The sequence below is a fragment of the Rana temporaria genome, chromosome 3, assembly GCF_905171775.1.
Source record: "Rana temporaria chromosome 3, aRanTem1.1, whole genome shotgun sequence".
NCBI classification, from domain to species: Eukaryota; Metazoa; Chordata; class Amphibia; order Anura; family Ranidae; genus Rana; species Rana temporaria.
Window position 1 is genome coordinate 429,054,293 of NC_053491.1, and position 144,179 is coordinate 429,198,471.

Genomic DNA, 144,179 nt, shown 5'->3' on the forward strand with positions numbered 1-144,179 from the left:
CAGTGTATGGTGCATCCTTCAATTAAGTTTACAGGCCTACTCCCAAGGTACCAGCCTCTTGCATGGCCCTCTTCCAGGTAGGTCCTCCCCTGGCTTCCTTCATCAAGTGGCCTGGCCTCCTCCCACAGGACGGACAGCACAGTATCACCTCTGCAAATGCAGGCCCCAGTCTGACTACTGGGCCTACCAGGTGAAGCCGCGACCCCAGACCAACGTGGTCCCGGAGTTAGGATTCAGGACACGCACCTCAGGCCAGGTGGGCCACGAGGCGCGAACAACGACCCCCGCACCAATGGCGTCTGTCCCTTAAGTACCCCTCCCCATCATGCACAGTGGGGTGACCACTCCCACTGATTCGCTGCTGAGAGGAACACCCAATACACCCTGACCTTGCTGCTGCCACCCTTGGCCTGAGGTGGTAATGATACCCCCCAGGCGAACAATGGTTGAACTCCCAGCACAGCCATGGCTGGAACAGAGGCTAAATTTGCCATTAATCACACCAGTCTGAACACCCCTCTAAATTTACTGCAGCGCCTGATCAACAAAAGCAGGGTGCTACAGTTGTATATAAAATGCACTTTTTATCTTTCAAAAAGTGTTTCCCAGTGCTAAACCTTACATCCAAATTTTATATTGCTACATTTGTAAATGTTAAAAGCCAATATAAAGGAATAGGTAAAAAGGAAGGAAAAATTTGCGCTAGGTGAGTAAAGGAAAATAAATTAATATAAACTAGTGAAAGGTTCTGCTGCTAAACACAAAAGCTAGATACAAAGCATAAAACAAATATAAAAAATGGATAAAAAATGTGTAGCGCTGAAAAAAAGTCACATGTTGCCAAAATGATTCAAAATAATAACAAAAATAGTATCCAATAAAGGTGAATGAACTTCATATGGGAAATATTCCTGCAAGGAAGATGTAATCCTGTGTTACTCCAATGTTATTCCAAAATATGTGAAGACCCACCACCAGTGAATGTAAGGGGAGGCTTACCAGCTAGCCTGTGACCGCCCTTCTCAGGGGGGTCAATACAGGCTCTGCAGAGATACAGATGATCGTGAATGGTGTCCTGTGGAGTCCTCCAGGAATGATCCTTTATCTATCCCCTCTGTAGCGATGGTCAGTGCAATCACTCAGGTGCTCCAGTGACAGGTGTTCCAGCACAAGAGAAGCAATGGTGATCCAGATTTTGAAAATTTAGTGAAGCCAAATGGTATAAGAAAAAAAGAGAAGGCTTCCAATAGTGCAGACGGTATAAAAAATTATTGTAAAATTGCCCAGGGCGTCACGTTTTTTTGCACTGCACATGCGCAAAACGACAACCCGTGTACTGACATGACCGAAGCTTCTTTTTTATACATCCTTGCAAGGAAATGGTCTGCAACTCTTTAGAGAGTTTTTTAGCTGCTATTGTGCATTTTACAATACATTTTTATAACGTCTATTGGAAGCCTTCTCTTTTTTCCTATACCATTTGGCTTCACTAAATTTTTTAAATCTGGATCACCATTGCTTCTCTTGTGCTGGAACACCTGAGTGATTGCACGGACCATCGCTATAGAGGGGATAGATAAAGGATCATTCCTGAGGGTCTGTATTGACCCCCCTGAGAAGGGCGGTCACAGGCTAGCTGGTAAGCCTCCCCTTACATTCACTGGTGGTGGGTCTTTACATATTTTGGAATAACATTGGAGTAAAACAGGAGCACATCTTCCTCGCGGGAATATTTCCCATATGAAGTTCATTCACCTTTATTGGACACTATTTTTGTTATAATTATTTTTGAATCATTTTGGCAACATGTGACTTTTTTCAGCGCTACACATTTTTTTATCCACAATATAAAGGAATGGTAGTGGTGTTTAAAATTAACCTTTTTGGGGTTAATTCTCCTTTAATTAAGGGGGAGTGGCAGGGGGCATGTCCTATGCCTACATACATTTGGTAGTAGGTGTCCCTCATTCCCATCTCAAAATGTTGGGGGGTATGCATGTCAAATCACCTGCCAAATTGGCCAAATGTGAACGTGGGTTTAATGATAGTTGCCTGGTTATGCAACTTTTTTCCCCAGGTCAGCGGTTTAAAGTATTTGAGTCAGGTGCCCTCCCTGATGGCCAGGCAGCTATCTTTTTCTGAAGACATTCTGCAATGGCTATCCCTGTATTTTACTCATGATAGGTTGCCTGCAAGTTCCCTTTCACACAGGCGCCTCCATGGAATGTATTCCGCTTGCTCAGTGGGGGGGATCGTTCCACTGATCCCCGTTATGCAGAGCAGACACAGTCCCGCTCTCCTCTATGGGGAAAATGTGTGGAAACGACGGACCGCCAGTCTGTTTTCATCCAATCATAGTCAGATCTGTCCCACCAGTAGGATGGAAAATAGGACCACCATTCGTCTGGATTTTGCAGACAGAATCGGATCGGATGGTGGTGGGTGTCAGCAGACATGTCACCACTGACATTAGCTCCATAGAGGAGACTGCTAAGGCCAGTCAGGTCCGCATGAAAAACTGACAGGCAGACCAGATTGGAAAGTGAAAGGACCCTTTAGTGCGGGCATCACTAAATGGCAGACCGCGGGCCAAATGCAGACCACCTTACTCTCCTGTGTGGCCCACCGTGGTACCGCCATTTAGCAGCCTTTCCTTCCTCCTGCCGTCTTTGTAATCCTCACATAGAGCCAACAGAGGGAGGCGGGACAGTTCTGGATGGAGGGCGGAGCTGCCGGAGGTAAACAAGCAGGCGATTGGCTGCTAGGATGAAGGGCGGTCTTAGCAACCAATCATTATCTTGCAACACCTGCCCACCAAACCGAGAAATGCCATGCCTCCCTTTGATCTTCGGACCGTGCAAAGTAAGTGAGGGAGGGGGCGAAGTTGCAGGGAGTGAGGACATTAGTCTGGAAAGGAGAAACGTGTGTGCGGACTCGCTGAGGACATTACAGTGGAGTTATTAAAGGCTGGGATGTGGTGGGCTGAGAACATCAGGGTGGCGGGGTGAGCAGACTGATGTATGGGGGAGTCTGAGATGTAGACATTACAGTGGGGGGAGATGTGGGGGGGGAGGGAGATGTGGACATTACAGTGGGGGGGGAGAAATGTGGACATTACGGGGGGGGGGGGGGGGAGGAAATGTGGACATTAACAGGGGGGGGGGGAGATGTGGACATTACAGGGGGGGGGGAGATGTGGACATTACAGGGGGGGGGGGGAGATGTGGACATTACAGGGGGGGGGGGGGAGATGTGACCATTACAGGGGTGAGATGACGTGGACATTACAGTGGGGGAGATGTGGACATTACAGTGGGGGAGATGACATGGATATTACAGTGGGGGAGATGACATGGATATTACAGTGGGGGAGATGACATGGATATTAAATGTGCGGCAGCAACATCCGGTTTTGCACATGCGAAAAGGCACCACGAGTAACGACATGATGTTCGGACCCGTGGCGGACCTAAGTGAATTTTAATTCATTACCCCTGCTTTAGTGAGTACACATCTCAGCAAAACTCCTGTGAGAGGGTTTATAGAAAAATGTGGGTATTATACTGCGACAAGTGTTTATGATTAACTACTAGCCGACCGCGCACCGTCATTATACGGCGGCAGGTCGGCTCTCCTGGGCGAGAGCCCGTAGCTATACGTCCTATCGTATAGCCGCCACTAGGGGGCGCGTGCGCGCCGCCGGAGGCGCGCGTGCGCTCCCCCCCCGACTCCCGTGCGTGTGCCCGGCGGGCGCGATCGCCGCCGGGCACACGCGATCGCTCGGTACAGAGCGGGGAACGGGAGCTGTGTGTGTAAACACACAGCTCTCGTTCCTGTCAGCAGGGGAAATGCTGATTTTCTGTTCATACAATGTATGAACAGAGGATCAGTGTTTCCCCTAGTGAGGCCACCCCCCCCCCCCCCCACAGTAAGAACACACCCAGGCATACTTAACCCCTTCCCCCCCCCCTAGTGTTAACCCCTTCACTGCCAGTGGCATTTTTATAGTAATCGAATGCATTTTTATAGCACTGATCGCTATAAAAATGCCAATGGTCCCAAAAATGTGTCAAAAATGTCCGAAGTGTCCGCCATAATGTCGCAATACCGAAAAAAAAAATCGCTGATCGCCGCCATTACTAGTAAAAAAATAATAAAAATGCCATAAAAATACCCCCTATTTTGTAAACGCTATAACTTTTGCGCAAACCAATCAATAAACGCTTATTGCGATTTTTTTACGAAAAATATGTAGAAGAATACGTATCGGCCTAAACTGAGAAAAAAAAATGTTTTTTTATATATTTTTGGGGGATATTTATTACAGCAAAAAGTAAAAAATATTCATTTTTTTCAAAATTGTCGCTCTATTTTTGTTTTATAGCGCAAAAAAATAAAAAACGCAGAGGTGATCAAATACCACCAAAAGAAAGCTCTATTTGGGGAAAAAAAAGGACGCCAATTTTGTTTGGGAGCCACGTCGCACGACCGCGCAATTGTCTGTTAAAGCGACGCAGTCCCGAATCGCAAAAAGTACTCTGGTCTTTGGCAGCAATATGGTCCGGGGGGTAAGTGGTTAAAACAAAAAGATCATGTGATATGCTATTCATAAACCTATTAAGATGATGTGTGTTACACCCTCTATGATATGTCTCACTGGAAGTAAGTATTAAAGTGAAAGGTCCTTTGGGTATGTGTGCTTTATACCACTTGTAATATATGCCACTGAAAAATAATTTCTTAAAGTGACACTTGCTGAATGTACTATTATGTATAAAAGAGACGACATGTAGTATCATACCAAAACGAAGTCTAAATTAGTGATACATAATAGCAAACCCAGACCGAGATCATGTTATTGCAATTGAGTAGCCGTCTTGGTTTTTCAAACCAACCAAAATTGCCACGGTGACATGACCGACTCCTTTGGGACACCACACACGCTATATAAATGAGGGGGAAGTGTAGCAAGATGGACGCTCCAGATGACGTCTTCGATGACGAAATGCATAGGGAGGAGTTACTGAATAACTTTGCGTGACTTCCGGTCAGGGCTGTGGATAGAATATTGTCCCGGCGCCTGTGTTTTAAACTTGTCTGTTTTTTTCAAACAAATGTGAGTACATCTCCATTGTCTTGATAATGCAGAGTGCTGCACAGTGGCATATACTGTGAATATGCAACACCGCTGTGTGGGGTAAGGAAATTCTGTGAGTGCATTTCCAATAGGAGCACGGATAAGAGCACTAGCATCACCATAATTAAGACGGCAGGAAAAGTCATCTCCTCTGAAGAGCACCAGTCACTTTATTTACTTTGTGCACACAGTTTTATAAGGACTGTTTTTTTTTTTATATTTGTTCGCATCTTTTTGCATTTTCCATGTGACAGATTGTTGCATGTATTGGAATATTCACAGGTTTTTGCACTTGATGCAGGGGGTGTAACCCATACACACCAGAAGCACATGTCACTTTAAGAAGTTATTTTTCAGTGACATATATTACAAGGGGTATAAAGCACACATACCCAAAAGCACCCATTACTTTAATACTCACTTCTAGTGAGACGTATCACAGAGCGTGTAACACACACATACCTCATCTTAATAGGTTTATGAATAGCATATCACATGATCTTTTTGTTTTAATCATAAACACTCATCACAGTATAACACCCTAATTTTTCTATAAACATTTTGGTTATAACCACACGGCTGATTTTATAGATCCTAGAGGAACAGCGCCACACCTACACCTTTTTTCAACTAATTATCTGTACTCCAGTCAGGTGGCTGTATCGGTAGGGGCAGCAGTTGTCTTGTGCTTTGTCTATTGCGCGGAATCATCCAAAACCACTTTTACCTGTGAGAGAAGACTGCATTAGAAGCAGCAACAACTCAAAGGCTAGCTTGAGAAAAAACAAACTCACCTTATATGTCTGCAGCATCAGTCTGATGATGCTGTAGCTGTCCCCTGCTGGAGAACTGAGCAAACACATGACAACTGATCGCTCAGTTCTCCGTTCACTCCGAGCAGAAAGTGGTGGATGTCAGTCATCACTCTCTGCCCTGCCCCCTCCAGTGCTCACTGGATTGCCCCAGGCTGTAGAGCAGCTGGATCAGGCTCTCAGCGGTGTGCTGAAAGACAGAGCGGCTCTGACATCAGCTGACCGCAGGCTTGAAAGCGCACTCCTGTGAGCCACACGTATGGCTAAACATGCTTTGGCCTTACTTCTCTTAATAGTTCTGAGACGATGTACTGGAACCAACTTGGTTCAGCAGCAGTAAAATATTTCTACCCCAAAAACAGTTACACGGTCCACAAGTCAGGAAATGGCTATGCTGCTTTCTAACATAGGTGTTTTTCCCAATGACAAAATGCAAAGCCCAGTGGACAGCCAAAACGTATTTTTTTATTAAAGATCAAAAAGGTTTTTAGATTTAGGGAACGTTAGAATTGCTATCAACTTATTGCTGTTCCCTATATGTAAACTCTCTCACCTTGTTAAACAACCCAATCACAATAAAAAGGCACACAATTTGTGTATACATAAAGGGAAAAAAAAAAAAAAAAGATTTTTTTTTTTTTTTAAATACCCTCTCCCCCCCCCCTTGTTATAAGTTATCACATCCCCTCTGTTCATAGCTGCATAAAGGAGCTAGAGAGCTAGGGGAGGAGAAACTGCAGCACACCAATCTTCCCAGTGAATTGCTGTGCAGTTTATAAAAACTTATTTACAGTAGTATAGAAAAGGGTTAGAGCCTCTAATCACTGTCTCTAGGTTTTAATTGCTGTCTCAGTGTCCCTTCACTGGGGAATACCCCCCCCCCCCCTCGCGTCCTGTTCTGGTGGCAGGTGTCAAAATGTGCAAGACATATTCACAGCCTTCCAAAAAGATATGAAAAACAAAAGTGTGTGGCAGAATGCAGCCCAAATGAGCCCCCCCGGGCACCTAAATACACCAATTTCTTTATGTTGTACTGGAGAATGCATCACTGTGCATGAACCCCAACCCTAAAAATCTGCAGTAAAAAAAATTGAAATACACATTTTAATGAAATGTTTATTTTTTTCCTTAAATAACATTTAAAATACAATTGTACATCCAGACTAAAAGGGTCATCAGATGCTGAGAAGTCCATAAAAACAAAAAAACAGTCATAATAAATTGCCCCTGGTAGAGGTGCATGGACAAACTGCATTCAGTGTGGTCATTATATGGTGGAGAGACTGCACATTAGTGGCTGCATCCAACTATTAAGATGGGGTCGTCATGCTGTTTATCAATTTACATGGTGAAAAAACACTTGGACCTGTTTTAATGCAGATTCTCAGTTAGCCTAGTAATTATGTAGATACACATGGTATCATGGGGTGGCCAGCTAGCATATTTTGTATGCTCCCAAATGCTCAGTGCCGAGGTCAGGCAGATTGATTGTAGTTAGGTGCCTTTGGTTATCTAAACTTGGTCATACTCATTACAACCTGACTGTACAATTTCCATAGATTCCCAACAACTATGTAGCAAGAGGGTCTTTCCTTAAAAATTCAAACCATCTACATCCAAAATAAGTAGGTCCTCACATGAGAGAAAGTTGTCATATATATAAGGGGTTTGTACAATCAGATGACAATGTGTGTACAAGGCCACGTTCTGTTCAAGATCCATCTCCTCGATATACAAAATTAACCAAACAACTTTGTAGTGTGAGGCCAATTCTGACATTGCCAACATACGTGTAAAAGACCTGAATTTTTAATTTATTTACTGAAAATAACTTGGAACCCCCAAACATGGAGAATAAAATAGTGGTAGTCACAATTTTTAGGTCACATGATATTGTGAACACCAACGCACTATAATACCAATTTATTTTTTGTCCAATTTGAAAGCCGATGTTGCACCAAGTAAATAGATATCCAACAACTCCCGTGGAATGACAATGAAATCTGATACATACAATTATCCATAGGCAATGCTTTACATTGTCTATATATATTTGTTTTTAATCAACTTTATTGCCATTACAAGACAATGAACAAAATCTCTTGTGATAGCATGGACAGTAACAGGTGCCATTTACTGAAAAGATCTGGGGGTCCATTAGATGGATCTGGATGAGTGACCAGCATAACTCCTACACTTTGCCCATACTGATCATTAGGACATAGTGTAGGAGTTATGCTGATCCATTTGATGGATTCTGGATGAGTGACCAGCATAAACTCCTACACTATGTCCTAATGATCAGTATGGGCAAAAGAGGGTGCACCTTGGGCCTTTGTTGGTAGGGTGGGAACTGCACAGCTCCTATTCAAGCTAAAACAGATGAAAGTGGAAAGCCAACAGTCATTACACCAACAGTAACCACACACAGTAATGCAAGGTATGTTACCATTAGTAAAACAAAAGTAAAACTAAAAACAAGTTTGTGGAGTTCAAGTAGGGTTTCTGTGTCAAACATAACGATTTCTCGTCTGTCAGTTAGCCTCGATGGATTCAAAAAATAAACAGGATAAAAATAAACGCGACTGTTTTCAGTCACGTTTTAACAAAAGAAGTGTAAGTATTGGGCCTAAATCAAAATCAATACTAAAATAGCAAAAAGACAACCAATACCAATCCAACCAACTTTGGCCAATCCCCCTACAAAGTATCTTCTGATTAAATGTGCCTACGCATGACGTCATTGCGCCGTCTGCGGGAGTTTGGCACCCTAGACCGCCTGATTGGAAACAGCTCCTGGGATGTTTAGCGACATTGCAATGGAGACTAAGTGCAATTATAACATTAAAGAAGCATTATTGTAAACATATTATGCTATGAAGTATGTCATTGCTGCTTTTCATTCCACAACTGGTTGCCACCCGAGTTATCGGATGACAAGCAGCATATGAAGATTTTGATTGAACAAGTGCTTTTAACCATTTTGTGTATAAATGATCCATAGTGTTTGGCAAGAGGCCAATTTTCTTACTTGGCATGGAGTGGCGGTGACAAGCACTTGGAGCACCTTACTTTACTTTATGCTTTGTTGACCTTTATATGGTCTTTACTATAGGGTAAGAAGCCATTACCTGCAGTTATATTGGCACAGAATCATACATTTTCTATCATGTTGGAGATTTTATAAAACGAATAAACATTTCCTCACCATCTGCACTTGACGAAATGTGACTTTCCATTAGGAATTTATCTGCTATGTATGAAAATTAGTAGATATTTTTTGTTACATATTGTATTGGCTGTTTTTTGGGATTGTTATTTTGATTTAGCGCCACACTATACTTCTACTTCTTGTGTTAATTTGGTATCAAAAATTTAGTGTAGGTAGCTTCGTCCAGGTATTTGTTTTTACCCCAGTACAGAAAAATTTAGATTTTAACAAAAAACCAAGGAAGTGTCAGGACAGAAACATACAAGGAACCATTGTACACCTGCCACATACAGAGACAGGACAAACACCAGAGCTTTCTATTAGGCCCTGTGGCAGTGAAGACAGGAGATCCACTCCTAAATAAAGAACTATTGTCCTCTGCATATGTGGCTGTGCACTCAACAACAATTTGTCAGAATCATTGAGGGCAGGGAGAAATGCCAACATTCATGGGCACATACTCAAAGCTACTGTTTGAACACCAGGTTGTGATTAAGCAAGGATAACCTAGAAGGGACAGTCAACCCAAAAAGATCATTTTAAACTAAAGGGATCTAAGGAGGGCGATGTCACCCATTGTCTTCTTTATATACAATACTTCTCAAGTAAGCTCCACCCTACTTAAAATTCCACTCTATAGGTTTGTGACGCTGTTTGCATCTACCTTTGCATATACCTACTCCTCCATTATTTAAAAAAAATTATAATAATTATATATACAGAGATGGCCCCAATTCTCCTTTTAAGAGTTTTAGATTTGCTTCTATAAACGCAAGAAGAGTGATGGGAGCATTTATAAAAGGTGGGCAGTGAACAGAGCCAGAAAGAAATTCAACCTCAAGAAATAAAAGCATCAAGTGGGTGACTAACAGGACACACTTGTAACAAAAGTGTCACGTATGGGTGGGCTTCTTAACATTTTGTGCATCTAAAGCTAAAAAAATTGTTTTGGATAGAGTAAGGAAGGATTAGAGCCCTTGACAAGTTTTTATTGTCTGTGACACCCTATTTGTAATGGTGACCATTATCCCCAGGACTAAATTTACTGGACCAGAAGTAAAGGGGAAAACCCCATGAGGAAATTCCCTTCACTTTGGACAGATCTCTTCTTCCATCTATGATACAGAAAGTGAAGTGAAAATTCCCCAATGAGACACAGAAAGCTCAAATAAAATGGTTTGGGGTTTTACCCTCTTACAATATCCACAAATAATTGCCAATAGATACGTTTTGGTTATCATGAGCCTTATGGCTTTTGTTTCAAAGTTGGAATTGTAGTAAAGCCATTGTTGGAGGTACAATTATGCATTACAGCTACATATAAGACAGGAAAGTAGAAGTGGATGACAAAGCCTTCCAACTCTAAGAGTTCTTTACTATTTCTGAAGTGTTTATATGAGGACTTCTTTCAATTACATTTTCATCCCACAGAAATATCTTCTTGACCTATCCATTTTGTTCCCGGTTGCTAGCCAATTTCCTGTTTGTTGTAATATTTTATCATGCCTAAATGTTATCCCTCATCATTCTTCACTTAGTCTCTCCCTCACATTAAGTGGTAAAGTGTCCAGTAACGAAGGATCCACAATAAGACCCGATTTCTTAAGAGCAACACAATCTCCAAGTTCCTGAGGCAAAACATCAATCATGTTCCCTTTTAATTCAAGCTTCACTAAGGACACAAGTAACCCAATTTTTGGGGATAAACTTGTCAATTTATTCTGTCCCAACTTCAAAGTCTTAAGCCTTTTGCAGAAGAAAAGCTCATTGGGAAGATCTTCTAAAAAGTTTTTAGTCAAAGCCAAAAACTGCAACATCTGTAAGACTCCGACTTCTGGTGGCAACTCACGGATCTCATTGAGGGAGAGGTCAAGTGGCGGAGTTTGGTACAAGGAAGAGCGGAGATGGCAAAACAAGAATCTTGTTACGATTTAAGCACAACTCTTCTAGTATCTTCAGTTTACGGATGTGGTCAGGGATGTAAGCAATCTGATTGTGCCAAAGTCGAAGAACACTTAGTTTTCCGACAGTGCTGCAAACTTATGATCTCCTCTATGGTGTGCAAGTTATTCTCCTTTAGGTCCAGCGATTGCAAACTGTTAAGGCTGAAGACTGCATGAGAATGCGTTCTAAATCACATCGAATCAACTCCAATTCTTTCAATAAAGAAAGCCTTTTTAAAGCGTTGAGCGTGAGAAGCTTTGTTCCATCATTTTGGATACTAAGTTTCTGTAAGTGGCTAGCCACATCTGTAACAGTCTGGGGGACTTTAGAAAGATTGCTCTTCAGAGTAAGAACTTTGAGGCTCTTTAGCTCCCGCAAGCTTTCAGTGTAGCGGTTTTTGAGAGGTCTTGAGACAAGTATCCGATCAAGTGAAGGTCCTCAAGGGAACGAAGGCTAAACACCCAAAGGGGAATTTCTCGAACATCATCAAACTTTATCTGAAGGACTTTGAGGTGATCTCGCAGGTAAACCACAGAGGCGTGTTGCACTTTGGCTGGACAGTTGAACAAGGACAATTCTTCCAATCTGACCAACTTTGACACCAGCGGAGGGATCAAAGCCTCAGTCAGCATTTCCAGTTTTAGAGATTCTGTCTCTGTCACCTCAAATACAGTATCTGGCAAGCCTGGAAGCTTAAAGAGATGTAGTTCGAGGCGGCCTTCCGGTGTATGCTGAAGTTTCTGTCTAAGTTTATCAGCTGGCCACTCATGGTTAAGATTAAGTTGCCTCAAACGACTTTCACTGACCTCCGATAAAAAGACAGCAAACTCTTAGAGTAAAGAGAATCATATTGATCCACCAGTGGAGCACAATGCAAAGTCATTTTTGACATCAGGGATATCTCCAATCCCAGTTTCCTCCCCGCACAGATCGGAAGGGAGTATTCCTTCAGCGGACGACGAAAGAGCCAATACAGTGTATAAAGACAAGTCAATCCATAGACCCACAGAAACACAAATATGAGATAGCCAGTTTAGAGAAGAGGTGAGCTTTGGTGTGGTGAGCAGCAGAAGCTGTTGTATCCAGTCATATCTTCAGTGTGTACACTACAGGGAACAATAAAGTGTATTTTTCCTACCAAGCACAGCATTATAGATTGTGATGAGGACAAATTTGCAAGTTTTCAAGTATTGTTTGACGCATGTACATGGAATAAATGTAGATCTCCTTCTTCTACATGATGTCGAAACTTTTTTAACTCTCTCAAAAAGAGCTTTAGCCTGCTCGCCTTCCTTTTTGTCCAAAACACTAGCTGAAGGTGTCTGCGCCACTAGCTTTTCTGGAACTGGAAGTTCAGCAGTTGCAGGGCTAACTCTCCTCAAAATTAGGCTTTGAAAGTTCCTGTCCATGGTCTTCTCTTGGTTAGATTTCTCAGAAACCTCAGAAAGAGCTCGAGTGGTCCATGGGAATCAAACACTTGCCCAAGATGGAGATGAAGTGCTCTATTTTGGATGCTTGTACCAGGAAACTTGAACCAGAAATTGCCAAAGATAATAAAGATAAGGGTATGGATCACTACAAGATATGGAAAGTATTTTGCATACCAATGCAAGGCTGTCTCATAGCACATTTGGTTATGAAGCTATATTGTTGAAGGTCCAAGTTGTTCCGTAGGTCCACTCATCTCACGTGGAGGTGAAGATGTAGCAATTGGGGTTGGCGTGATTTCAGGCACATCGTCTTCACTTGCATTTGTGGCTTCCAGATTCTGGGTGAATTGTTGACAATATATTTGAGAAGCCTTGTCAGCTGAGGTATGATTGGGAAGACAGATGATTTTGTCCTGAGTGATCTGTGGAGACAAAAACAAATGGTTTGAACACACAGACAAAAAAGAAAAAGAAAAAAGTAAACATGCATTTAGTCCAGTATATTACCAAATATTTTTTTAAATAACAAACATGTTATACTTACCTCCACTGTGCAGCTCGTTTTGCACAGAGTGTCCCCGAACCGGGTCTTCTGGGGTCCCTCGGCAGCTGTCTCGGCTCCCCCCGCAAGGACCATACTTTCGTGCAGCGGCTATTGCCGCTCACTGTATCACTCGGCCCCACCCCCGGCGCGCCGCATCATTGGATGTGATTGACAGCAGCGCGAGCCTATGGCTGCACTGCTTTCAATCCATCCAGTGTAGCAATCAACGGCCAGGCTCGAAATGAGGAGGTTGACGGGGGGAGAGCGTGGTATTGTCGGATGTTTTTTCACCTTAATGCATAGGATGCATTAGGGTGAAACAACATTTACCTTACAACCCCTTTAACCACTTCAGACCCGCGCTATTGACAAAAGACGTCAACAGCGCGGCTCTCAAGTGCCAAGTGGACGTCTTTGGACGTCTTTTTAAAAGCATTACCCGCGCGCGCCACTGGGTGGCGCACAGCGGGTAAAACACTGTCCCCGGCGCATCGCTGAAGAGCTGATGCGTGTACCTGGTGGCCGCGATGTCCGCTGGGTACACGTGATCGGCGGGTTGACACAGCAGGTGACAGCAGGGACGTGGAGCTCTGTGTGTAAACACAGAGCTCCACGTGGTGTCAGAGGAGGGGAGGACCGATCTGTGTCCCTTGTACATAGGGACACAGCATCGGTCACCTCCCCCAGTCAGCCCCTCCCCCCACACAGTTAGAACACACCCAGGATACACATTTAACCCCTTCCTCACCCCCTAGTGTTAACTCCTTCCCTGCCAGTCACATTTATACAATAATTAGTGCATTTTTATAGCACTGATCGCTGTATAAATGTGAATGGTCCCAAATTTGTGTCAAAAGTGTCCGATATGTCCGCCGCAATATTACCGCTCCAATAAAAATCGCAGATGGCCGCCATTACTAGAAAAAAAAATAATAAATAAAAATCATAATTCTGTTCCCTATTTTGTAGGCGATATAACTTTTGCGCAAACCAGTCGCTTATTGCGAATACGTAGAAAAATACGTATCTGCCTTAACTGAGAAAAAAAATAGTTTAAAAAAAAATTGGGATATTTATTATAGCAACAAGTAAAAAATATATATATATTTTTTTAAATTGTCGCTCTTTTTTTTGTTTATAGCGCAAAAAATAAAAACCGCAGAGGTGATCAAATACCACCAAAATAAAGCTCTATTTGTGGGGAAAAAAAGGACGTCAATTTTGTTTGGGAGCCACGTCGCATGACCACGCAAATGTCAGTTAAAGCAACGCAGTGCCGGAAGCTGAAGTTTCGCCTGGGCACAAAGGGGGTTTATGTGCCCAGTAAGCAAGTGGTTAAGGGTAAGCAGTCGCGGGAGTGGTAAAAACATTGCTTCAACCGTGTACCACCCCCAAACCTCACGTGTGAACGACCTCTTAGACTGGGGTGCCTCATGACTTAAAAAAATACTGGAAAATAATAACCCTCGCAATAGCTTTTTGTAGTATTGTTTCAGAGCATTTAGGCTCCATGGACACTATTGTTTTTTTAAAGTGATTGTAAAGTCTTTTTTTTTTTTTAATTAACAAACTTGTTATAATTGCCTGCTCTTTGTAGTTGGTTTTGCACAGAGGCCACCTGGATCCACCTCTTGTCGGGTGCCTCTTCAGTGCTCCTGGCCACTCCCTCCCTTTGAGTGCCCCCACAGCAAGCAGCTTGCTATGGGGACACCCGAGTCGTGCTGCAGCTCCATGTGTCCATTCAGACATGGAGCTGCTGTTCGGCCCCACCCCTCTCCCTGATTGGCTAACTAACTTTGATTGACAACAGTGGGAGTGAATGATGCCACTGCTGTGTCTCTCAGCCAATCAGGAGGGAGAGTCCCGAATGGCTGAGGGATTTGTGGACATCGCTGGGGCTCAGGTAAGTATTAGGGGGGTGCTGGAGGGCGGCTGCTGCGCACACACACACACACACAGGGCTTTATCTTAATGCATAGAATGCATCAACTTAAAAAACCTTCTGCCTTTACAACTCCTTTAACCACTTAGACCCCTTTCACACTGAAGTGTCAGTGGTAAAATGCCGCTATTTTTACACCGACGCTATGGGCGGATTTGCAGCGCATTTCGGCCGCTAGCGGGGAGCATTTAACCAGCAATGCGCTGCTCAGTGCTGTCCCATTGATTTCAATGGGCAGCAGCGGTATACAAAACACTCCAAAGATGTGGCTAGCAGGACTTTTACATTCCTGCTAGCGCAACGCTCCAGTGTGTAAGCCCTCGGGCTTTCACACTGGAGATAATAGAGCACACTTTAAGGGCGGATTGCAGGCGCTTTTTTTAAAGCTATAGCGCCTGCAATACGCCTAAGTGTGAAAGGGGTCTTAAGGAACAGAAGTCGCTTTAACTGACAATTTTTATTGCTATAGAACAAAAAAGACCGACAATTTTGAGGAAAAAAAAACACAATATATTTTACACTTTTTGCTATAATAAATATCCCAAGAAAAATTCAGTTTAGGCCAATGTGTATTCTTCTACATATTTTTGAAAAGAACAAATAATAAAAAAAAATAAAAAAAAAATAAAGAAAGAAATTGCAATAAGTGTATATCGATTTTTAGCAGGACTGCGACACTGTGGCAGACAGATCCGACACTTTTTTTGGGACCATTTATGCAGCGATTAGCGCTATAAAAACGCACTGATTACTGTATAAATGACAGTGGCAGGGAAGGGGTTGACACTAGTGGTGATCAAGGGGTTAAATGTGTTCCCTGGGAGGTGTTTAACTGGGGGGGGATGGAACTGACTGGTAGTACAGAGAGATCGCTGTTCCCAATCACGCTTAAACGTTCCTAAAATGCTACTACAAAAAGCCAATAGCAGCGTTATTTATCCAGCACTTTTTTTTAGACAACAAAAAACAAAAAAACACACACACACACACACACACACACACACACACGCATGGAGCCTTAACCACTTGAGATCCGCGCTATAGACGAAAGACGTCCACAGCGCGGCTCTCAAGTGCCAAGTGGACGTCCTGGGACGTCCTGTTGTTGACATACCCTGTGCGCGCCGCTGGGGGCGTGCAGCGGGGAAACAACGTGCCCGGCACATCGCTGGGAAGCCGGTGCGTGTACCTGGCGGCCGCGATGTCCGCCAGCTACCCGCGATCGGCGGTGACAGCAGGGACGTGGAGCTCTGTGTGTAAACACAGAGCTCCACGTCCTGTCAGGGAGAGAGGAGACCGATCTGTGTTACTTGTACATGTTAACACAGCATCGGTCACCTCCCCCAGTCAGTCCCCTCCCCCCACACAGTTAGAACACACCCAGGATACACATTTAACCCCTCCTCACCCCCTAGTGTTAACCCCTTCACTGACAGTCACATTTATACAGTAATTAGTGCATTTTTATAGCACTGCTCGCTGTAAAAATGTGAATGGTCCCAAAATTGTGTCAAAAGTGTCCAATACGTCCGCCGCAATATCGCAGGCCTGACGAGAAAAAAAAATATTGCCGCCATTACTAGTAAAAAAAAAAAAATCATCATAAATCTATCCCCTATTTTGTAGGCGCTATAACTTTTGCGCAAACCAATCAATATACACTTATTGCAATTTTTTTTAAACAAAAATATGTAGAAGAATATGTGTCGGCCTAAACCGAGGAAAACTGTTTTTTTAAATTGGGATATTATTATAACAGAAACATTTAAAAAACAAACAAACACAATTTTTTACTTTTTGTCTTTTTTGTTTATAGCGCAAAAAATAAAATCACAGATGATCAAATACCACCAAAATAAAGCTCTATTTGTGGGGGGGGGGGAAATGATAAAAATATAATTTGGGTACAGTGTTGTATGACCGCGCAATTGTCATTCAAAATGCGTCAGCGCTGAAAGCTGAAAATTGGTCTGGGCACGAAGGGGGTTTAAGTGCCCAGTAATGAAGTGGTTAACCACTTGACAACTGGGCACTTAAACCCACTTAATAACCAGACCAATTTTCAGCTTTCGGTGCTCTCACATTTTGAATGACAATAACTCAGTCATACAACACTGTAACCAAATGAAATTTTTGTCCTTTTTTTCCCCACAAATAGAGCTTTCTTTTGGTGGTATTTGATCACCTCTGCGGTTTTTATTTTTTCCGCTAATAATGAAAAAAGAACGAAAATTTTGTAAAAAAATGATTTTTTTTTTCATTTCTATTATAAAATTTTGCAAAAAATGAATTTTTCTTCATAAATTTGGCCTAAAATGTATACTGCTACATATCTTTGGTAAAAAAAAAAAAAAAAAAAAAAAAAAAAAATTGGGCTATTATTTAGTCTGGGTGAAAGTTATAGGGTCTACAAGCTATGGTACCAATTACTGAAAATTGATCAATTTGATCACATCTGATGTACTGACAGCCTCTCTCATTTCTTGAGACCCTAACATGCCAGAAAAGTACAAATACCCCCCAAATGACCCCTTTTTGGAAAGAAGACATTCCAAGGTATTTAGAAAGAGGCATGGTGAGTTTTTAGAAGTTGTAATTTTTTCCCACAATTCTTTGCAAAATCAAGATTTTTTTTTTTTCACAAAATGTTCATATTCGCCGGTTATTTCTCACACACAGCATATGCATAACACTAATTACACCCCAAAACACATTCTGCTATTCCTCCCGAGTATGCCGATACCAAATGTGTGAGACTTTTACACAGCGTGGCCACATACAGAGGCACAACATGCAGGGAGCACCATCAGGCGTTCTGGAACACCCAGACCAATTCTGACATTTCTCTCCTACATGGAAAAATCATCATTTATTTGCTAGAAAATTACATAGAACCTCAAAACATTATATATGCTTTTTTAGCAAAGACCCTAGAGAATACAATGGCGGTCGTTGCAACTTTTTATCGCGCACGTTATTTTCGCAGCAATTGTTCGAATGCGTTTTTTTTGGAAATAAAACGGTTTTGTGCTTTTAAAAAAAAAAAAAACATTAAAGTTAGCCCAATGTTTTTGCATAATATGAAAGATGAAGTTACGCCGAGTCAATAGATACCCAACATGTCACCCTTCAATATTGCACACGCTTGTGGAATGGCGCCAAACTTCGCTACTTAAAAATCCCCATAGGCGACGCTTTAAATATTTTTACTGGTTACATCTTTTTAGTTGGAGAAGAGCTCTAGGGCCAAAAGTATTGCTCTTGCTCCAACGTTCGCAGCGATACCTCACATGTGTGGTTTGAACACCGTTTTCATATGTGGGCGGGACTTGCGTGTGCGGTCGCTTCTGTATACGAGCACGCAGGAACAGGGGCGCTTTAGAAAAAAAAAAAAAATTTTATTGTTCATTTCACTTTATTTATTTTAGTTTGATACGTTTTTCCCCAAAAATAAATGTTTTGATCACTTTTATTCCTATTACAAGGAATGTAAACATCCCTTGTAATAGGAATATAGCATGACAGGTCCTCTTTACAGTGAGATGTGGGGTCAATAAGACCCCACATCTCACCTCTAGGCTGGGAAGCCTGAAAAAAAATAAAAAAAAAATAAAACGATCCTGGTTTCGATCGTAGCGGTGAGTCAGAAGAGGCACCAGAGGGAGAAGGGAGGGGAGACGTCCCCTTTCGCCTCCCGTAAGAACGATCAAGAGGCGGAACAGCCGACATGATTGTTCTTACGGTGTAGGGAATCGCCGGCTGAAAAAAATGATATCTGAATGATGCCTGTAGCTGCAGGCATCATTCAGATATCCCCGCACAAAGTCAAGGACGTCATGACGGCCGGCGGGCGGGAAGTGGTTAAAACGCATTTTTTTCCCCAGAGTATTTTCTGGGTACTGCAGAGTATTAGTGTTGGGGTATTGCAGAGTATTGGTGTTGGGGAATTGCAAAGTATTGGTGCGGGGGTATTGCAGAGTATTGGTGCGGGGGTATTGCAGAGTATTGGTGCGGGGGTATTGCAGAGTATTGGTGCGGGGGTATTGCAGAGTATTGGTGCGGGGGTATTGCAGAGTAATTGCGCAGAGTAATTGTGCAGGGGTATTGCAGAGTATTGCCGGGGAGTAATGCAGAGTATTGCCGGGGAGTAATGCAGAGTATTGCCGGGGAGTAATGCAGAGGAGTAATGCAGAGTATTGGCGGGGAGTAATGCAGAGTATTGGCGGGAAGTAATGCAGAGTATTGGCGGGGAGTAATGCAGAGTATTGGCGGGGAGTAATGCAGAGTATTGGCGGGGAGTAATGCAGAGTATTGGCGGGGAGTAATGCAGAGTATTGGCGGGGAGTAATGCAGAGTATTGGCGGGGAGTAATGCAGAGTATTGGCGGGGAGTAATGCAGAGTATTGCCGGGGAGTAATGCAGAGTATTGCCGGGGAGTAATGCAGAGTATTGCCGGGGAGTAATGCAGAGTATTGCGCAGGGGGGTATGCAGAGTATTGCGCAGGGGGGTATGCAGAGTATTGCGCAGGGGGTGGTATGCAGAGTATTGCGCAGGGGATGGTATGCAGAGTATTGCGCAGGGGGTGGTATGCAGAGTATTGCGCAGGGGGTGGTATGCAGAGTATTGCGCAGGGGGTGGTATGCAGAGTATTGCGCAGGGGGTGGTATGCAGAGTATTGCGCAGGGGGTGGTATGCAGAGTATTGCGCAGGGGGTGGTATGCAGAGTATTGCGCAGGGGGTGGTATGCAGAGTATTGCGCAGGGGGTGGTATGCAGAGTATTGCGCAGGGGGTGGTATGCAGAGTATTGCGCAGGGGGTGGTATGCAGAGTATTGCGCAGGGGGTGGTATGCAGAGTATTGCGCAGGGGGTGGTATGCAGAGTATTGCGCAGGGGGTGGTATGCAGAGTATTGCGCAGGGGGTGGTATGCAGAGTATTGCGCAGGGGGTGGTATGCAGAGTATTGCGCAGGGGGTGGTATGCAGAGTATTGCGCAGGGGGTGGTATGCAGAGTATTGCGCAGGGGGTGGTATGCAGAGTATTGCGCAGGGGGTGGTATGCAGAGTATTGCGCAGGGGGTGGTATGCAGAGTATTGCGCAGGGGGTGGTATGCAGAGTATTGCGCAGGGGGTGGTATGCAGAGTATTGCGCAGGGGGTGGTATGCAGAGTATTGCGCAGGGGGGTATGCAGAGTATTGCGCAGGGGGGTATGCAGAGTATTGCGCAGGGGGGTATGCAGAGTATTGCGCAGGGGGGTATGCAGAGTATTGCGCAGGGGGGTATGCAGAGTATTGCGCAGGGGGGTATGCAGAGTATTGCGCAGGGGGGTATGCAGAGTATTGCGCAGGGGAGGTATGCAGAGTATTGCGCAGGGGGGTATGCAGAGTATTGCGCAGGGGGGGTATGCAGAGTATTTCGCAGGGGGGGGGGGTATGCAGAGTATTGCGCAGGGGGGGTATGCAGAGTATTTCGCAGGGGGGGGGGGGGTATGCAGAGTATTTCGCAGGTGTGGGGTATGCAGAGTATTTCGTAGGGGGGGGTATGCAGAGTATTGCGCAGGGGGATATGCAGAGTATTGCGCAGGGGGGGTATGCAGAGTATTGCGCAGGGGGGGTATGCAGAGTATTGCGCAGGGGGGGTATGCAGAGTATTGCGAAGGGGGGGTATGCAGAGTATTGCGCAGGGGGGTATGCAGAGTATTGCGCAGGGGGGTATGCAGAGTATTGCGCAGGGGGGTATGCAGAGTATTGTAGGGGGGGTATTGCAGAGTGTATTGCACAGTATTGGGGCGGGGGTTTCAGGGATGGCTGAGCAGGGATGGATGGATCTGTGACTGCAATAGTCACAGATCCATCCACAGCGCTGCTGACACCCGCGCTCCCCCCTCTCACACTGTACCGCTCGGTACAGAGAGAGGAGGGAGGAACCGGCGTCATCAAAAGACGCCGGTTTGTTTACATGTGATCGCTCCGTCATTGGACGGAGCGATCACATGGTAAACGGCCGCTACCAGCGGCCGTTTACCGCGATTCCTGATCGGCCGGGTCCTCTGGACCCGGCGGTCACGGATGTTCCCGTGTGCGCGTCCCAGGGGACGCGCGGGAGACGGACTCTGGGAGGACGTACATTGACGCCCTCCTAGAGTTAACCACCCGCCCTGTAGACGTATATTGTCTATGGGGCGGTTACCAAGTGGTTAAAGAGGAACTGCAGTCTGCTCATATAATTTGTAATAAAAACATCTTTGCCATTCTGAAGCTTTCCTCCAACCACTTTGCATATTAATAAATTACATATACACATTGTATATGTGTGTGTGTGTGTGTGTGTGTGTGTGTGTGTGTGTGTGTGTGTGTGTGTGTGTGTGTGTATGTGTATGTGTATGTGTATGTGTATGTGTATGTGTATATATATATATATATATATATATATATATATATATATATATATATATATATATATATATATATATATATATATATATATATACACATATATATACATATACATACACACACACACATATACACACATATATATATACATATATACACACACATACACATATATATATATAAATAAATATGTTGCAGAAATCTCCCTCCACGGAGTTTGGCTGCATCCATTTTAACTGTGGGCAGCTGAAGCTGCTGCCCGTTCACTTCCTGAATTTACACAAACACACCTCAAGCTCTGCAGCTCTCATTACCCCTCTTATGACTCATCCAATATCCCTTCCTGGCAAACTCAGTGTGAGAGAGAGAGAGAAATAGAGAGCTGTGCATGAAGTCATAAGCCTAGGCGAATGACCAGACAGGAAACAGGAAGTGGGCTGTATAAGGTATTTACTGGCAGAAAAAAAAAAAGTTTTACTATCCAAAGTTAAAAACAACAAGGGGAGTAGATTTAATAGATGGAAAGATGAAAAACAATTCAGCATCTAGGAACAGAACCAAAATAAAAACTATGAACAATCCATCTATGGCCAGCTAACAACTTAATGCTTTGTTCACATGAATGATGAATAAATGAATATGGATGTATAGGAAGAAATAACATTTCTCCAAAATCCTTTAACCACTTCCTGCCCGGTCAATAGTAAATTGACGTCCGGGAAGTGGTTCTGAAATCCAGACTGGACGTCTATTGACGTCCAGCAGGATAAGATGCCGGCGCGTGCCCGTGGGGGCGCGCAGCGATCGGTGATGTGGGGGTGTCAGTCTGACACCCTGCATCTCCGATCTTGGTAAAGAGCCTCCAGTGCATGCTCTTTACCACGTGATCAGCCGTGTCCAATCACGGCTGATCACGATGTAAAGAAGAGCCGATGATCGGCTCTTCCTCACTCGCGTCTGACAGACGCTAGTAGAGGAGAGCTGATCGGCGGCTCTCCTGTCAGAGGGGGTTCACACTGATTGTTTATCAGCACAGCCCCCCCCTCGGATGCCCACACTGGACCACTAGGCAAGCCACCAGGACCACCAGGGAAGGGGGCAACATGTGGATGGCCAGGTACATCCCCCATGGCCATCCACATGTAAAAAAATAAAATAAAAATAAAATAAAATAAAATACAATGGATGCCAATCAGTGCCCACAAATGGGCACCAACTGGCAACATGGGCACTGTCAAAAATTAGTAAATAAATGATGCCCAGCAATGCCATCAGTGCCCACCTATGCCGCCCATGAGTGTCCATCAGTGGCAGCGCCCGTAATTGAAGAAGAAAACTTATTTACAAAAAAAAAAATTTGTGGGAACAAAATTATAAAAAAATTGTTTAGGTACCGTGTGGCATGACCGCGCAATTGTGATTCAAAGTGCGACAGCGCTGAAAACTGAACATTGGCTTGGGCAGGAAGGTGCGTAAGTGCCTGCTATGGAAGTGGTTAAGCTCCCTATATTGGAGATACATTAAGACAGATTAACAAGGAGACATGGAGCTCTGTACTGGAGATAATAGAACATCAGCATGAAGGTCTATGAAAGCAACGCTAAATTACACTTTACTGGAAAGGATGAACCCGATCCAATTTATCCAGGAGTAAGGAGACCATTTAATGGAATTACTGCTCTTACTATCCATATTAATGAACGGAAATTATGTTTAATGTACACATCTTCCATTACATGTAAACGTGTTGGAATGCACGGAATACGTTTAAAGATTAGAAAAAACAGCTTGTATCTTTCCAGTTGTCTGTGCTGACAACCTGATTGGCCCTGATCTGTTGCCCCCACCATTTGCTGCCTTGCTCCACGTGACTGCTGTAAGCCACGCCCCCCTCCATAGAGGGCTTTTTCTGTCATGGCGTCGCCGCATCAGTGATCCCTTGCTGGAGGAAGAATCTGCTGTGCTGGACTCTGTGCTGACAACCTGATTGGCCCTGATCTGTTGCCCCCACCATTTGCTGCCTCGCTCCACCTGACTGCTGTAAGCCACGCCCCCCTCCATAGAGGTCTTTTTCTGTCATGGCGTCGCCGCGTCCCGCGGAGGCGCGCCAGAGGGAAGCCCCTCTGTACCCATATGGACCAGGAGGGCCAGATTATTCCAAAGGAAGGTATGCCTGCCGCGGTGTATTTATATTGAAGAGGCCGGGCTTAAACGGTGTCGCTCGTTGCAGCAGATTAATCCGCCTAAACCCAAAAGTGAAGAAATAGTCCGCTTACTGTTCCCCAGCCCCCACTCGAAACAGGGGGGCCCGGAGTCGGTTGTTAACTAAATAGCTGCACAGTGGGGGATTAATTTATTGATGGACAGGATTTGGGAGTGCCCACTCACCCTCCAGGCCCCCCTTCTGGGATGGCAGATCCGTGCACGGTACAGAAGGGCTGGTGGTCCCCCCTCATCAGCGGCCCTGGGCGGACAAAGTAATGGTTTTTGGTTTACCGAGCGACGGGAGGGGGCGTTTGGCGCTGTTTGTATGCTGCCCCGCAAAAATGGAGCACCAGCCACTACTGCTTCTCAGGTACTCTCCATGAGATCTCTGTGCCATGTTCTTGGGATGGCATACCTCCTGAGCCCACTATACAGGGTTTCACTCTCCCTGATGAAGTTATTTATTTTATACTATGAAGAATGTTAATAGGAGGAGCTGGAACACAAGGGAAAGGCAGGAATAACCACAATTCCCAGCTGGGCAAGAACAGAGTTGGGCATTGCGGCAGGGTGTAAAACGTTGGGCATTAAGGCCCCTGGAGCCACCAAGACATACAAGAAGCCAAGTAATCTAACAAAGTTTGTTCAAATCCCTGTAATGTATATTGATCACCCAGCAAAAGTGGAGCCACTCTAAAATCTAGAGATGCCCAGCACATACGCTACAAAACAGATCGCAGGTTAGGTTTTGGGGTTGTGGCCATGGGATTAAAGAAGCTGACCTAGGCAGGTCTCTAATGCACCTTCACAGCACTCTGCAAGCTTAGGTCTCATACGGGTTATAAAAGTCACGTTTTGGTGCTATCCGCCTCATTAGTTGGCTTGTACCGGCCAAAAAAAAAGGTAGACGGAACCTTTTTAGTATTCGTAAGAATAACCTACCTGCAAGGTGCATCCAAAAACCCCAATCATCAGCATTGCAACGGTTATATATTCAGCCAGGACATCCCACCAGGGCTTCAGGACCTTAAAGGCTGGCTGTTGCTCCGTAAACTGCTTGAACTCGGCTACAGGAATCATGGCTGCAAACTAACCTGAAACAAGAAAAAGATTAATAAAAAAAAGTTATTGATGTATGTCAAGCTTTTGCCGGTCATTCCACGTAGCCACCATTACCACACACACACCCTGGATCATATGCGCACAGCCGCCTAGAACACCACACAGCCCTGGGACTCCCCTCTATCCTCTCCGTCACAAACAGTACACTTGTTATCAGCATAATGAGCCCATAACTCTTATCTGAGACCTGCAGAATCTCCCCACCCATTGCTCTCTATTCGCTTTGGTAAAGGAGGGGTTAACAAGAGGTAGATTCTGCAAGTCCTGCAGCTACAGGGTTGTAGCAATGATCTGCAGGGATAACAAAGCACTGTATTACATTTCCACATTTATATTGATTGGAATCTGATACTTATGGGAATTGGCACAAAAACGATGCACTGTGACCTCAGCGTCCCTTGTAAGGATTGGTCTCGCACTATTCATCAGACTGAACACCGATACCATTATTGATGGGAAGCTGTTAATAGGACCCTTGTGTAGATACAGAGCCCAGCGAGTGTACAGCCTCACAAGTGTTCCTGATCACAATGCAACATGAGCCTGATGGTAAACCACAGAGAACGAGGCTATGCTTTTTACCTGCAGACACTGCCAGATCTTAACACAGGGCTGTCTTTAATGTTAATTGGACCCTGGGGAAACATTTTCTTGCCCCCCCCCCCCCAAATGCTATTTTGCTCTCCACCTTCGGAGACATACAATAAATATCAACTAGGCTTTAAATCAGTTTACTGTATCAGATCAGTTACAGCATATCATTCCCACTTACTGACTGGTTGCTAGAGGTTACAGCACACATTATGGCTCACTGATTAGTTGCTAGAGGTTACAGCACATGATTTCTTCTTGTTGATTGGTTGCTAGAGATTACTGTACAGTAAAACTTCACCGATTGGTTGCTAGAGGTTACAGCACATCTCTTCACTGCAGAAAAGCATGATATACATATAAATGCTGCCTTTATTTACATATGAATGCAGCCAGGCTCGGCTATTCACATATGAATGCAGCCACTATTTACATATGAATGTTCCGGGGGGCGTGGTCTGGAGCTGCATGTAGCAGGATGTGCAGAGTGAGAGCTCCGCTCGAGACTCATCCTTTTAACCTGATCCTGGGGGTAATTTTCCCCATCACAGACCACCTGAGGGCTCCGGACACCCTGCTGACCTGCAGACTACCATGTCTCCACCTAAGAGGTCCGGGGCGTTGGCTAAACTGGCCCAATTTCGCCATGACGGGCACGAGACAGAGCAGGAAGATGGCGCCGACCAGCCTCGTGCGGAGGGGGCTCAGGCCTCAGAGGACACAGTCAGAGTACTGGAGGCGATTGCCCTCTGCCAATCCACCCTCACATCCAGAATCGAGGAGGTGAAAATCGACATCTCCCTGATTCGTCAAGACGTCCAGAAGCTCCGTGACCGGGTGACCGAAGCTGAGCGCCGGGTCGGGGAAGTGGAGGAAGGCCTACACCCCTTCCAGGTTACTACAGAACAACTGCAATACCAGCTAAACGCGGTCCTGTCTAAGCAGGACGACATGGAGAATCGCCCGAGAAGGTGTAACCTGCACTTTGTGGGCATACCCGAGAGAGCGGAGGGCGCCGACCCCCCCTACATATCTCGAGAACCTGCTGATCAAGTCATTCGTGAGAGAGGCCTTCTCCCAGACGTCTGTGGTAGAGCGTGTGCATCGCCTTGCTACAAAACCCCCTCTCGCTGGAGCCCCGCACCTTCATTGCCAAATTCTTCAACTACCGGGATTGTGATGCAATCTTCAGGCTTACCCGGGAGAGAGGCAACATCCCCGTCGGCAACGTACATGTGGCGGTGTTTCCGGATTTTTTGGCCCGAGGTCCAGAAGAAGAGGGCACGCTTCACCGAGGCCAAGCGGCAGCTCCACGCCCGCCATCTCCCGTATGCGATGCTCTTCCCGACACGTTTTCGCGTGGTGGGCAAGGCACAGTTCTTTGAGGATCCGCAGGCCGTCCTTTCCTGGCTGGAACACCGCTCTGGGGCTGACGCGGCTCCGGCTTAGATCCCCACCACCCCGTCTGCCGCATACATATGAATGTTCCAGTTATTTACATATGAATGACGGTTATTTACATGTAAACACAGGGTCTGCAGGCGAGTCATCTGTACACAATAGGGAAGAGCTGGGCAGCATTAGTACCAGCACTTCACACTGAAATATCAGGACACAGCATGGGACTAAAACTTCAAGGGAATTTAAACTGGGATAGTTGGCAAGTATGAGGCACCTGCTTTGGGCCCCACAACAATGAAATGGCCCAGGGCAGCTTCCCCTTTTGCCCTGCCTTAAAAACGTCCCTAACTTAACCCCTTTGGCGCTGCTGGACTGTGTTTTTCCATAAGGCCACATATATTTGCATATCTGTCTTTTTCTGAGAGCGTGCCAAAAATTGCTTTAAAGTGTTTCTAAAGTAATTTTTTTTAAATAAAAGAAAGTAGTAAAGGGTCATGTTTTGTTGCCGTCGGTGTTCCCATTAGGCTAGATTCACATCTATAGGTGCATTGAAGCACAGGCATGTGCCTGCATGTTTTTTACACACTCCTATTCATGATGATGAAAGTCGCTGCCGACTCTTTTCCAAAAAACGCACGGCACCATGTGGTTTGGTGCACGTTTGAGGATGCACGGGGGTGCCACTAATTAATGGCACCACTGTGTGTCTGCTAAAGGGCAGCACCTTTGTATTGGAAAAGCTAGAGAGATTTGTTCTCTATCCTGGTGACCATGAGTGGGAAAACCCAAAATTTTGAGTTGTCACAAGCACAGGAGATGAGGGGAAGTTTTCCAATGGGGATATCTTTTCCACGGTCTAGCAGGGATTGCAACCATTCCCTACTCATGTGTTTAATGCAAAATGCTTTGTTTAGGTATTTGGCGGTTTATATTTACTAAAATAATTACATTTCCATGTTCCGTGTACTGTGGGAGACCAGATATAGTGAATGCAGGGTCCTGGGTTTAGTAACATTTTAAGTGTTGTTCCTTTACTGCTATTCTTGGCATTTCCAAATGTGTCCACTTGAGGGGCTGTGCTAGGACCCCTACAGTGTATTACAAGAAACAATTCACACTCTCCTAATGTGCCTACTAAATATCTTTAGAAGAAACTTAAACTACCGTATTTGCTGGTGTATAAGGCGACCGGGCATATAAGACGGCCCCCCCTTCCGAGGCTTCCGACGCTTCATATTTCTTCCTTCTGGAGCCATATATTCTTCTTCATTCTTGCTGGAGCCATAGCCAATCACGGCGAGCGATGTATTCTATTAATGAATACAAAGCCTGCTTGGATTGGCAGAGGCTGTAACATCAGCCGACGCCTCTGACTCTCAAAGCCAAAACCAGCAGTCTACTGTATGTAGCCTGCTGGGATTGGCAGATGTTGTTACTCCAATCCGAGCAGGCTCTGTATTCATTTGAATAAAGCGCTCACCGGGATTGGCTAAGCGGTATATACTGTATGTAGCCGAAACTACATACAGTATTACCGCACATCCAGCAGGCATCCAAGCAGCTGACCCGGCGTATAAGACGACCCCTGCTTTTTGGCCAGTTTTTTTTTAAGTGTAAAAGGTAGTCTTATATGCCAGCAAATACAGTACTCAGTAATCTTGGTAACTTCTAGGACTGGGGACATTTCTTGCAGGTTTTTTTCTTTTTAGTCCAGCAGTATTTTAGCTCCTTGATGGCAGTAAATGTATAGAAAATTATTACCTGATGTTCTTTCCAGTTGGGACTTGGAGAAGCAGTATTTCAAATCTCTGTATGCATCATGACCCCGAATATGTAGACCTGTGAAAAGAAAGGAAAAGGGGTTTTACTTTTCCTGTGTACTTTATGGTGCTGGTGCTAGTTAAATTTAAGGGTAGATCAGAGTGTAGTTAAACTCTGATCCAGATTGTTAAGTGCAAAACAGGGTCTCTGTCTCATCTTGGCTGTGCTGCGGGCTTGTTCTGTTGTACTGGGGTGTTCTTTCAGGCCCGGTGCTGCAGATGGCAGCAGTGGAGTCAAGGTTTGGGTGCTCTTTCCCAGCAGCCAATCAGGAGGGTTTGTCCTTGCTGGGGAGGGGTATTTATGAGGCAGACACCATTGGTTCTGGGTCTTCTTCGTCCAGTGTGGCACCCACCTTCAGGGTGACCACATTACGGCGCCCTGGCGATATGGCCTACCTGGCCAGGGGGCGTGTATGCCACGCGGTGTTCCTTGTTCCGGGACCATGCTGGCCCGGTGCATCTGAACAGCGACGGGGACCCAGTGAGTGACTGGGTTCCCACTTCTGAAGATCCCAAGCTGTACTGCTGTTCGGTGGGGAGTCGATCTGAGGAGCGCCAATCTAGAGGCTGGCGGTCCAAAGGAGCCTGGACAAACCACCAGGGATCGGGGTGGCCACACACTGAGGGATTGATCACCTGTCAGTTGGCAACTGGGCGACAAGTTGGAGATCCAGGCGTAACTTATCCAAGGAGGGATATCTCCAAGAATTTAATCCAGAGAGGGCCTGTGGCAGAGGTGTCTTTCTGAAGGCTCACCAAGCAGGGTCTGTGGCAGAGACTTTATCCTACAATTGTCCGAGTGATACTCCGGCTGCCAGGTCAGTGAGAGACCCTGTCCGGGTACACTAAACCCATTCCGGCGGGAGTGGCGCAGAGAAGTGTTACGCTTGGGAGCAGGACTGTTTCCTATTATAATGCCTGAATCTGCTATTCTCCTTTCCTTACCACAAGTTTACCGTTTTTTTACCCAGCTGGGTAATAAAAAGCACAGCAAAGAGCACCTGTCGTGGACATTCCTTTACTTCTGCCAAATGCAATACGCATCATTCACCCCTAGGAATTCGGAGGAGCCATGAGGTAATGTGCCGCCCAAAAATCCAGCAGCTCCTCTGGGGGTAGTGCTACACTTACTATCCAAGCAAATGCCTATATTAACCAATAGTATCAAGCTCCAGATTGACATTATGAAGGTTTTTTCCCCTATTCTGTTTGTGAAGGGAGTCACTTTGGGCGGGGGGTTGGTGGAACCAAGAATTCATTGGAGAGATTGGGAAACCCTTGCTTCAGCTCCCCATGCACCTCCTATGCCTAAGTTACCCTGTGTCTATTAGGGGCACAGGGTGACCAAGAAAAATAATGGACATTAAGAATGTGGCTTGGATTACTTCAAATGAAACCGTAATATTTAGCCACAATATCTCCCAGGAAATATACAAAGACTATCCTGGTTTGTTTCTAAACTATACATGTTAATTGAAAGAGCAGGTCGCCATGGCCTCTGGAGCCAAACAGTCTGCTACTGGGGACACCTGCTATTGTTTGAAGGCTTGCAGTGTTTAGGTTTATGATAATTTGTATTGTCTGCAGTTGGCTTGAAGTCGGCAAGGCTGGTCTGCAATGCGACATCTGAGGTTGATGGGATTAGCCATAGGTCAGCCCTACCTCATTAGCTAAATCATTGTGTAATGTTTTGGGTAAATATTTGGGTTATTGTGGATGTGGGGGACCGACATACTTTTCAAGTGTATAAAAAGGCTGTATACTTGTCCAATAAATCATTCTATGTTGCTGCAAGCTAGTGTTGTAGGTTTAGCTGCAATATCGTATATTCAGACTGGAGGAAGCTGTGTACCGACGGAAGCACTCAAGCGAAATGCGACTGGGTTCCGTGACAATGTTTATTTTAGGTTTTGAATAAAGTATTGTAAGATTTAAAGCTGAACGATTGTTGAATCAGCTCTCGGGTGCCGGCGCCTTAATCTTCGCTAAGGGACACTGGCAGTGAAGCCTTGCGGCTTCACAGCTGGGTTCCTACTGCACATGCGTGAATCACGCTGAGCTTTGTGAGGGCTGGTTGCGGGGGAAGGAGGAAGGGGCCATACTTCCGGTTCATTAGCCGTGGGAAACTGAGCTGGAAGTGGGCTCCCCCCAAAAGGTATAAAAATGTGGCAGTGGAGGGGGGAGGCGGCAGGCAAGCGGCACTTCTCCTTTTGGGTGGAGCTCTGCTTTATTACAATAGATTGGATGTTAGGGCCATTTAAAAAAACTCTCTGATAATGATAATAGAGGCCACTTTGCCCCCTGTTTGCTCATGACTACCTAACATGTTCCAATTATTTGCTGCTGGGTTGTGAAAATGAAATAAGATTGGCTGCTATGAGCAACAAGAACACCTTCTTTCATCCATGACAAACACCTATGTTGCATGGATTTAAAAAGGAAAAAAAAAAAAGCCTGGGGAGGAAAGAATCTTTTACCTATAATAACCAGTCAAAATGTGCAGTGTAAAAAGGACAGTAGAAATAAGGTTATTATGGGAGCAAGCACCACTTTGCAGGTTCTATACATCAGTCTTGTGGTGTCTGGGCTACACAAAGCAGGAAATGGGCTGGGAGAGAAAACGTCTATTTTCAGCTCCTCTGCACAGATCTGGAAACCATTACACACACACACACCACCCTTATGTATCATGTTCCAGCTGGAATATTCTTTAAGAGTAAGTTGCTGACGCACTGGCTCTCTGCTCGCCGGAATGACATAATATTACTACAGATGTAATATTCTGGACACGGGCCGGCTCTATAACAATGCTGCCTCCACGCTTTCAGAATGCCAAGGACAACACCTCTACTTTCATTTCTAGTTTTAGAATATAAAAAAAAAAAAAAAAAAATTATGCACCTGGCTACTTTCATGGCAGGTGCTGCTGTAAATTTAGAGGGGGTCAGAGAGTTGGTTGCCTCCGATAATATTTATTTGGCTAAATTTAGGGCCTCCGCTCCAGCTCTGGCTGTACTGTGTGCCCATAGTTGTCTGGGGAACCTTGCACCCCCAGACAACAGGTGGCAGCAGTGAGGTCAGGGTCGTGTGGATGCTTCTCCTCGACAGCCAAATCAGGAGGGTTGGTCGCCTTCACTGTGCATGCTGGGGAGGGGTATTTAGGTGGCAGACGCCATTGTTTTGGGGTCGTCGTCGTCCTTGCCGTCACCCGCCTGGGCAGTCGTCCCACCACCCCCGTGTGTCCGGCCCTCGTGGCCGGGGAGTGTGTTAAGAGCGTTCCTGGCTCCGGGACCACGTTGGTCCGAAGCAACCAATTTACCTTGCATGCCGGTGGGTAGACTGGGTCTGCAAGTTACAAGTGGTCCTGTGCTGTCCGTCCTGAGGGAGGAAGCCGATCGATTAAGAACCTGTCTGGGGGAATACCGAGCACAAGGCTGGTATCTCAGGAGAGGCCTGTTGCTTCATCGAAGGACACATCGTTTCTAAGAGGCTGAATGATGGTCCCCTATCAGGCCCGAAATCACTAAAACCGTTTGAAGGAGATCCGGGTGCTAAATCCAGTTTGAGAAGGATTTTGGACCAAGATCGTCTCCAACCTTTGGGAAAGTCTGTGGCAGGGACTTTTGCTAAAGCTCCGAGTGACACCCTGGCTGCTGGGCTGGTGAGAGGCCTATCCAGGTGCACTGTACCCACTCTGGCTAGAGTGGCGATGGAAGCAGGACTGTTTCCAGAAACCAGTTATACCTGAATCCGCCATCTTCCATTTCTCCTATCCCTTCACCTATTACTATTTTTACCATTTTAGCCCGTTGGGTAATAAAGCACAAAAAAGACATCGACAGTGTGGACATTAACTTTATTACAGCTCTCATCCAGTACCCTAGACAGCAGACAATTAGAGGCAACATGCCGCCCAAATCAAACCAGCAGCTCCTTCGGGGGTAGTGCTACATATACATACTAATATATATATTTTATACTAAAACTAGAAATTAAAGTAGAGGTATTGTCCTTGGCAATCTGAAAGCGAGGTGGCATCAGTGTTCGAGCCGGCCCGTGTCCAGAATAGAACATCTGTAGTAGTATGTCAATTTACACAGGGCATTATGTATTGTACAGTCACATGTGTGCTTGGCCTCAAAGAGTTTACAATCTAAAGCCTCTATAAACATACAAACTGGGAACAATTTAGACAGAAGCAAATGAATAAACCTACCAGCAGGTCTACTACACAGGCCAGGGGTGGCAAGATGTTCAGAAGCCAGTACTGCTGCCTCCCAAACGTTTTTTTTTTATATAATCTGAATTTTAAAATTGTAAACTTTACACGGCTGGATCACACCACAACTCAACGGGCAAGTTTGACAGGCAGCAACACCTGTCAAACTTTGCACCCAGAGTTAAACATGCCACAGCAATTGTACAGCCCTATCTGGTTGTATTTTAACAGTTGGGGGGGGGGGGACAGTAAAACCACAGCTCAGCTGCCTGTTTTTACCACTCTGCCGCTGTCCATCTGAAATAGCCCTAAAGCTAGGTTCACACTAATGAGATTCCTCTGTGGCAGTGTGGGCACAGAAGCCCATTCATTTGAATAGACTGCCGTTATCTGTGGGAGAAAAAAAGAAGATCCAACCCTTTTCTAAGGCCACAGCCACATGGAAACACACTGCGTTTTCCTATACATGGGGGTAGCCATTAGGAATTACCCCTGTGCGTCTGCCAAACAGCAGCTTTTTTCCCTGTGTGCGCGGGAACATACGCGATTTACACGCCTTCCTGCAGCCGCAATAGGGAAAACCTGGGTTAACAGCCAACAAGGCAGTACAAGGGGGAAAAAAAATTGTCAAAATTGGAGTAACTATACATGGCAACCAATCAGCCTCATCATCTTCGGCTCGTTCAGTTAAGCCTTGAAATGAAAGATCGAAGCCGATTGGTTGTCACGCACAACAGCTCCAGATTCGGTTTGCTCCAGAATTAATAAATTCCCTCCAACATTTATAGGCAAAATGCAGAAACTCAGCAATCAGATTTCAGCTTACTGCAGTAACAGATGATCTCCGATTAGATATTAAAATAGATCTAAAGCCAAAACTTTTCCCCAAATTTTGGATAGGAGAAATGGAAGGTTAACTTTTTTTTCACATTTTTCTTATTACTTTCTGTCCAGTAGACAGAACAGGAAGTGGCAGGACATATTTCCAATGGAAAGGCCTTGGGCATATTGGAGCAACGTCGGATAGGATAAAAATGAGGGGCAATTACATGGTTTTCAGTTGCCACCAGAACAGGATTAGAGGGCAAATCGAGGGGACCATACACTTAGGTGCACAATGTTGGCCATAGATTGTAAACCTACATTTCAGCACCCAGGAGCCCGAGGTGTTGCATACAGCCACCTATACAAGCAAGTTCTGTGGATCTTGGACGCAAAATGCTGGCACCATTCACAACCTATGTCCCAATATTGTGCATCAAAGTGCATGGACCCAAAGACAGATTTACACTATTCCTCTTCTGGTGACAACTCAAAATGTTGGATTCACCCCTTACGGTTATCTCAGCGGACGTTGCCAATCAGGACAATTAGAGAGCAAATCTCGCAAATGAGGACACAGGTCACAATAAAGCCCAACAGCGGTTCTAACCTCTCTGCTCTAGCTAAATCTAAAAAAAAAAAAAAAAAGTTTTGCCTTTAGTTACACTTTAAATATTACCGAGCTCTGCCACACAGCTTACTAAGTAACCCTGAATATCCAATCTCAATAAAAAGATTAACATTCTTTATATGGGATTGATTCTAATTCCTGGAATGGCAGAAGGACCGAGACAAGCATATTTAAAGCGTACATGTCTGTTATAGGTTATGCGTAGCTTTGGCCCAGGTTATTTAAATTTATGGGCTCTTTAGGCCAACCACATGACTCATATTTTGGAAAATTCCTGTGGAATTGGCTAAAATTTGTTCCGTGGGAGGTGCGGTTGGCTTGACAAATGTGGATTTTTAAATTTGGCCAGCAAAGAATCTTTGCTGAAGAGTGATCATATCCAAATCTGATGCAGGGACTGTTTGGGTATTCTGACAACCACAGGGGCAGGCTGTCGTAATACAATAGATGACGCTGCAGATTATTCCATCCACGTTTATAGTAGATGGATGAATCAAGTGATTTCTCGCATTCAGCTTACAGGGCTGAAAAAGGGGGGGAAAAAACTTGAATGTTGTAAACCCTCACATAAACCAAGTGAAATGACTGGCCTTAGGTAATACACAGAGATTAAACAAATGCTCCTACATAACTTGTACCGTTTATCTACAGCCATCTTTCCCCTACAGCCATTGAAAGTGCAGAATTTACACAGGATCTCTTAGCTCTGAGAAGCAGGGGGCGGAGAGCTGAAGTTAAATCAGTGAGAGCTCAGAGCCGATTGGAGCAAAGGGACACACTAGAGCTGCACGATTCTGGCCAAAATGAGAATCACGATTTTTTTGCTTAGAATGAAGATCACGATTCTCTCACGGCGTAAAACAGGGATATGCAATTAGCGGACCTCCAGCTGTTGCAGAACTACAAGTCCCATGAGGCCTAGCAAGACTCTAACAGCCACAAGCATGACACCCAAAGGCAGAGGCATGATGGGATTTGTAGTTTTGCAACAGCTGGAGGTCCGCTAATTGCATATCCCTGGCGTAAAATCTTTTACATTTATACAAAAAAAAAAAAATATGGGCTAACTTTACTGGCTAGTTTTTTTTTTAATTCATTAAAGTAATTTTTTCCCAAAAAATTGCATTTAAAAAAAAAAAAAAAAAAAAAACTACTGCGCAAATACAGTGCAACATAAAATATTGCAACAACCGCCATTTTATTCTCTAGGGTCTCTACTAAAAAAAAATATAATGTTTGGGGGTTCCAAGTAATTTTCTAGCAATTTAACTTGAAAAGAGCTGTCAGAAAAAGGTTTGGTGTTTAAGTGGTTAAACGTTCCCTAATTTACATACAGAAGTTTATTCCTTTGATGTGATACAATGTTTAGACTTAAACTTTCCACTGATAAAGAATGTTTTCAAAACTTGGCAGGCTGCCCAGACTGACTTTTGGCTGAGAGTAGAGAGGAAATTCTTTGCATACCAAAGTGCAGAGAGAAAATTATTTTCATGTCAAAGATCGTGAAACCCTGTGTCAAGAATTGCAGTGGGAAAAAGATCGCGATTACGATTGTTGACGATTAGGACACACCCCCTTCACACAGCGCACAGGAACAGAGCACACACAATTAAAGGGCAATCCCCCCCCTTTTTTTTGGACAAGCATCTTTGGGGGGGGGGGGGCTTCACCATGGTGCTTCTGATGAGATCCCGAGTATGATGCACATTCCAAAACCTACGAGCATCTTCTTGCAAGATCTGGGATCCTCATAATTTCCAGGATCTTGTGGAAAGGATCTTAACATCCCTCTCACCTAGGTGTTCGCAAGGGTAAAGAAGGGAACCATTTTGAATGTTCAATTATCTATCCACGTAAACTACTGGATTTTATTGTACTTATATAACTACTTCTATAAGTGAAGAATAAATGGGTTCTCTAAAAACTTCCACTGCTCCAGGAGGTTAACAAAAAAAAAAATAATTCAAATGGTCAGGTGGTCAAATGTGAGTGTACTAAAAAAGGGACCTGATCAAATAGTGACAGCCTTATTCTGGCTAGGAACATTGTAAACATTTAGACGGATGAACACTTCTAGTAACCCTTCAGAATTCTTTTGTCATTCTGAAATTTGCATATTGGATTGGTTACTGCGGGTGAAAAGAAAGATTCTTTGTTAGAAGCCACTTAGTGCCATCTTTCTTACCAGCACTTGAGCCCATCACAGCTCCTTGGCCTCCTCTTCATCAGTGCAGGCACCAGCACATAACCCTCCAGTGCTAGGAAGCCTGAATTCCTGACCATTGACTGATTCTCTAATAAGGATGGGGGGGGGGGGGGCGGATTAGGATCATACAGCAGACTTCCTAAAAGTGAATGCAAGTGTTCTGGTTTCTCTCGAGCTACACACTATGGAAGGATGTGTCTACAGCTGGGGCCTGTGACCATGTTCTTTAGCTGACAACCTAGAAGAGACGCTTTTAGCGCGATAAGGAAATTATGTGCAAAATGCCCATTGTGGATAGGACGTAAAATGGTTCTGGTTTAAAATCAGAATGTGAAAAGGTCTGTTTAAATGCCAACATGCCCGTATCTGCAACTGTAACATGCATGTTTTAAATTATTTCTCTCAAAAGCACATATTACAAGGAAAGAATGGACAGTCACAATCAAGGTATAAACCATCTCTTAGAACGGCAATAAGTCTGGTCAACATTAACCACGTTCAAGGAGGTGCAATTCCAGAGGACACCATCCTCTAATAGCTAGATTTAAACCTCTCAACCATTAATTAAAATTAATTAGGTCATATCAGGTAGAATTCTATAAAATGCTCTGGGAACTCACAGCCTCTCCCTCTTCCGTTTCAGAAAAGCTGCCTGGCCTCCCAAGAAGCCCAATTTATAGTGAGTGACATAGTAGCACTCAGTGTTAAACATGTCTTACCCTGTTGCAGGGTGAAGCATGTCTTGCATGGTCGGTGGTTGATCCAAGATCCCCCTAGAGGATCTCGGCACCGTTCTCCGATTTCTGTTACTATCCAGCTCTCCCAAGTGGTGGGCGTTCGGCTGTGGAGGCTGTCCAGGTACTGGATCATGGCCCCGAGATACAAGCAGAGATGCCGGAGGCCCTTTGTACCTTTTGGATGCAGAACGAACACACTACTTCCCGCCTGACTGGGTGGGATGCTTTTAAAGCGTGACTCAGGGGAGAATATATGGCTCGAATTGCGGTGCGGTCCATGCAGTTTCAGAGATCTTGAGGAACGGGCGAGATTGCATGAGGCGGCATGTGTGCGGTGTCCTGATTCGGATCATTATGTGCCCTGGCAGGATACCCTGAGGGACTTGTCCCTGATTAGGGGAGACACCCAACTAAGAAATCTATGCTGGAGAGTGCTCAGAGGGTTTTTGAATATGGCGACAAGAATGGTAGGCTGCTGGCTTGGCTTGCTAGGGGGCAGCTTCCCATGACACATGTTGGTAGACTACGGGATCAAGATGGTGAGCTTTCGACGTCAACCACGGCCATTGGTGCCAGATTCCTAGACTATTATCAGGCTCTTTACTCTTCTAGGGCGCGCTATGATAGTACTGAACTGTTTGAGCCAACATTCCGTCAGAAAAAAAAAATCCATGGTTTTCTTGTCAGAATTTCTGATCGTGTGTATGCAGCATTAGAGAACTTCCCAAAACATGGCCTACTTGAGGACCGAGGCTGGGAACCACTGCTTTAGTAAAATAAGTCAATTAAAAAATGTGATCAAGTGGAAATATCAACTCGAATCAAGCATGTACTCCAAGGTTGGAACTCCTGAGCTGAATATTTGTTTCAGACCAGTTACTGTATTTATTAAGTACAAACCACTATAAGAACAAGATTGATAGACCCCATTCTTTCATAACAGGTCATGTTGAGAAATTGGCATAGAAATTCAACAGTGGTTGGAAGTTCTTTTTTTTTTTTTTTTTTTTTACACAACAGGGTTGGTCTTTTTGGAAAAACAAAAGCATAGTACCTGACAAATCACTCTGGGTGAGAGCAGAACAATGCATACCATACAAATAAAAGGAAAAAAGTGACAGAAGCAAGGTCGAGAGGACAAAAAAACAACTGCGTACAAAATTTACAAGGTACATTTCCAGGAAAAGGAGGTTCTACAGATCCAGTACAACACTTTACAATAAGCAGCACGGAGACACGAGGACGGGCGCCTTATAGAGAGAGGGGGGTGGTTGGAAGCTCTTTAGTAAGCCAACCGTCTAGTTTCTTAAAAAGGTCAAGTGTATCCAATAAATTGTAATCTTAAATTATAGGTGAACACTGATGGCTAGCCCCTGACTTAAGCGTGTTGGATATTCCAGCTGTGGAGTCTCGCTGCCGAAATTCTCAACTCTCACCATAGAGTTTTGGGTGTTCCCACCTGTACATGTTCCAACTGTGGTGGAAATTTAAAGATGTATTGTCATAATGGCACCCAGTTTTAGTACTTCCGCAGCCCGCTCTAAATAGAGCTGGCTGGGGCAGTCTGAGGCTGGTTGAATCTCGCCTGGTAGTAGAAAATGTCTTGAGGTCGGAGTGTGATGTTTGCGGCGTGGGCATATGTCCGCCCCCACGAGGGGCCCTCTGTGCATTTAGCACAGACGATCGTTGGGGGGGGGGGGGGGGGCTCTCGCTCCGCAAGCACACGGATGGTTATGGACAGATGTGCGTTCTTATCTGGGTCTTGTCTGATCAGCAGGGCTTCGTAGCGTACGCCTGTAGATAGCCTCCATTCCACCTTAATAAGGGTATAATCTGGATATGCATTATTCTATGGAATGGCGCAGTTTCAGAATTCTATCAGCGTTTAATATGAGAGCTTATGGACGTTTCTGGAGGCGGGGGGGGGCACATGCACTCCCCGCCCGGACACGCCCATAAGACTTTAGCAGCATTGTATGTATTTGTATTCATTGTATGTATTTCTATTCATTGTATTGTATTGTGGTGTTGTTGTATTATTTTGTTATTGTTATATTACTGTATTGAATCCCTGTTGGAAGGGCTTCCGTATATGGGCATCTGCTGGGTGGAGCTGACTCCCTGTGAGCTCACTTCCTATGGAGGCGGTCACATGTTGTGACCTCACTTCCTACCGAGTCTTTAATAAAACTGCCTGTGAGGGCGTCGGAAAACCAGTGATGACTGGGACGGTGACTTGAGAACAAGCTGAAGGGTGATGGTGTCTTTTTGTATGTATGGTGAGTGAATCTATTTAGTTTAAATATGGATTATTTCATTAAGATGGATTCTGTGCTTAATAGCACAGGGCAAAATGGCGGTATGCTCTGCGTACCGCCGATTTTGCTACAACACAACTCTGCCTGTTGAATAACTCTACAATATAAACAATCCAACAGGGAGACCTTTGGCCCCTTAAATAGCCACAGCAGATGGATAGACCCAAAAACTGACCATAAAGCTCACCAGAGGCCTTGAGAGAAGAATCAGATGGCTCATCTCTCCAGCATCTACCAAACACTGAAATATTGTTTTTTTTTGTTGGATTGCATAGGCAAAGATGTGAAATATAGAACATAAATTCTGTGCTGATCACACATATGTGGAAGTAAAATATGCTTCTCCGTGGTCGGTATCATTCCAACTTTTTGCCTACTAGGGTGGCATGTAAATAAAGTCAGACTTGGGCACCCATGACCTCTCATGCAACAGTAATGCTACATGTGTTTGTATTCATAGCATTTCAAAAGCTAGAGAACATCCTGGATTTTTATTCTCTTGCAAGAACAGGGATTAGGGTCATTAAACCATCAAAATTAGTCTTTACTACCATCACTATGGATATTTTAATTGATTTAATGAATTGGAAAGTTAATTCACCTCTGTCTGCCAAGCAGCAGTAGTAGGAAGTATCAGCCATGAGACTCTGATCCCCTGGAAAAAACAAATCACCCTGTTAACGTTCACTAATTAAGGCTTTATTCCTGTTCCCCCAGAGAAGCTTATGTTCTCTTTTTATGTTGCAATCTTCTTTGGTTCTCTGCCTGGTTCTCCTCCGAAGCAGCGGTCTTATTTTTATATACCGTACTGTGAGCTTTTGGTCATCTAGGGCAGTGGTCATCAACCCTGTCCTGCAGGGCCCTCTAACAGGCCAGGTTTTATGTATTACCTTGGGGAGATGCAGTCTAGAATACTGCAATCACTGAGGAGCAAATGATATCACCTGTGATGTATTTCATTTATCTTGCAAACCTGGCCTGTTAGTGGGCCCTGAGGACAAGGTTGATGACCACTGATCTAGGGCAGCGAACAAACCTAGGTGTCCACCTAGTCCTCCAAGTTGACAAAACGGGATTTAGAAACCAATCCAAGGATACAACTGTAGCCATAGTAGGCCAGGCAACTGCTGGGCCCACCATTGCCTGTAGAATGAACTCTACAGACAGCAGAGGCAATATAAAAAGAGATGTATGGTTCAGAACTTCTACTGGGAAAAAAAAAGGAGGCTGAACAACTGGGGGTCCAACCACCAGATTGAGGACATCGGATACTGTGGGGGAAATTTCTAGGATTGAAAGTGAATATTGCAGCAAAATATGGTTTAATTTTAACTTTTAAATGTGCCATTCATATTTATATTCTTGTTTTTAAATGCAGTTCTGAACGTGCAGTGCAGAACTTGATGCGGTAAGCCCGTCTTGATGTGGGAAACCCATGTTCCATGCTCGTTTCCCACACAACATCCAAAATGCGCTGCACTTGTGATCTGCAGCAGGGGTGAGTGCTGCTGACGACACCCCAAACACAGGGTGCAAATAATGCGTTTGCCTGCACCAGATTGAATGGCACAGATGATCCAGTTTCTCTGTGTTTTGTATAGCAACGCTATTCTTCCCCGCCAACAAGGGGGGCAACGCTATTCTTCCCCGCCAACAAGGGGGGCAATGCTATTCTTCCCCACCAACAAGGGGGGCAACGCTATTCTTCCCCACCAACAAGGGGGGCAACGCTATTCTTCCCCACCAACAAGGGGGGCAACGCTATTCTTCCCCACCAACAAGGGGGGCAACGCTATTCTTCCCCACCAACAAGGGGGGCAACGCTATTCTTCCCCACCAACAAGGGGGGCAACGCTATTCTTCCCCACCAACAAGGGGGGGCAACGCTATTCTTCCCCGCCAACAAGGGGGGCAACGCTATTCTTCCCCGCCAACAAGGGGGGGCAACGCTATTCTTCCCCGCCAACAAGGGGGGGCAACGCTATTCTTCCCCGCCAACAATGGGGGGCAACGCTATTCTTCCCCGCCAACAAGGGGGGGCAACGCTATTCTTCCGCAAAAAGTTCCGGAAAAGTTTGACAAACTCCTTCTTCCCTTCCCAAAATATAGAAGTTTTATCTGAAGTCAGGCTTTAAAATCAAAGCTCTGCCCTATCCAGTCCATTTAAAAAAATTTACATACTCTCACTACATCTTCATTGCAGGTTAGAGGGAGAACTTCTGATGCAATGCTTCGGTTTATTTATCCCTTTGCCAATTCTATTTTGCAGAAAAATTGCATGCCGTATGCAGAGATTAACCTATTTTGCATTCATTTGGAAATCAAAGTCCCAGAAGAGTGGAGAGGGACAGATTCCAAAGTTGCATGAGGTCCAGGGTAAAGTTTCTATAGTCAGTGATGATTTGGGGGAGCATTCGTATATGCATTTTAACTTTAAAAGCACTACAAATCATCAGCACAGTATACAATGAGCTGGACTGTACAAAGTCCAGATCTGGTGACCTCCTACCACTGGTGACCTCCAGACGACGGAGCTCCGTAAGAGTTGATCAAATAATTTCATTGGGTCATGTGTAAAAATGCTAGAATTCCATAGCAACCAGACTGCTGCCACCTTTTTCTAGCATTGGTTAGAAACAAAAGGAACCCAAGCTTGCAAGGACAACAAAGCCACTTATCTTCTGCACACTTTTAAACATACAAAACCATAGATTAGAATAAAAGGCATAAAAGGAATAAAAGGCATAAAGGGAAATAAAGGCTGGAGAACATTTTGTAAATAAGTCCAGAGTTCAGGCCAAAGCCTTTAAAGAACGAACCCTTTTCAGTGACGGTCGCAAAACTTGTAGGACATGGAGCTCCTGGTGCTCGGCTACTTTTAACATCTTTATAAAAAGTTATCTCCACTGGCAACCTGTTCCGAAAGAAATACGGCCACAGCAGTGCTAGTTACCTGGCTGTTAGACATGTGCAATTTGTTTTGTTCCGAATTCGGGTTTAACAAAATTTCGATAAATTCGTTCATTTGGAAATATCTGAACGAAAACTAATTTAACAAACTTTTCCGAATATTCGTAAATCTGAAATAACTAATAACTATTACTAGCCATTAAATTATAGGCTCTTACTCCCCTTCCCAGGCTTCTTTTATATCATCCCTCCAGGTGCTCATGGGCCTTGTAGTTGTGACCCTAGGATAGCTGTAGATCGGATCCCCTTCCAAGACTACATCTCTCATGCTGCCCCTGGCTATTTCAGTAGAGTTAGGCAAAACTAGTTGGCACCACCATCTTTTAGACAAAGTTCTACAAAGCAGTAACAATGCCCAGTGTTACATTGGAGAGGTTTTGCAGCTTACCAAGCCACTTCGTCTGTTCTATTGAGGTTGAAGAACATTTCTCCCATCCGGTCCTTGGACAAGAACATCTACCAATCTTTCCACAATGATTGGATTAAGGCGTCTGTGCTACCAGTGTGACTATAAATGCTAGGAGTTTTGTGACACTCATTAGAACTTAAAGTGTGTACACATGGGCCAAATATCAGGAGGAAAAAAAAAAAGCCATTTAGTCGGACGTGCATGCTGGAAAAATCAGCAGCCGACCAACTCCCGATCAGCGCTCTCAGCCAATGGTGGAGAGTGCTGATCGGAGTGTTCTGGTGGGGGGGGGGGGGCGCTCCCAAGTTAGAACACAATAGGTCAGCGGAGATTATACTAACTTTGCATAGTTAGTACAGCGGCTCCAACCGAAGCGGTCAGTTTTTTTCCCCCATTTAACCCGCAGGGTTGAACGGATAAACAACAGTGTGTTACCAGGCTTAAGACGTGGCTTGAGTAAGCCACAAAATGGCTTCATCACTACAGAACAAATCCAGTTGAATGCGACATAGGTATGAGCTGGGTTTAGATCTGAACTCAGTCCAAACCCGTGGGAAGCTGTCGCATGATCACTTCCCCACCCGACCCAATAAGCAGTTGTAATAGGTCAATATGAGAATCCCCACTACTTTATGAGCAGCTGTGGGGTAGGGTTCAGCTCAATGGGCCAGCAACACACTTCTGGGTTCAAAATGAATTTAAGCTCATCCTTGGGTGACCAACCAAGACTAGACATGTGTTTGTAGTGATTTTGCTTCTGACCAGTTGAGCCTGTGATAAAGCACTGTCCAACTGTACCCAATGAAATCTTATGGACATCTTATCACAGGTCCAACTGGTCAGAAACATGACCACAACAAAGGCCTAGATAGCACACTGCTGGTGTGGAGTCGGGTCAACACCCCCACCCCACCCCTCCAAGCAGCAGTAAGATTCTTGCCACTATATATTATCCATTACACACAAATTTTATTTGCAAAATTATACCGAGTCTCGACGATGGGCAGACTATCCTTTATCTTGGTTTGGCAAAATCAACTACATTAAAAAAAAAAAAAGCACACATTTCTACCAAGGATACTTTACTATTTTCGAACTTTACCAATTGCTGATCCAAGGGGTGATCTACAGCGTTGACAATCAGAAGTCATTCGCTTTATTTGGGGTAATAAAAAACCCATAATGAATAAAGTGACAATGTATGTGTCGAAAGAGTAATGGGGCTTGGCCTTCCCAATTTACAGGCCTACCATCAAGCGGCTCAAAAAACTCAACTTTCCTACACAACGGTCAAGGGATCTACACCCCTCTGGGTCTCTGTTGAAACCCTCTCGTGCTACCCTTGCCATTGGTTCTCCAATGTGGCTTTCTAGCCGCACCCCCCCTATTTTGTGTCCTACTCTGTCTCATTTCACTAGCGATTTGAAATGCGGTAAAGCATCGAAAACCCCAGTCATCCCCCACCTACCCCGCTGGCCCCCCTTTTTCTAGAACCCTGAGTTTTCCCCCCGGACTGACTCCTTTGCCATTCCTGGCTTTTTACGATAGGTGACTGCCTCAAATGGGAATCAACCATACTTCCTGCAATATTTTAAGGATACGTTGCACATGCCCTCTAGTGAAACATTTTGGTACAATCTAAAAAAAAAAAACTTAATTTGCTAGAGGGACCCCTTACACATTTTGAACTATCTTGTCAAATGAAAAGCCTGCTATGGGGATGGGTATCTACGGCGTACGCCACTCTTACTGACCTGACTACTAAGACTCAATGGGAACACGACTTGAATACCACTTTTGAATTGACTGACTAACAAGATATTGTCTACGCTTTATCCAAAGTATCAACACAACACTAATCGAATCAAATTATAAAAACACTCCTACGTTGGTATTTGGTCCCAAACCAGAGTTGCGAAAATGCACCCCCATTTGCTTTCGGAATTATGGCCAGATGGGTACAATGTTTGGTGGCAGTGCCCTGTAGTCACCAATAATTAATTTAATATATTCAGTAACAGAGAATAATATCTGTAGATTCCTGCAACCAGCACTTTTTCAAAAGTTTCCTGATGAAACCCCCCCCCCCCCCAAATAAATAAGGATAAAAGACTCATACATATATATTTTTAACATCTAGAATAACTATTGCTAAATATTGGAAGCAGTCGATTATTCCCCTTGAATACGTGAAGAACAAACTTAACTGGATCATAGTTAAATGATGGACTTATCTGTATTCTTCGAAAACTCTACTAAGAAATTTGATGTGACATGGGATCCATGGATACGATACTCATCTGTAAATTAACGAATTTCTGGCTGGCCCTCTTTTCTCTCTCACTCTTTACTTTTCCTTTTTTGATCTATTCTCTTTTGTCTCTATTACCTCAATACAACTTTTGTAGCCTCTTTCTCTGGAACATAATATTATGAGTTTCCAGTTATCGCTAGAATGTTCATTACAAATGTGCTAATCATTTTTTTTTAGAATGAAGTGGATATGGCCCTCAGCATCCATATGGTGGCCGCCTTGAAGATTGATTGCCTTGTATTCGGTCCAATGTTTAATTTGGGTTTGACATGCCTACTGCATATGGATCCCTTGGATGCCAAGAGTTTTAAAGGAAATATGCATTAAGCAAGGTACAGAGATAAACTAGACTGATCCCACTTTTGTTAAACTTTAGGTGCCTACCATGTTTCCCCGAAAGTACACCCTTCCCCAAAAATAAGCCCTACCTGGATTATTGGGGCGGGCTGCAATATAAGCCCTACCACGAAAATAAGACCTAGTAAATCTCCATAAAAAATGTTTTTTTAAATGCTGGCTATTGTCTTCGTTTGCTGCGGTATATTTAAAACAAACATTTGCACCCATCGCTGCCCCGCCGGAGGTCCTCTTCTCTCCTCCTGGCTGATGTCTGCTGTTACTTCCTCTTGTGCGCAAGTCAGTCGGGGATCGCGGCTATTCTCTTCCCTCCCCTCCTCCCTTTCAGATGCCGTCTTCAGCGCACTGAGATCAGCGGCAATCTTGGCTCTTCTTTCTCCTCCTCTCCTCCTACTGACGTCTGCGCCCCCCTCCCTCTTTACTGCACGGAGCGGGCTGACGTCACCAAAGTCAAACTCTTCTCTCTAATCATCACCTCAGATCTCAGTGAAGAATGAAATCTGTTAAACAGGTACCATACTTTTACCGGGACACCAGTATAATACTGCACTGAACCTCATACCGGTACAGTACCAGAAATAATGATCTAAAAAAAACTGACTCCTGACCTGATAAGGGGGGGGGGGGTAAGACAGAGGACACAGAATTTTCAGATTTTAACAGGTTTTTTAGAAAATAGAGAGGGATAAATGACAGATTGCTGTAAATGTGAGATTAGGACCAATGGTTCAAAGGGAAATGGAGATGACTGTACCGGTATTTGAATAAATGTTGTTTAATGTACATACCACAAATAAGCCCTACCCTGAAAATAAGCCCTAGTGTGTTTTTTGTGACTAAAATTAATATAAGACCCGGTCTTATTTTCGGGGAAACGCGGTAGTTGTCACGATGATACTTTACATTGACTTCAGTGGAGTCAAAACTGATTTGTAGCATTAAAAAGTCTAATCTAATAGCATTTTGCTCTGTGCAGGACACCAGGGTAGCCTGCAACCTCTTGGCCTACCAGTCTGAGGAAACCTCTAGACTGGCTGTGAAATGTAAATTCCCTGTAGAATACAGACCTTGCAAGGTAAACTGTCAAGGCACTGCCACCTCATGGAGTATAGGGGAGACCTGGAGATCGCCAATTTCCACAGATCTATAATTACCACCATAAGCTTTGGACATCCCCAAAATACATCCTTCCAAATCTCTCTATCACAGTTCCTCTATAAATCTTTACGACATAGCTGCATGTCTCCAGCACTTCCAGCCAATCAAAAAACACAACACAACATTCTGCATAGAATGGAATACATTCCATAGGAGGGTTTCCTTTGCAGCTCCCTATACAGCTGTCCATCCAACGGATAAGCCTGCCATGAGCAATCTTTGCTACTCCTTACATAGACTATTTCTAGTACAGCTGCTGCAGGCATCATAATTCTTACTATGCCAGAGGAAGCACGCTATATGTTGATAGCTTTGATCACAGTAACACAGTGTAATGCACCAGATGCCTCCAAACTTTTTACAGAAAGGAAAAGTTTACGGTCCTTTAGACTTTAGGGGAGTCGGACTGCGGCCAGTGAGAGTAGAACATATATCAGTGCCGTGTGAGTAAACAATGTCTCAGGCTTAGTGATCAATGGGGTAAAAAAGCGCCCCCTCATTGCGTGTCACTGGGAGGACTCGTTTACCGTCCTTGGGAGGACTCTTTTACCGCCCTTGGGAGCAGTGGGAGGACTAGTTTACCGTCCTTGGAAGCAGTGGGAGGACTAGTTTACCGTCCTTGGAAGCAGTGGGAGGACTAGTTTACCGTCCTTGGAAGCAGTGGGAGGACTAGTTTACCGTCCTTGGAAGCAGTGGGAGGACTAGTTTACCGTCCTTGGAAGCAGTGGGAGGACTAGTTTACCGTCCTTGGAAGCAGTGGGAGGACTAGTTTACCGTCCTTGGAAGCAGTGGGAGGACTAGTTTACCGTCCTTGGAAGCAGTGGGAGGACTAGTTTATCCATTGTTTATATCAGGAAGAGGAAATATTCTCCATTGTAGGAGTTTGTGGAAAGAACAGTGCTCCATTGTTGGTGTCAGTGGAAGAAATAGTTACCGATTGCTGGTATCAGTGGGAGGAATGATGCCTCATCTTTGTTGTCCGTAGGAGAAATACAATTTTTGAAGAATAAAAAGTGCATTTCATCAGGGTTTGACAAATTTGCTTGGAATCTAGGAGCCAGCAAAATAAAAAGTTAGGAGCCAGAAAACGCGCCCGACGAGCTTGCGCGCAGAAGCGGACACATACGTGAGTAGCGCCCGCATATGTAAACGGTATTTAAACCACACATGTTACAGACCTCCTCTGTAACTCAAAACATGCAACCTGTAGATTTTTTTAAACGTCGCCTATGGAGATTTTAAAGGGTAAAAGTTTGTCGGCATTCCACGAGCGGACGCAATTTTGAAGCGTGACATGTTGGGTATCAATTTACTCGGCGTAACATTATCTTTCACAATATTAAAAAAAATTGGGATAACTTTACTGTTGTCTTATTTTTTAATTCAAATGGGAGAAGAAGTGCCCAAGGGCTGGATAAAAGGTAAGCAAAAAGCCTCATCTGATTTTGAGACCACTGCACTACAAAAATCGGATAGAAAAACAGGAATTGTTCCTTCTGCTTGGGGATTGGAGTGTATGGAATTGCCTATGAATGTGAGGACACTAAAACAGAACATGATCATACAGATCTGTACAGACCTAGAACACTATACTCCCATCATGACCCAACCACTGGACATGATCATACCCGAAAAGGCTGTTAGTTGTGTACAGACATAGGGCACAATACTTCCATCATGACCCAACCACTGGACATGATCATACCCGAAAAGGCTGTTAGTTGTGTACAGACATAGGGCACAATACTTCCATCATGACCCAACCACTGGACATGATCATAACAGAAAAGGCTGTTAGTTGTGTACAGACATAGGGCACAATACTTCCATCATGACCCAACCACTGGACATGATCATAACAGAAAAGGCTGTTAGTTGTGTACAGACATAGGGCACAATACTTCCATCATGACCCAACCACTGGACACAATCATAATACTTCCATGGTTTGCTGCATCAGCAAGGTCACTTGCTTCAAGTTGTACCCTTAGGACCACACCATTGCAATGGGTTAGCACAGAATATATGAGTATTGATGCAATGCCATTCATTCTGAGCACACCTGCCATGTACTTTGGGGTGCACTGCAGCATGCACGATTATTTGTCTGTTGGGGTGCATTAGGGCAGCCTATTCAAATGAATAGGCTGCTCTAGCACAATGCACCCTAATGTGCGTTCATTTAACACATCACAGTAGACCAGGCTGGTGTCAGTGGGCCCTAAATTTACAGCGCCTGCTGCTCTGCAGTCTCTGTTCTCATCCCATTACCACTAGCTCAGCCAGTCTAGCACCTGTAACTACCTGCCCTTTATAGCTCTTCTACACTCTGTTGCACGTTGAAATGAATTAATGCCCAAGTGCTTGATGCATGTATTGTAAATGGCCAGAATAAGTTAACGCTAAAGTGCTACACGCGCCCAACGTTAACACACATCAAGGGTTTTTTCTGCCAAAACTCTGCTGCTCCTGGACACTGGCCATGGTTCCTAAAAACTTCTCCCACCAAACACTGCTAAAATCGTATGTGTGCATGGCTATGCACATAGGCTAACATACAGGGGAGTTTAGAGGTATGGGAAAAAATAAATAAATAGAACAAACCACACACGTCGGACGCCCCTAGTAGCAGCTTCAAAAAAAGTCCAGTGTGCCTGAAGCCTTAACCCCAACCAAAGGGCAGCTTGACTTGCAATAGATACTGTAGTAGTTAAAGTTTGGCATCCGGCTTGCGAGTCACGCGGGAGTGGGCGTTCCTAACATGTCTGTGATTGACGTTTTGACCAAAAACGAGCTCCCCCCGTCGCGCAAGCCGCGTCACGGTTGGCGAAAGGAGCCGAACGGCGAGTCGGCGCTATACTGCGCAACGCCGTTCGGCTCCTTTCGCCAACCGTGAGGCGGCTTACGCAACGGGGGGAGCTCGTTTTTGATCAAAACGTCAATCACAGACATGTTAGGAACGCCCACTCCCGCGGGACTCGCAAGCCGGATGCCACGGGTGAATATGCTGTACAAAGGTATGTACAGCATCAAAAAAATAATAATAGCCTTAATCGTATTGTAATGTGGGGGGGCAGTGTAATAAAAAAAAGTAGTTTTTAGGGTGAACCACCCCTTTAAGGACCGCCTCCTGCACATTTATGTTGGCAGAATGGCACGGCTGGGCACATGCACGTACAGGTACGTCCTGTGCTAGTATCCAGTCGCGGGCGCCCGCCCGCGACCCGGTGCGAAGCTCCATGACCACGGGACCCGATCGCCGCTGGAGTCCCACAATCGGTCCCTGGAGCTGAAGAATGTAAACACGGCTTCCCCGTTCTTCACTGTGGCGGCCTCATCGATCGAGTGATCCCTTTTATAGGGGGACACAAACAATGACGTCACACCTACAGCCACACCCCCCTACAGTCGTAAACACACATGAGGTCACACAACCCCATCAGCGCCCCCTGTGGTTAACTCCCAATCTGCAATTGTCATTTTCACAGTAAACAATGCATTTTTGCTGTGACAATGGTCCCAAAAATGTGTCAAAATTGTCCGAAGTGTGTGCTATAATGTCGCAGTCACAAAAAAAGTCGCTGATCGCCGCCATTAGTAGTAAAAAAAAAAAAAAAAAAAATTATAAAAATGCAATAAAACTATCCCCTATTTTGTAAACGCTATAAATGTTGCGCAAACCAACCAATAAACGCTTATTGCGATTTTTTTTACCAGAAATAGGTAGAAGAATACTTATCGGCCTAAAACTTTTTTTTATATATTTTTAGGGGATATTATAGCAAAAAGTAAAAAATATTGCATTTTTTTCAAAATTGTCGCTCTATTTTTGTTTATAGCGCAAAAAATAAAAACCGCAGAGGTAATCAAATACCAACCAAAAGAAAGCACTATTTGTGGGAAAAAAAGGACGCCAATCTTGTTTGGGAGCCATGTCGCACTACCGCGCAATTGTCTGTTAAAACGACGCAGTGCCGAATCGCAAAACCTGGCCAGGTCCTTTACCTGCATTTTGGTCCAGGTCTTAAGTGGTTAAAATGTCCTTGATTAATCGCCTATGTTCCCAACATGACATGACCACTGGGCATCATACAATTCTGTTACTTTCTATATAGATATACTTTCTATATACACATACTGCACTAAAATCTTCATCAGGACCATACTATGGGACATTATCACGATACAGTTCAAGTACATACTATATAGACATAGTAACTTGTCCATGACTCCAACATGACCCGATTACTCGACAGAATTAAAATCGTTTTTTTACACTCTATATAGACAAAGTAACCTGCAACATGACTACCTGACCTCTAGATAGAACTGCATTGTAGTTCTATTACACTGTATTTGGATCAAGTAAGTCCTGACCAAGTAAACCTGCAATATGACCCTACAACAGGTTAGAACTAGAATACAATCAACGCTATATAGACCACATACGGTAACTTCCAACATGGCCCAATCCCTGAATAGAATTATTCTACAAGTCTATTACACACTGTATAAACTAAATAACCCCCAACATGACCGGACCACTGTATAGAATACAATTCTTTTACTTGGTCTATACAGACTATGTACCCCCCAACATAACCTGACGCTGGTTAGAATTATAATACAATTCTATTACATTTTAGATAGACCGTGAACACTGCACCCAACACCACCTGATCATTGAATAGAATTGAAATACAGATACATTACACTATATATAGAGTATAGACCAAGTAGACCATTGAACTGTTTTATATAACTTTCATAACTACATCCACTTACATTATATAGACCACGTAAACCAAAAATGACGCAACCAATTTTATAGAACGAGAATATAATCCTATTACACTTTGCACAGACCATGGACATTACACCCCCAGCATGACCAGACCATTGGATAGAATTGGAATATACTGCAATTCTAATAGGATTGGTTCCGACTTATACTTGCCAGAAAGAAGGGGTTTCTGAAACGCGCTGCTTTTTGTGCATGCCAAACCGCACAGTGCCCCCAGCATCATGCTCAGTGTGGCACATAAAAAAAAAAAAAAAAAAAGAGAAACGAACAAGCTGGCGTACAAGCAGAATGCAGCATCTGAACCAAGACTTAAAGTGGAGGTTCACCCTAAAAACAAATATTTACCATTCAATCCAGCATACTGTCGACATGTACAGTATGCTTTTTTTTTTTCCGCTTTACATACCGTAGTATAGGCATTTCTTCCCCCGGCTTCCGGGTAGAGAATCCCGCGGGAGTGGGCGTTCCTATTCAAGACTAAGTGATTGACGTATGACAAAAGCTTGCCCCCCGGTGCAAAAGGCGCGTCACCAGTTTCCGAAAAAAGCTGAACGCCGGTGCACAGGTGCTGTATAGCGTTGACTCGCAGTTTGGCTTCTTTCGGCAACTCGTGACGCGCATTACGCGCCATGGGAAAGCTTTTGCCATACGTCAATCACTTAGTCTCAAATAGGAACGCCCAGTCCCGCGGGATTCACTACCCGGAAGCCGGGGGAAGAAATGCCTATACTACGGTATGTAAACCGAAGAAAGAAAAAAAAAAAACAGCATACTGTACATGTCGGCAGTATGCTGGATTGAATGGTAAATACTTGTTTTTAGGGTGAACCTCCACTTTAAGCCGGCCATAGATGGAGGGATTTTCTTTCCTGCAACCACAGGTTGCAGGAAAGGAAAAACAATAAATAAACAAAATCGCTTGATTTAGTGACAGTGTTGATGAGGGAAACCCTCCTGCAGAGCCATTGTGTTCTTTTTTTTTATATGTTTTTTTAATTCACGTTGCCAGCAATTCGCTAAAAAAATAAATAAATACCACTGACTACTATTCAGTAAACGGAACAAAAGGACAAAGTATGGAAAATCAACGTGCCGAGTACAGAGCGCTCATACAAACCAATACAGTTCCTGAGCGGCTTATTGTAGGTGGGGAGCGAGAGTGAGCTGGAGGGGCCTGTAACCCGAGAGCGTTAATTGGTCTCATAACATTTAAAAGGAACAATGTGCGCATTGAAAGCATTTAACTGCAAGGAGACAATTACACTTAGCAACTTCCTAGGTCAGACGGAGTGGGGGTTGGGTATCAATAAGAATGGTTTTACTAAAATATATTATATATATATATATATATATATATATATATATATATATATATATATATATATATATATATATATATATATATATATATATATATATATATATATATATATATATATATATATATATATATATAGGGGGGGGGCTAAAATATTTACCGCCAAACCCCAAGCAAGAAGAAGAAAAAAAAAAAACACACAAACACACCTGGCTTATGCCCCTGGAATCTGGAAATGACCGAAGTAGCCACCACTACGCCAATCTCCATTTGCTTCTGAGGCAACATACACTTAACTCATTTACAAAGCACTGGAATTTCAGTTGGGGTGGACTGACCCTTTAAGAGATTACTTTGTGCTCTGCAAAAAACTGTGGCGCTTTCTTATCTCAGGGGAACAAAAGACTAGGAGCCCTTTTCAGTGCCTAATCTCCAATGGTTTGGTGTTCTGTTTGGAACACAATCTCCCATGAGCATGCACCCAAAATAGCTGTTGCTGCTATAGGTTTATATAGGTCGGGTAAATTAGATTTTAATTCAAGTGCTAATCTTATAAATGGATGTATGCACACAGTTCCCAAACCTATCAGCATTTCAGTGTGAGTCACTAATGAAAACCCAACATTGTATCCTGTACAGGGATCAGAGTCTTACTAGTGCCGATGGGTGTGTTCCACCAACCATAAATTATTAATTACCTTTTGTACTTAGAGACTACATTTATTACCTTTATTTCTCATCATAGAGTAGCACTCTGTAGATCAGTTCTCAAATATTAACCTACATGTCTATACAAAATGAGATGCCGAGTACATGCAAGGTGCTTCACAACTAATATCATGGAGAGAATATACAGCGAAACCCAAAGCACTCATATCAAAGCAAATTTCCACATATGGAAACCTCCACAAAGCAAAATCCAGCAGGAGCGACAGAATATAAAAAAAAAAAAAAAAAAAAAAAAAAAAAAAGAAGGAGAGGGGCATCTGGGGTATAGGTGTCCACATCTCTCAGTCTGCAATCGTGACCAGGAAGACTACCCTGCAGTAGAGCTATCTGAAAGCGAGGCTTGAAGTGCACATGGAGCACATTGTGGAAGGGACATCAATGGCGGTGTGAAGAACGGTCTATGTGGACAGCTTTACCCCGGATGCCTGTATACTTGGATGTGCCTCTTAATCATCAACCATGTGAGTTGCTAAATGTTGGACCTTCATTAAATGTAACCATATTGCTAAACTTAGAGGCGCCTCTCTTCTCTTTTATACTCTGTTGTGACGTGATGCTACACTTATATCAAGTAAAAAATGTTTTTCTTCAATTGTTTTAAACCAAGGTTTAACAAAAAAAATGTTTGATATATATATATATATATATATCTATCACACACACACACGCACAAACTTTTTCCCCTTATACGGGGTTATACGCCAATCCCTGATGCCTGAGGGAAGAGGAGCGAGCGCCGCTGAATTATAGAGCCGCAATCTCCTGTGTACCTGGCCTCGCATTGGGCCACAAGGCGTGGCTGCGAGTGATGGAGCGTCAGGTACACAGGAGATCGCGCATCTGTGTAAATTCAGCGGCGCTCGCTATTCCTCTTCCCTCAAGAACAGCAGGAATAATCTAAGACTGGCAAGGCTGCAATGATGGGAAAGGCAAGACTGCATTTTTGTTCCATTTTTTAGGCTGCAGATGGGCACTGATGAGCTGTGACCCTAATTTTGCCGGAGAGGGCCCAACTTTTTGAGATGGGAATGAGGGACACCCGTCATCAAAAAAAAAAAAAAAAAAACCAAACACACACACCCCCCCCCCCCCCACAAGTCTTTTTTTTAACCACTACTATTCCTTTATATTGGCTTTTAGAATTTACCAATGTAGCAATTTAGAAATCAGATGAAAGGTTTAGCGCTGGAAAACACTTTTTGATAGATACAAGTGCATTTTATATACAAATATATTGATCAGGCAAAAATGGTAGGACAAATGAGAAGGAATGAGGGACATTGTTCCAAATCAGGGACAGTTCCTTTGAAATCAGGGACAGTTGGGGGAGCCATGTATATGTAAGCAAGGTCTCTGGCCTTGTCCAGTCTAATGAGAACTTTACAAGCCAAAGATAGCCGACATCCTCCTGTATGTAGTGGGTTGCGAGGCATAGTGGGTGCAAGGTGGACAACGTTATTGGGCACCAGACACTTCTTGGATGTAAAAAGTAGAGGGCGGCCGATATTTCACATTTTTAAAGAAATCGTCATCGGTCGATTATTATGCAAAATAGGCCGATTGTCTGGGACCTGAGGCAGGGGTGTGCTGGGTGGAAATCCCTGCTGACCGTCTATTCTATACGACTGCTTTCACAGCCGCTGTCTGCTAACTTTTTTTTTTTCTGTGGAGGAAGTCGGCAGCGTCGGACCGCCGATTGGCTGTTACTCGCCGCGCTGCATTCTGGGGTTTGTAGTGTGGAGGCAGAGGCGAGGCGCGTAACAGCCAATCGGCGGCGGCCGCTGCTGCCGAGTGTCGACTTCCTCCTGATTTTAAAGGAACTTTTACTGCACACACAGGGGAGGGGACGGAACGGAGCTGGGAGCGCTCACTGGTGGGCACTGACGAGCTGTACTGTCTGGGGGGGCACTGACGAGCTGTACTGTCTGGGGGGGCACTGGCGAGCTGTACTGTCGGGGGGGGGGCAATGGGGAGCTGTACTGTCGGGGGGGGGGGGGCAATGGGGAGCTGTACTGGTGGCCACTAATAGGCTGCACTGGTGGGCACTGAGGTGGCGCTGAACTGGTGGGCACTGAGGTGGCACCGATAGGCTCCACTGGTAGGCACTAATGTACACTGATAGGCGGCACTGGTGGACACTGAGGTGGCACTGATGGGCTGTACCGGTGGGCACTGACAGGCTGCACTGATGGACACTGACAGGTACTAAAAGGCTGCACCCCACCTCTCCACCCTAAACAATAACCTCCTCCCCACCCTAAACAATAACCTCCAAGGTTTGTGGTGGTATCCCCTCAAACGCTACCCACACTTCCCTGCTGGGTCACTAGCTTGGCACTCCAATTACTTCTTAAGCTTCACCCCTGCTAATCGGCCAGGTCCCTGGCCTGACTCGCAAGGCTGCTCTGCAAGCGTCTCCTCCACTGGTTGGGTCCCTGACTTGATCACCACCTGAAGATTCTCAGATTATCCACCGTGCCCATTTGGTGAGAATATGGTTTCGGTACTCGCTTCGGTTACTCACTGTGGTCCCTGGTAAAAGGTGGTTGGTCCCTTTGTGGGACAGCTTCACTTCGACCACTAACAGGTTCTCCGGCTGACAGAACCGTCACTTCTGGTTGGACTGCAATTCGCAATCCCAACCATGCGCCGCTCTCATTACGTCTGCATAGGCCCTCACACAGCCTAGAAGCTAGATGTCCCCCGGGATAGATCCAATATCCGGCCAGCAGCCCAGGCATACGACACACTTCCACCCAGGTAACAACACAGATATTCTGACTACCCAAAATATATAGGTTCTCCCAGAAAACAAACATACTCCTGGCAAATACATTTGTGAGGAGCTCCATGACTCCACCCCAGTGTGAGATTATATATATATATATATATATATATATATATATATATATATATATATATATATATATATATATATATATATATATATATATATATATATATATATTACACATCCCACACTATATTAGCAAAAGCATTACAGGCACATGAACTTTAATGGCATTGCAGTCTTATAGCTAGATTCAGGTAGAGTTAGGTCGGCGTATCTACTGATACGCCGACCTAACTCAGAATCTGCGCCGACCTAAGTTTAAGTATATTCTCAAACAGAGATACGCTTAAACATATCTAAGATACGACGGCTTGCGCCGTTCTATCTTAGGTTGCAATATTAAGGCTGGCCGCTAGGTGGCGCTTCCATTGCGGTCGGCGTAGAATATGTAAATCAGTAGATACGCCTATTCACGAACGTACGCCCGGCCGCCGCAGTACATTTACGCAGTTTACATAACGCATTACAGGCCTAAAGTTATTCCATCCAATAGATGGAATAGTAATGTTAAGTATGGCCGCCGTTCCCGCGTCTAAATTTTTACGTCGTTTGCATAAGTCGTCCGTGAATAGGGATTTACGTTGTTTACGTCCATGTTGAAATCAATCGGCCCGTGCGGCGGACGTAGCCGCAATGCACACTGGGAAATGTTGGCCCACCCTTTGCCGCTATAACAGCTTCAACTCTTCTAGGAAGGCTGTCCACAAGGTTTAGGAGCGTGTCTATGGGAATCTTCCATTTTTCCAAAATGGTTTTTATTTTATTTATTTTTTAAACCCGAATTGAATTATGGGAGCAATATGTAGCATTTTGTTTCCCCTAAAGATGTCAGTAGTCGCACCATTGTCCATGTCATGTTACCGGCCATTCATGCAGTTTTGTGCAGATGAGCAATTTTAGTTCTAAAGCAAGATGGGGCACCACCACCACCACCCTACCACCGAGACACGAGAGCCTCTCTCAATGACATTCTGCCAGGATGTTGGATAAGACAGAGGTGTGTTGAATTCCCTCCGCGTTCCCCGGACTTAACACCCCTCAATGTCCATCTGTGGGGAACACTAAAGTATGTGGTGTACCGTAGAAAACCTACATTAGAATTAAAAAAAAAAAAAAAAAGTACCCAACTTATCTTCTCAGTGCAAATTCCCTTTAATAGGTGAATAATCCCATTCATGGGCCCCCCAGCAGAGCTGAACAGGAGACATTTGACACTCCACTGATAGGTGAATGGTGGGTATTGTTATCAGACTTGAAGGATATCTGCAGTGATAATAGGAATAAAAGTCTACACAAAAGGTGGGGGATTTACATACAAAATCAGTTAAAAGGACCCCCCTCCCCACATATACATGACTGATCCTCGATTACCATTCCAATGTCCAAACCATTGACAGGACATTGTTCTAGAAGCAGTGCCCCAAGTTTCTGAAGCATCCATCAATATCCTGCCAAAGAGGCTGATTACTCAGCAAGAGACTCCACAAGGTAATCCTCATCCACCTGGAGATCGTATTTAGGAGCCCCAATGTGATCTCAGGGTGTATGGGATTATCATCAATTTACCTTCCCCCGCACACCTTCATATGACCTGAGGGAAAGTGTGTACACAGGTTGAAGTCTGGGAAGGAAGCCTCGATCTACTTCAATATCAGGACCCCAAATGGTCATGATGACCATTATTTAGGCAGATATTTTTTGAACGTCTTAGGCCCCATGCACACGAGACGCTGGTAAACTCGAGTTCAGAGGCATTTGAACACATTTAATGTTATCCTATGTGTCCATGCACACATTCAAGTTTTTTTGCGTTTTAAAGCAGTCGGGTTTAGACTCGTTTTTTCAGAAGCAAAATTTTGGGTTCAGACGCAAAAGTTTTTGCGTTTCAAAGCTTTGGGAGGGTCTACAATGTCTTTGTTGTAAAAGCCGATAGCCACAAACGCGGTAAAACACGGCAAAACGCTGCGAGATTCACGGCAAAAACGGGCGTTTTAAACGCCGGTTTTTGCCTTTGAAAACTTGAGTTTACATGTGTTTGCATTTGCTTCTCGTGTGCATGGGGCCTTAATGCTTACTGGTCAGTTATTACCAATAACATCTTCTCCACCAATAGGCTCTGGAACCTCCCAACACTGGTAATTTACTATGCACTCTGATTGGTTGGAGCTATATTGTGTAATATGTACACACACCAGACACTTTATTAGGTACACCTGTTCAGTTGCTTGGCAACACAAAATTGCTAATCAGCCAATGACATGGCAGCAACTCAATGCATTTATGCACCATAGACATGATGAAGACGACTTGCTGAAGTTCAAACTGAGCATCAGAATGAGGAAGAAAGGGGTTTTAGGTGACTTTGAACGTGGTATGGTTGTTGGTGTCAGATGGGCTGGTCTGAGTATTTCAGAAACTGCTGATCTACCGGGATCTTCAGGCACAACCATCTCTCGGGTTTACAGAGAATGGTCCGAAAAATAGAAAATATCCAGCGAGTGGCAGTTGTGTGGAGGAAAATGCCTAAATGTCAGAGGAGAATGGGCAGACTGGTTTGAGATGATAGAAAGGCAACAGTAGCACAAAATACCCACTCATTACAACCAAAGGTATGCAGAATACCATCTCTGAATGCACAACACATCCAACATTCAAGCAGATGGGCTACAGCAACAGAAGATCACATCGGGTGCCACTCCTGTCAGCTAAGAACAGAAAACTGAGGCTACAATTCGCACAGGATCACCAAATTGGACAATAAAAGAAAAACATTGCCAGGTCTGATGAGTCTCAATTTCAGCGGCGACATTCAGATGGTCGGGTCAGAATTTGGTGTAAACATGAAAGCATGGATCATCCTGTCTTGTATCAACGGTTCAGGCTGGTGGTGTAATCAGGGGTCAAGTCCTGGGGAAAAAAGTGTGGGAACTCCCACCCAAGATCCACTCCCCCACCCAAAAAAATAAATGATACGCTCATATGCATAATTACTAAAAACGCACGTTTTTTCTAAATCCTGTGATAACTCGCGGCAGACCTCCACAATGTCTCCTGGGAACAATAGCAAAAGCTCCCAGGAGACATTGCGGCATCGAGGAAGTGATGGAATACCCGCACACTACCTGATGATTCCATATACAGGAAGCGGCCAGTAACAAAGGATTACTAAGGTTCGCCTGCCCCTGACTCGAGCTGTCAGGCTTAGTAAAGGATTGGCTCGGGCGGCTCGGCTGCTCTAGTCCTGCAAAGGGAACTGCGTTCCTGCTGTGAAAAAAGCGCAGGAACTCCGTTCCCACGCGTTCCCGCAGGACTTGAGTCCTGGGTGTAATGGTGTGGGGGGGATATTTTCTTGGCACACTTTTGGCCCCTTAGTACCAACTGAGCATCGTTTAAACACCACGGCCTGCCTGAGTATTGTTGCCGACCATTTCCATCCCTTTATGACTAAAGTGTCCCCATCTTCTGATGGCTCCTTCCAGCAGGATAATGCACCAGGTCACAAAGATCAAATCATCTCATCACTGGTTTCTTGAACATGAGGTCACTGTACTCCATAGGCCTCCACAGCCACCATATCTCATCCAATAGAGCACCGTTGGGATGTGGTGGAACGCGAGATTCGCATCCTGGATGTGCAGCAATCATGTCAATATGGACCAAAATCTGAGGAATGTCTCCAGCACCTTGTTGAATCTATGCCATGAAGAATTAAGGCAGTTCTGAAGGCAACAGTGGGTCCAACTGGTACTAGCAAAGTGTACCCAACAACTGGTGAGTGCATCTAATCTATGCCAGGACTCAGTCAGGGGGCAGAGTATTTTTCTCACCCACAAAGCTAACATTTACAGGTATCTGTCAAACTCCGCTGTCTGCACACAGCTCAGTAGTTACATACACAGCAAACGAGTGGCTCCGACTGCTGCACAGGTCTGAGAATCTGTATGAATAAAACTACAACACGCTTTATGTGTATAACAGAATTATTACCCCCCGATCTCTGCAATGCAGTGTGGTTGAAAAATACATCTTAATTTTTTTCTGGGTTTAAGTGCATTGGGAGGCCCATAAAAGTAAACAGCAATGCTTCGGAAAGCATGTGACATGCGATTTAATGTGCTGGCAACAGGCATTAACAAGCCAAGGCTGGTAACCATTTATTCCTAATCCTACAGTAAAAATACATTGAAAACATGTTAACGCACATCAATAATGCATGCCAATGCACAAACGAAACATACAGACACATGACAGTGTTCCTGCCCAACGCTACAAAAAAAAAAAAAAAGTTCCCTATGCACACACAGATTTAAAAGCGCCCTTAAAAGGCCAATTCCACTTTTCGGACCACGTTACATATTACACCCATATTTAGGGTGGTAGATAATTGGCTCCCATCTAAACTGGCCGGTGCATGCATGCGAGTCTAAAGACCTTTTTAAATATAGACTCCTTGGGACCGATGTGAATGTAAAGTACGTACAGCACCGTGTAAAATGGTATGAGCATAATCCGTTCCAGGAGAATGCTTGTAATCCAAAGCACTTGCATATCAAAGCGAGTTTGCCCATAGAAGTCAATGGAATCTAAGAGAATGCGTTCCATTTTGACTTCTATGACATGCAATACCGCATGTGGCCAGAGGAGGGGGGCGCCGGAGAGACTCCGACATACTTGGAGACCTTTTGGCTGCACTCTGAAACACTCAGGAATTGAATGGAGTGTTTCCGAGTATATTAGTGTTTCTGAGTATTTCCAAATACCAAGTATTCACCTTTGGCCAAAATGTGGTACTGCACACCGCAGAGGCTTGACTCCTGCACGTTTTGCGAGATAACACTCAAACTGAGTCAGGATTTCTTTTTTTTAAATAAGTGCTCATATTGCGAAACGCTCGTTAACCGCAATCCGAGATTCCACTGTACATGAAGAAAATACAGGCAGTTGGAGAGGGTGGCAAGCAAGTTAACTTGTTTTTTTGAGTGACATCATCGTGGCTCCGGTTAACCATAGCGACGGAGCCGCGATACCTGGAAGTCACTCCGGGATTAATGGCGGCACCGGAGGAGGCGAACGAGGGCCGCTGCGGGGTCTTCGATCTCAGGTAAGTACCTCATAATGAGCTAGTATGCCATTTTTTTCTCAGGAGGCTTCACTTCCTCTATAAATACTAATTTTTACAATTAGGCTCGTTTCACACTAGGGTGGGCCGTACGTTCCAGTTGCGGGAATCGCATCAATTCTCGCATCCGAATCACGCTGCTCTTGGGAGACGCGTTGGGCTGCCTTTCATGCTGAATGTCACCCCCATGCATCCCAGCCCAATCACAGGCAAACCGCATGGTCAAAAAGATGCATGCTCCTTTTATTTTCTGCGGTTCACGCAGCACAGCAGCCTATTTAAACATACGGGCTGCCTTGCCCGAGAGTTAGGCTCGAATTACATCTATGCATGTTGCTTTTGAGCGTTTCTGCAGTGCTGTACCCGTTTGTTTGTTTTTTTACACGTTTTTGATGCGTTTTGCATTTTATGCTTTTTTTATTTGGGCAATTTTTTGTTGGGCAGAATAATGCAAAAAAATGCATCAAAATCGCACGACATCATGCCAGCTGATCCGTAAATCAGCTGGAGTGCCCTTACGTTCTGCGCATGCGCGAGCACTTTTCGATGGAGGGCACAAATTGACAGAACACTTGAAGTGACGTCATGACGTAGCTTCCAGCATCCGAGGTTGGAGACAATCTCTATAAGGGCCCCCCCATCATCATTCAGATAAAAGTCCAGGACATCATAGGACGGCCTACGGTATGGAAGTGGTTACGGAAATTTACTCCATTATAACTGAAAGAAAAAAAAAACAAAGTTTTGGATTTACACAGAACAGGAATTGAGGGAAAAATCTTCCAATGGGGGCACTAGTTCTGGTGAAATTCCCTCACTCTGGATGGATTTTATTTTACTTCCTGTTCAGGCAAATGGGACAGGAAGTGAAACGAAATCTCCACAAATGGCAAAAAAACACTGAAAAGTTATAATAAAAAAGTTTTACTTGAATCTGCAGTAACAAAGAACAGGTTGACTTTTAGCAGCTTCCACCCCGCCCACAGACTATTAGACAAAGCCTTTTGTTGAATCACGGATAGTTTATAGGTCAGCGCTGTGTCGCGTCCGTACACCTGAATATAAAGGAAGACTTTCAGCTCCGTTCTGTTGACAAATCAGGTCATCCCCATTACCAGAGGACTGTCAGAGTGTCTGATTACACACAGCAGTCACGCACATAGCGGTACACATAGGAAGGCCTCTGTCAGAGGTGTAACCAGTACTAACATGTCATTTCTATCACCATTTCCTGATCTATGCAATGCAGTCTATATGTTCCTGCATAGTGTCATACCAAGAGAAACACACAGACTGTGGATTTATGATCCACTGAAAAGGTTTGTGGCCTCGCCATCTCTGACTTCCAATATTGTGAGTCACACTAGGTTCACCCCTCTGCATTCTTGCGGCCCGCGTTTGTGTGGGCAAAGCAGCTCATTTAACCACTTCAATACTGGGCATTTTCACCCCCTTCCTGCCCAGACCTAATTTTTAGTTTTCAGCGCCGTCACATTGAATGACAACAGCGCGGCCATGCAACACTGTACCCAAAATTAAATCTTGTTTTCTTTTCCCCACAAATAGAGCTTTCTTTTGGTGGTATTTGATCACCTCTGCGATTTTTTTTTTGCGCAACAATTTTTTTGTAAATAACTACGTTTTTTCTTTCAATTACGGGCACTGATATGGCGGCACTGATGGGCACCGATGACTAAGCGCTGAATTGCAGCGTGAAACGCGTCGGCCAATCTGTATCTGTTGTTTGCAGTGCCTGTATGTACTTTTTACATTAAAAGACCAACTTTATTTTAAGTCATTTTGGAGTGCGGCTGTCCAGAGTTCTTTTCGTTTTTGCTACAATCAGCATTGCCGGCACCCTGGTGGTTCAAACTACCCTTGATGATCTACGAGACTCACCTGGAGCGGTGAAAGAAATTGTCTGATGGGCACCGATGAGATGGCACTGATGGACATCGATGAGGTAGTACTGATGGGCACCGATGAGGTGGCACTGGTATGCGGTACTGATGGGCACTGGGCATGGATGGGCACAGTGGTGTGACACTGATGTATCCATGTTTCCAGTCAGTGCCCATTTGTGGGCACTGATTGGCATCTTTTTTTTTTTACTGCCTTTTTATTAAAATTTTTTGCCCTTCCCTGGTGGTCCTGTGCGGCGATCCGAGGGGGGGGCTGCGCGAACCCCTCCTGTCAGGAGAGCCGCCGATACAAGGCACTGTTCTTTCTACACCAAAAATGGGGCATAATTCCTGTCACTTATACCAACCAACAACTGGGCACCATTCCTCCCCAGAAACACCTCCATAGGGAACACATTTAACCCCTTGATCACCCCCTAGTGTTAACCCTTTCCCTGCCAGTGACATTTACACAGTAATGAGTGGATTTTTATAGCACCGATTGTTGTATAAATGTCACTGATCCCAAAAAATAGTGTCAGTAGCAGTCCCGCTAAAAAATCGCTGATCACCGCCATTACTAGTAAAAAAAAAAAAAAAAAAAAAAAAACAACACACAAACACACACCACAACAACGTCTATATCAATATCTCAAAATTTCTATTTTCCTTCATAAATGTTCAAAAATGTGCAGTTTTTCTTCCATGATCCACACCACGTGCAAACGTGTATTAGCACTGCCATCAGCCAACAAACTCTCTGTAAATAACTGGCTCTCATTTTACTGATCAGCAAACAGCGCTCTCAGATATCATCTTTTTATGCGCTCTCAGGCAAACCTGCTTCTCAATTCTTCTTCAACAATCACCATTCCCCATCCAGGATTACATGGGACGCAAAAGTAAAGAGAGCTACCATAGTGTAACACTGTATAGCAATTTTATTAAAACCGATAAAATACCACTTCCAAACAAAATATAAAAACAGGCCCATCTGGTACTAATTGAAGTGTAAATGTCAGAGCTGCCAACGCTGGCGCAGGCTGGTGGGGTGTTTCACCCAACCCACAATCTCATCAACCTCTGGTATGTTACTTTCGGATCGGCTTGTCTGAGGGCGAATAAAGAGAGTATATCCCAAAGCGCTGTTTGCCAATCAGTAAAACGAGAGACAATCATTTCCAGAGTTTGCTGGCTGGTGGCAGTGGTAATAAAAGTTGCACATGGTGTGGATCTTAGAAGAAAAATTACATATTTAGAACATTAATGACGCATGCACATGACCGTTTTTCATGACGAGAAAAATGCCATTTTTTAAATTGGTCGTGAAAAACGGTCGTGTGTATGCTCCAGAGCATTTTTCCTAGACGAGAAAAATGTCCGATTTTTTTTTTAGAACCTGCTTTATTTTTTCATGTTGTTCCTTTTCACGTCCTGAAAAACGGTCATGTGTACGCTTTACTGGGAGGAAAAAAAACACGCATGCTCAGAAGCAAGTTATGAGATGGGGAAATTAGCAAAAGCAGCCCAAAGGGTGGCGCCATTCGAATGGAACTTCCCCTTTATAGTGCCGTCGTACGTGCGCCTTGCTCGAGCATTTTTATTTCACGAACGTGTGTATGCAAGGCAGGCTTGACAGGAATCATGACAAATCACGTCGAGAAAAACTGTTTTTCTTCATGACATGAATAACGGCCGTGTGTACGCAGCATAATGAAAAAAAATATGACATTTTGAGATATTGATATGGACTTAATTATCACGTGAATTTTTGCACGCATTAGTTGCACGTGGTAAAAAAATTGCATGTGTGTGTGCGATTTTGTTTTCAAGTATTTTTTTTATAGGGCACCATTCCGTCCACCGACACCAATGATGGGGCACCATTCTGTCCACCGACACCAATGACGGGGCACAATGCCTTCTATTGTTGAAGCATTTAAAGTACCATCCAGCTCCAGTTTGTAAATGTTGAACACAAAGCCTAGTGAGTGTACGGATTGTCACTTTGACGTTTGAACAAGCTGCTAGCAGGCTTTTATCCAGCTTTAAAAGTGCTGAAGCCTGCTAGCATCCCTGTCAAAGCAGTTTTTTTGTGCATTTGTTTTGCACACATGATTAAAGCGGAGTTCCACCTAAAAATGAAACTTCCGCTTAATCCACTCCTTCCCCCCTTACATGCCACATTTGGCATGTAATTTTTTTGGGGGGGAGTGGGGGGGTCAGAAGGAGTGGGACTTCCTGTCCCACTTCCTCCTTCCGCCGAGGGGCTGGTAAGGCAATTAGCTTAATCGCCTTATCGCAGCCCCTCCCTGTAGGCGAGCGCCTATCCAATCGGACGGCGCTGCGCCGCTCGCGCATGTGCAGTGGGTGCCTGGCCGTGAAGCCGAAAGCTGTCACTGCCGGGTGCCCACACTAGAAATGAAGGGGGGCGAGGAGCGGAGCCGGCGCGTCGCTGGAATCGTGGAGCAGGTAAGTGTCTGTTTATTAAAAGCCAGCAGCTACACTTTTTGTAGCTGCTGACTTTTAATAAACTTAAAAAAAGTCTGGAACACCCCTTTAACAAAATCAATAATTTTAAGCCTGCAGATTACAAAAATCCCCCAAGCATTATATATTTTATGAAAGCAGATACCCTAGAGCAGGGGTGTCGAACTCAATTGTATTGTGGGCCGCATCAGCATTACGATTGCCCTCAAAATGGCCGATTGTATCTGTAAGATTAGATGTCCAGCGTATCCATCTCCCCTTTACATTAGATGTCAAGAGCCACCCAACCATCAGAAGTTGAGTCCCCCACTCTCCCTTACATCACAGTGCACCCCCCTTTCCTTATGCTGCTGCTGGAAAGAAGTTGGATGCATTGCTTGAAAGAGGAAAGTAAGGGTCTGGAGGAGGGCTGGAGCAATCCGAGGGCCACATGAAATGGCCTGGAGGGCCGGATAGGCCCACGGGCCTTGTGTATGCCACTTGTGCCCTAGAGAATAAAATGGTGTCAGTTCCAATTTTTTTATGTCACTTGATATTCCTGCAAAAGGTCTAGGGAATTAGGAAAACGCAAAAAACGCCAGAAAACAAAAACCAAAAGAAAAAAAACAAAACAAAACAAAACAAAACAAAAAACACACAACGCTAAAGTGAGTTTTTGGAGGAAACAAATGCAATAACATATCCACAAAAAAAGAATTGGTCAGAGGAGCTCAGCCCCCAATATATGAATTTATTTTTGGTGAAGTGTCATGGCAATAGCAAGAAATACACAGCTAAATAAAAAAAATACATGAGATAGAGATAGATATATATATATATATATATATATATATATACATATATATATATATATATATATATATATATATATATCTCCATCTATATCCTGCGATTTTGTAGCGATTTGTCAGGCGACAAATAATGTTGGGATTGGGGCACCATTGAAAGTAACAGGATTCCTGCCCGTGATCTGGAACGCCAAAGTGTGTACGGAGCCTTAAAGTGTTACTAAACCCAGGACCCGGCATTCACTATATCTGTTTTCCCACAGTACACAGAACATGGAAATGCAATAGTTTTCTAAATATTAACTGCCAAATTCCTTTTCTCATCAGCAATATATAGCAGGCTTGTGACTTCCACCAGTGTCTGGCTAAAGCTTGTAGGAGGAGTTTTCATTCTCCTCTGACTGTCCTATGAGGCTGCATGACCATCTGTCTGGACAGTGCTGATTGCATGTGATCAGCACAGGGCCACTCTCCCAAGAAGACACAGCAATACACAAACAGAGAATGTACAAAGTGTCTCCAAGGCTCGGTTCTATCTGCAGATTGGGGACAGTGAAAAAAAGGGGGAGGATCAGAGAAGACAGGATCAAACAGCCTTTTTTTAAAACCCCCTTTTTAACCCCTTAGCTTCCACAGTAAGTATAACAAGCATGTTTACTGCATATACAGACCGATTTGACTATTGTGGGTTTAGTAAAACTGTAAGGGAGATTCCCTTTTAGACAGTTATCACCAGATTACACATTCCCTTAAATACTGTAACTGCTGACTTTTAATAAACTGACACTCACCAATCCAAGGATCCAGCATTGTCATCACCCAGGCCGGTTCTGCCTCAGTCTTTGGGTCTCCAGCGCCGCCATCTTGAGTGTGGGAAGCTGGTTTGCGACCTCCTACTGGCTCACAAGGCTGCCCATTGGTCCCTATGGAATCGCTCCCTCTGTAGCCACACGCAGCGAGATGTCGCTCTGCCACTGACCCAAACGCTGCTGAATCTTGATCACGAGGCATGGGAGCGACATCTCGGTGTGTGTGGCTACAGATGTGGGGAGCAATACTAGAAGTTTGATTTTGTCAAACCGTCAGCAGCAGAGACGCCTGTGTGTGATCAGCCATACTATGCAGAATCATGTACAGTACACAAACAGTTATTCAAATCCAGCAGGAAGTATCCAGGATCTTAGATTTGGACCAAGACCAATGCGACGGGTACAGAGAGGCACAGCGGACACACGGGGAGTTGTAGTCCTTGGAGGACATACAGTGCAGTCTCCTATGATTCCATCACCATAAATAATGATCCTTCCCTATAAAATATTTACAACTCTAAACAAAGCTGCAGAGCAGAAACAAGCTGCAGCAATGTTTTCTCTGTAATGCGCAATAATATATATATATATATATATATATATATACACACACACACACACACACACACACACACACACACACACACACACACACACACACACACACGCTCCCTGACAGCACATGGACTCAGGGTACAATATATAGATCTCATGCCTGGGGTATTGTCCAAGTACCTGCTGTTATGCCACTTATTTTTGGGTTTAAATGGTCATAGCAGCACTTTATTACAATAAACAAAACATAAAAATTCCTTTATTACATAATGTATAAGAATTGGTGATAAAACCAAGAAACATACCATAACCTCTCTAAGGCCCCTTTCACACTGGGGCGTTTTTGGAACGTTATTCGAGCGAAGCCTCATCTGCAATCCCAATGTGAAAGCCTGAGTGCTTTCAGGGCCCTTTCACACTGCCAGCGCCCGAAACGTTTTAGGGCGTTTTTGCAGTGCCTCAGTGTGAAAAGGCAAGGCGTTTTTACAGCGCTTTTCAATTTCAATGGAGAGGGGCGTTTTTGGAGCATTTTTTTCAGCGCCCAAAAGCTGCTTCAAAGATGCTGCTTTCAGGGTTTTTCTCAACGCCCCGCCAGTGCAAGGGTAAGGCGTTTTTACAGCGCTTTCAATTCATTTCAATGGAGAGGGCCGTTTTTGTAGCATTTTTTTCAGCACCCAAAAGCTGCTCCAAACATGCTGCTTGCAGGACTCAGTGTGAAATGGTCTATTGAGATGCATGGAGAGCATTTTAATAACGCTATTTTTTAACGCTAGGATTAACGCTAGGATTTTTGAAGGCCCCCTTTACTGACCACTATCTGTATCTGGCACCACCTTGCCTTTTTAACGGCCCCCAGTCAAAATTACGCCAGCTCGGGGACAATAGTTTGGCTAATTCACCAGCTGATACAGCCAACTGCCCCACTACCCATACCATAGATGGGCCCAAACCCATCGTTCTCCAAAGAACGAAACCATCGACCTCTGCCACCCACGTCCAGATTGCTTTGCTGTCCTCTGGTCAGACTGATACCAGGGTGTCACCACCCCCCTAGTAAACCCTTAGGACCACCCTGTACACACCCTATCCCACCCCATTATCCTCCAATAAGGCGACAACATAATTCCCCTACATTTTCAAACTAATGTTAACCCCTAACTCACTGAGGCCTTCCTGACCAAACCCCAACATGTAGGCCCTACGTTTATGCTGCGCGGCTGCGCCTGAGCTTCTGGCCTACGCTGGATACAAATTGTATGAAAAACAAAAAAAAAAAAAAAAACGAATTATATTATGATTCAACTTAGGATCCAAAGAATACAATACACATAGTATTGATATATATATCCTGAGAAACATAGAATACAACCCAGGATCCAAAATAATATTATAATAATAATAATATACACTGTATCTCGGCATACATAGTATGAAAACTTGGCATCCATGGTGTATACCTCAGGACACAGTATGCATATCAGTATACAGAGTGTATATCCCACGATAGATAGATAGATAGATAGATAGATAGATAGATAGATGAGAGGCACCTCTAATGCTGGCCATACACTGTACGAAAAATCGCCTGAACAAACTTTCGAAAAACGAACGTTCGGCCGTGAGCGCAAACGATGTTGCCATCATGTAATGACCGATAAATCGTTCAGTGGACATAAATAAAAAATTTCCAAACTTGTCCTTTTTTTCGGCTCAAAAACGTCCCAACGATTATCGATTTTGTGCCCATTAACTGTTCGAAAAACAAACAAACTGTCTGAATGACCGAATTTCGGGCGATTTCTCGTATAGTGTATGGCCAGCATAAGACTGGCCATACACCTATAGATTGGGTGCAGGCATTGTTTAGGTTGAGAGCCAACAAGTAGCAAGAGACTGAAGCTTGGCCCAGTGGGAGATCCCTCTATCTACACAGTTAAGCGTACATGGAGAAATCTGTTGCACTTTTTCCATCTAACCATTGAAAAATCTGCAGATAATCTATAGGTGTATGGCTAGCAGTGTAGCTAAATGTTGCACCTTCATTAAATGTAACCATATTTCTACACTTAGAGGCGCCTCTCTTCTCTTTTATACTCAGTTGTGACGTGACGCTACTTGCATATCAAGAGAGAGAAGTTTCTTGTCTTGCAAAACGCTCTCAAACCAAGGGTGTGTGTGTGTATGTGATATATATATATATATATATATATATATATATATATATATATATATACACACGATCCATAACTCAGGACACAATATATATATATATATTATATATATATATATATATATATATATATATATATATATATATATATACACACACACACACACACACACACATACATACACACACACCAGGAGGAGCCATACCTTAGAGGACACGGTATCGGATCCCAGGATCCATAGGCTATATCAGAGTATATATAGTGCACATCTCTGGATCCATAACTCAGGATGCAGTATATGATTCAGGATCCATAGAATATAGCTCAGTGTATATATAGTGTACATCTCTGGACCCAGGATATAGTATATAACTCAGGATCCGTAGTATATAGCCCAATATACATATGCACATCTCAAAATCCATAGTATAGATCTCAATATACATATAACTCAGGATCCATAGATCTCTCAGTATACATACATAGTGTATATAGAGCTCAGGATCCATAGATCTCTCAGTCAGTATATATAGAGCTCAGGATCCATAGATCTCTCAGTCAGTATACATAGTGTATATAGAGCTCAGGATCCATAGATCTCTCAGTATACATAGTGTATATAGAGCTCAGGATCCATAGATCTCTCAGTATACATAGTGTATATAGAGCTCAGGATCCATAGATCTCTCAGTATACATAGTGTATATAGAGCTCAGGATCCATAGATCTCTCAGTATACATAGTGTATATAGAGCTCAGGATCCATATAGTATATAGAGCTCAGTATACATATATACACATACATAGTATATAACTCCGGTAAAGCAGGGGGAGGTGGATTTGTTAAAGGGACCCGGCCGGCACAATGTAGGACTGTCCCTCCTGATCAGGGACTTCTCATACACATTATATAATGGAGTTGGAGGCTGGCAGACAAACTCCTCCAAGTCATGCAATGTAAATAGTAAGTTGTGTATAAGGGAAGGGAGGGGGACAGCTGAGGACTGCCACCCCACGGTCCTATGACACCCCACACACACAGAGTAGGGCCACTTACCTGTGATCTCAGCCCAGTAGTGAGCACATGTCTCCCCCTGTACAGAGTAGGACCATGCTGGCAGAGTCCGGGAAGAGTCCAGGATCCAGACAGGGTAGTCCCAGCGTCCTGTGCTGAGCTCGGAGTGGAGAGGAGGGAGGAGGATGAATAGGAGGAGGTGAGGAGACTCCAGGGAGGAGCACTGCAAACCTATACCCGGTGTAATGAGAGGAGGAGGGGAGGGGGGTGTACAACACATGTGTTCACATCCTCTGTCCTCATCACAAATCAGTGTACCCTCCTGAGATCCCAGACAGCAGGGAGATTTACACCCCACAACAGAAGTGTCATAGATTACAACTAAGCACTTCTTACATTCCCTTTCTTTTCTTTCTGACCTTATTTTTAAATAAAAGTAGAACAAAAGTTATTTATTTTCAACTTTGGATGGAGTTAAAGCGAATGTGCACTGAAAAAAAATAATTAAAAGCCAGCAGCTACAAATACTGCAGCTGCTGACTTTTAATATTAGGACACTTACCTGTCCTGGAATCCAGCGCCGTCCACAGCAGAGGATGAGCGATTGCTCGTCACTCTGCTGCTCCCCCACCATCCTCGGTGAGGGAACCACGAAGTGAAGCGCTCCGGCTTCACTTCCCGGTTCCCTACGGCGCATGCGCGAGTCGCGCTATGCCTGCCGATTGGCTCCCGCTGTGTGCTGGGAGCCGAGTGTTCCCAGAACACAACTGGGGGGGGCGACAGGAGGTGACGTCCTGCCCGCAGTCTACCCGAGACTGTGTGGCCGGAAGTGGGTGCAAATACCTGTCTTTAGACAGGTATCTGCACCCCCCTCCCCCCTGAAAGGTGTCAAATGTGACACCGGAGGGGGGAGGGTTCCGATCAGCGGGAGTTCCACTTTGGGGTGGAGCTCCGCTTTAAGGAGGGGGGGTTATAACCCCTCTCAGATTTATTATTTTGGTGTCCGTTTATGAAGCAGTGAACAGCAGTGATCCCAAGGATCATCACAGCCCATTACAATATATGAAACAGAGATAATGGGGGGGGGGGGAAGTGTTTGAACTTGTTCTCCCGCCGATTTTCTCCACACACAGAGAAACCTCATAGACTGACACAGTAACGGCCAGTTTATGAAGCTGTGATCTGAGCGCTTCACTGGTGATCTGTGTCAGAATTCACCCTCCCCGATTCACCATCTCAGAGCGGGGAGTGAAGAGGGAATCCCGGGGTTCTGAGGAGGAAGGAGGAAGATTTTTAACTTCCTTCTACCTCGTTCAGACCCCCCAACACTGTAACTATGTCCCCCTGTAATGTTTATGTGTATACACAGGGCCGGATTAACAAGGGGGCTGATGGAGCTGCAGCTCCAGGCCCCTTTCTCAAGATAGGCCCATTTGCCCAAAAAAAAAAAAAAAAAAAAAAAAAAAAAAATTTTTTTGCTTAGAAGATAGATCACGATTCTCTCACCATTCTTGCAGGGTAACATCATCTTTCACATTAAAACAAAAAAACAAACAAAAAAAAAATGGGCTAACTTCATTGTTTTGTTTTTATGGTTTTTATTATTCATTGAAGTGGGCAAATGCAGTGTGACATAAAATATTGCAGCAATTGCCATTTTATTCCCTAGAGTCTCTGCTAAAATATATATAATGTTTGGCAGTTCCAAGTAATTTTCTAGCAAATAATATTGCTTTCTAACTTAAGAAACAAGTGTTGGACTTTAAGTGGTTAAATTTAGTTACAATGTTAGTTAGTTACAATGTTTCATTTTGTTTACAAACTTCGCAGACTGCCCAGATTTGTTCTTTACACACAGAAGTGTATCCCTTTGATCTAAGAAGGAAGTGTCAGTTACAATGTTTCCTGTTAAAAACTTGGCAGACTGCCCAGATATTTTCTTTTGACAGCTGAAAGTCTCTCCACTTGTTATGTGAAAGAATCAGCAAACTCTGCATTGAAGATCGTCAGGGGGGTTGAATCGAGATCACGATTTTTTAAACGATTAATTTTGCAGCTCTAGCACGGTATTTGCGCAGCAATTCTTCAAACTGTTTTTTTTTTAACTTTTTTTTTATTCATTAAAAAAAACACTAGTTAGTTAAGTAAGCACAATTTTTTTTGGTATCCTAAGCGATGCTTTAATTTTTTTTTAGGTTACTTGTTTAGAGTTACAGAGGAGGTCTAGTACTAGAATTATTGTTCTCGCTCTAACAATCGTGGTGTATGTAACCTGTGTGTATCTGGCTCTGATACTACCAGTGCCTACCCAGCCACTGACTAGTATCTCTCCCCAGCCTGTCCCCACACACCCTCTCACCTGCTGACCTGTGGATGGGAGAATCACTCCTGCAGTGTTATTGTGTTCTTCTAGTGCGTACAATGATCAGTGTTGCTAACTTTAGCTGGCAGCACTGATTGTTTTGGGAAAAACCTAACAGGCTGGTTGTACTCAAGTCGATTAATAGATTGACTTGTGTAAAACCAGCTAGCCCATACATAGATTGACTATGGCTGGTCTCTGCATAATTGGCGTAATTTCAATCCATGTATGACCCGCTTAACCACTACGCCCCAAGCACACCAACAATACAGGCTCAGTCTAGGGGATGTCGTTTTGGAATTTATTGCTGCATTACTTGAAAGAGGAAAAAGGTTCAGAGGTTCAGGATACTCCAAAACGATCAATAGGAGAACAAACATCTAGCGCAAATTCTTATAACTGCAGACAAACACAAAAGTACCACAGTAGATTTTAAGCCTAGTACACGTGGGTCTAATGTCTGGCGACATTGGCTGGTTCAATAACAACCGTCTGACATTTGGATCCATGTGTATGGCAGCTGGTCTGACAGAGGCCAGCCTAATGGCCATCTTCTGTTGGATGTGCATGCTGGAAAAGTAAAGTTGTAGTGTGTACCCAGCATTACTCATAATGTCTCAGGAGCTGACTACCACCTAGCTTCCACAGGTGGGTTTGGCTCTCAATTGGGGGTCATATCATCTATATATTTGGAATTATTGCAGTGGAGCGTTACCCCAGACGACATCTAGTAAGACGAAAACCGGTCGGGTGAGGGAGATAAAAGTTAATTCTCCAGATCAGGACTTCAGAACAGTGCCCTCTAGCAAAAATCATTGATCAATCTTCCCCAGTTCCTTAGCCCAGCTCCTACTAAGGGCCAAGCTACATTTTTTGTCTCTCTCTAGCTATTTCCCAGGGACGGCAGCCTCAGGAGAACTGGAACCCTCCTAGCAGAGGAAGAAGTCCCCTGGAAAGACTTCCCAAACATGTATCACCTCTTCTGGACCCCCCTTCCAGGGATTTGTTGAGGCATGAAAAATATTCATAACTGGATATTTGAGTTTCCCTGCCCTGTATTCTGGAAGCTTCTCCCTGAGCAGGTGGGAGAAATCAAACAATCAGCTTAGAAAGTCCCCACCAGACAAAAACAATAGATCACTGCTCCACGGATTACAGCAAAGCCAACAACTAAGTGTGCTGAGGAATCTTTCATTTGTTGGTGCCATATAAAAATTTGTGTTACAAACTGTGGGACTTTCAGTCCTACAATTTTCAGTGCAAAGATTTGAATAAGGCCTTAGCTGTGCTTTGCCTTCAGTGACCATTATGTGTTTCATCTTGGCACAAGTTCACAATGAGTCCTGTGACACCACTAATCCATTTTCCAGCTGAGTTACCTTTTTGACAAGGGGTTTCACACTGGCACTGTGTTACCCATTAATTATGAAGTTAAAAAGTTTTAAAATTCCACAGGACTGTCAAAAAAGAGCATAAAAATGATCTTAGTTGTTTACCGATGTTGCATACTTTGCCAGATGTTGGATAACTGAATCATCCACCAAATTTTTTACTTTTAAGGACTCCACAGGAAACTTCTCTACACTGGAGATCCCAGGTCCCACTTTCCTAAAAGCAGATCTAATGTCAAAAATGACTTGATTTCCGTTGATTTCTTCATGTTGATGCTATTGCAGTGATGGCGAACCTTGGCACCCCAAATGTTTTGAAACTACATTTCCCATGATGCTCCACTACACTGCAGAGTGCATGAGCATCATGGGAAATGTAGTTCCAAAACATCTGGGGTGCCAAGGTTCGCCATCACTGTGCTATAGTGTACAGGTAAATGGTCACTGCATTCGCTTTTGTTTATTTGCATCAGCTATGTTTGGGAAGAGGAACTGATTACTATAGCAGGCAATGACGAGCAGCGGTATCATTTGGGAAGTGAAGGCGCTGTGCGATAGAAATGTCAAAATCTTAAGACTGGAAGGACAGAAATGGAAACCCTATAGCAGGTAAGACTGCTCACACATGAGTACGCCAACCATGGCTTTGACCATTTGCATGGAGTTTTTGTTGTAAATGGTGACTCTACGGAGAAGCTGTAGACCCCATGTCATTTTTTTACTACAGGACCACTTTAACCTTCACCAGCAGATTTCATAATAACCTTTTTATGAACATGTCTCAGATGGGACCTATCTGTCAAATTTCAGCCACCGATCATCTTCAATCCTGCAAAAATACAGCTAGAAAATAAAACTTTTAATGTGGCTGGTGAGTGACTGCATGGCAACCCAACTCTTGTGCTGCATCTCTGATGCCCCGTACACAGGACCGGTTTTCCAGTTGGAAAATGACCGATGAGAGCTTTTGGATGGGAATCCCGACCGTGTGTATGCTCCATCGGACTTTTTCCAACAGGAAAACTGTCGGGAAAAAAAGAAAGCAGGATCTCTTTATTCCCGTTGGGAAAAAAATCCTAGCGGGAAAACCGTTCGTCTGTATGCAATTTCAACGCGCAAAATAAATCAAGTCAACGTATGCTCAGAAGCATACAGTAGAGCTTAATTTTCTCGGCTCGTCGTAGTGTTGTACGTCACCACATTCTTGGAAGACAAAATTCGCCAAACTTTTGTGTGACCGTGTGTATGCAAGACTTGAGAGGACTTCTGTCGGGAAAACCATTGTGTTTTTTTCTGATGGGAAAACCACTCATGTGTACGGGGCATTACTCTTTTTACACTTTGTAGTCTTATGCTGGCCATACACAGGTCGAATTTCAAAAGAACTTTCTTTTGAAAATCAGAAAATATGTGCGTTTTGTGATCCGATGGTGCCACTATTGATTTCGAAATTCGACTGACCAAACCTTCAATTTCACCTCATGTTCCTACGGAAAATAATTTTCTTGTCTGGGAATCTTCTTTTCTTTCCGGGAATTTTCTTTTCTTGCACATGCGCATTTCTTTTTCGATTACATTTCTCGCACGATTCTCCCATCATTGATTAGAAAATCGTTTGTTTTTTCAAAAAATATCCAACATGTTGGATTATTAAAATTTGATGGTCGCACGAAAATCGGCTGTTGCTGCAGCCTACTAATGGTGCGAAATATGAACACAATTTCTTAGATAAGATTTTCGAAAGACAGTTCTTTCGAAATTTGACCCGTGTATGGCCAGCATAAAACATGAAGAATGAGACTTCGTAACTTGGCTTTGTAGTGCTGGGAGGGTTGTCAGCATTGGAAATACCAGGAGACCACCTACAGTAAAACATAGGAACTGGAGTGCAGAAAAAATGGCAGCAGGTGCTCTGGACTGATAAATCAAAATGTAAAATATTTGGCTGTAGCAGGAGGCAGTTTTTTCATGGCTGGAGAGCGATACAATAACGAGGGTCTGCAGGCAACAGCGAAGCATGGTGGAGGTTCCTTGCAAGTTTGGGGCTGCATTTCTGCAAATAGAGTTGAAGATTTGGTTAGAATCAATAGTGTCCCCAATGGCAGATACTTATTCATCATGCCATACCATCAGGAAGTGAGTGTGATTGGCCACAAATTGATCCTACAGTGGGACAATGACCCCAAACATACAGCCAATGTCATTAAGAACTAACTTCAGAGTAAAGAAAAACAAGGAGTCCTGGAAATGATGGTTTGCCCCCCACAGAGCCTTGATATTAGCATCATGGAGTCTGTCTGGGACTAGATGAAGAGACAGAAGGATTTGAGGCAGCCTACATCCACAGATCTGTGGTTAGTTCTCCAAGATGTTTGGAACAACCTACATGCCGAGTTCCTTCAGAAACTGTGTGCAAGTGTACCTAGAAGAACTGATGCTGTTTAAAGGCAAGGGTGGTCACACCTAATATTGATTTTTTTACACCTATCTCAGGCCCCGTACACACGTCCGAGAAACTCGACGAGCAAAACACATCGTTTTGCTCGTCGAGTTCCTTGTGAAGCCGCCGAGTATCTCGGCGAGCCAAGTTTCCTCATTAACTAACAAGGAAATAGAGAGCATGTTCTCTATTTGGCCCGACGAGATCCTCGTCGGTTTCCTCGGCCAAAAGTGTACACACGATCAGGTTTCCTCGGCAGAATACGGCTCCGATTGAGTTTCTGGCTGAATTATGCCGAGAAACTCGGTCGTGTGTACGGGCCTAAGACTAATAATGCAATCTAATGCCCCGTACACATGATCGGAATTTCCAATGGCCTAAAATCCGATTAAATTTTTCGTCGGAATTCCGTTCAATATGTCTTGCATACACACTGTCAGACCAAATTCCGATCGTCCAAAACGTAGTGATATAAAACACCACAACGAGCCAAGAAAAATTAAGTTCAATGCTTCCGAGTTGCACACAGACGATATTAATTTCCTATCGATTTTTTTCCATCGGAAAAAAATAAAACATGTTCTACTTCTAAACACCAACGGAAAAAAGTCAGATGAGGCCCACACACGATCAGAATTACCGATGAAAAAAGTCCATCTGACTTTTTTCATCAGAAATTACGGTCGTGTGTACGCGCCATTAGGGGCACTGCCTGTAGAATATTTAGCCTTATTCACTATAAAAAGGCAAAATAAAGTGATTACATCTTGTTTTGGTATTGTACATTGAATTCAGATTGGGTGCCATTGGCATTGTACATTGCACTTGGTGCTTTGCTCCTTGCACTGTACATAGAGTCGTAGTACCTCTGTGTAGGAATATATAGGACATCTAGTGGCTGTTTTGGTATGCACATGGAAAATTCCGCACATGGAAAAGTAAACACATGGATCAGAAGAGGAGGGGTGGAGGAAGGTGTGTCGGAGGAGGAAGAGGAGAGTACAGGAGATAATAGCACAGAGTGATGCCTGTTCTTGTGGTTAGGATGCTGGAATCTAAAGTGGCCACAACAAGTTCTCTTTTATTCTTCTGCCCTCCCCTCACCCTGAGCTCTCTGAAGTTTATCCATGCCCTCCCAACACACTGTGCCATAATTCACCCTGGCTTCTAGAATCCACAGACCTGCCAAGAGGAAACATTCTTTCACAAAGTCATACTAAGGAAAAACTTAGCTGGACCAACAAAGAGTAATATAGTGCTCAGTGAAACTTATTCTATATCAGAATACACCTGGAAAAACGTACGTACATACAACATACTGTATATTATACGAGCATCCAAATAAATTACACTTTGCACAGAAGTAATTTGATAGGATTTATTTTTATGTCTTTTTATGTTTTTTTGTTTTTTGTTTTTTTTTAGAGAACAGTACAGTCAAATACACTGGCATTAAATCGTGAGTTAGTCCAATATAGTCCGACGCTTTTGTTTCATCCACAAAGGGGGAGTCACTTGGATCTTCAACAGCCTTTAAAGTGGTTGTAAACACTTAAATAAAAAAAAAAAAAAAGAAAAGGTAAAGACATAATGAGCTACTAGGAAAAGTGATTGTCACCGGCGCAAAAATAAGTTCTAAATAATACTATATTGACCTGCTGCAGTGCTGTATAAACCTTCTATGAGGTTTAGGTGAAAAAATTAAAAAGGTGTTGGTACTGCGCTGGTATAATAATGTGATCTAGTTTACCCCAAAAAAAAATTTTATTTTTTTTTCTATTTGACCCCTATAGTGATATAGTGCTAGATCCAGTACAGTGATGTACGTGATGGGTCACTGTAGAAACAGCTCTTGTGAACATATGTACTAGCGTGATGCTATGTGCATATGCTGTGCCATCAAAAATAAATAAATGAATAAATAAATAAATAGATAAATATGGCTACCCCAAATGATGTGCTTGTGAAACAATATTCCAAAGTGCTATAAGTGAGTCTATAAACTATTATGAATATACATGCACAAGTGTGCGAACATATAAATAATGAATAATATTATTAAAAAATTCGTTTTTCACAATTCATGTGCATTCATCCTGGTGCTATATTTCATGCATACAGGGTGCTGTCACTTCTTCCACCCGACAAAGATAAGTGCTACCACCACCAACTGCTGAAATGCAAACTCACCAGACCCCAGCTGGTAATGTGCCTCAAAAACTTATTCCGTTAAAGTTGGTGAGTCTTCTCAGGATGTTCCTCAATGCCTCAAAGAAACCAAGGGGCTCATCATGGTGAAATACGTTTAAAAATATATTTATTTAAAATTCATAATAAAAAACTACTCACAAGAGAGGTGCTTTAAAACCAGCACCTGGTGTCTTTGGCAGTGTCAGTCTTTTAGACAGCCGCTGACCAGCTTATCGTACGGGTGCGTTCCTTGCTCCTGCTGTACCTGTGGTTTCACTGGTTAAAATTACACTCCCCCTTGCGCTGTCCACATAGCTTCTGAAGCTTCAGAAGCTATGTGGACAGCGCAAGGGGGAGTGTAATTTTAACCAGTGAAACCACAGGTACAGCAGGAGCAAGGAACGCACCCGTACGATACAGAAGCTATGTGGACAGCGCAAGGGGGAGTGTAATTTTAACCAGTGAAACCACAGGTACAGCAGGAGCAAGGAACGCACCCGTACGATAAGCTGGTCAGCGGCTGTCTAAAAGACTGACACTGCCAAAGACACCAGGTGCTGGTTTTAAATATATTTTTAAACGTATTTCACCATGATGAGCCCCTTGGTTTCTCTGAGGCATTGAGGAACATCCTGAGAGGACTCACCAACTTTAACGGAATAAGTTTTTGAGACACATTACCAGCTGAGGTCTGGTGAGTTTGCATTTCAGCAGTTGGTGGTGGTAGCACTTATCTTTGTCGGGTGGAAGAAGTGACAGCACCCTGTATGCATGAAATATAGCACCAGGATTTAAACTCAGCAACACTTTCTGTTTGGACTGGAATTTGTGAACTGGCGCTTACCCATAACTGGGGACGTGTTGCAGCATGAATGCACATGAATTGTGAAAAACTAATTTTTGGCACCAACGCACCTTATTATTATTTTTATATATTAATAATATTATTCATTATTTATATGTTCGCACACTTGTGCATGTATATTCATAATAGTTTATAGACTCACTTATAGCTCTTTGGAATATTGTTTCACAAGCACATCATTTGGGGTAGCCATATTTATCTATTTATTTATTTATTCATTTATTTATTTTTGATGGCACAGCATATGCACATAGCATCACGCTAGTACATATGTTCACAAGAGCTGTTTCTATAGTGACCCATCACGTACATCACTGTACTGGATCTAGCATTATATCACTATAGGGGTCAAATAGAAAAAAAAATAAAAAAAATAATGAGCTACTAGCTCATTATGTATTACTTACCTTAGATTGAAGCCCCCGCAGCCATCCTCGACCCCCCTCCGGCTGCGGACATCTCTCCCAAGGCTTGCGTTTGGGTATCATGGCTCCGGCACTGTGATTGTTCGGAGCCGCGATGATGTCACTCCCGCACATGTGCGCGGGAGCCGCCATAATGGCACTGCTAACTGAAGCAATCGCACAATGTGCCGTTGCTTCAGTGCGCATGTGGCGATCACGTTGGCACATGTAGACACGGGGATATCTCCTAAACCGTGCAGGTTTAGGAGATATCCAGGGTAGCTACAGGTAAGCCTTGTGTAGCGCCTGGCTACTTTCATGGCTGGTGCTTTTAAATTTAAGGGGAGTCAGAGAGTTAGTTGCCTCTGACCATGTTTATTTGGCTAAATTTGAGGCCTTTGTTCCAGCTCTGGCTGTACTGTGAGCTTGTGCTTGCTGTCTGGGGACTTCAGGCACCCCAAGACGGTAGGTGGCAGCAGTGGAGTCAGGGTCATGTGGATACTTCTCCTCGGTAGCCAATCAGGAGGGTTGATCGCCTCGCTGTGCATGCTGGGAGGGGTATTTAGGGGGCAGACGTCATTGGTTGGGCGTCGTCGCCTTGCCGCCATCCAGCTGGGCAGTCGTCCCACCACCCCGTGCATGGCCCTCCTGGCCGGGGTGTGTGTGTGTTGCAGTGTTCCTGGCTCCGGGACCATGTTGGTTCAAAGCACCTAATCTACCTGTGGGCTCAGTGTGTAGACTGGGTCCGCTATTTGCAAGTGGTGCTGGGCTGTCCGTCCCGTGGGAGGAAGACGATTGATGCAGAACCTGTCCGGGAGATGCCGAGCACGAGGCTGGTGTCTTAGGAGAGGCCTAATTGCTCTTTGAAGGACAAAGACTTTGTTTCTGAGAGGCTAAACATTGGTCGCCTACCAGTTCCTGACTAGACTAATGCTGTTAGGAGATCCGGGTGCTGAATCCAGTTGAGAAGGATTTTGGACCAAAGCTATCTCTACCTTTAGGAGGGTGTGTGGCAGAGACTTTACCCTAAATTTCCTGAGTGACACTTTGGCTGCTAGGCTGATGAGAGAGGCCTATCCAGGTGCGCTATATCCACTCTGAGTAGCGAAGAGAATTGTCGTTGGAAGCAGGATTGTTTCCAGTAACCAGTTACACCTGAATCTGTCATCTTACATTGCTTCTATCCCTCCTATTTACCATTTTTACCCAGTTGGGTAATAAAAGCACAGAAAAGACATTGACTTTATTGCAGCTCTCATCCAGTACCCTAGACGGCGGGAAGACAGAGGTAACGTGCCACCCAAATCAAATCAGCAGCTCCTTTGGGGGTAGTGCTACACTTAATATAGGTTTTACCCGTAGCATAAAGTAAAAAAAAAGGGTTTGCAACCACTTTTATGGCACTAAGGAGTTGGACCTCTTTGGATTCCATAATTCTATCCTTATATATGTAGCACTACCCCTGAAGGAGCTGCATGTTTGTTTTGGGTCTACGCTCTGGTTGTCAACCCCTGAAGTTGGCTCAAAACCCTCCCTTGGCACGACTGGTATAATGGGAATTGTGGACCCCAGTAACTCGTTGGAGGGCACAATATCCTGTCACACTACAAAAAATTATGTGAATTAATGGTTACCTTGAGTTGTATTGATCCTGCAGTATGACGGATAGACTATACACAGATTTCAGCTTTACCAAAGTGACACTTTACTTGATAGGATAAAGCAAAGAAACAAGGGTAAAATAGCGATAAACTGCTTGCAGAGCCCTGCAATAGTCAGAAACAGTAATAACAAATAGGTTTAAGTTAAACTATAATGTCTATGCAGACCTGTGTAAGCACACAGCAAGGGGATTCCCTCAATAAGACATCCACATTGAAGCACCCCCTTGCCAAGCCTCACCCAGCTCTCTCTATCAACAATACTGCACAGTATAATAAAACCAGTTACTCAATCTGAGAATCTAAAATGGATATCCGTAATCTGCAATAACTAAATAGGCAGTCTTTAAGTGGTATACCTAACTAACATGGTTTGGTTGATCAGACCAAACCTCAGTTCAAATTATCCCACGAGTGCGTGCACTGATGCGTAGGCATGCGTTGGCGCGCAAGGGGTAATTTGTAATCCAATGTGGTAACAAATAAAACTGGCGAAAGAGCCCCAAATAGTGGAATCACACTGGCTAATGATCCACCCTCCAACAACACAGTCAGTAGGTCTTGGGCAGGTGCCCGTCTCACCCAACCAGTTCAGGCCTTGTCCTCCCGTGACACTCCGTTCACAATCTCCGATCACAGTCTTGCTAGACAGCAGCCTCCGGTTCTCAGACAGGTCACAGGGATACTGGAAGCCCGTCCGATCACTCTGCTAGAGGTTCTGTCTCTCTTTCACAATGGCGCTCCGCCCGGGCGCAGGTAGGCCACAATTCCGGCCTACTTCCGTGGGGACACTTCCACAGGTGTCCTCCTGAGTTGAAGAGGCAGTCCTGAGAGAGCACAGCAAGCACGTCCTCTCCCTTAAATCACCTCCCCCAGCAGGCTGCGCGGGAGGCAAAGCATTCTGGGATTGTACAGTTGATCTCTGGGTAATGTACAGTTGCTCTCTGGGTATAACAGGCCAGGGCAAATGGAGTCTCTTTTCTCCCTGTACTCAATCTCCCAACACTCTCCGGTACCAGGACAAAAAGTAAACAACAGGTGGCTCTAACTCATCTCGGCCACAGGAGGGAGCTGAGATCCTTCTTGATCAGCAGATGGTAGTCTTTTATATCACATTAAAACGGTGATATCCCGCTACACATATATATAAGATAAGTCTCTACCCTCTCAAGTGGTCGGATATATTATCCTGATTTTTATATCCAAAGGACACGTGTCCATGTGTTGAATTACATCCGCTTTCCTCCCCCTTTGATCTGATATCCTACTTGGTTGTTGGGCTGGGTAATAAAACAAGTCCACATAAATCAATATGTCCATGTGAGGAAGATAATAATATGCTGTCTTTAGGAGGCTGCCAGTTCAAACAAGTTAGAAGAGACCCTGGAACATAGTAAAAGACAAAAAAACAGTGCCCACTAAATGCAGCGAGTTAACATTTGCAAATACATGCATAAGCTGCAGAGCCTCTTCACGGCACCCCCAATATTATCTGCAGTTCTAACTCTAAATTTTGAAAGCCTCCACAGTGGAGTCCATGTCAGTGAGGTTACTATGCACACCAAACCTGATCACTTGTCAATCAACTTCTAGGAATGTTTTGATTTTACAAATGCCTGATTTCTACTGTATTTCTCTAAGCACCTTTAACAAACTGTCAAACAGTTTTACACAACGTGGCCATTTTATCTATTTCTTATGGGCTTTGCTATTGAGTAATCTTTATCATCAACCCTGATTGTCCCCTCACCTGCAGCACAATAGAGGAAGCTGATTGGATCTCCTGTGCGTACATACCACGTTTGTCTAGACTCTGTGGAGTCTAGACCTCTAGTAAGGAATCATTCTATATGATCACTGGCGGAGGTGCACTTGGGTGACCAGAACGTGCATTTATTATATTTACTTCAATCAAATGTTCATCAAGCATTTCACTTGTATTACTCAGAACAGCATGAGCGATTCATACTTTATGGACACTTGTATATTCATCATTTATGTTTAGCGCAGCAAAGTTTCTTATTTTATCACATTTAATGGATATACAGAGGACAGGTGAGCCTGGAGGGAGCCCACCCCTCCTTAAAGGTAAAGGAGCCCACTGGACACCCAGCATAGAGCTGGACTTAGGAGTGCCTAGGCACCCTCACATACCAGGCAGTGCATTGCATTTTTTTAAGAGGGATTCCAGGCTAAAGGTACATATTTTTCAGAATACTGCATAGGTGCAATTAACATTTCTAGATGTTCCCTATAACATAGAAAATCTTCCGTTCAGTTCCACTTTAAACCCCAAAACAAAAAAAGTAATATAAAAAGTAATATATTGGAACCGATCGTGTGTACGCGGAAATACAATACTGCTGTCTAAAGGTGTCTATATTGCTCCTCCCCAAATGCATTACTGTCTGTATCACCTGGTGAAAGGGAAGGAAAAAAAAGGGGAAAAAAGCATAAAAAAAATGATGCGGCCACCACATTTAAGGATTGGTAAGCTACAATATATTACATTGGGTTTAATACTTATTTAATAATTAGGATTGAGATTTTCACGCACAAAACATTTTTAGTGATTTGATTTCTCTTTTAGACACACCTCAGACTAGAAAAAACGCATAGCTTCCAGCAAGCCTTGAGAGTACATAATAACTTCACCCTCATATCTTGTTGATACATGTTCATCAATTATCATTTGTATAGTCTGTGCTTTACCTGAAAAAAATCTGTAGCTGGCAGCTGAACTGTTAAAGTGGTTATAAAGGTTTTTTTTGTGAATATAAAATGTAGCACTACCTTCGTAGGAGCCGCTTGGTAGATTGGGTTCTCTTTTCTTCTGCCTGACCTCAGCCACATAGACACACCAGGTTAAGAAAATGGATATTGCACTGCTACTGGGAGAAAATATATAGATACCTTACACACCAGTAAGGTTCAGTATCAAAAACTAAACAGCAGACTGATTAGTGTTAAATGAACTCAATAAATTGACACAAGTTGCAGTTAGAGCCGGTTCACACTGGGGCAACACGACTTTCAGCACGACTTTGGGAGGCAACTTGAACACGACTTGAGTATGAATCACAACGCGACTTACAACACGACTTGAAGTCGCCTCCAGGAAGGGAAACTCGATGCCAAATTTTAAATAAAAAACAAACCGGCATGGGTTCCCCCTCCAGGAGCATACCAGGCCCTTAGGTCTGGTATGGATTTCAAGGGGAACCCCCTACGCCGAACAAACGGCGTGGGGGTCCCCCCAAATCCATACCAGACCCTTATCGGAGCATGCAGAGCACCTGGTCAGGAAAGAGGTGGGGACGAGCGAGCACCCCCCTCCTGAGCCGTACCAGGCGGCATGCCCTCAACATGGGGGGTGGGTGCTTTGGAGCAGGGGGGCGCCCTGCGGCCCCCCCACCCCAAAGCACCTTGCCCCCATGTTGACGGGGACAAGGGCCTCTAACCGACAACCCTGACAGTTGGTTGTCGGGGTCTGCGGGCGAGGGGCATATCGGAATCTGGGAGCCCCCTTTAATAAGGGGGATCCCAGATCCAGGCCCCCCAGCCTATGTGAATGAGTATGGGGTACATACACTTCCGAAGTCGGAAGAAGAGAGAAGACCGGGCCCCCGCTGGTAAAAGAGCTGAAAGAAGACAGCGGTGGTGCCCGGCAGAAGGGAGAAGTCGGAAGACCCCCAAAGTCGGAAGAAGACCCCCGGAGCTGCCTAATAAACTACTTTAAAAACCTGTGCAGTGTTTTTTTATTGACATTTTTCTCGAAGCTACGAGTAAGCATCACATGATGTGAAACATGTCAGCCACCTTTTTCCTGTTGTTCACTTCATTTTGACTGCATCGCTTTGGTTGTTTTTTGGATTTTATTTGTACAATAAAGACATCGTTTTAAAGAGTGCGGCAGTCCAGAATTTTCTTCTATCCAATGCACCTGTACATAGCCAGCACATTTTTGGTTTAGTGGGACGGAAGCAAAGCCAAGAGATCAGTAGTTTTTAGAGCGGTATCATTTCTCACCAGGTGAATGGGTAGGGGTACTATGTACCCCATACTCATTCACATAGGGTGGGGGGCCGGGATCTGAGGGCCCCCTTATTAAAGGGGGCTCCTAGATTCCGATAAGCACCCTGCCCGCAGACCCCGACAACCAACGGCCAGGGTTGTCGGGAAGAGGCCCTTGTCCCCATCAACATGGGGACAAGGTGCTTTGGGGTGGGGGGGCCACAGGGCACCCCCCAGCCCCGAATCGCTCACCCCCCCCCATGTTGAGGGCATGCCGCCTGGTACCGTTCAGGAGGGGGGACGCTCTCCCGTCCCCACCCCCTTTCCTGACCGGCCGGTCTGCGAGCTCGGATAAGGGTCTGGTATGGATTTGAGGGGGACTGTTTTTTCGGCGTAGGGGGTTCCCCTTGAAATCCATACCAGACCTAAGGGCCTGGTATGCTCCTGGAGGGGAACACATGCCGGTTGTTATTTAAAATTTGGCGTGGAGTTCCCCTGTGGGAGGGAAGGGCTTGCCTTAGAACAGGTTTACACTGGGGCGGCTTCCTGTAAAGTTGCCTCACTGTGAACGGGGATACGACTTGGAGGCGACTTCCATTGAAATCTATGTACAGGTACAGGTCGCCTAGAAGTCAGATTGAAGTAGTACAGGAACCTTTTCTGAGTGGAGCGACTTCAGTAGTGTACATTAAGACGGCTCCCATTCATTTTCTCGACCACGCTACTTGGGGCGACTTGAAGTTGGATCCCAGGTCGCCCCAGTGTAAACCGGCTCTAAAAAGCAGTATACCGATAAATGAGTAAGTAAATGACTAGGTCAATCACAGTTCAATAAATAATATGTTCACTAGGCTATAGCAGCATAGAATGGAGTTCTATGCAGCTAAATTAGAATAAACCTGGTGTACAGGACGCCGTGGCTGGGTCCTGGAAGGACGTTATATTTCCCCTCTGTTTGGACTGTGGTGCCTTTAAGGGAATGGAAAGGGTTAACGCACCTGTCTAAGGAAGTAGTTTAAAGCAGACAGGAAGTGCAGGTGAGAGAGGAGGAGTGTAGGAGAGTCCAATGCATGGTGAATGGTGGACAAGGAAAGCTGTGGAAGCTATGAAAAGCTGTGAAAGGACTTGGCAGTGTCCTGCCTAAAAACCTGCTACTGAAGGACTTACCTGGAAGGACTGTTTAACTGCGATAGCAGTTCTGAGCTGTACAAGTCGGTGAGACTGTTATTTCTTTTGTTTTTGCTGCTGCTAAGCCATTTAAGTTTAATAAACCTCAGTTTTGATTTAAGAAGCCTGTGTCCTGCGATCAAGCTGGTCCCCCAAACATTACACTGGTTACCCACAAAATACGCAATAGGTAAGAACAATAATTGCAATGATACTCAATTCTGTAATAACTCTTCTGTAAACAGTAGGCACTTTAGAGTGTACTCTATATGAATGGCAGAGATTAAATTTAAGACTCGCTAAAGAGGTACCCTTTACTTTGGGTAATAGGCAAAACTCTTGTGAAGCAGGTATCTAAGAGAGTGGTCTTTATCACTAGTTCTTCAGCCAGCTAGCATTGGGGCCCAGTGTTTACAGTGGTGCACATAACTACAGTCCCAGTAAAGTCTGCATGCATGCAGTATGGATGCTGCTAGTTAGTTGGCCAGTGTCTATTTCCTCAGTCTCTCTGCCAGCAGCAAAAGATTAATGGCAGCAGTGTCCTCTCACCAGTTACAGTTATACAGCAAAAGGGGCCTTACTGTTTCTGAATTTGCTTGAACTGACTCCAGTCTTCAGCACATGGTTGTAGGCTTGTGGCAGGTTGATGTGCACATAGGAGCAGTGATGTGAACACCTCAGTCTCCTTGCAGCAAAGAGAATGTTTCTCAGTATTTAGCCTGAAAAAATACAACCCTCTCTCCCCTTACACCTAGTTGGCATTCTGAGTTGTAGTCCAATCGTCCATAGACTGCCATAGTAACATTTATTTCCCGAAACTTCATCACTCATGATTTAATGCTGAAACCAAAGAGAGACACACCGCTCCAGGCAAACGTCAGGTGCAAAGGCAGATCACAGGCGCAGAACTCGGCCCACCACCGTCAAACACGAATAAGACAAAGAAGTGGTCGCACACTGGGACTCCAAATTTGCTTGATGTTATCTTTATTGTCATCAATAGTCAAACAAACACAGGAACAGCAGTTGACGTATTTCACAAGCGATAGCTTGCTTGTTCACAACTAAAGCACTAAACAGACAGGGCATTTAAAGAGTTTGCCCCAATCAGGCTACACCCAAAAACACCTGTCTCAAGTAGCGCTATGTGCAAAAACATTTCAACTGACATACTTAATAACATTACAATGTTTAAAAAGTATATATATGTATAATCATATGTATACAAACACTGACAGACCATAAAAAAAATTGTAATAAAAACACATGCCTATAAAGCAATTGATCAATTTGACCATAAGCAGGGCAACAAACAAAAAACAAAAAAACCGAGGAAAAAACAAAAAGGCCAATTATGTTTAAATCTAGCCTATTTTTTTATTAACCCAATAAGAAAACCAAAAGCACCTGTTAAATTGATATAAAAATACATGTATATGCATGATAAATATATGAGTGTAAATGATAAATGGGTATATGAAGTGAGATGATATTCAAACATAAAATCTTAATTGGAGTTGAAGTTTTAAAATAAACCAAACCACAATGTATGTGAACTACTAATGAGAAGAAGAAATGCATAATAAACAATTATCCAAAAGCTTTCTATAAAAACCATGCTGACAATGTAGTAAATGGGCATATACCAATGCCTTAGTGTGCAAAACGATAAATAGATCTATATATGAGAAAATTATAGAATGAAGAAATAAATGTATACATGTATATATATATATACATATACATACAGTATATATAACTCAATGAATGGAACAAAAATGTATTTAGTTATGAAAATGTGTAATATCCCATTCATAATTCATTCCAAAAGGTTTTCTGGTCTTAAAATTTCCCTCTTGCAAAGGAGTTTAAATACATCTCCTCCTCTTTTGGGTGTCTGAACTTTCTCCAAAATCTGTACCCCCACAGTGGCATTGCTGCCTAATGATTAAAATGTGGAGCGACATTTGTTGACAGATTATTTTCAATACTATAGTGGTGTTCTTGAAACCTGTCCCTAAGGCTGCATTCACACCTGAGAGTTTTGTAGACTGAAGCCTGAAGCTATAAAACGCTAGAGGGGAAAAAATACATTATTCTCAATAGAGATGGTTCACATCTCCACTCCAAAACGCCTAAAGCCAAACGCCTGAAGCTCAAACAAGTTCTGGACCCTTTTTTGTCGAATCGGGCGGATTTGGGCGTTTTTGAACGTTTGTATTTCCATAGAAACTAATGAAAACACTTGATTCAAGCGTCTAGCGCGACAACGAGCGTTTCTACGGGCGTTTTGTCGCTTTAAACTGTTCTGTGAAATAGAATATTCACTCAGGAAGAAGATAAAAAAAATCGACAAACATAGCAACAAATGATGAAAGAGATGAGCATTTTTCCTATTGGCTAAAATAAAAAACGACAAAGTTCAAAAACGTCGGACAGCGCTGTATGCAAACGCGCGAATACGTGTTTAATACGCGCAACAAAACGTGCGACAAATCGCTGGAAAAAACGACCGAAAACGCTACGCTCAGGTGTAAATGTTGTGTGACCTGATGTGATTGACGTTTTTCACGAACGGCGCATGCGCCATCCGTGGAAATCTCCCAGTGTGCATTGCTCCTAATACGCCGCAAGGACGTATAGGTTTTGACGTGAACGTAAATTACGTCCAGCCCCATTCACGGACGAGTTACGCAAACGACGTAAAATTTTCAAATTTCGTCACGGGAACGACGGCCATACTTAACATTGGTACGCCGCACTTACGCCACCATATAGCAGGGGTAACTATACGCCAGGAAAAGCCTAACGTAAACGGCGTAAATGTACTGCGTCGGCCGGCCGTACGTTCGTGAATTTGCGTATCTAGCTAATTTGCATACTCAACGCGGAATTCGACGGAAGCGCCACCTATCGGCCAGCGTAAATATGCATTTACGATACGACGGTGTAACACAGTTACCCCTGTCGGATCTAAGGGAAAACTATGCGTAACTGATTCTAAGAATCAGGTGCATAGATACGACGGCGCAACTCAGGCCCCGTACACACGACCGAGGAACTCGACGTGCCAAACACATCGAGTTCCTCGGCGAGTTCAGTGTGGAAGCCGCCGAGGAGCTCGGCGGGCCGACTTTCCTCATTGAACAACGAGGAAATAGAGAACATGTTCTCTATTCGGCCCGACGAGTTCCTCGACGGGTTCCTCGCTGAAAAGTGTACACACGACCGAGTTTCTCGGCAGAATCCAGCTCTGACCGAGTTTCTGGCTGAATTCTGCCGAGAAACTCGGTCGTGTGTACGGGGCCTCAGAGATACAACGGCGTATCTGGAGATACGCCGTCGTATCTCGGTTGTGAATCTGGCCCATAGTCTCACGTCCAATATATTGTACATTACAAGACTTGCATGTAACAATATATATGACGTACCATGTGTTGCAATTAAAAAAAGATTTTATCTTATGTGTTTTTTCATTGGAAAAAGATTGTACCAAATCTCCTCTAATAATATGTTTGCAACACAAACATCCGGTCACGCCGCATCCATAGTTGCCCTTGAAATGCAGATATGTAGTGGCCTTAAAGAGGTCGTATGGGTTATTTATTTATTTTTACAAACATGTTATACTTACCTCCACTGTGCAGTTCATTTTGCACAGAATGTCCCCGATCCTCCTGTTCTGGGGTCCCTCGGAAGCTGTCTTGGCTCCTCCCCACAATAGCTCTATCCCAAGGGGGTTAGCTTGCGGGCGTGCTCCCTGTCATACACTCTGCGTCCAGCGGCCGCGTCATTGGATGTGATTGACAGGAGCGCGAGCCAATGGCTGCGCTGCTATCAATCTATCCAATCAACGGCCAGACTTCGTGGAAAAGAGGACGCCGGGGGACACGCACAGCAGGTGAACGGGCTCAGGTAAGTAAACGGAGGGCTGGGGGGGGCCGTCATTGCCAGGTGTTTTTTTCCCCTTAATGCATAGGATGCATCAAGGGGAAAAACATGAACCTTTACAACCCCTTTAATGGTGGCAGAATCAAATAAACTGGGAGACAAGGAATTCCCCAGAGTAGGCGCACGTCTGGGGATGAAATGTATTCCATCTTTAAGAAGATCTGCACAAACGCTGTCTTCAAACAGAATTGGCAGATATCGATGCACAATAGTCTGATGTCATGGAATTATTTGCTGAAAGATGTACTGAAAGTAAGTCTCTGTTTATTAAAAGATTGTTTATTTTTACCTTTCTCTCTACATCCTGACTTACTCAAAGGTTCTAACCTATCCTTGGAATCAGCAATTGCACAGACTCTATCTAGCACGTATCTTGGGGTATCCCCATTGCAGAAAGTGGGAGTAAAGTGCTCTCACTTCTTTCTCATAGGATAGTTGGTCGCTGCATATTCTGTGTATCCTCAAAAACTGACCAACTGGGATACCCCTGACACTCAGTGTGCCAAGGATGGCGTGATTGAGCCATGAGTAGGGTATTTCCAGACATGGGTTTCCTAAAGAATCTAGTGTGAATGCTGTTCTCAAAGCCACATAGATGTACATCCAATAAATTAATATCTTTTGAAGCGCACTGTCCTGTGAACTGTAAGTTTCTGTCATTCAAATTGATATTCAACAGAAAATGTTGTATCTCAATTTTAGATACAGGGAGCCAAGTTCTCTGTCTACAATAAAGATAAGGTCATCTATATAGCGATGGAACATTTTAATTAATTACCTAAATCCATTATTGACACTATATATATGATTGCGTTCCCATCAACAAATATATATAAGTTAGCTATTGACGGTGAGAACTTGGCTCCCATGGCTGCTCCACACCTTTGAAGTAACCAGTCCCCATTGAATGTGAAAAAATTGTGTGTCAACAGGTATTGTAGAACATCCAGGACAAATAATCTGTGCTCAGCATTGTACTGGGTGCCTCTCTCCAAATAGAAGGCAATCACTTCTATCGCCTTCTCATGTGGAATGCAAGAATATAAACTCAAGATATCACAGGTAATCCACAGTGAACTATCGTCCCATGCCATGTCATTTACAATGCTCAAAAGATCATTAGTATCTTTAAGATAACTGGAAAGACTACATACTAGGGGCTGTAAAACACTATCTACCCATTCTCCCAGTTTCTCCCCTGAAATTTCACTCTGTAGTTTCTCTATCTCTTTATTTTTTGACGAGATTATAATCTTCATAAGAGCAATAGAGCATTCAGACAGAGCATCAGTCCATTTATTCTTATGCTCTTCATCATGGAGCTCAAAGGTAGGAAACTTCTTAATGCAGAGACCCCTCGGGATCCTTCCCAAAGCCACATATTCAGACAGAGTACTCTTCTCCCAAAATGCCCTTATCTCCTTGCTCATTGCTTTTTCAAGCTGACGAAACAGGAGTCTGGCTGAACCTAAATTGCTGCCCAAGTTGCTTTGCAGCGTATCGCGGGCATTGGTTCTAAATGGGTTATCTGTAGTACGTCTGAAAGTCCGGCTGGTATCCTGTACAGTCTGGCTGACTGGCTTAGTAAAGATATATACATACAACAGAAACGATAAAACAATAATCATCAAAAATTCTGATAAGGGAGGTCTGGTGGTAGTAATGGGAGCTGAACAATACAGGTGTGAGGCAGAGAGACAGTTATCTGATCGAGACACATATTCTAGACTTACTGGGGACCTCACTAAAAAATATTAAATGTTGTTGACTAAGTTAGTCAATGAAGGGGTGTCTTTGGGTATTTTTGTAAAGAAAATGGCATTAAATCTGATTCCTGAATACCCAGTATCCCCTATCTTCCACCATCTCCCAAAAACCCACAAGGGGTTAAACCCACTACATCGGAGGCCAATCATTGCAGGTATTGGATCCCTAAAAGAGAAACTGGGAGAATGGGTAGATAGTGTTTTACAGCCCCTAGTATGTAGTCTTTCCAGTTATCTTAAAGATACTAATCATCTTTTGAGTATTGTAAATGACATGGCATGGGACGATAGTTCACTGTGGATTACCTGTGATATCTTGAGTTTATATTCTTGCATTCCACATGAGAAGGCGATAGAAGTGATTGCCTTCTATTTGGAGAGAGGCACCCAGTACAATGCTGAGCACAGATTATTTGTCCTGGATGTTCTACAATACCTGTTGACAAACAATTTTTTCGCATTTAATGGGGACTGTTTCCTTCAAAGGTGTGGAGCAGCAATGGGAGACAAGTTCTTACCATCATTGGTTAACTTATATATGTGTTGGTGGGAACGCCATCATATATATAGTGTCAATAATAGATTTAATTAAAATGTTCCATCGCTATATAGATGACCTTATCTTTATTGTAGACAGAGAACTTGGCTCCCTGTATCTCATATTGAGATACAACATTTTCTGTTGTACCTCAATTTGAATGACAGAAATTTACAGTTCACAGGACAGTGCGATTCAAAAGATATTGATTTCTTGGATGTACATCTATGTGGCTTTGAGAACAACATTCACACTAGTTTGTTTAGGAAACCCATGTCTGGAAATACCCTACTCATGGCTCAATCCTTGGCACACTGTCAGGGGTATCCCAGTTGGTCAGTTTTTGAGGATACGCAAAATATGCAGCGACCAACTATCCTATGAGAAAGAAGCGAGAGCTTTACTCCCACTTTCTGCAATGAGGATACCCCAAGATACCCCAAGATACATGTTAGATAGAGCCTGTGCGATTGCTGATTCCAAGGATAGGTTAGAACTTTTGAGTAAGTCATTTTAAGACCAGAAAACCTTTTGGAATGAATTATGAATGGGATATTACACATTTTCATAACTAAATACATTTATGTTCCAGTCATCCAGTTATGTATATGTATATGTAAACATGTATACATATATTTCTTCATTCCATCATTTTCTCCTATATAGATCTATTTATCGCATTGCACACTCAGGCATTGGTATATGCCCATTCACTACATTGTCCGCATGGTTTTTATAGAAAGCTTTTGGATAACTTTCTTTTTTTTCTTCTTATTAGTAGTTCAATACATTGTGGTTTGGTTTATTTTAAAACTTCAACTCCAATTGAGATTTTATGTTTCCATATCTCAATTCATATACCCATTCATCATTTACACTCATATATTTATCATGCATATACATGTATTTTTTATATCAATTTAACGGGTGCTTTTGGTTTACTTATTGGGTTATTAGAAAAAAAAGACTACGGTAGGTTTAAACATGTAAAAAAACATCACCGCCCCCACTTATAACTGGTCTTCACAGCAAGGAGCACTGGAAGGGTAAACGTATGTCAAATAAAACCAAAGAATTTCCAAGCTCAACTTACCAACCAGCCTGCGACCAACCAAATTAACCTGTCTAACAGTATGCGTTAAAAACAGGGGTTTAGTTGCACACATTTGCAAATACATGCGTAAGCTGCTGGGCCTGCCAAGGCACCCTGTATCCTGCAGGCCCTAATGCCCTGTACACATGACCGGTTTTTCCATAGGAATAAACTCCAGCGTTTTTTCCAATGGATTTCCGACGGAATTCCGCTCAAGCTGTCTTGCATACACCCGGTCTCCCTGCTGCTCAGTCTCCTGTGAGAAGAAAGAGAGCATAGAAGAACTGCTGCAGATGGGCACAGTACTGGATCGAGATCAAGCTCAGGTAAGTGTTTAAAGGGGAGGCTGGGGGGAGCAGCTTTTGAATTCTTTTTTTCTTAAAGTGGATGTAAACCCTCACATATACCCAGTGAAGTGAATAGCCTCAGATGATACACAGAGCAGAAACACAACCTTGTGTATGCTCCATTGGACATTTTCTGTCGGAATTTCCGACAACAAATGTTTGAGAGCTGGTCCTCAATTTTTCCGACAACAAAAGTTCTTGTCGGAAATTCCGATCGTCTGTATGCAATTCCGACGCACAAAAATCCTACGCATGCTCGGAATCAATTCGACGCATGCTCGGAATCATTGAACTTCATTTTTCTCAGCTCCATCGTAGTGTTGTACGTGACCGCGTTCTTGATATTCGTAATTTCCGACAAAATTTTTGTGACCGTGTGTATGCAAGCCAAGTTTTAGCCAACATTCGTTGAAAAAAAATCCACGGTTTTGATGTCGGAATGTCCAATCGTGTGTACGCGGCATTATCCTCTGATTGGAAAAAAGACTGATGATTTCCTTCTGTTTCCAAAATCCCAGTTGATAGCCTTTGTGGTGCCTTGACTAGCAGTTTCTTTGCTATACCTCTACTCAGATGTCTGTGTCTCAGATATTTTGCAATTCTGCAATCCGGATGTCCTGTACTCTTTCTTCTGTATGTGTGGGGGCTGGGCTTACTGTGGCACGACACTGATCGCTGCTCCCGATGACAGGGAGCAGAAGATCAGTTTCCTGTCACAACGAAGTAAAAATGGAAATTCCTTGTTTACAAAGGCTTCCCCTCCGTTCTGCAGCTCCATGACACGATCGCTGGACACCGGCGGACTTCGATTCCGCGGGTCCCGCAGGCACGGTCACGGAGCTCGTGGGCACGGTCACGGAGCTCGCGGCCGGGACGCGCCCATGACCACACGGAGGCGAATTTAAAGGGTCGTATATATACGTCCATTTGTTCGTGCGGCAGTCGGCAAGGGGGGTATTTAAAAAAAATATTTTGCAGAGTTTTTCATCCTGAAAAACTGAATGTACGTTAGTTCTATGCAACTGGTGGCAAAATAAAATGTTATCAGGCTGGGCTGAGAATTTTTTTTGTCATGGCACCATGGATACAGCATCCTTCCACGCTTTTTTTCTAAACCCACCTCCTGGGCTGGGATAGGTTGAATCTTTATACCAGCCAGCAGGCCTGCCAACGTCTTTCACACCTTGAACTTGCCCTAAAAGCTTTAAGGGTAGAACATATGACCTTATAGTCAGCTTCTCCTACCGTCAAGGGAGCCCCACTTAGTACTTGGATTGGACCCTGCTTTAGCAGGTCTCCTGAAGAGGGGGGTCCTCCTGGTTTCAGCCAAGTAAACCACAGGTATGTTGTCCCCTTCAGGAGTCTTGTGCCCTGGGGGCTAGGTTGCTTTCTTGTCGGAAGACCATGCGTTACATACTGTGCATTTTTTTGTGTTCATCTTTTTTTGCACCTGGTGCTAGTTTTATGTGTGCACTAACTAAAAACTTGTATTAGAATATTTCTATCCAGTCCACACTCAAACTTTCCACAAGAAAAGGAAGCTGCTCTCTACATAAAAGCCTTTAGTTCACTTTATTTTGATGACTCTCCATACTACAGACACCTGGTGTATGTAAGCCTTTACATGTCTCACTCCAATTGGCGCTTACTCATAGGGACGAGAGAGTCTGGAGTCGGGAGTTGAGCATGGAGTGTTGCTTGCAGCAGAATATTTTACTTTGTCTCCTATTTTCTCTCCAGGTTGAATGCTCTATATACAAAATAAAATGAATCGGGAAAATACTGCATTACGGCCGTTAGATGGAGCTGATGATCCGCAATACTTAAACGAGAAAATTAAACCCTACATCACCAATCGGGTGCTCTGATCAACTAACCAAAACCTTCTCGAAATCCCCACAGCCCGCTACAAATCTAAGGGAGAACGTAGATTTTCAGTCCAAGGACCTCGGCTTTGGAATGCTCTACCCACGACCATTCGCATGGAAGAAAACCATCGGGCTTTTAGGAAAAAACTGAAGACCCATCTCTTCTGAAGGATCAGCACGACTCTGGATACAGTGCCTTGAGGCGATTCAGTTCGCATTTGTCAGCGCTATACAAGTTACTCACTCACTCACTCACTTGTTTACTATGTTATTACTAATTTTGTGATTGTAATGTGGTATTTTCCTGATTCACTCTAACAGTGGGGGCCCGTCCATAGGGGGCGCCCGGGCGCCACACCCTCCCCCTCCTGTGGGCTTAAAAAAAAACAAGAAAAAAAGAAAAAAAAACGGCCCCTTTAAGACTTTAAAAATGTCGTTCTGCAGCGCCGCCCCCTCTGGCTCTCGCAAATAACATACATTCATGGATTGCATGAATGTATGTTATTGTAGCCAGCTGCCACTGGTCTATTCAGATGGCCGGACATAGGGCGCCGGCTATCTGAATAACGGCAGTTGGTTGGCTGTGCCAAAGTGCCTATCTGAGTACAGCCCTCGGCTCCCAGATGTCTTATCCTCGGAACGTACAGGGGCTGCGTCCCTTGCATAAGACTGATGGCCGTCTCAGCCAATCAGGTTCACCGATTCTGGTTATCGGTAACCTGATTGGCTGAAGCGTCATCAAGGGTGGGAGAGGACATCGAGGGACATGGAAGCAGAAAGGTAAGTGCATTTTACAGGGCACAGCGGCGACAATGGGCACAGAGGCGACAAAGGGCACAGTGGCATCAATGGGTACAGTGGTGATAATGGGCACAGTGGTATCAATTAAAGGGCACAGTGACATGCACAGTGGCAACAAAGGGCACAGTGGCGACAATGGGCACAGTGGCAACAATTAAAGGGCACAGTGACATGCACAGTGGCAACAATGGCACAGTGGCGACAATTAAAGGGCACAGTGGTGACAATTGGTACAGTGGCGACAATTGAGGGGCACAGTGGCTGCGTTTGATGGCATGGCACAGTGGCGGCAATTGATGGCACAGTGGCTGTGTTTAATGGCATGGCACAGTGACTGTGTTTGATGGCATGGCACAGTGGCTGCGTTTGATGGCATGGCACAGTGACTGCGTTTGATGGCATGGCACAGTGGTGCGAATTTATGGCATAGTGACTGCGTTTGATGGCATGGCATAGTGGTGATAATTGATGGCACAGTGTCTGCGTTTGATGGCATGGCACAGTGGTGACAAACTGACAATTGATGGCACAGTGGCTGCGTTTGATGGCATGGCACAGTGGTGACAATAGATGGCACAGTGGCTGCGTTTTATGGCATGGCACATTGGTGACAATTGATGGCACAGTGGCTGCGTTTGATGGCATGGTACAGTGGTGACAATTGATGGCACAGTGGCTGCGTTTGATGGCATGGCACAGTGGTGACAATTGATGCCACTGTGGCTGCGTTTGATGACATGGCACAGTGGCTGCGTTTGATGGCATGGCACGGTGGTGACAATTGATGGCACAGTGGCTGCGTTTGATGGCATGGCACAGTGGTGCAAATTGATGGCATAGTGACTGCATTTGATGGCATGGCACAGTGGTGAAATTTGATGGCACAGTGGCTGCGTTTGATGGCATGGCACAGTGGTGACAATTGATGGCACAGTGGCTGCATTTGATGGCATGGCACAGTGGTGACAATTGATGGCACAGTGGCTGCGTTTGATGGCATGGCACAGCGGTGACAATTGATGCCACAGTGGCTGCGTTTGATGGCATGGCACAGTGGCTGCGTTTGATGGCATGGCACAGTGGTGACAATTGATGGCACAGTGGCTGCGTTAAATGGCATGGCACAGTGGTGAAAATTGATGGCACAGTGGCTGCATTTGATGGGCACAGTGAGGCTTCAATTTATTTATTTTTTTTGCGTCCCCCCAAACATTTTGAGCACCAGCCGCCACTGGAAGAACATTTGACCTAGAGAGAGAATAGCCTAACATCATGCAATTTTGCCCCCATTCGCATAAGATGAATGCACATGAAGTTTCACAGAATGAATACCTCTAAAAATGTTATTTCAATGCACCCTTAAAATTCAATAGTTGCTGAATATAAAAATAAAAGTTTGAAAATGTATGAACCTTCTTTAGTTCTCTTTCAGGTCCACTCCAGGTCATACAGGAAATGGGCACCCATCATCAGGTGACCCTATTTCACTCATAAAATAAATGTGAATGACTACATGAATAAAATACATTTGCAGCTACCAGTTATAATGGTGATACAGTACTAAAATCAGACCGATAGGGAATGATTTACTAAAGTGTTGAGGGCAGTGAACTGAATCTGTGTTCACCTGAACAGACTTTCCCATTCACGTGACTTTACATGACCCCGAGTCACATTTTAGTAAATCATAGTAAAAATTATCAAGCGCAACAATGTGAATCTAGGCTAAGGACTTATTCACAGCAAGACGCAGTGCACTTATTTTCCCCCGTTTTGTGCATTGAGGTGCATTGTGTTAGGCAGCAAATTTAAATAAATGTGCTGTCAATGGATGAAAATTCCCCATTTGTTGTATCTGTACATTGTGGTTGGCTTAAAGCAGGTGTGTTGCAGTGCACTGGAGATGGGGTGTAATTCACTTTGTGTGATAATGTGCATTCCAATGTGAATGAGCGCTAAGGTTGGATTCACACGCTAGCGCTGTGGTGTGTTACTGCACGTGCATTAACCACTTTCCACTCACGCTAAAGCCGAATGATGGCTACAGCGCAGGCTTCTAGTGCCGGGAGAGCATCAATAGACGTTCTCCCATGAACGCGCTGCTCGGACTCGGCTGATCACAGAACAGGATAAAAGGGCCAATCACAGCAAACCTTTACCACATGATCAGCTGTCAGCCAATGGCAGCTGATCACGGAAGTAAACAGAAGCCAAATATTGGCTTTTTTTCTCCTCACAATCAACGCGAGGACAAAAGAATAAAGCTGGTAACCAGCTTCTGTTACAGGGACATCAGTCCCTGTCTCGGTGCCTACCAGTGCTGCTAATTACTGCCACAAAGTGCCACCTATCAGTGCCCATTAGAGCTGCTAATAAGTGCCCACCAGTGTCACCTATCAGTGTCCTTCACTGCTGCCAATCAATGCCCATCAGTGCCACCTATCAGTGCCAATCTGTGCTGCCAATCAGTGCCCATCAGTGCCTCATCAGTAGTATCATCTATCAGTGCTGCCTACCAGTGCCACCTACCAGAGCCTATCAGTGCCCATCAGTGCCGCTTATCAGTGCTGCCCATTAGTGCCACCTCTCAGTGCCCTTCAGTGACAACTATCAGTGCCACCTCATCAGTGCCTCCTCATCAGTGCCTCCTCATCAGTGCCCATCAGTGCAGTCATATCAGTGCCGCCCCATCATTGCCACCTCATCAGTGCCTATCAGTGCCCATCAGCGCAGCCTATCAGCGCACATCAGTGAAGGAGAAAAATTACCTGTTTAAAAAATTGTATAGCAAACTATGAAAAATATATTTTTTTCAAAATTTACAGTCTTTTTTTGTTTAGCAAAAAATAAAAAACCCAGTGGTTATAAACCTTGCCCTGCCCGTGCTAAAGCCGAAATACGGATACAGCATGGGCCCTAATTGCCGGGAGGGTGTCCATGAACGTCCATCCAAGCATGCATTGTCAGCGCGTCCCTGCAGGGCGCTCGCGGCATGCTCTATGATCACTGAGTCTATGAGAGACTCGGCTGATCACAGATCAGAGTAAGGGGCCGATACTGCCCTTGCCATGTGATCAGCTGTCATCCAATGACAACTGATCACGCTAACAATGTAAAGGGAAAACAAGCCGATCACCGGCTTCTGACAGAGGGACATCAGTCCCGAAACAGGGACAGGCACTGCTGCTATGCAGTGCTCACCATTGCCACCTGCCAGTGCCCACAAGTACCACCTACCAGTACCCAGCAGTGCCACCTACCAATGCCCATCAGTGCCACCCATCAGTGCCACCTCTCAGTGCCGCCTTATCAGTGTCCATCAGTGCCACCTCATTAGTGCCCACCAGTGCCGCCTTATCAGAGCCCATCAGTGCCCGTCGGTGCAGCCTCATCAGTGCACGTCAATGAAGGAGAAAACGTACCTGTTTTCAATATTTTATAACAAAATATGAAACAGTTTTTTGTTTTAAAAATGTATTTATTTTTTGCAAAAAATAAAAAACCCAGCAGTGATTAAATACCACCAAAATAAAGATTTTTTTGTGGTAAAAAAAATTATAACAATTTCATCTGGGTGCAGTGTTGTCATTCAATTGTGCGCAATTGTCATTCAAAGTGCGACAGCGCTAAAAGCTGAAAATTGGCCTGGGCAGGAAGGGGTATAAGTGCCCAGTAGGCAAGTGGTTAATGTACACTACATTAACCACTTTTGGTCTGTTAAATATACCACATCGAATATGTTTTGTTATGTTTGAAAGTGCACTTGTTGATCCAGCCAGATATCTTATCAACTGCTAATTTTCTAAGCTCCTTACCTGGGTAGTGCTTCCCTTGCAGGGGCCGCCAGTAATAGGTGGTTCTTCCCTAATAGTACAGAGGCTGCCCACCACCACAAGAACCAGTCCATACACTCTAGCTCCAATAACTTGATATATGGAATGTCTTTTTGAAATGTATTGCTTGAAGAACTTTAATTAGGGCATGGGATAATCCAAAGAATGATCCGCAATAGCAATGAGAGGACAATCTTCTCCCTAGTTTCTCTCTGACGTTAACTCGGGACAATGAACAGTCTAAGACAGCAGAGCTGCAGACCATCAGGCAATTCTCTCTGGCATCTGGTTATCTTGCACCACTGCACAACTATTGGTACCCAATAAGACAGTCCACAGACTGCCTTAGGACAGCAGCCCTTGAGGCTTTGGAATCCTCCTGGAAAGAAGAAACCATCTCTCCAAGTAGTCAGACTACATATCACCTCCCCAGCCACCTTCTGGATGCTCCTCTCCAGGGATTGGCCAGGTCATGCTAAATATTTAGGCTGATCATTCCCATCACATCTGAAGCCCACCATCACTTCAGAAGTTATCCCTTCACATCTGAAGCTCACCATCATATCAGAAGTTCCCCCTTCACATCTGAAGCCCACCATCACTTCAGAAGTTATCCCTTCACATCTGAAGCTCACCATCATATCAGAAGTCCTCCCTTCACATCTGAAGCCCACCATCACTTCAGAAGTTATCCCTTCACATCTGAAGCTCACCATCATATCAGAAGTCCTCCCTTCACATCTGAAGCCCACTATCACATCAGAAGTTATCCCTTCACATCTGAAGCTCACCATCACATCAGAAGTTATCCCTTCACATCTGAAGCCCACCATCATATCAGAAGTCCTCCCTTCACATCTGAAGCCCACCATCATATTAGAAGTTATCCCTTTACATCTGAAACCCACTATCACATCAGAAGTTACCCCTTCACATCTGAAGCCCACCATAATATCAGAAGTCCTCAATTCGCATCTGAAGCCCACCATCACATCAGAAGTTATCCCTTCACATCTGAAGCCCACCATCACATCAGAAGTTACCCCTTCACATCTGAAGCCCACCATCACATCAGAAGTCCTCACTTCACATCAGACGACCCCCTCTCCTTTCATATCAGAAACCCCCTTTACATCAGGGTATCCATCAGAAGCAGAGATCAACTGATCTGAATTCTCAGTCTAGTCTGAGGCTCCGCCACTGACCCTAGCTATGAGTTGGGTCTCATTATTTCAGCAGCTTTCACCGGTAGTCCAGAAGGTCCTTCCACCTGGAAAAGTGTTTGACAGCCTTGCTGGTCACTGCCCACTAGGGATGAGCTTCGCGTTCGATACGAACGTATGTTCGACTCGAACATTGTCTGTTCGTACGTTCGACGAAATTCGAACAAAATCGGTCGTTCGCGCCAAATTTGAGTGACGCAAAACGGCCCATAATTCACTGCGGCATTGCGCGCTGATGATTGGCCAAGCATGCTGTATGTCCCGCATGCTTGGCCAATCACAGCGCGCAAAAAACGAAGAGCCATATTTGGCCAAAGCCTGGGTGGCTTTGGCCAATTATGGCTTAGGGCTTTAGCACACGCCCCACACTATATAAGGCCGCCTGCTGGGCGGCCTCGTGTAGTGTGTTCCGGCTTGTTAATGAAAGCAGTCAGAGAAACAGAGAGATTGTCTTTTTAGATAGCTAGATAGAGCAGGCAGGCAGGCTAGTCAGTTTAGCTTAATTTACAGTGTGTAGAGAATATATATACATCCCTAGGAGTTGTACATATATTTATACACTGTATAGCTTAGATAGATCAGTTCTTCCTAATTTACTGGCAGGCAGGTGATTGTGCTATTTAAAGACGTTATCAGCAGGTACAATATTTAAAGACATTTTTTTTTTTTTTTTTATTTAAGCATCAATAAAATCACTGCTCCTGGAGCAGTGATTTTAATGATGCTTAACTTAAAAAAAAAATGAAAAATTCCTTTAAATATTGTACCTGCTGGGTGTCTATAGTTTGCCTGTAAAAACGTATTTGAGAACCCGGGTCTTGCCTGAGGGAACATGTATCAATGTAAAAAAAGTCCTGCTCCTGAAAAAAACACAGTTTTCCATTGATACATGTTCCCTCAGGCATGACCTGGGTTCTCAAAGACGTTTTCCAACAATAACTTGAATATTGGTCTTTAAAATGAGCGTTTTTGAATTCGAACGTTCGAGTCCCATAGACTTCAATGGGGTTCTAAATGTTCGCGCGAACGGTCGGTCTGTTCGACGGTTCTGGTGCGAACCGGTATGTTCGGCTCATCCCTACTGCCCACATTAACAAGGTGGGCAAATAGCACAATCCAAGCTCCAGTATTCACAAGACATGAAGCCACGTCTACGCTCACACCATTCTTGTGGCCTGACATATACAGTGGATCCATTGTAATCCCTTCCCAAGGAGCTCCTCATTTCCATGACTGTGACATTTACACACCTGCTTCTCATCGCCTTCCTTTCGGATGTGTCCCTCTCTTGTCATGGACATGTTTGTTATTGTAGTGCTGTTGGGTGTGCACAGTGCTTTACAGGATGGTGTGATCACAGTGCAATTAGAAGACATATGTTTAGGAAATAGGAACCAGGGGCCAAATCCTCAGCCAGGCGGCGTAACTTAACTTTCAGCAGTTAAGTTACACTGACTTAAAGTTTTTACCTAAGTGCCTGATCCACAAAGCACTTACGTAAAAATTTCAAGCCGTGTAAGTTAAGTGCCGCCGTCGTAAGGCGTTCCTCCTCTCCGGGGGGCGTTTACAATTTAAATGAGGCGCGCTCCCGCGCCGGCCGTACTGCGCATGCGTGTGACGTCATTTTCCCGACGTGCATCGCGCGAACGTAATTGACGCCGGGCGGCTTTGTGGATTGCGACGGGACACTAAAGTTGCGACGGGTGAAAAAAAGACGCGCCGGGAAAACAAATAATTTAAAAAAAAATGACAGCGTCGCTCAGCATGCATTCCTGAGAGGGAGAACTCCATGCCAATTTTCAACGAAAAAACCGGCATGGGTTCCCCCCCCCAGGAGCATACCAGGCCCTTAGGTCTGTTATGGGTTGTAAGGAGACCCCCCCTCCGCCGAAAAATCGACGTAGGGGGTCCCCCTACAATCCATACCAGACCCGTATCCAAAGCACGCTACCCGGCCGGTCAGGAATGGGAGTGGGGACGAGCGAGCGTCCCCCCCCCTCCTGAGCCGTGCCAGGCCGCATGCCCTCAACATGGGGGGGTTGGGTGCTCTGGGGCAGGGGGGCGCACTGCGGGCCCCCCCACCCCAGAGCACCCTGTCCCCATGTCGATGAGGACAGGACCTCTTCCCGACAACCCTTGCCGTTGGTTGTCGGGGTATGCGGGCGGGGGCTTATCGGAATCTGGGAGTCCCCTTTAATAAGGGGGCCCCCAGATACCGGCCCCCCACCCTAAGTGAATGGATATGGGGTACATCGTACCCCTATCCATTCACCTGTAGGCAAAAAGTAAAAGTTAATAAACACACAACACAAGGCTTTTTAAAATAATTTATTATTCTGCTCCGGATGCCCCCCCTGTCTTCGTTATTAGCTCAATTACCAGGGGGGGCTTCTTCTTCCACTCTCCGGGGGTCTTCTCCGCTCTCCGGGGGGGTTTCTTCTTCCGCTCTCAGGGGGGGGCTTCTCCGGACTCCGGGGGGCTTCTTCCATCTTCTCCCCTCTTCCGCTGTTGACTCGGCGAACCCCGGTTCTTCTGCAGATGTCCGGTGCCTTCTTCTTCAGCGCTGGCTGCCTGCTATGTTTGTGTGTTAGCTCGATTTCAAACAGGCAGCCGGCGCGGTCTTCTGTGACGTCATCTTCTCTTCTGTTCTTCTCCCCTCTTCCGATGTTGACTCGTCGCCTGTTGTCGCTGTAATGATGGAAGCGCGCCTTGCATCACATTTATATAGGCATCACCGTCCCATCATGCTCCGGTAGGTACCCACGTGGTGGGTGCACGTGGGTAGGCACCCACCACGTGGGTACCTGCCGGAGCATGATGGGACGGTGATGCCTATATAAATGTGATGCAAGGCGCGCTTCCATCATTACAGCGACAACAGGCGACGAGGCAACATCGGAAGAACAGAAGAGAAGACTCTGACGTCACAGAAGACCGCGCCGGCTGCCTGCTAGAAATTGAGCTAACACACAAACATAGCAGGCAGCCAGCGCTGAAGAAGAAGGCACCGGAGAGCTGCAGAAGAACCGGGGTTCGCCGAGTCAACAGCGGAAGAGGGGAGAAGATGGAAGAAGCCCCCCGGAGTCCGGAGAAGCCCCCCCCGGAGAGCGGAAGAAGAAACCCCCCCCGGAGAGCGGAGAAGACCCCCGGAGAGTGGAAGAAGAAGCCCCCCTGGTAAATGAGCTAATAACGAAGACAGGGGGGGCCTCCGGAGCAGAATAATAAATTATTTTAAAAAGCCTTGTGTTGTGTGTTTATTAACTTTTACTTTTTGCCTACAGGTGAATGGATAGGGGTATGATGTACCCCATATCCATTCACTTAGGGTGGGGGGCCGGTATCTGGGGGCCCCCTTATTAAAGGGGACTCCCAGATTCCGATAAGCCCCCGCCCGCATACCCCGACAACCAACGGCAAGGGTTGTCGGGAAGAGGTCCTGTCCTCATCGACATGGGGACAGGGTGCTCTGGGGTGGGGGGAGCCCGCAGTGCGCCCCCCTGCCCCAGAGCACCCAACCCCCCCCATGTTGAGGGCATGCGGCCTGGCACGGCTCAAGAGGGGGGGGGGCGCTCGCTCGTCCCCACTCCCATTTCTGACCGGCCGGGTAGCGTGCTTTGGATACGGGTCTGGTATGGATTGTAGGGGGACCCCCTACGTCGATTTTTCGGCGTAGGTGGGTCTCCTTACAACCCATACCAGACCTAAGGGCCTGGTATGCTCCTGGGGGGGAACCCATGCCGGTTTTGATTTTAGAAATTGCCGTGGAGTTCTCCCTCAGGAATGCATACCAAATGCCGTCGCTTGAATGTGCTTTTACATGGTGTTACTAACTTGACACCATGTAAAAGCAGCCCTAATTTTACACTTGCAAACTAAAACTTACGGCGAAAATACGAAGCTGAAAAGCTTTGTGGATCGCCCTAAGTGCTAATTTGCATACCAGAAGCGGCATTTCGACTCGAAATGCCCCCAGCGGCGGATGCGGTACTGCATCCTAAGATCCGGCAGTGTAAGTCCCTTACACATGCCGGATCTTCTGCCTAACTTTGGAAAACTGCTTCTGTGGATCAATTCCAAAGTTAGGACCAGAGATACGACGGCGTAACAGCAGTTACTCCGTCGTATCTCTTTTGAGGATTTGGCCCAATGTATGGATATCTCATACCTGAGGGACTGCTCGGGAAGCTAACAATCATTGTAGTAGTTGGTGCTACTACATCATTCCATCCGACTTACATGTAATTTGTATGGCTTGTTTTGGACTGTATTAGGTTTTTCTTTTGTTTTTGCAGTATGCTGAAATCTAGTGTTGTGTTTGGACCATTGCAACTTGTTTAATAGTGTGATTTTGGTATCTTTCTAGTTAAGTTAGTCCTATCTAGACCCTCCCTGTTTGTTCCATGTTCCCTCAGTCAGTGTTAGTTATTCTCAGAAACAGGGCTCAGAAAAGTCATTGGCCCGGATTCAGATAGGAGATACGACGTCGTGATACGCCGTCGTATCTCTGAGTGCGGGAGGTCGTATCTATGCGCCTGATTCAGAGAATCAGTTATGCATAGATTTCCCTAAGATCCGACAGGTGTAAGTGTCTTACACAGTCGTATCTTAGGCTGCATTTTCAGGCTGGCCGCTAGGTGGCGCTTCCGTATGTTTACGCAAGGAATATGCTAATTAGGTAGATACGGCGATTCAGAAACGTACGTTCGGCCGGCGCAATTTTTGACATCGTTTACGTTAGGCTTTTTTCGGCGTATAGTTACCCCTGCTATATGAGGCGTAGCTAATGTTAAGTATGGCCGTCATTCCCACACCGACTTTTGAAATTTTACGTCGTTTGCGTAAGTCGTTCGCGAATAGGGCTGTACATCATTTACGTTCACTCGAATCCAATACGTCCTTGCGGCGTACTTTAGAGCAATGCACACTGGGATATTTTACGGACAGCGCATGCGCCGTTCAAAAAAAACTTCAAAAACGCGGGGTCAAGTAAAATTTAAATAAAACACGCCCCCAACATCCCCATTTGAATTAGGCGGGCTTACGCCACCACACATACGTTACATCGCAGTAACTAAGGGCGCAAGTACTTTCTGAATACAGAACTTGCGCCCAAAGTTACAGCGGCGTAACGTATCGGAGATACGTTACGCCGGAAGAAAGATGCGCTCATCTTTCTGAATCCGGCCCATTGTCTTCTTACATGTTAACCACTTCAGCCCCGGAAGAATTGGCTGCTGAATAACTGGGCCATTTTTTGCAATTCGGCACTGCGTCGCTTTAACTTACAATTGCGGGGTCGTGCAACGATGTACCCAAACAAAATCTTTCCCACAAATAGAGCTTTCTTTTGGTGCTATTTGATAATCTCTGCATTTTTTTTTTTTTTGCGCTGTAAACAAAAAAAGAGCCCAAATTTTGAGAAAAAACACTATGTTTTGCTTTAATAAATATCCCCAATTTTTTGTTAAAAAAGGTGTTTTTTTTCTCAGTTTAGGCTGATATGTATTCTTCTACATATTTTTGGTAATAAAAATCACAATAAGCATATATTGATTGGTTTGCGCAGAAGTTATAGCATCTACAAAATAGGGGATAGATTTATGGCAATTTTTTTTGTCATTTTTTTTCTATTAGTAATGGCGTCAATCTGCGATTTTTATCGTGATTGCCACATTATAGGGGACACCTTTGGCGCTATTTTGGGACCATTGTCATTGAAGGGGTTAAACACTAGGGGGCAAGGAAGGGGTTAAGTGTGTCCTAGGGAGTGATTCTAACTGTGGGGGGGGAGCTGGGCTACAAGTGACACGACATTGATCACTGCTTCCGATGACAGGGAGCAGTAGATCACTGTGCTGTCACTAGGCAGAACAGGCAAATGCCTTGTTTACATAGGCATCTCCCCGCTCTGCCTCTCCGTGACACGATCGCGGGCCGCCAGGCAAACATCGAGTTTGCAGGGCCCACAGGCACGGTTACGGAGAGCACCCTAGTTTCATAAAGGGGACGTACAGGTACGTCCATTTGCCCACCGCTGCCGTTCTGCCGACGTATATTGGCGTAGTGGTACAAACATTGGGCCAGATTCACATATAATTACGTTGCTCCTGGGCAGCGTAACGCATGTGATTTACGTTACACCGCCGCAGGTTTACAGCGTAAGTGCCTGATTCTCAGAACACTTACCTGTAAACTTGCGGCGGTGTATCGTAAATGCGCTCGGCGCAAGCCCGCCCAATTCAAATGGGGCGGGCACCATTTAAATTAGGCGCGTTCCCGCGCCAAGCGTACTGCGCATGCTCCGTCGGGTAAATTACCTGACGTGCATTGCGCTAAATGACGTCGCACCGACATCATTTGCTTAGACGTTAACGTAAATGGCGTCGAGCGACACCTAGCAGCGGGAAAAAAAAATTGCATTTAAGATCTAAGAGCCTTACGCCTGTCAGATCTAATGGATATCTATGCGTAACTGATTCTATGATATGATATGCGTAACGAGGCGACACCTAGCAGCGGGAAAAAAAATTGCATTTAAGATCTAAGAGCCTTACGCCTGTCAGATCTAATGGATATCTATGCGTAACTGATTCTAAGAATCATTCGCATAGATACCCTGGGCCAGATTAGGACTTACGACGGCGCAAATGGTGTTGCGCCGTCGTAACGCCATTGAGAATCTGGCCCATTGTAAATATGTCCTCCAATGTACTCCAATTAGCTGAAATAAAATGTTGTTGAATTCAACTTCTGTGTCTTGTTAAGGCGTTAAGCTGCCTGTGGATAATGCCTAGTCAGCAGGTGACCATGCTGTCCGGACAGACTGGGTCTAAGGAGGTATGCCAATGCACAAAGCAGCATTTGAAATAGAAAATACAGTGATAGCTGCTAACTTGTGGGTCTTGTGTCAAGCAGCTTCCCCTCTGTAAAGTGACCACAGGGGTTTGCTGGCTCACCACTGACGCCATTCACAAAATGCCTTGTTTCTTGTTATACAAGGTGTTCTCTGATTGGATGATATGTGCCAGTGATGTCACAGTCTTCAAGCATCTGAAGAAACACTTCACACAAATGCAATTTTCCTTATATGCACAATAAAATGTAACAGAAACATTTTTGTTGGTCTAATTGTAATAGCCTGGTGCTATTTTGGGCTTGGGGTGGGTGTAATGCGGTGGTATGAAACCCCCAGTTTTGTCTGAAGCGTATAAAGCATTTCCTGTGTTCTCCATTGGATGTTGTGTCTGCCTGTATATTCCACATTGTGACTGTTGATAGATTTCATTCTCTCCCCCGCCATCCTGCCATGACCTCCCATGTTTAATGAGATCAGTAGAGCTGCCTGACTCCATACATACACTAGACGAGCCTTGCCATATATAAACATTTTATAGATGTCAGCGTGCTATATATGTGACACAGGGAATGCCAAGCTTGCTGGTAGTGTGTGCCTGTTTATAGATACGGCTTGGAAATGTTGGTAGACTGGAAAGACAGTCATGTCCATTGATAATAATGATTATTTTTAGTAATAACATGATCAATATATTATTATTAACATTATTAATATTATTTTTCTTAATACAAGGCATAGTTTTGTTGAACTTGTTGAAACCACCATGGTACCTACCCTGGTTAAAGTGCATGTAAACAAAGGGGTAGATTCACATAGACTTACGACGGGCGTATCAGTAGATACGCCGTCGTAAGTCCGAATCGACGCCGTTGCAACTTTAAGCGTATGCTCAAACTAAGATACGTTTAAATGTTGCTAAGATACGACCGGCATAAGTCTCCTACGCCGTCATATCTTAACTGCATATTTACGCTGGCCGCTAGGGGCGTGTACGCTGATTTACGCCTAGAATATGTAAATCAGCTAGATTCGCCGATTCACGAACGTACGTCCGGCCGTCGCAGTAAAGATACGCCGTTTACGTAAGGGGTTTTCAGGCGTAAAGTTATTCCACCAAATACATGGCGCAGCCAATGTTAAGTATGGCCGTCGTTCCCGCGTCGAAATTTGAAAATTTTACGTTGTTTGCGTAACTCGTCCGTGAATGGGGTTGGCCGTAATTTACATTCACGTCGAAAGCATGACGATCATTTGGAGCATGCGCACTGGGATAGGTCCACGGACGGCGCATGCGCCGTTCATTAAAAATGTCAAATACGTGGGGTCACTAGTATTTTACATAGAACACGCCCCCAACCAGCCTATTTTGAATTAGGCGGGCTTACGCCGGCCCAGTTACACTGCGCCGCCGTAAGTTTCAGCGCAAGTTCTTTGTCAATACAGTACTTGCTGCTCAAACTTACGGCGGCGTAGTGTATCTGAGATACGCTACGCCCGCCAAAATCTATCTGAATCTAGCCCGCAGAGAGTGCCAATTGTCAACCACCCTTTACACACCTTCCTTTAACCACTTAAAGCGGAGGTTTACCCTAAAACATATTTCTAACATTACATTGTGCTCACTTGGTTGCAACATTGACAGTATGCGGTTTTATTTTTTTGCTGTACATACCGTCATATAGCCACCCCCCCCCCCCCGGCTTCCGGGTAGTGGCTCACGCGGGACTGGGCGTTCCTATGCAGCAGGTAAGTGATTGACTTGATGACAAAAACTACCCCCCGTCGCATAAGGAGCGTCACGAGTTGCCGAAAGAAGCCAAACTGCGAGTCGGCTCTATACGGCGCTATACGGCGCCTGCGCACCGACGTTCGGCTTCTTTCGCCAACTCGTGACGCTTCTTATGCGACGGGGGGTAGTTTTTGTCATCACGTCAATCACTTACCTGCTGCATGGGAACGCCCAGTCCCGCGGGAGCCACTACCTGGATAGCCGGGGGGGGAAATAGCTATACGACGGTATGTACAGCAAAAAAAAAACGCATACTGTCAATGTTGCAAGTGAGCACAATGTAATGTTAGAAACATGTTTTAGGGTGAACCTCCGCTTTAAGGACCAGAAGGATTTGCCCCCTTAATGACCAGGCCATTCGGCAGTGCACTGCTTTAACTGACAATTGTCTTGTGATGCTGTACCCAAACAAAATTGATGTCCCTTTTTCCCACAAATAGAGCTTTCTTTGGTGCTATTTGATGACCCTTTTTTTTTTCTTTTTTTTGCACTATGATTAAAAAAAGAGCGACAATTAAAAAAAAAAAAAACAATATATTTTACTTTTTGCTAAAATAAATGCCCAAAAAACCCCACCAAAAAATAACAATTTTTTTTTTTTCATCAGTTTAGGCCAATAGGGGCAATAGAGGGGACACCTCAGCAGTAGGATCAAGACTATGGGATGCATCTCAGTTTTTTTTCTTTAACAAGTTATACTTACCTGCTCTGTAGCAGTGGTTTTGAACAGAGCAGCCCAGACCCTCCTCTTCTCTGGTCCCTCGCCAGCACTTCTGGGCCCTCCCTCCTGTCGAGTGCTCCAAAGCAATCAGATTGCTATGGGGCACCCGAGCCGAGCCGCTGCTCTGTGTCCATTCAAACACGGAGCCGCGGTTTTGGCCACGCCTCCTTTCTCTCTCCTCATTGGCTCACTGACTTTGATTAATAGCAGCAGGAGCAAATGCTGCTGCGCCATCTCAGCCAATGAGGATGGAGAGTCCCGGGCAGCCGAGACACTCCTGCAACGTTGGAACGAGATGGGCTCAGGTAAGTATTAAGGGGGCTTGCCGATCAGCCGCCATCATTATACTGCAGCAAGGTGGCACGATCCTGCTAATCTCAGTAGGTGTGCTTCAGCACGGGATCTCGCTTTGGCCAGCAGGGGAGCCAGTCAGCTGGTCTGGCGTGCTCGATGTCCTCTGGCCACCCGCAATCGTTCCCCGCAGGGACAGAATGGGGATCTGCCAGTGTAAGCAAGGCAAATCATCTGTCTGACAGGGGAGATCACACAGATCCTGTCTTTCTGCTAAGTAGGAAGACAGATCTGTGTGTTTCCCCAGTCACACAGTCCCCCATACACTTAGAACACACAGTGAGGGAACACATTTAACCCCTTTCCTGCCAGTGTAATTAGTACAATAACAGTGAATAATTTTAGTACCGATTACTGTAATAATGTCACTGATTCCCCAAAAAGAGTCAGTCAAAAATGTCAATTAGGTGTCCAATCTGTCTACCGCAATGTCACAGTTTAGCTAAAAGTCACTGATCGCCGCCATTACTAGTAAAAAAAAAAGCCATAAACCTATTCCCTATTTTGTAGAGAAAACTCTATTTGTGCGAAAAAAAGGGACATCAATTTTGTTTGGGCACAACGTTGAACAACTGCGCAATTGTCAGTTAAAGCGACGTAGTGCCATATCGCACAAAATGGCCTGGTCAGGAAGTGGGTAATTCCTTCCGGCCCTTAGCCCTTTCCCGACCGCCGCATGTATATATACGTCGGCAGAATGGCACGTACAGGCACATTGGCGTACCTGTACGTCCCTGCCTTCTAGCAAAAAAATCGATGATCGCCGCCATTAGTAGTAAAATAAAATAAATTAATAAAAATGCAATAAAACTATCCCCTATTTTGTAAACGCTATAAATGTTGCGCAAACCAACCGATAAACGCTTATTGCGATTTTTTTTTACCAAAAATAGGTAGAAGAATACGTATCGGCCTAAACTGAGGAAAAAAAAAATGTTATATATGTTTTTGGGGGATATTTATTATAGCAAAAAGTAAAAAATATTGCATTTTTTTCAAAATTGACGCTCTATTTTTGTTTGTAGCGCAAAAAATAAAAACCGCAGAGGTGATCAAATACCACCAAAAGAAAGCTCTATTTGTGGGGAAAAAAAGACGCCAATTTTGTTTGGGAGCCACGTGGCACGACCGCGCAATTGTCTGTTAAAGCGATGCAGTGCCGAATTGTAAAAACCCCTTGGGTCATGTAGCAGCATATTGGTCCGGTCCTTAAGTGGTTAAAGTGGCTGTAAACCCTTAAAGAAAAAAAAGAAAAACCTGCAAGACAAAGGCATAATGAGCTAGTATGCATAGTATACCAGCACATTATGTATTACTTAACTTAGATTGAAGACCCTCCGACCGCAGACAACTCTCCCGGAGCTTGCTTCCGGGTATCACGGCTCCGACGCTGTAATTGGCTGGAGCCGCAATGACGGGAGCCCCGTTAACAACACAGCTAACTGAAGCAGCGGCACAACGTGCCATTGCTTCAGTGCGCATGTGCCGATCACTTCGGCACATGCAGACACAGGGGGATATCTCCTATATAGGCTTACCTGTAGCATAAAAAAAAAAGGGTTTACGACCACTTTAATGCCACGTACACACGATCGGTTCATTCGATGAAAACGGACCGATGGATTTTTTCATCAGTCTTGCCTACACACCATCAGTTAAAAATCCGATCGTGTCAGAACGCGGTGATGTAAAACACTACGACGTGCTGAGAAAAATGAAGTTCAATGCTTCCGAGCATGCGTCGACTTGATTCTGAGCATGCATTGATTTTTAACCGATGGACTTGCCCACAGACGATCGTTTTTTTCTATCGTTTTTTTAACCATCAGATAATTTTAAAACAGGTTCTACGTTTTTTCACCGATGTGAAAAAAAACTATGGGGCCCACACACGATCGGTTCGTCCGATGAAAACGGTCCATCAGACAAACCGATCGTGTGTACAGGGCATAAGTTGTTAAGTGGCATACGTGGTTAATGCATAGAATGTATTAAGATTAAAAAAAAAAACACTTCTGCCTTTACAACCACTATAATCTTTACAAAGAAGTACATAGAGATGCACAGTAAACAATAAATACAATACAAGGGAGAATCTTGCATCTTTGACTTTACAATCTGACCAATTTAAGGCTAGATAAAGGAGTTAATGGAATGAATAAGTTACATATAAGACAGAGTGCATTGTGACATCACATGGGAGGAGATCTTGGTGGATCATTGGGTGAAGAGGTGAGTTATTGGAGAAGCTTTGAGTCAAAGTCTACATCAGGTGTCAGGAAGAAGGATCACAGAAAACCCTATGATATACTGTATATACACGAGTGGATGTTGCTGTTTATACACAAGAAACAATATAAACTCCTAGCTGGCTGTGCTGTCTCTCGGGATAGACGGTTGTCACCCATGAGATTAATAAACGAAACAAATCAAAAGAACAAAACCAACTGACCCAATGTGAACCTGGGAATATCATATCTTACTATGGCTTGTATCGTTCTTCAGGGACACACTGTCCTCCCATGTACGACATCACCTCTGTCTGTGAACATGGAGGACACAATAGATCACAACAGCCCCCCTCACCAGATACAAACCAGGGTGGGACAAAGTAACTTTAATGGACAGACAACCTTACTATAGAAGAAATAATAGGAAATGCCATGCGTCATAGGAAGGGTGGCACCTAAGTGATTTGGGCAAAGCTTTGCTCTCTAATGTCTCTTTTGATTCTGGCTCTGATTTTAATGTTGAGCTGCTCAGTTGCAACACTTTTCAATGTCATAGTTTATAGATTTTGGGTGCGTAAATTAGTCATATGGTTCATTTTGGTGAATTCAAAGTACCCGCGTTTTGTATTAAACTTAAGTGTCACCCCAAAACCAGACACCAGTACTTTTTACTTCTGATGGCCGCTGTTCATAAGTGGCATAAAGGTTTGGTATTAAAACGAGAAAAGTAGTGGCCGAAGACATCTGTTCCGAGGATGCCCAGTGGGAGTGGGGAAACTCGTTGGGCTGGGTTTTCAGTGAAGTCAGTGACGGCTCGTGGAGCACACGCTGAGATGGTGCTTCTGGATTTACAAGTGATTTACAGAGTTTTTATGTGAGTGCAATGTACATTTAAAGGGGTTGCTTAGGTTAGTTTTTTATTTTCTAAATATGTTCCTTTAAGCTAGTGCATTGTTGGTTCACTTCCATTTTCCTTCCATTTCCCTTCTAATAGCTGGATTCAGTAAGATTTCGCCGGCGTATCAGTAGATACGCCAACGTAACTCTGAATCTATGCCGTCCTAAATTTAAGCGTATTCTGGAAACCAGATACGCTTAAATTAGGATAAGATACGAGCGGCGTAAGTCTCCTATGCCGTTGTATCTTAAAGTGTAATTTTTAGGCTGGCCGCTAGGTGGCGCTTCCGTTGAGTTCGGCGTAGAATATGTAAATGACTAGATACGCCGATTCACGAACGTACGTGCCCCCGTCGCAGTAAAGATACGCCGTTTCCGTAAAAGATACCCCGCGTAAAGATAAAGCTTCCCCTAGGTGGCGTAGCCAATGTTAAGTATGGCCGTCGTTCCCGCGTCGAAATTTGAACATTTTACGTCGTTTGCGTAAATCGTCCGTGAATGGGGCAGGACGTAATTTACGTTCACGTCGAAACCAATACGTCCTTGCAGCATACTTTGGAGCAATGCACACTGGGATATGTACACGGACGGCGCATGCGCCGTTCGTAAAAAACATCAATCATGTCGGGTCACGAGTAATTTACATAAAACACGCCCCCCATCCTCATTTGAATTAGGCGCGCTTACGCTGGCCCCATTTACGCTACACCGCCGTAAGTTAGGAGGCAAGTGCTTTGTGAATACAGTACTTGCCTCTCTGACTTAAGGCGGCGTAGCGTAAATACGATACGATACGCCGCCTTAAAGATGCGGCGCTCTCTTTGAATCTGGCTATAAATGTTTTTCTTTGTTTTCTTTGTCTGAATTTCTCCCTTCCTGTTCCTCCTCAGTAAGCTGTTCTGTCTGACTAACACCCAGCCAGATGATGGGGGCAAGCTTACTGAGGAGAAACAGGAAGTGAGAAATTCAGACAAAGAAAAAAAACATTTAGAAGGGAAATCATAGGAAAAAGTTAGTGAACCAACAATGCACTAGCTTAAAGGAACCTATCTAGAAAATTAAAAACTAACCTTTACAACTCCTTTAACCACTTAACGACCGCCGCATGTACATATACGTCCACAAAATGGCACGTTCAGGCAGATGGGCATACATGTACGTCCCTGCCTTTCCGTGGGTCAGGGATCCTGAGAAAAAAAAAAATGTTATATATGTTTTTGGGGGATATTTATTATAGCAAAAAGTAAAAAATATTGAATTTTTTTCAAAATTGTCGCTCTATTTTTGTTTATAGCGCAAAAAATAACAACCGCATAGGTGATCAAATACCACCAAAAGAAAGCTCTATTTGTGGGAACGTCAATTTTGTTTGGGAGCCACGTCGCACGACCGCGCAATTGTCTGTTAAAGCGACGCAGTGCTGAATCGCAAAACCTGGCCTGGGCCTTTAGCTGCCTAAAGGTCCGGGGCTTAAGTGGTTAACAGTCCATTGAAATACATTTACTACACAATTATTATTATTATTATTATTATTATTATTATTATACAGGATTTATATAGCGCCAACAGTTTGTGCAGCGCTTTACAACGTATCGGTGGGGGAAAGCACAATTACAATACAGTTCAATACAGAAGGGACAGGAGGGCTCTGCTCGTGGAGCTTACATTCTAAAGGGAGGTGGTACAAAAGGTAATAGCTGCGGGGAATGGTCTGATGGGGGTGGCTCAGGTACAGTTGTTAGGTGGGTGTGGGATAGGCTTCCCTGAATAAATGAGTTTTCAGGGATCTCCTAAAGGTGGACAGAGTAGGGGTTGAGCGGATATACCAGGGCAGGGAGTTCCAGAGGATGGGAGAGGCTCTGGAGAAGTCCTGAAGGTGAGCATAGGAGGAGGTAACAAGGGAGCTAGAGAGCAGGAGGTCCTGGGAGGAGCGGAGGGGACGATTTGGGTGATATCTGTAGATGAAGTTAGTGATGTAGCTGGGGGGCGATGTTGTGGATGGCCTTGTATGTTGTGGTTAGTGTTTTGATTTTTACTACACAATGGTACTCTTCTCTTCCCCTTTCCTCCTTCCTAACTAAATGCTGACTATCAAGTACACCGTATTGTGAGCAAGAAAAAGAGTCCAAGATACGCAGTACTAATAAGCACCGGAGGTAGCACCAGGCAGCACTGTGATATAATATTTTTTCCTATAATGGTTATTTTGTATTGAATTTTGTCAGTGTTTCCTTACAGAAGATGATACCCAAACCAATAATCTTTAATCTTCCTTAGGCAATCCATAGACACGGGAGGGTCATCAACCATGCAGGTATGATCCAATCTTCTTCTGACATCTTTACTAGCTGGTCTAGCCATAAAAAAAAAAATATCCTAACACAAATTCGCAAATATGGGCAATTTAACCTGATGAACAAATACATGCACAGAGGTTACGTTTACCGATAACAACTTCAGGGCTTCTTGCTTCTTTCACACGGGGTGGATTCTGCTGCAATCAACAGGGGAACTATGAGGTCACCAGAGTGCCCCGATGACACATACCTGTCCTTATCGTGTCTGCTCTGCTCTATGTCCGTTTTCACCTCCGATAGACTCTGGCTAAACAGAAGGCCTCGTACAGACGACCCAACATGTCCGATGAAAACGGTCCGCGGACCGTTTTCATCGGACATGTCCGCTGGGATCATTTGGTCTGATGGCTGTAAACACCATCAGACCAAATTCCCCGTGGACAGGATACGCGGTGACGTGGCGGCGACGTTGCAGCGACGTGGCGGCGACGATGACGCGGCGACGTACGCGACCCCGGAAGTTCAATGCTTCCACGCATGCGTCGAATCACTTTGACGCATGCTAGGGATTTCGGCCGAGCGGACATGTCCGATGAGTCGTACTGACCATCGGACATGGTTCCAGCGGACATGTTTCTTAGCATGTTAAGAAACATTGGTCCGCTGGAAAACTGTCCGCTAGGCCGGGAATCCGGTCCAGTCGTCCCTACAGACGACTGAACATGTCCGCGGAAAATGGTCCGCGGACCAGTTTCAGCAGACATGTTCGGTCGTGTGTACGAGGCCGAAGAGGATGGAATCCTCTCCCGTTTTTTTTTTTTGCGGGCCTGATCAGTTCCGGAGGTAGGCTGTTGTAAATGGACACAAGTCTGTTTACACCCGCTTGTCCACAGGCCTTTCCGATCAAGTCCACCTTAAAAACTGACAGGCAGACCTGATGAAAGAAGCCTAATGCCACTTGATCAAAAATTCAGACAGAAAAAGTCAGATGTGAGCTTTTGAACGGAAATTCCGACCGTGTGGAGGCTCCATCGGACTTTTGCTGTCGGAATTTCCGCCAACAAAAGATTGAGAGCTAGTTCTCAAATTTTCCGAAGGAAAAAAATCCTATCGGAAAATCCAATCGTCTGTAGCAATTCCGACGCGCAGAATTCCGACGCATGCTCGGAAACAATTCGACGCATGCTCGGAAGCATTGAACTTAATTTTCTCGGCTCATTGTAGTGTTGTACATCACCGCGTTCTTGACGGACGAAAGTTCAGAGAACTTTTGTGTGACCGTGTGTATGCAAGACAAGCTTGAGCGGAATTCCGTCGGAAAAACCATCCAAGGTTTTTCCGACGGAAAATCCAATCGTGTGTACACGGCATAAGGGCCCATTTGGACCTATGCTTGTGTATAGAGGTGCTTTTTCTTTAGCATTAGGCAGGTGCATTATCATGTGTTTATTTTGTACCATAACATGCATTAATATTGCACTTTGATGCAAGTTTTTAATGCGTTTTGACTTTAGGATTTGGAATAATTGACCAAGGCTTGTTGATACCTGTTGCCAATGCATCAAACCACATATTATATGCATTTTAATGTGTTGCCTTGGCTTCTATGGACCTCCAAAATGACAAATTCTTCCATCAAAGACAGGTGTAGTCCTTGCCCCTTCCTGCACCTTCATACATAAAAAATTGTGAACTTGAGTTCCTGGAAGTTGAATGTCCCTAGGATGATAGGTGCAATCTGGGAGATTTTCCGATCATACATGGTAACTTTGTAGAAGGTTACACATTGAAAAGCAGCAATAGGGGGCTATCTTGTGTAAGGCTATGTTCTAATCATTGTATGTGAAAATTCAGCGCAGGTCTATAGATATAATAAATAATGACGTGATGTCAAAATCTATTAGTGTATAGCTGCTGCAGCAAAAAATGTTAGATGAACAAATGATACAAATTAAAAAGAATGATTGCTGCGCTGCTAATATGGTAAACGTGTGTACATCATTACTGACATGTTATAGTGAACAATAATACACATCACAAGAAAAGTGCTTATGTGCTAATAAATACAAAAGTGAAATAGTGCACAGAAAAATATAAAGTCCATATAGCTATGGTTTGCTAGATGTTGATTAAACGTGACAAATCTTCATATAAGCACCGAGTTGTGTTCAGAAGAAAATCCACACTTAGTGAAAAGCAGCTGATTGAAGCACCTCCACCTTAGGTAAAATTTCCTGCTTACCGAACACCAATTAATAAATCGCATGTAGTACTGATAGGTAACCTCCGTTCCCCAGCTAGGTTCTTCCACACCAGATGAAAACAATAGGTAGTCCTTAGCCAGAACGCACTCATGCGTTACACCCAGAGGTAAAAAACAAGAAGGGCAAACATAGAGTAGTACTGCTAACACAGCGATTTATTGAAAAAATAAAATTTATGCACTCACATATCCAAAATGGTAAGTTGGCGTGTGTTTAAAATGTAAAGCCGGCCGGCTTGTATAATCCGCTCGTTCCTTCCGGATAGTCGCGGGCAAACAATGATGACGTCAGCACGCCGTTCCTCCCTACGCCGTTTCGTCAGTAAAATGACATCTTCCAGGGTCATTTTACTGACGAAACGGCGTAGGGAGGAACGGCGTGCTGACGTCATCATTGTTTGCCCGCGACTATCCGGAAGGAACGAGCGGATTATACAAGCCGGCCGGCTTTACATTTTAAACACACGCCAACTTACCATTTTGGATATGTGAGTGCATAAATTTTATTTTTTCAATAAATCGCTGTGTTAGCAGTACTACTCTATGTTTGCCCTTCTTGTTTTTTACCTCTGGGTGTAACGCATGAGTGCGTTCTGGCTAAGGACTACCTATTGTTTTCATCTGGTGTGGAAGAACCTAGCTGGGGAACGGAGGTTACCTATCAGTACTACATGCGATTTATTAATTGGTGTTCGGTAAGCAGGAAATTTTACCTAAGGTGGAGGTGCTTCAATCAGCTGCTTTTCACTAAGTGTGGATTTTCTTCTGAACACAACTCGGTGCTTATATGAAGATTTGTCACGTTTAATCAACATCTAGCAAACCATAGCTATATGGACTTTATATTTTTCTGTGCACTATTTCACTTTTGTATTTATTAGCACATAAGCACTTTTCTTGTGATGTGTATTATTGTTCACTATAACATGTCAGTAATGATGTACACACGTTTACCATATTAGCAGCGCAGCAATCATTCTTTTTAATATGTTCTAATCATTGCAGGTCCTGCGTGCCGTGTCTGTGCAAGAACAGCAGCCTATTCATTTGAATGGGGCTACTGTACCTGCAGGGAATGTGGGGAAAAGGTCCCCGACCATTCTTTCAAAACACACCTGTAGGGCAGCTTCTCAGAACCGCCTGGTGCTGCTGCACAATGTGGTTTCATGCACCCAAAAATGCTCTGCATTTTTAGATGCATGGGGAAGAATTAAGCACCTGCTAAAGAACAGCATGTTTTGGCTGCGGGTGTAGGAATGTGTGCGATTTACACATGCTCCCTCACCCGCAACACTGTGAGCCTAGACCTGTACAAAAAGCCCAGAAAATCAAAGCACTACTGCTCTTACCCCAGAAATTACATTGTTGCATCGTCTATGGCAGTGGTCTCCAAACTGTGGCCCTTTGCTTACCTTTATCCGGCCCTTGAGACACTATTGTGACCCAATGACATCAACAATTGGGCACCATTTCTCATACTGACTTCAACAATGGGGCACTATACCTCTCCCTAATACCAAATGTGGCGGTTTACTCTCGCTGATGCCAGGAAAATTTCCACTTCCGCTGGCCACAGTCAAGCCCCCCTAAAGTCTGAAGGACAATAAACTAGCCCTTTGTTTAGAAAGTCTGGACCCCTAGGCCCGGATTCACAAAGACTTACTCCGACGTATCTAATGATACGCCGCGTAAGTCCACGGATGCACCGTCGTATCTATGCGTTTGATTCTGCAAAGGAGATACGCCTGAAATTCGGCTCCATCCGATCGACGTAAGTCTCCTACGCCGTCGTATCTTGGGCGCATATTTACGCTGGCCGCAAGGGGCGCTTCCATTGATTTACGTGTTGAATATGTAAATGAGCGAGATACGCCGATTCACGAACATACTTACGCCCGTCGCAGTAATCTACGCCGTTTACGTAAGGCGTACGTCCGGTGTAAAGATAAACCACCAAATAGTAGGTCTAAGTCATGTTAGGGTAAGGACGTCGGAACTGCCATCGGATTTTACGTTGTTTACGTAAGTCGTACGTGAATGGGGCTGGGCGTAGGTTTCGTTCACGTCGTAGACATTGAGCCAGCGTATCTTAGGGAGTAAATTCGATGTGATTCTGAGCATGCGCGCGCATGCGCGCGCATGTGCTGTTCGTTCGGCGCTTCATTTACATGGGGTCACGATTCATTTTCATACAACATGCCCACTACCTGCCTACTTTGAATTAGGCGGGCTTACGCTGGCCCATTTACGCTACGCCGCCGTAACTTATGGAGCAAGTGCTTTGTGAATACTGGCCTTGCTTCTCTATATTACGTCGGCATAGCACATATGAGATTCGCTACGCCGGCCAAAAGATGCGCCCTCTACGTGAATCTGGGCCTTAGTCTATAGAAAGGAGTATAGTGCAGAAGGTAGATGTCGAATCACAGTGATGGTTGGATATAGATTGCATGGGTCTCCAGAGGACAAAGGTGGACAAATATTTTCTTGGGGTGTTTTTATGATCTAACTGAGATGATATAGATAGATAGATGGATAGATAGATAGATAGATAGATAGATAGATAGATAGATAGATAGATAGATAGATGTCTCAAATAAATTGCAACACTAAATTAGGGCTCTGCTGCTTTGTACAGTGTTGTCAGTCTAACACTAACAGCTTACTTACAGGAGGGAAGTGCACAGGGATTACCTCATCAGTTTTCCACTGCTCCGTCAATGTACAATGAACAGTCAGGAGCCAGATTAGTGACCAGATTGTATATTTTGTATGTAACAGACGAACAAGAAGTCATCCACTTGGTTATGTAGGGTGTTATTGATGTGTGAAACTCAAGACTAGCATTGCAAATGATCTGGCAGGGAACTTCCTGGCAGTCTACAGGTATAGATCACACATTATAGTGATTGTGACAGTGACTAAGTATGCGACTACTTAGTAAAAGTAACGATCTAAAATCCTCTTCCATCTGTCACTTTTACTGGATAATAAAGGAGGTGATTGGTTGTCACAGACAGCAAGACATTTTGCCTATAGCTCACTTTTCATACATCAGGCCCTCTGTTCTCCCTGGTGGGAGATGGTGGTGATAAACAAAATACCCCGGATGTGTATATGAATAATTGAAACAGCTAATTGGTTAAAGAGGGCCTATTGATTTTGTGTCCCATAAAAATGTACTTCTCTGCACTGTAACTGTTCCATGGATAAATTACTTACTAGTCAATAAAACCTAAACCTTCAGAAAAAATATCTGGTAGATCCTGTAAACGGTTCAATCATCAGCCTGGAGAACTACAAGTCTCAGCATGTCGCAGTGGCTAGCAAAGCTTGTTGGTGGTTGCTTTTCATTGTTAGGTGGTCATTGGTTTTCCTCCTGATGTCATAGGCTCATATTTATAAAGGGATGATGTATTGCACGGTGGCCACTTTCCACTCACCTTCCCACCTTCCTTTTCCCCCACTTTCTTTTTTATTTTACCCCATGTTTGTCTTGTTTTGTCACTTTTTTTGTTTGGTGCTTGCACTTTTAGTGTGGCGAGTAGGGTGCTGGTCCTCGGGCCTGCCTCTGAAAGTCTTGGGAGTTGGTGGACATGGCCTTCTGGCTTAGTTCGCCGGCTCTCATGGGGTCTCCCTTCGGGGGAGCCTCACCGAGGAGGGTTCTGTTTCGGCAGTCCCTCCAAGGATGTTGGGTCCTTGTGGCTTCGGCTGCTTGGACCAAGATGGGTCCATATGGCTTCGGCTGTATGGGCCACAGTTACTCTTTTCCCTGTCAGGAGCCTAACGCCCCGTGGGATCAGAGCTGGGTCCTCTTTTGAGGACTATTTGACGATGCACCCGTCGCAGTTTTTTGTGTTTCACTCTTTATGTGTGTGCACATTTTTTCCTGCACCGGGTGGAGTTTTTGGGTTGTGTTTTGCACGCCACAGGCTTTTTAAAAAAAAAAAGGGATGATGTATTGATGATTTTCCTTCCTTCTTTAATCCATCCCTCCAGATGAAGCAATTTTGTGTCCCCCGGAAGGTTTATCCACATCTTTGAATAAGTTCAGTCTTGTGGGGGTAACAAGTCAACGTAGGCGTTCCTGGTGGGAAATCCTTGTACGTTTGTCTGGAAAAATAAAGTTTTCAAGACTTTGAATCTTACGAAATGCCACTGGTTACATTTCTTTCCTTGGATGTACTTTGATTCTGCTGTGCCCAATATTCACCATGTTTTTCCAAGCTGCAAATTGGTAAAGTGGTAAAGAAACCTGTAGCTGTAGCAAAAAATCTGTTAAAATCTAAGTAAAGATTTTGAAAGCTGCTTTAAAAATAACCCCAGTCATTATTCAAGTTGACAGATCCTAAAGTGAACCTGTGCTTTAGGGCTAAGAAACATGTTGACTGTTTGCCCCACCAGCTGCTTATATTTACCTTCCTTCCACTCTCCTACTGCTCTGTTCGGCCCCTAGGCCCAATGAGAGGATACCACGTGTAAGCTTTAAGTCTTGGAGCTTACACAGGACTAAGGACTTTCTCCCTGCCTCCACATGATGGTGCTGGGTACCTGAGCGACCCGTCACCAAACACTAGAGTTCTGAGAGGAAGGGGAAATGGGTCCAATGCTCTCCACATGTAGATGAACCGGGTATTTTTATTCACTCCCACTCCCTGCCAGTAAAAGCACTTCCTGTGGCAGACTGACAACACCAAGTCACTGCCTTGCAATTACGGTATTTATCGCGGTATAGCGCGCTCCCGCGTATACCACGCACCCCTAAAGTTGACCCCGAAATTGCTGTTAAAAAAAATGTTATATGATTTTATTACTTACAGTTTTGGTGTCTTCCCAGCGTCCATCGTCCGGTCCGGCGTCCGTCTGCGGCCTCGGTGGTGTCCTCCCGGCTTCTCCAGCTCAGTTCGAACGCCTCCGCCGACATATACCGAGTGCAGTACACTCGGGTACATTCGGCAAGGCTCGGGTTCGACTGGCGCACACGCTCTGTGACGTTTATGCGTGAGCACGAGCGAAGCCGAGCCTAGCCGAATGTACCCGAGTGTACTGCACTCGGTATATGTCAGCGCAGGATTTCAAACTGAGCGCGGGAAGCAGCTATCGACGTATATCGCGCACCCACGATTTCCCCCTTATTTTAAGGGGAAAAAAGTGCGCGATATACGCCGATAAATACGGTAGCTGCAGAGATGTCAGCCTACCAAGCAAGCTCCTGCAATCGGCTGTTTGGCTGTCTATGTGATAGACCTGATAGACCTCCCAGTGGTCAACTGAAAGTACATGGCAGGCTGACAACTCTGCTGCTAATTAGAAGGTCATGGCTAATGCCGCATACACACGATCAGGCTTTTGCCCAGTCAAATCTCATTGGAATTCTGACGGAATTTCATCTGAGAAAAATAGAACATGTTCTATATCTAAACTCCGATGGAATTCATCTGAATTTCCGATGAAAAAACTCAGATGGGGCTACACACGATCGAAATATCCAATGGAAAAAGCCTGTCTGACTTTTTCCATCGGAAATTCCGATCGTGTGTACGAGGCATAAGGCTTGGTACACAACTGATTTGAATTTGTCCAGGGACCCCCAGGCTGGTTTTTGACAAATAGCTGTTTGCTAAGCAGCGGGCCAGGAATCTGGCCGCCATGTCCTTAACAACCAATGACTCATCAGCTGTCAACAGGCTTCCCCGTTGACAGCTGATTGTAAAAAAACAAAAAAAACAGGCCATGGTGCACGTTTTGGAGATATTTACCGTACATATAGGTAAGCCTCACTATAGGCTTACCTATAGATACAATTCATACATGGAAGTTTATTCCCACTTTAGGGTTCTTAAAGCGGAGTTTCGGCCACCAATTTTTTTTACATACAGGCATCCCCTCCAACTGCATTAATAATACACATGAACTATATTAGGTAGATTCAGGTACGTTGGCGTAACTTTGCGGCGGCGTAGCTTAAGGAATTTAAGCTACGCCGCCGTAAGTTAGCGAGGCAAGTACATGATTCACAATGTACTTGCCTGCTAAGTTACGTCGGCGTAGCCTAAATCGGCGGGCGTAAGGGCGCCTAATTCAAATGTGTTTGAGGGGGGCGTGTTTTATGATAATGACGCTTGACCTCGCGGTTTTTATGTTTTTGTTACTGCGCATGCGTCGCGCGCCTACATTTCCCAGTGTGCATTGCGGCTAAGTACGCCGCACGGGCCTATTGATTTTGACGTGGACGTAAACGACGTAAATCCCGATTCACGGACGACTTACGCAAACGACGTAAAAAATTCGAATTTCAACGCGGGAACGGCGGCCATACTTGACATTACTATTCCAATAGGGCCTAGCTCTAACTTTACGCGGCCTATCTCTTACGTAAACGGCGTAAAAGTACTGCGTCGGCCGGGCGTACGTTCGTGAATCGGCGTATCTCCTCATTTACATATTCTACGCCGACCGCAATGGAAGCGCCACCTAGCGGCCATCCAAAATATTGCAATCTAAGATAGGACGGCGCAAGCCGTCGTATCTTAGATATGTTTAAGCGTATCTCTGTTTGAGCATACGCTTAAACATAAGTCGGCGTAGATTCTGAGTTAGGTCGGCTTATCTACTGATAAGTCGGCCTAACTCTTACTGAATCTACATATATGTGTATATGCTAGAGGAAAGTAATCCTTTTTTATTTTTTACTTACGATTTATCTGATCCTCTTCTGCCCGTTGTCATGATGAGTGTGGGCATATGAAGCCCACTCGCAACCTCTTCCTGGATAACATATCGACAGTAACCAGCATGCACCTCTCGATCTCGCGCATGCGCGATGCTCCGGCAGCCGCAGCGCCGATTGTCTATCAAGTTGCCATAGCAACGGGCGGCAACAGAGGAAGGTCCAATTATTGTTATGGCAATCTAGATAGATAGATCCGCCTTAAATGGTGGAATTTCCTGTCGGGAAATAACACAATTTTTTGACACATTCCTGTCCACTGACTCCTAGGAAATGATGACTCACATTTCCCAGGAGCACAGGCGAGGGATGAAGTGATGCGGAGCCCCGCAAAGCCAGAAGTGGAAGATTAGGAGCCACCACCTAGCAACCTGGCACTTTGGGTAAGTAAAAAAATGTTTTTCACTCCAAATGTTTGTCATTATTGGTCAAGGACTGGGAAAATGTAAAAAAATAATTCAGGGTGGAACACCGCTTTAATGTGCATAGATACATAGGGCCAGATCCACATACATTAATTTCCGCGCAACGTATCAGAGATACGCTACGCCGCCGTACCTTACCTGGCGCATTTTCGAATCCTCAGCGATCTCGCACCGTAAGTTACGGCGGCGTAGTGTATTTCTGGCGGCGGATTTCAAATTGGGCGGGTTGGGGGCGGGTTTCATTTAAATGAAGAGCGTCCCCGCGCCGAATGAAATGCGCATGCGTCGTCCAGAAATTTCTCGCCGTGCTTTGCGCGAAATGACGTTGCAACGGCGTAATTTTTTGAACTTAGACGTGAGTTACGTCCATCCCTATTCACGGATGACTTACACAAAAAATTAAAAAAAATCAAATTTCGACGCGGGAACGACGGCCATACTTAACATGGCAATTCTATCTATACGCGGCAAAATACCAGCTTTAACTATACGCGGGAAAAAGCCGACTACAGACGACGTTAGAAAATGCGACGGCCGCGCGTACGTTCGTGGATCGTCTTAAATTGTTAATTTGCATACACGACACGGAAAACGCCACCCAGCGGACGCCGAAGTATTGCATCTTAGATCCGAGGGCGTACGAAGACGTACACCTGTCGGATCTAACCCAGAAGCCGTCGTATCTTGTTTTGAGGATTCAAAACAACGATACGACACGGGAAATTTGAAAGTACACCGGCGTATCAGTAGATACGCCGGCGTACTTCGTCTGTGGATCTGGCCCATAACATTCATTTTGACATTGATGTCAATTGCCTATCTAAGCAAATCTTTTTTAGTTTGGTGTTGTTTTGTAGTAATTTGTGTGACTTTTACAAAGTTGGGTACACACAGCCATATCAGACAACAATCATCTTGTGTTTGTAGTATAGCACATGGGGAACCAGGTCTCAAGCAATGAAAAATATCTTGGCATCGGTACCACTATACATTCTTATTATATGATGAAATATACTCTCCTTGGCTCACTCTTCTATAATAAAAAGCTCTTCCACTTAGATGAGCTAATGGAAATGTAAACTATATATAGATGCCTCAACCATAAGAGATTCATTGAATTCTTTACTTAACAAACAGCATTAAGCTGTTATATACTGCAGACAGCATTGCGTTGGGTATGTGTGGCTTCTTTTCAGCACAGGGATGTGGCTTAAAACATAGTGATATAGGGGCAGATCCACGTACAACGGCGCATTAGTGCGCCGGGCGTAGCGTATCTAAGATACACTACGCCGCTGCTTATTTTTTTAATTTCGAATCCACAAAGAATTTGCGCCGTAAGTTACGGCGGCATAGTGTATCTCTTGCGGCGTAAAGGGCGCGGAATTCAAATGGATGTAATGGGGGCGTGTTTTATGTAAATATGTCGTGACCTGACGTAAATAACGTTTTTTTTTAACTGCGCATGCGCCGTCCCTGGGGGTATCCCAGTGCACATGCTCGAAATTTGACCGGAAGAAGCCAATGCTTACGACGTTGACGTCATTTTACGCAAATTCCTATTCGCGAACGACTTACGCAAACAACGTAAAAAATTCAAAATTGTATGCGGGAACGACGGCCATACTTAACATTGAGTACGCCACCATATAGCAGCTTTAACTATACGCCGGAAAAAGCCGAACGAAAACGACATAAAAAAATGCGCCGGGCCGATGTACGTTCATGGATCGTCGTAACTAGCTAATTTGCATACTCAACGCGGATTTCGACGGGAACGCCACCTAGCGGCCGCCGAAAAATTGCAGCTTAGATCCAACGGCGTACTAAGACGTATGCCTGTCGGATCGAGCCCAGATGCCGTTGTATCTTGTTTTGTTGATACAAAACAAAGATACAATGCGGGAAATTTAAAATTACGCCAGCATATCAATAGATACGCCGGCGTAATCCTTTTGTGGATCTGCCCCATAATATATAATTCAGGTTCATGTAGATACAGGGCTCATGGAGGACCCTATTGGACTGTGCATCCTGCCAACCCCCCCCCCCCCCACCCCACTGCCGGTTGCAAGGAAGCTGGCGGTTCCCTGCATCCTAGCAACCAATGATGCATTTCAACCCCCATTTAGGGGATCACCATGATGCGGGATTGCTGATTAATGTGCTTGACCAAATATAGATGCACTCACTGCTTCCTCCCTTCTTGTCCAGTCAGAATGCATGAGCTGATAAGGATCTGGTATGGATTTTGGGGGGACCACATGATTTCATGTCAATAATAATCATGCTGCCTAACCACTTCAATACCAGGCACTTATATACTTATATACTTATATACACCTTTCTGCCCAAGCCAATTTTCAGCTTTCAGCGCTGTCGCAATTTGAATGACAATTGCATGATCATGCTACACTGTACCCAAACAAATGTGTTATCATTTTGTTCCCACAAACAGAGCTTGCTTTTGGTGGTATTTTTAATTTTTTTTGTAAAATCTTTATTTATGAAAGACAAGGCAACACATCTCAGAATACAAATAACGAAGAGTAAGAGGTCAAGTAGTGCACCGGGCAATCCCTTTTTTTTGTTATTCCACAACAATAAAAATAAAAAAGATAACATAAATGACCAACAATCACACAAAAAAGAAAGGGATTAGTTAAACAGCCAAAGGCCCTAGGAGATGCAGTATTCAGGTAACGGGTCAGTAGCGAGGCCTCCACCCCCACAACGAGTAAGCAGACCCCTGATCACCGGGTTTCAAAATGTAGGACTAGATTGTCCTCCGAGGAGAAGTTATTAGGCGCCCGAGCAGACTGAACGGCTCTCCGGACCACACACCGATGATAACATAGCGCATGAAGTCAGGGGCAAGCCAGGCGGGCGCGCGCGAGGGGAGGGGGGCGACTACTCGCCTCCAGCTGACCTCCCCCCGCAAATCGCTTCCGCCCAGGTCCCCCCAGGTGAAGGCCTCTGCCTCACGGCGACACATAAGCGTCATATCCTGGAACTGATCCGGGAATCCCATGGTGGCAGACTGCCCATGTCCACCTAGCCAGCTGGCCCGCCCGCATCACACTCGTCCCCCAACAGGTGGACCGGCCTTAGACAGATGGCCCTGGCAGATAGAAACATAAAAAGGAAAAAAAAAAAAAAGGGGGGGGGGAGACACAGAAAAGAGAGAGAGGGAGAAAAGAAAGGTTAGAACATACCTGAATTCCCGCGTCCAGCTCCACCCCCACTCCAGGCCCCATCGGCATATCGGCACATACTCAGTAGCTAAAAGAAAAATGAACTACTCGTCCCAACTCTCAATATCAGCTAAATGACTGCATGGTTTCCTCGGGCATCAACGCTTTTGGTGGTATTTGATCACCTCTGCAACTTTTATTTTTTGCGCAAAAAAATAAAAAAATACCAACATTTTTGAAAAAAATTGTTTTTTCTTTGTTTCTGTTAATTTTTTGTAAATAATTATGTTTTCTTCTTCAATGATGGGCACCAATGAGGTGGCACTGATGGCCACTGATGATGGGTACTGATAGGGTGCACTGATGGGCACTGATAGGTGGCACTGGTATGCGGCACTGATGGGCACTCGTAGGCGGCACTGATGGGTTCTTATGGGTGGAACTGATGAGTACTTATGGGTGGCACTGATAACTGGCACGGATGGGCACTGATAGGTGGGCACTGATGGGCGCGTATGGGCACTGATAGGTGGCACTGATGGACACTGATGGGTGGCACTGATGACACTGATGGGTGGCATTGCTGGTCATCCCTGATTTTATTTTCATAATGGTGCTAGTCAGTGCCCATTTGTGGACACTGATTGGCATATGTTGGGCATTAATTTGCACATGTGGATGGCCATGGGGGATGTACCTGGCCATTCACATGATAAACAATCAGCACAGACCCCCCCTGTCAGGAGAGCCGCCGATCGGCTCTCCTCTTCTCGTGTCTGTCAGACACAAGTGAGATAGAGCCGATCAACGGCTCTTCCTGTTTACATCGTGATCAGCCGTGATTGAACATGGCTGATCACGTGGTAAAGAGCCTCCATCGGCTGTTATCCTGCTAAACGTTATATGACGTCCAGTCGGGATAACTGAACCACCGCCCCCGGCCCCTGGCCGTCATTTTGCTATAGTCCAGGCGGTTAAAAGCTATCATGGAATGTTCTTTGTGAAATTTTACTTTTGTCTGTGTACATCATACAAGTGTGCAAGTTTTGGGCATCTTCCAAGCAAAGTATTTAAACAATGTCAGTATTTCTTATTGTTTTGCCTTACTCAAAGAGCTGCTCCCAAATCAACAGTATTTAAAAACAGTTTTTTGCATTGGTACAAGTCCCCCAGGGCCCTTAGTTTGCTTATTACCCTTTAAAAATGTAGATATTTGTTTTTTTCAGACTGGCAATGGGCTCTAACACCATGCCGCCACATATACAGTACATAGCTCCCAACTGTCCCTGATTTGTCCCTCATTCCTCCTCACTTGTTCCTCATTTTGGTCTAATCTATATAGTTGTAACAAGTGCGCTTTTTTTACGGAGGCGCAGGGCAACGTTTTTGCCCTGCGCCCCCGCAATTTTTTTGCGCTGCCCTCGATTCATGGAGCAGAAGCTTCGTAAATTGCGCGGGCGCGCCGGCAAAATGCCTGGCGCAAGCGCGCGCAATTTAAATGATCCCGTAGGGGGCGGGAATCATTTAAATTAGGCACGTTCCCGCGCCGATCGTAGAGCGCATGCTCCGTCGGGAAACTTTCCCGACGTGCATTGCGGCAAATGACGTCGCAAGGACGTCATTTGCTTCAAAGTGAACGTGAATGGCGTCCACATATACATCCATTCACGAATCACTTACGCAAAGTACGTGAATTTCAAATTTCGCGACGCGGGAACGACGGGTATACGTAACATTGGCTGCGCCTGCTAATAGCAGGGGCAGCCTTACGCGAAAACCGCCGTATGGAAACAACGTAAACTGCGTACGCAAGGCTCGCGCAACGTTGTGAATCGGTGTTAGTATGCAATTTGCATACTATACGCTGAGCACAACAGGAACGCCACCTAGCGGCCATCGCAAGAATGCAGCCTAAGATATGCGGGCATAAGAGCCTTATGCCGCGCATATCTTAGGCTGCAGTCGGCGTAACAAGGTTCCTGAATCAGGAGCATTCGTTACGCCGGGGCAAGTAAGCAATTGCGCTGTGTAACCTATGGTTACACAGGCGCAATTGCTTCTTGAATCCAGGCCAGTGGGTTTAACAAATTATTTTATTTTTATAATTCGCCTTTAAGGGGGTGTGGCAGGCTGTGTGTCCTATGACTACATACTTTTGCCATTAGGTGTCCCTCGTTCCCATCTGAAAAAGTTGGAAGGTGTGGTTATTTGCCTACAGCACAAGGTGCTGTTCTGTGCTTACTTGGTGCCCCAGCACTGTGACCACGCTATCATTGAAAGCTTATGGTCACTTTTTGCCATCCAGAGCAGGTAGGAGAGGCTCCTCATCACGTGGCTACTGTGCCAGTCAGGCAGGGTGATCACATGAATTGGACCCTGCACAGCAACCTCTGGCATTAAATTCCCCTAAAGGCAGTGGCGGCCCGCCCATAAGGGGCGCCTGGGCGCCGCCCCCCCTCCTGTAGGCACAAAAAAAAATATATATATATATATATATATATATATATATATATATATATTTTTTTTTTTTTTTTCAGTGGCCCCTTTAAGAAACTTAAAATTTTTTTTTCAAAACAAAATCCTTTACTTAAAATACGATTGAGCTACGGACACCATTGCCCTATGAAGCGCCACGTCAATGCAATCTTTAGATTGCATACATGGCGCTTCATTTGCGGGCTTTTATCCCGCCTATTGAGCGCATTGCAAAGCGCTGATAAGCTTCCCGTGCCACTATGGGCGCCGGGAGTATTACTATTACTTCCCGGCTTTCGTCTTACAGACGAAAAACGGAAGTGACGTCACGTGGCAGCTCAGTTCTCTTTACACTGCCCGAGCGGAGCGGAGCTGCTAAGGTAAGCCGATGGATGCCTCGTGTCATGTGTGAATTCAATATGGGATTGGCTTGATCGCCCCCAAAGTCATCAGCCCGTGCACTGCCTGATCCCCACCCATCCACCTCAGACCCTGTTATTGTAGTTAGACTGCTGGGACTTGTAGTTCTCCATCTTCTCCTGGGGCTCATGGAGAAGATGGAGATTGGAGAACTACAAGTCCCAGCAGGTTTTACATACAATAAGGCTCTGAGGTGGATGGGTGTGGTGGATTGCATGCACCTATCAATCCCCGGGGGGGGGGGGGCAGGATCAGATAACACTGTTATCTGATCCTGCCCCCCCCCCCCCGGGGATTGATAGGTGCATGCAATCCACACCCATCCACCTCAGAGCCTTATTGTATGTATAATCTGCTGGGACTTGTAGTTCTCCAATCTCCATTTATACTTTATACTCTGTCCTGTGATGCTGGGGCTATATACTCTGTCTGTCCTATGATTCTGGGGCTGTATACTCTGTCCTGTGATGCTTGGGCTATATACTATGTCTGTCCTGTGATGCTGGGGCTATATACTCTGTCCTGTGATGCTGAGCTGTATACTCTGTCCTGTGATGCTGAGCTGTATACTCTGTCCTGTGATGCTTGGGCTATATACTCTGTCTGTCCTGTGATTCTGGGGCTATATACTCTGTCCTGTGATGCTGAGCTGTATACTCTGTCCTGTGATTCTGGGGCTGTATACTTTGTCCTGTGATGCTGGGGCTGTATACTCTGTCCTATGATTTTGGGGCTGTATACTCTGTCCTGTGATGCTGGGGCTATATACTTTGTCCTGTGATGCTGGGGCTGTATACTCTGTCCTATGATTTTGGGGCTGTATACTCTGTCCTGTGATGCTGCGCTGTATACTCTGTCCTGTGATGCTGAGCTGCATGCTCCTGAAACTATGGGTGGAAGGAAGTGGAATACAGGGGACAAAGTAGGTGGATTATATAAGGGGTGTGGTTTACGAGAAGTGGGAGGGGCCAATTGTGGAGGGGCGGGGTCTTGCGCCACCCATCCTAAAACTTCACCAGCCGCCATTGCCTAAAGGGCCAGCAGAAATTGTTTTTATTTTTGCAATTTTCCCAAAAATACAGCAAAGGTAGCTTTCTGCAACTCACATGTTTCAAAATACAAAACAATACGCACGATCATTCACATGCATACATACCGGATGTCTTGCTGTAAACCACCAAAGGCTGCTTCATGCCAGTTCTCAGACATCGCATGTAATCTGTACAGCAATGTGGTGCGAATCGCATGCAATGTCTGGCATCACACTAGTGTGAACCGGGCCTGAAAGCCCGAACAGAGGTATAGACATCAAGCTGGAAGAGTCTGCAGGAACTTGGCATTACCTTTGTTGAATTGAAAAAAAATTAATAAATAAATTCACTTTTGTTTTTGCAATTATATGTGCTTTTAATCTTTTTTTTAAGGTGGAATTCACCTATATCCACTTTCAGACTGCCCACTGTACATATACTGAGGCAGGGCAGACGCTCTGTGGCAGATCACGTACCTAATAATTGATCTGACACTTCGGGGTCTGGGGCACGTGATTATACACAGCTGGAGCTGATCAGTGGGTACAGTGAACTCAATGTCCACCGGCACCCACTGATGCTTCAGTAAACAGGCAGAACGACAGTCTGCCTATGTAAATAAGGCAGATTGCCGTTCTGTCAGTACAGAAGACATGGATCCTGTGTTCCTGTAAAGCAGAAACACCAACCCATGCCTTCCCCTGGGAAAAGCACCTCCTCCACTACACTAAATCCCAGGCTAGGCGACCCTTTGATTGCCCCTGATGTAAACCCCTTCCCAGCCCGTGTAATTAGTACAGCGACAGTGCATATTTTTTTATCACCAATCCCTGTATTAGTGCCACTGGTCCCCAGAAAGTGTCAGTTAGGTGTCCGATTAGTCGCTGATCGCCGACATTACTAGTAAAACATATTTTTTTAAATATCCCATAGTTTGTAGATGCTATAACTGTTGCACAAACCAATCAATATACTCTTATTGGGATTTTTTTTAAACCAAAAATATGTAGCAGAATACATATTCGCCTAAATTAATGAAGAAATCTGATTTTTTTTTTATTTTACTGGATCTATTTTACAGCAGAAAGAAAAAAAATTGTTTTGTTTTTTCAAAATTGACGGTCTTTTTTTTTTTTTTTAACCACTTGCTTACTGGGCACATAAACCCCCTTCGTTCCCAGGCGAAATTTCAGCTTACGGCACTGCGTCGCTTTAACTGACATTTGCGCGGTCGTGCGACGTGGCCCCCAAACAAAATTGACGTCCTTTTTTCCCCACAAATAGAGCTTTATTTTGGTGGTATTTGATCACCTCTGCGGTTTTTATTTTTTTGCGCTATAAACAAAAAAAGAGCGACAATTTAAAATATATATATATATTTTTTATTTGTTGCTATAATAAATATCCTAATTTTTTTTAAAAAAAAACTATTTTTTTTCTCAGTTAAGGCCGATTTGCATTTTGACGTATTTTTGTAAAAAAAAAAAAAAATCGCAATAAGCGACTGGTTTGCGCAAAAGTTATAGCGCCTACAAAATAGGGGACAGAATTATGATTTTTTTTAAAAATTTTTTTTACTAGTAATGGCGGCAATCTGCGATTTTTATTGGGACTGCGATATTGCGACGGACGTATCGGACACTTTTGACACAAATTTGGCGCCATTCACATTTATACAGCGATCAGTGCTATAAAAATGCACTAATTACTGTATAAATGTGACTGGCAGTGAAGGGGTTAACACTAGGGGGTGAGGAAGGGGTTAAATGTGTATCCTAGGTGTGTTCTAACTGTGTGGGGGGGTGACTGGGGGAGGTGATCGATGCTGTGTCTCTATGTACAAGAGACACAGATCGGTCTCCTCTCCTCTGACAGCACGTGAAGCTCTGTGTTTACACACAGAGCTCCACGTCCCTGCTGTCTTACCGACGATCGCGTGTACCCGGCGGACATCGCGGCCGCCAGGTACACGCATCGGGTCCCCAGCTATGCGCCGGGACAGTGTTTACCCGCTGCGCGCCCCCCAGTGGCGCGCGCGGGTAATGCTTTCAAATGACGTCCAAGGACGTCCAGTTGGCACCTGAGAGCCGCGCTGTTGACGTCTTTTGTCAATAGCGCGGGTCTCAAGTGGTTAATCGCAAAAAATGAAAACCGCAGAGGTGATCAAATACCACCAAAAGAAAGCTCTATTTGTGGGGAAAAAAAATAATTTGGGCACAGTGACGCAGTGACGTGCAATTGTCAATAAACTAACGCAGTGCCGTATCACAAAAAATGTCCGGAGGTCAAGTTGGTAAAGGAGAGAAAGAGAGTAAAGGACCACTATAAGGAAAGTGCAACAGAGTACTGTATTTTGTACAATTGTGTAAGCTTATTATTAGTGTGCGGGTTCTTTTGTAAATCCTCCACTCTAGTGGTCAGGATTGGAAAGGCGGCCTCTGTTCTAAAATAGGTCTTCAGTGAGGTCTCTGATATCTGACACTAATGCCGCGTACACACGATCATTTTTCAGCATGAAAAAAACTTTGGGCCAGATTCACAGAAGAGATACGACGGCGTATCTCTGAGAGTATCTATGCGACTGATTCATAGAATCAGTTACGCATAGATAGCCCTAAGATCCGACAGGTGTAATTGACTTACACCGTCGGATCTTAGGATGCAATACTTCGGCCGCCGCTGGGTGGAGTTCGCGTCGTTTTCCAGCGTCGGGTATGCAAATGAGCTTTTACGTCGATCCACAAAGGTTTTTTTACGTTCGTTACGTCGTCGCTAGTCGTTTTTTCCCGTTGCAAAGTTAGGCCTGCTTTAACATGGCTTAAATTTAGACGAGCCATGTTAAAGTATGGGCGTCGTTCCCGCGTCGAATTAAATTTTTTTTTTTTGCGTAAGTCCGGGAATACGAAAGTACGTTACGCACGTCGCCGTTCAAAAAAATGACGTCACTTCGCGCAAAGCACGGCAGGAATTTCAAAACGGAGCATGCGCAGTACGTCAGGCGCGGGAGCGCGCCTAATTTAAATGGTACACGCCCCATTTGAATTAGGCGGGCTTGCGCCGGACGCCTTTACGTTACACCACCATAAGTTTACACGCAAGTGCTTGGTGAATCAGGCACTTGCGCTGAAAACTTGCGGCGGTGTAACGTATAGACAATACGTTACGCCGCCGCAGTCATATGTGAATCTGGCCCTTTGTTTTTCAAAAACGGCATTTAAAATGATCGTGTGTGGGCTACACATAATTTTTTAGGTTCTGAAAAACGACAAAAAAAAAATTCGAACATGCTGCATTTTTAAACGTCGTTTTTCGGGTTGTAAAAAATGATCGCGTGTGGGCTAAAACGGCGTAAAAAAAAACAGCGCATGCTCAGAAGCAAATTATGAGACGGGAGCGCTCGTTCAAGTAAAACTACCATTCGTAATGGAGTAAGCACATTCATCACGCTGTAACAGACAGAAAAGCACGAATCGTCTTTTACTAACACGAAATCAGCTAAAGCAGCCCCAAGGCGAATGGAACTTCCCCTTTATAGTGCCGTTGTACATGTTGTACGTCACCGCGCTTTGCTAGATCATTTTTTAAAAACGATGGTGTGTGGGCAACGTCGTTTTAATTATGAAGTTGGGAAAACTTCATTTTTTGGACATGCTGAAAAATGATCGTGTGTACGCAGCATAAAAGTAGAAAAGTTGCAGATAACTGTGATAAATGTTCGCTATAATTTAATTTTTCTATAAAATTTTCTATTATTTCCATTCTGCGATGGCACAGGCACTACAAACATTTATTTAGAAACAAATCTCTGCTTTCAAGTTTATCTGGCATGTCTCTATACTGAAATGTTCCTGACAAATTCAGGCAGAGTTCAGGCATGTGTAACAGATCGGTTGGGGTAAGCGAATGATAATTTTCATCCTAGACTCTATAAATTAGCATCAAGAAAGGCAGTTGCCTAGTTAGACACTGTATTGTACAAAAATAAAAACATTAAACGGGTGAGAAGCTTTTGAGCAGAAAAAACAAGTGTAAATGCATTAACACTATATGCATCTAACATTTCAGCGTTCATGCATTCCACTGTCAGAATTAATTATTATTCTGACCAGTGGAATCCATTAAAACTCAAACGCTTGACACACCTAAATGCATGTACCACGTCATAAGATTCCTCATGGCATTCCCATCCGTAAACCCTTAAATCAGAAGAAGGAATGTCCACACCATAGTTACCTGCACTTTACTGGTGTTATTCAAGGAAGGGCAAGACAGTCACATCACTAGGACATACATTCTGGAGTCAGTTGGCATACACAGTCAATCACATAAAGTGGACAATCCACAGAAGTCACAAGTGAAAGCACTGGCAGCACCTCTTAGCCATCTCTCTTCAGTCTCTCTTCTGCCCAGGGTCATAAATTCTCTGTATACCTCCTAGCTGGTTACACCGTCCCTAGCTCATGTATGGGTGCTGACTTAAACCTGACATGACCTGTGGGAGGTTCTCCCTAAAAGGGGCCTACAACCTAGTGCATGGGTGCTCAACTTGTGGCCCTCCAGCTGTTGCCGAACTACAATTCCCATTATACCTCCTCTCTCTTTGGGAGTCATGCTTGTAACTATCAGCTTTAAAAAGCCTCATGGGATTTGTAGTTCTGCAAAACCTTGAGGGCCACAGGTTGACCACCCATGACATAGTGTCACTACCTGTTGTACCAAAAACGATTCTGGTACACAGACACCTAGTGGCAAAGTGGCTAACTGCGCCTGCCTACATGCACATGAAATACATGGCTTTAGACAGCTTTTCTCCTCCCAGGAGGAACGGCGTTCAGAGGAGCAAAGCAAACACCACGTGTTCAAGAGGCCTGATCCATCCTGGAAGCTCTGCAGAAAGAGCGGGGATTTAAAATCCTCAGACTGCTACACCAGCTGCACGGGCACTGACAGCTCATCACCCATGTAGGTAAGTACAGCAGGGACTGGGAAGAGGGAGGGTGTACAGTGATAGTTCACTTTCTCTGAAAAGGTGTGCTAACCCTTTAATCAAATACTGCAATCTATTCCAACTCCTTCATGTAGAGAGAGAGTCATAGAGCATTCCTGTTTATTTCTGTAATTAATGGGGAACTTTCCCAGAGTCACACAGCTTGTGATATGTGTAATTACTTTTACAGCATTCAATTAGTAGTAATTATGAGTAAATAGTATTTATTTGGAGGTAGGAGTAGCAGGGAGTCACGTCCGAACACATGAAATATCGGTGCTTTGTAATTAATCTCTATAAAAACTTCCCAGGAACTAAGTGCTTTGTTATCTTTATGACTCGGAGAAAGGGCTTCCTGCCACTCGAAGTCCTGCATGAGAGTGTGCAATCAGTAGGAGGAAGCACTCAGGATGTCCTGTGTTACTATAGAAGTAATAGAGATATGCTCTGCTCTGTCACATGCCAACCAGATGAGTGATTGTCACATGCCAACCTGATGAGTGATTGACTGGACGGGGATCAGTCCGCTGTCTGTGAAATATAAAATTAATTAAACAGGATCATATTCCCGTGATATTCACACCTGCAATGGAATTTTCTCACTACAGGTTTCCTTTATTCCTTGTATTTGAGATGTAGATGAGCGGATCTCCTAAGAACCTGTTCACACCAGCGGGTGAGCATTACGATGCGTGCAACGTGCACGTGCTGGTACGTGTTGTGCACAAACACACGCGCTGCAATGAGTTTTTTTTTTATACTAGTAATGGTGGCCATCAGTGACTTATAGCAGGACTATGATAGTATGGTGGACAATCGGACACTCACTGACACTTTGTGGGAACCAGTTACACTAGTACAGTGATCAATGCTAAAAATATGTACTACGGCAAATAAATAAAGTAGGGTGCTATTCGTCATTAGGCCAAACAGAATTATGTGAAAAAATCTTGTGTTACTTTCTTCTACTACACATGCATATATATATAGCCAGATTCATAGAGAGTTAGGCCGGCGTATCGACCTAACTCGGAATCTGCGCCGTCGTAAGTTTAAGTGTATTCTCAAACTGAGATACACTTAAACCTAGCTAAGATACGACAGCCTGCGCCGTCGTATCTTAGGGTGCAATATTTAGGCTGACCGCTAGGTGGCGATTCCGTTGAGTTCGGCGTAGAATATGTAAATGACTAGATACGCTGATTTACGAACGTACGTGCGCCGGTCGCAGTAAAGATACGCCGTTTCCGTAAGAGATACGCCGCGTAAAGATAAAGCTGCCCCTAGTTGGCCTAGTCAATGTTAAGTATGGCCGTCGTTCCCACGTCAAAATTTGAAATTTCCCACGTCAAAATTTGAAATTTTTACGTCGTTTGCGTAAGTCGTCCGTGAATGGGGCTTGACGTAATTTACGTTCACGTCGAAACCAATACGTCCTTGTGGCGTACTTTGGAGCAATGCACACTGGGATATGTACACGGACGGCGCATGAGCCGTTCGTAAAAAACGTCAATCACGTTGGGTCACGAGTAATTAACATAAAACACGCCCCCCATCCTCATTTGAATTAGGCGCACTTACGCCAGCCGCATTTACGCTATGCCGCCGTAAGTTGGGAGGCAAGTACTTTGTGAATACAGTACTTGCCTCTCTGACTTAAGGCGGCGTAGCGTAAATACGATACGCTACGCCGCCTTAAAGTTGCGGCGACGTCTCTGAATCTAGGTAATAGTATAGAAATGGGTATATTGGATTGTACGATATTTTTTATTTTATTTTCTTTATGTTTTGAACTAGATGCCTTTTTTCGAGTAACTATGTAACTATTGCACCAATTAATTTAATGTGGACCTAAAACTAGTCGGTTTTATTTCATTTATTTGCATACCGTATATACTCGAGTATAAGCCGACCCGAATATAAGCCGAGGCACCTAATTTTACCACAAAAAACTGGGAAAACGTATTGATTCAAGTATAAGCCTAGGGTGTCCATCTACATGCCTCACTGTGTTCATGTGCATGCCTCACTGTGCCCATGCCTCATTGTGCCCATGCCTCACTGTGCCCATGCCTCACTGTGCCCATGACTAGACTTACATTTAACATGAGAGTATACAGAAGGGGTGCCCGGCTTTGAAAAATCGGTGCTCCCCGGCCGTAGGTCCCCCAGACAGTAAACTTTTCACACTTGTAGAGGAGAACTGGGGCTACATGTGTGCCAAGTTTGGGGTCCAAAGGACCTACTGCCGGCCGGTTGTAGGTCCCCAAAGTTACCAGAGAAATTACCGTTTAACATGGGAGTCAATGGAAGGGGTGCCCGACTGAAAAATCGGTGCTCCCCGGCCGTAGGTCCCCTGGACAAAAAACGTTGCACACTTGTAGAGGAAGAGTGGGGCTATATGTGTCGGTACCGGATCCCCAAAGTCCGGGGGCTAGATTCAGATAGGTTAGCGGATCTTTAGATTTACGTTACGCCGCCGCAAGTTTTTGAGGCGAGTGCTTTATTCAGAAAGCACTTGCCTGTAAACTTGCGGCGGCGTATCGTAAATCCCCCGGCGGAATTCAAATTCCGCGGCTAGGGGGCGTGTAAAATTTAAATCAGGCGCGTCCCTGCGCCGAACAAACGGCGCATGCGCCATCCGTAAAATTTCTCAGCGTGCATTGCTCTAAATGACGTCGCTAGGACGTCATTGGTTTTGACGTGAACGTAAATTACGTCCATCCGTATTTGCGAAAGACTTACGCAAACGACGTAAAAAATTCAAAACTCGGCGCGGGAACGACGGCCATACTTAACATAGGATACGCCGCATATAGCAGGGGTAACTATACACCGGAAAAAAGCCGAACGCAAACGACGTAAAAAAAAACGCCGGGCGGTCATTTGTTTCTGAATCGGCGTAACTCCTCATTTGCATATTTCTCGCGTATACAAACGGAAGCGCCACCTAGCGGCCAGCGTGAGATTGCAGCTTAAGATCCGACGTTGTAAGTTACTTACACCTGTCGGATCTTAGGGAGATTTATGCGTAACCTGATTCTATGAATCAGGCGCATAGATACGACGGCCGGACTCAGAGATACGACGGCGTATCAGGAAATACGCCGTCGTATCTCTTCATGAATCTGGCCCCCTGTGTTCAGTGTTCTGCCAATCGCGGACGTCCTCTTGTTCGAGTATGAAAGAATATCCGTGATTGGCGGAACACTGAACACAGTGTCTGCTGGGTCCGAGGATGAGGGGACCTCAGTGATAGGCAGAATCCGGGCCCGGGAGATCAGACGCAAAAAGGTGACTCGAGTATAATTCTATTTGGCCTAATAAGGAATAGCACCTTACTTTATTTATTTACCCATATGATTTAGTGAGATGTTCACTTAAAGCGGCAGCTGCCATTTTATTCACAAAGGCCTTAAAGGGATTTTCTTCCTTTTTTGTTTCCTGAAAAGTAATAGCATAATATGCTAGTATGCATCGCACACTAGCACATTATGTGACACTTACCTGCAAAACGAAGCCCGCTCTGTCCCCGCTGCAGGCCGCTTCCATGTTCGCCCCTCTTCCTTCCGGGGCCGCGGATTCTGGCTCTGTGACTGGCTGGAGTCGCGTGACGTCACTCCCGCGTATGCGTGCGGGAGTCACCAGTCATGGCACTCGCTAGTGAAGAAACGGCGCGGAGGACCGTTTCTTCACAGTGCATGCACAGATTACATCATTGGCACAGTACAAAGTAAATATGTCTAGGAGATATTTACTGTACCTATAGGTAAGCCTTATTATATTTTGGGATTTTTGAGTTTTTCGGATTTTTGCATTTTCGAATTTCAGATTTTCGAAATTCAGATTTCGGCTGTTTTGAATTTTCGAAATTTCAGAAAAAATTTAATATTTCCAAATTAACAAACTTGTCGAATTTCGTCGAAAAAACTAATTTGGAACGAAACAAATTGCACAATTGTCAAGAACATCCTCTAACAGGAAGTCAGATCACAGAAGTAAAACAAAGGAATTTAGAGGAGGCCGAGAGCAATAGAAGGGACTTTCTTGCGTCGAGAATACATTCACATACAGGATTTTCTTTTTTCAGACCTGAGTTTCGTGTCACTTTAACATCATATTATTCCTGGAGCTGAACAGATTTTATTATGGTTTATTAGAAGTTATTGCACTCACCAGACTGGAAGAAGGTCACAGGGCAGAGGGCCGGCTATGCACCCACAGAGAAGTAATGTTTGGTGGCTTTGCTCAGCCAAGCATTGAAACTGCCTTTGTGGTTCTCTCAGAAGTCAGTGACCCCTTACATTCAATTGGTCAGAATTGGGGAGAGCTTCTCACAACGTGCATTTGA

General features: G+C 44.5%; 1 pseudogene; it reads right to left on the minus strand.

Annotated features, from left to right (window-relative positions):
- Window positions 1-7,047: 7,047 nt before the first annotated feature.
- LOC120933225 lies at window positions 7,048-71,489 on the minus strand (annotated as a pseudogene).
- Window positions 71,490-144,179: the final 72,690 nt, after the last annotated feature.